This window comes from Lepus europaeus, chromosome 10, assembly GCF_033115175.1.
Source record: "Lepus europaeus isolate LE1 chromosome 10, mLepTim1.pri, whole genome shotgun sequence".
Classification (NCBI taxonomy): domain Eukaryota; kingdom Metazoa; phylum Chordata; class Mammalia; order Lagomorpha; family Leporidae; genus Lepus; species Lepus europaeus.
Genome location: NC_084836.1, coordinates 17927701 through 18071879, shown reverse-complemented (window position 1 = coordinate 18071879; position 144179 = coordinate 17927701). Strand labels below are relative to the sequence as shown.

The 144179-nt window shown below is 41.7% G+C and overlaps 1 protein-coding gene and 1 pseudogene across 1 annotated transcript; one reads left to right on the top strand and one right to left on the bottom strand.

Annotated features, from left to right (window-relative positions):
• Positions 1 to 46576: 46576 nt before the first annotated feature.
• On the top strand, positions 46577 to 47116 carry LOC133767569 (large ribosomal subunit protein uL22-like; annotated as a pseudogene).
• Positions 47117 to 53870: 6754 nt separating this feature from the next.
• Positions 53871 to 116686, bottom strand: PAH (phenylalanine hydroxylase). The gene is made up of 13 exons (XM_062203018.1): positions 116486 to 116686; positions 111390 to 111497; positions 100326 to 100509; positions 84860 to 84948; positions 74920 to 74987; positions 70158 to 70354; positions 68007 to 68142; positions 66959 to 67028; positions 63031 to 63087; positions 60416 to 60511; positions 59762 to 59895; positions 57564 to 57679; positions 53871 to 55557 (listed from the first exon to the last, which is right to left on the bottom strand). The coding sequence occupies exons 1-13, from the start codon at positions 116543 to 116545 to the stop codon at positions 55514 to 55516; spliced, it is 1359 nt and encodes a 452-aa protein (XP_062059002.1). The 5' UTR covers positions 116546 to 116686; the 3' UTR covers positions 53871 to 55513.
• Between the last annotated feature and the right edge of the window lie 27493 nt (positions 116687 to 144179).

The following is a 144179-nucleotide window of genomic DNA, read 5'->3' as shown; positions in this document are numbered from 1 at the left end:
AATGCGTGTTCCATAAATGAAGTATATAACTTGATCCTCTCATCAAACTTGGGAAACATGTTCTGTTCTATTTACTTCATAAGAGAACAGATTCAAACTTGCAGAGATCAAAGAACTGGCTCAAAGTGACATTGATGGTCAATGTCATTAGTTTTACCTGACCAACTTATTGTTAGGCATCATTATATAGATTCTTCTAATAATGCTGCATCTCCTAAAGTCAGGAGCTCTCAGGTTTCATCACATCACCTATAATTCCTACTCCCTTCTCCATCAGTTCCTCTGCATTTCCACCAAAATTTCTACCAGCCCTTCCAAAGTAGAAAGTCATATTCTCCATATTCTACATCATTCTCTGCACAGAATAGACCAATGAGATATAATTCTCTTCTATCACAGCCTGATTGGATATTGAAAATAAATCCTACAAATGAGAATATTATAAGAACATTTTTTGTAGCATGTAGGACAAGAAATGTATTTTATCAGATTTTCTTTATTGTGCATTTTTCCTGACAACTCAGTTAAGAATTTTGACCCTACACCTCACAAAGTCCTGGTTCAAATTTTGACTTTGCCATGTGCTAGTTGTGCAACCAAGGGCAAGATTCTTGGTATCTCTTTGATTCAACTTCCTAATCTACAAAAGTAGATTAACTGTAAGGAGTGGATGAGATTTTGTTCATGAAGCATTGATGAAATAATGAGAATCTACAGAATATTTAACGTAACAAAGAGATGATAGAACAATTGTTGAGTGTAGAGTCTAAAGAGGACCACAGGAACTGAGTGACAGGTCACTATCCCATGCCACAAGCTGCACTCTTGATTCCCAAAAGCCTACCTCATAAATGAATCGACGGTTGACACATGGCCCAGTTTGGAATATGTGAATGAATTCATCACCATGGTGAGAAATAACTGGAAATAATCATATCATGACTCAATCAAAAGACATTAATTAACTCATTCCCACTATGTTCTCTTCATTACCAGGTCTAGAGATTAAAAAAGAAAGAATAAAAGAAAAAAATCCATGGATTATATCAGTATCTTAGTATATTTGTGGAGATAAACATTTACAGGGGAAAGCAAAACCAGTCAGTAGGCAGAACCAGAAACAGTCAGTAGGTAGAACCAAAGCCATGGAAATTCTGTCAATATTGGAGAGCCAGAGTTCCTTCCAGGAAAGTTATTTAGCAAGGTCTCCTGAAGAAATATGATAGCTTGGGATGGCTTTATATGTAAATTGGATCTGAACTGGAGGCAGGAAAGCAGAAGTTTCACTTAAAAAGGTGAGGCCAGCAAGGAAGACTGGGATCAGGATGTATAATACCTTGTTGAAGAGCATTGGCCCCAATCCTACAAGAAATGGAACAGCCAAACAATATTTAAGAATACGAGAATGACAAGGAGTCAAAGCAACTTGGGATATCACAGGTAGAAAGTACTTCATCCTGGGCCAGTGCCACGGCTCAATAGGCTAATCCTCCGCCTGCGGTGCTGGCACACCAGGTTCTAGTTCTGGCTGGGGTGCCGGATTCTGACCCTGTTGTCCCTCTTCCAGTCCAGCTCTCTGCTGTGGCCCAGGAGTGCAGTGGAGGATGGCCCAAGTGCTTGGGCCCTGCACCTGCATGGGAGACCAGGAGAAGCACCTGGCTTCTGGCTTCAGATCAGTGCAGTGCGGTGGCCACAGTGCGTTGGCCGCAGTAGCCATTGTGGGGTGAACCAATGGAAAAGGAAGACCTTTCTCTCTGTCTCTCTCTCTCTCTCTCTCACTGTCCACTCTGCTTGTCAAAAAAAGAAAGAAAGAAAGAAAGGAAGGAAGGAAGGAAGGAAGGAAGGAAGGAAGGAAGGAAGGAATAAAAGAAAGAAAGAAAGAAAGAAAGGAAGGAAGGAAGGAAGGAAGGAAGGAATAAAAGAAAGAAAGAAAGAAAGAAAGAAAGAAAGAAAGAAAGAAAGAAAGAAAGAAAGGAAGGAAGGAAGGAAGGAAGGAAGGAAGGAAGGAAGGAAGGAAGGAAGGAAGGAAGGAAGAAAGAAAGAAAGAAAGAAAGAAAGAAAGGACTTCTGTAACCAAGGAGGAAATCTAGGTTTACAGAGATGAAATGACTTCCCAGGAGAACAGTCAACCCATGACAAAGCCAAGACTTCAACTCAAGTTGGTGAGTCCAAGTCTGATATCTCCACCATGGTGTCTTCCTAAAAAAACATTCATGATTTATTCTATAGGTCATAAATCAAAAGAGTCTTGATGGGGACTGGCATTGTGGCCTAATAGGTAAAGCCAATGCCTGCAATGCCAGCATCCAATGTGGGTGCTTCTTTGAATCCTGGCTGCTCCACTTCCAATGCAGCTCCTTGCTAATGTGCTAGGAGATGCAAAGTAGAGAATGTCCTAAGTCCTTGGATCCCTGTACACACATGAGAGACCCAGAAGAGGCTCCTGGTTTTGACCTGCTCCAGCCTTGACTGTTGCAGCCATTTGGGGAAGATGGAATCTCTCTCTCTCTTTCTCAGTAACTGCCTTTCAAATAAATAAATTTTTATTTTTAAAAAAAGTTTCTTACCTCTTATATTGTCTCCTTACATATGACTAAACCATGATTATGCAATGGCACAGTTACTTTTGCCAAATTTTATTATTTTTAACTTACTTTAAAAATTACTCTGTATTTAAAAGGCACAGAGATGGAGAGAGAGGGAGAGATAAATCTTCTATCCACTGGTTCACTCCTCAAATGCCTACAACAACCAAGACTGGGCCAAACTGAAGCCAAACCCAATCTTCATCCCACATTTGGGTGGCAGGGACCCAATTACTGAGCCATCACCTGCTGCCTCCTGGGGTGCATATTGACAGAAAGCTTTAATCAGAAGTGAATCCAAGACTTGAATCTATGCACTATTATTTATTTATTTACATGCATCTCATAAATACAACTTTAGGAACATAGTAATTCTTCCCACCATAGTCGCCCTCCCACCCACACTCATACCCCTCTTCCTCTTCCCTCTCCTGTTCCCAGTCTTATTTTTTACTAAGACCTATTTTCATTTAACTTTATACACAGAAGATCAACGCTATTCTAGGTAAAGAGTTCAACACTTTGTATGAGGAAGAAAAAGAAAAAAAAAGAGAAAGAAAAAAGCAGAAAACATTTAAAAACAAAAACTGTTCAACAGCCCAGACAAGAGCTGCTCAAAGTCATTGCATCTCAAAGGTGATTTTATTTTTTTTAGAAACTTCACTCTCTGAAGAAGAATTCAAGGATGATGCATCTTTTGTGAGCACTTAGACATAACTATAACTTACGAGACATAAGAACATCCTCCACTTAACACTAAAATGAAGTAATTTTTTTAAGAACAAGTCAACTATTAAGTCTCATAATACAACTCTTTGGGGACAGAGGTCTTGCATGGGAAGTTAGTGCACAGTAACTCTTATTGTTTATTTAACAATTAATACTCTTTTGTATGACATGAATGATCACCAGAGGCTCTTGACATGAGCTGCCTAGGCTATGAGGTCAGAGTGCTACTTAAGGCAATTGTCATTCTATGCATCTGCTGTAGAATCCATACACTGTTATATGGGATGCAGGTGACACAAGCCATGTCATAAGCACTGTGCCAAACACCCACTCCTCTTGCAAAATTTTAATACCAGTATCAAATAAGCCAGGAGAAATAAGTTCAGTATTCTAGTGAGTGAAAGAAATGAGATGTTGACCCACACATCTACGTTTACCTTCTGATGGCCTGAAATAAAAGAAAAAAATGGAAGCTGCCTTTCATTCATTCACATTTGATTTTCTTTGCCATCAAATTCTACTTCTTCCTCACCTTCTTTTCCAATCAGAAGGTCTTAATGTCAGGCCTTGTCCATACTGTGCCTGAGCCTTGCGACTAGATCCTGGCTTGACAACAGCAAAACAATTTCTCAAGAAACTGTAAAAATAGCATACGTTGGCCGGCGCTGCAGCTCACTTGGCTAATCCCCAACCTGTGGCGCCGGCACCCCGGGTACTAGTCCCATTTGGGGCGCCGAATTCTGTTCCAGTTGCTCCTCTTCCAGTCCAGCTCTCTGCTGTGGCCCAGGAGTGCAGTGGAAGATGGCCCAAGTGCTTGGGCCCTGCACCAGCATGGGAGACCAGGAGGAAGCACCTCGATCCTGGCTTTGGATTGGTGCAGCGCACTGGCTGCAACAGCCATTTGGGAGGTGAACCAATGGAAGGAAGACCTCTCTCTCTGTCTCTCTCTCTCTCACTGTCTAACTCTGCCTGTCAAAAAAAAAAAAGAATATCATATGTTTTCTCTCATTTGTTGTACATAATATATATAGTCTAAAAACATAATCCATATGAGTGAAATTGACATCTTGAGATATGGTTATTGTCCATAGCTCCTGTCTGTCTATACTCCTGAGGAACATGGTCTCTCTACTTTCTACTCATTAAATTCTTTATTTGGTGGAGAATTAAGCTTGTGATTATAAAGTAAATTGTAAGTATATTATCTAAAAAATTAGAGAAAGATAAAAAAGGAAGGTTGAGAGAGAGTGGGATGGAGGGGTTGGGAAATGTCATTTTTTAAAAAGATTTATTTATTATTTATTTGAAAGTCAGAGTTACACAGAGAGAGAGGCAGAGTGAGAGAGAGAAGTCTTCCATCCGATGGTTCACTCCCCAATTGGCCACAACATCCAGAGCTGTACCGATCTGAAGCCAGGAGCCAGGAGCTTCTTCTGGGTCTCCCACATGGGTGCAGGGGCCCAAGGGCTAGGGCCATCTTCTACTGCTTTCCCAGGCCATAGCAGAGAGCTGGATCAGAAGAGGAGCAGCCGGGACTAGAACTGGCACCCATATGGGATGCTGGCACTTCAGGCCAGGGCATTAACCCACTTCGCCACAGCGCCAGCCCCGAGAAATGTCATTCTTAAATTGTGTATATCAACTCATGAAATCTATTTTCTTTATATAAATAAATAAATAAGTTTATATATACAAAAGAAACTAATTGATTAGGTCCTGATCACAGTAAAAACATTTTTATCATTCACATCTAGAAATGAAGTGTTAACTTTTGCTCAATTCACTGAAAGAAGCCAAAAAATAAGTTGTTATCTGTACATATAGCCCAGTATCCGCATGGGAGTTGATTTGCCTGGATTGAGAAGTGATGAAGGGCCTAATGGTGTGAAGGAGCCAACATGCTGGATGATGATCTGTCTAGTATGCAAGATACACTTCTCCAGGAATGATTTCCTAGAAACAGAATTACCTCACTGTAATCATCTCTTGGATGCACATTCGTTTGCATATCTGTAACATAAGGGTGGGTAGATAAGTGGATGAACTGAATGACAGGATGAAGACTGAGACATGTTGAAGTGCTATCATCACTTCTTCAGTTTTTATCAAAATGTTTCTAAGTCAGCTTTGCAGCATTTTAGTCATTAGGGGGAAAATATTATTTGTTATTGAGTAATACATAGTTTTATGCCTCATGCTATAACCAATAGTTCAGATCACAATGTGCATTAGCTTATTCAAGGCTCCATGAAGTGCTTGCAGTAAGTTGGTTTAAACAGCTATTGCCCAAATCAATTTGATTATAAAATTCTTTCTCTACCCCCCACAAGAAATCCTCAGTCTAGCTATAAGTATCTTAAATTTCTCAGCAAGACAATATGCAGCATAAAAAAAGAATAATTACCTATGAGCACTGGGTAAATTCTTTATCTGCAAACATGGAAACATGATTTAGTAATTATGACAGCACACTCTAGAGGAGAAAAACATGATGTGATAAGTATGATTCATAGCCACATAGGAAAAACTACATGAAGGAGTATCTATGGAAAAAGTCAAACATGTTATGTTTTGACATTCAGAAGTTATGCCAGAGTAGCTCACTTAGTAGCTCATTAAAATACTGTTAGCTCATAAAGTCTAACTATTCTGAGGACAAATTCCTTTTAAAACACATACTACTACATTTGTATAAATATGTTTTAATACTACAAGGGATTCATGGCAGAAGCACTAAAAATTACAAAATCTCCTATCATAGCAACACTCATATTTGCATAACTCATCAATAAAGCCCTTTCTTATGCGTTATCATATTTAATATGTGACTCTGCCATTCTGCTTTGTATTTCCAGCCTATGGAAAAGAAAACAAAAATGGAGAGAGGTGAAGTACAGTGGATATTGTGGTGTTCCACTCAGATTCCCCTTAGGACCAAGACTTCCCTTTCTCTAGCCTAAGTTGTAGGTGGTTGAAGAGTCACAGTTGATTTTCATTCCCTGGTAAGTGTGGATCTCCAGCTTCCCCACCACAGTAAACACCCTGACACAGATCATGTCAGAGCCTGTTTCCTAAGGAAACCCAGCTTAAAGTCCCCAAGTAACTTGACTAAAGTCATACTACCAGGACATTGAATGCAAAGTCCATATTCTTTGCAGAAAACACCAATCTGCCATGCAGAAGCTGGTACTATGCTGTGATCTCAATGTTTGTGTACCTCTTAAATTCACATACTAAAATCTAACTCCTCAATGTGATGGTATTAAGCGGTGAGGCCTTTGGAGGGTGGATAGATCACAAGAGTGGAGCCTCCACGAGTGGGACTACAGTCGCTATAAAAGACATCTGAGGGAGCTCATTTACCCCTCCCATGGGAGGATGTGGCTAAAAGACACCATCATTACCAAAGCAGAAAGCACGCCCTTGCCAGATCTGCTCTAAGGGATCTGTTCTTTCTTTCCACTGTATCTGGAAATTTCTTTCTCTGATGCCTCTGACATTTTGAGCCATAGTTACTATTTATGAAATGTAACTGAACACTGAAAGTACAGAAGATTGAGCTGAAAAGAAATTTAATGCTGAATACTCTCTCTGCATATAGTTTTGCTCTTATTAAATTTTTTATATCACTTGGCTTTCTTGTCACTTCAGTTTTTATTTCAAATGGGCTTTGTACAACTTCATAAAACCTCATAGACTTCTATATGTGTGTATTAGACAAAGCAGAGGAAATTCTGAGGAAAAAAGACTGAGATTCGGAAACTCCCTCCTTTTCTCAACTGAGATAAAAGTAGAGTTGAGGGTCAACTATCCAATGGTAGGCCTTTTCTGTGGATGATCAGTCTAACAGACAGGGTTCTACAGAACCAATAGAAGATGATGAAGAGGTTGATACAGTAATTGACTCACATGATTTTGAAAGTAGAAAAATCATCTAATACAATGTTTGCAAGCTGGAGAAAACCAAGATAAGCCATTGGTATAATTTCATCCCAGTGTGAAGGCTTGAGAACTAGGCAATTAATAGTATAAACAGAAGAACCTAAAGTTCTAAGAACCAAAAAAATATTATGTAGGATCTCTGTCTTTAATGTGCTGTACACTGTTATTTAATGCTATAACTAGTACTCCAACAGTATTTTTTTTCACTTTGTGTTGCTATATGGGGGCAAACTGTTGAAATCTTTACCTAATATATACTAAACTGATCTTCTGTATATAAAGAGAATTGAAAATGAATCTTGATGTGAATGGAAGGGGAGAGGGAGCGGGAAAGGGGAGGGTTGCAGGTGGGAGGGAAGTTATGGGAGGGGGGAAGCCATTGTAATCCATAAGCTGTACTTTGGAAATTTATATTCATTAAATAAAAGTTTAATAAATGAAAAAATTAAAAAATTAAAAAATTAAAAAAAGAACCATGAGTTCCAGTGTTAGAGAGCAGGATAAGATGCATGTCCCTTTTTAAGACAAAAGAGCAAATTCATCATTCTTCTGAATGTTTTTTCTATCAGGCCCACTACTGATTAAACAATGCCCACCCACATTGGTGAAGAAGATATTTTATACTTAATTTAACAATTCAAATGCTAATCTACTCTGTCAACACTCTCACAGACACATTCACTCAGAAATAATTCTCAACCAGCTATCTGGGCATCTCTTAGCCCAGTAAAGATGACATAAAGTTAACCAACACAATGGGTGAAATCATGCTGAAGCTGGTGGACTTTCTTACCAGGGTAGACAAGAAAGCCAACACATTAAAAAAAATACAATTAGAAAATAGATAATTCTATTTTCCAAAAGTGCTGAGTGCTGTCCAAGTCAAGAATGTTTAGCATTAGGAGCCAGCAACATTTTCATATTCAAGGCAATGATAACTGTCACCCTGGAGACCAGGAATGTTAAATGATACCATCTCCCAATGGCTCTCACTCTTCTGCTTCACAAGACCACATGAGCCACTCTTTCCCAACTATCTATACACTCAGATGCCATTTTGCAGGGGAATCAAGGTTGTGATCAGAAAACCAAATTCCCTGAGAAACAGAAAAACTAAAAGGACCATTATGGTGGTCAGATTTGACAAAAGTTTAAAAATAGCCAGGACTGAATGTTATTTTTTCTTAATATCAGCAGATAGATTAGAATTAGTTGGAGATAAAATAGGTGAATTTTTGTGTACATTCAAGTTGTTGTGAATTTATGGCCAATTATAGAGGGGCTCCACTAGGATTTTGGGATCTGAGAACATCTTATGCTTGCATCTTGGATAGATTAACAAATGCCCAAACTAAATTTAGGGAAATGAGTCATGAATACATGTAGAATAATTAGCAGGTGGGAGAAACAAGGTAAGTTATTATGAGGCCCTTTTTTGAGTTCTGAAAAAAATTTTAAAAGATTTTATTTATTTATTTGACAGGTAGAGTTACAGACAGAGAGGAAGAGACAGAGAGAAAGGTCTTCCTTTCACTTGCTGACTTGCCCAGATGGCCACAACACTCGGAGCTGAGCCAACCTGAAGCCAGGAGCTTCTTCCAGGTCTCCCCTGTGGGTGCAGAAGCACAAATACTTGGGCCATTCTCCACTGCTTTCCAAAGTTAGTACAGAGAGCTGGATCAGAAGCAGCTGGGACTCGAAGTGGCACCCATATGGGATACCCATGCCACAGGCAGAGGCTTGGCCTATGAAGCTATAGTGCCGGCCCCGAGTTCTGAAATTTTTAAAACCAATTTTTCTTCCAGGAAAGAAAGCCCATCTCCAGCAGTAACTTAGAGTATTGACTCACAGGTCTGTGACTACTGAAACTGCTTGGAAGAAGAACCAGCACTCCGAACAAGATCAAGAAATATGTGGGTGATAACCTGGGCACTGGGGTCTGTTTAAGAAGTCATTGGGAAGCAGGTGGAAGCCATGCTGGTCTTGCAAGTGCTAATTCAGCTGATGCCACTTCCAAGCCAGGCAGGCAGGAGCCTAAAAAATTATTCAAGGCAGTTAAGATGGTAACATGAGGAGTGATTGGGTTGACTCATCAACCAATACTTGCTATAACAAACCAGCCACGCACTCCCAGTTGCATAGGACCCACTCGTGGTGGTTTAGTTTTGCGTAAGTACACTCTGCTCCAGGGACTCTGCTCTGTGGAGCAGTCATGTAATCAGTGTTAGGGAACAGCCAAGCCCATCTGGGGATTGAGTCACAACTCCTTGTGATAGGAGGTAAGATTTCATCAGTTCCAAAGTTTACCAAGGCAGGATTTGAGGGCTTGAAGCTTAAAGAGAAAAAGCGCATTTAAGATGGAGACCTGAGCCCAACCCACTGGAAATAGGATGATCCTTAGATGTTAAAAAAAAAACCCAAAATTTATTTATGGGTATGCAAGACTTTACCAAGGAGACAGTGAGACAAGAATATCAATGTGTTTTACTCTTTGGCTTTTCCCAGTATGTGGCTCAGCACATCCATCTGCAGAGAAGCTTAAAATGCTGCAATTAGAATGCAAGGAGAGCACATATTAATAATTTTCAAAATTGCTCCCTTTTATACTAGCTTCCTTGGCCCTCATTTGCATAGCAATGTGCTTGCTGGAGTGTGGAAAGGGCAGTTGGTGTCTCTGCCATGAATTATATGTGTCCTACCATGGAGTTCCTCTATTTAACAGTGCTTGATCTTGGCACATTTCAGGGCATCCGTCAAAGACATAAGTGACATCCACCATGTGTGCCTCGGCAGAAAAAAGATCAAGAACAATTGCTTTCAACAATGAACCTATAGTTTGCATAATAAGCAGTTTAGAGGGAGTAGGGAAATAGACTAAGGATCCTAAGCCTGGGCTGTGCAAACTTGGCCAAGCTGCTTCATCTCTGAGCTTCAGTTCTTCCTTCTCTGGAGTGAGAGTTGAATATCATTTCTACAGGAACTTCCATAGGGAAGAATCATGGACTCATCAATGTCTCAGGATGCAGAGTTGGGTCTTCTCATCAGCTTCTATGAATACCCCAATGCAGAACTTCAGTCAGCTCAGAACTTCCTTGCCAGCCTTGCCTTTTAGGTCTTCCAAAGCACCCAGTACGTCACATGTTGCTTGTCTCTGAAGCACTCCACTGAACCAAAGGTCACCGTGTTTCTGTCTGCTTTGTGCCTGTGAATTGCATTGTTCTTGCTGTATATATAACCAGCCTGAGCCCTATAGACTATATCTGTGAACACTCTCATAGGAAGAGCCACTTCCCCAAAGGCACTGGGCAGAGCTGAGATCCAGCCAAGACAGATACTTAGTTGTTGCTAAGATACTTAGCTATGTCTTAGATCTTTGTGAATTAATTGTTCTGAGCTTCCAATGTGGTCCTTTATAACTCCAACCTCTTTCCTGTTGCCCTCAAAATATCCTAGAACCCAGCCACTGAAGGGTTGATGTCTGGCCTAGAGACCTGCTCAGGTCAACTGCTGACATCACAACTCACACATGCATGCTTGCTACAGGAGCTTTTACATGTTTTACCATCAACTATGGCCCTGAGCCACATGCACCATCCACAGAAAGCAGATGGTGTTCTCTATGGACACATTTCCAGGGACACCCAAGGAAGCTCTTTCTTCATCCACTTGTCAATGCTAAAAATCAAGAAAAGCTTCTATTAATACAAATAAAAAGAGTCTCATTATTCATTCATTTATTCCTTCTTCAGATATCTGGTATACTCCTAATGTATACCAGGTAGACAAGTAGTGCTGAAAACATAGTTGGGTACAAATACAGGGAGAAGGGAGAGAGAAAGAGAGAGAGAGAGAAAGAGAGCGATCAGTCACATGTGATGTTACATGACGAGTGCTAAAGAAATTCTCGAGATTCATTGATTCAGGGACAATTACTAGCCCTAATAATGTACCAAGCCCTCCTCTAGGAGCCGGAGAAACCACAGTGAATTAAATGAGCTTCCTTTCTCACAGGAAGAAGCAGGCAGTAAGCCTGAAACAAATATATAATATCTGTTCTTCCTGCATGTGGGGAAGGCAATGAGCCTGACATGTGGCACAGTCCCAGATCCACTGGGACATCTCACTGGAAGGGTAACTGTTTTTAATTGACACATAGTATTTGGATGAATGGATAAAAAAAATATAGTGTGTGCGTGCATGTGTGTGTATGTGCATACAGTTGAATATTATTCAGTAATTTAAAAAGAAGGAAATTCTGTCATTTACAGCAACATGGATGGAACTGGGGGAACATCATGCTCTGTGAAGTGAACCAGGCACAGAAAGGCAAATAAACTCCATGTTCTCACTCATTTCTGGAATCTAACAAAGATAGATCTTGAGGTTCAGGAAGGAAAAATAATTTACCCAGCTAGTGGGTGACAGGGTTTGAGCCAGAATCCAGGTCCCTAGCTCTGTTGCAGGTGCACTTTCTTCCCTCCAGGCTAGCACAAGCAGATTCAGGGCACAGGCATTGCATTCAGTCAGACTGTGGCCTGTGTTCTAGTTCTGCTCTGTGAACATGTGTCACCCAGCAATCTGTTTCATCTTTTTTCTCTGTGAAGTGGGAACAGTTGTATCAGCACCACAGAATGCTTGGAAAACGTAACAAAGTAGCAGGCCTGTGGTCAAGAGTCACAGAATGTTAGTTATCTCTAATACGACTACTATCTTTTAAATAATGTTAATTGAAAAGTATGTTTTTCACTATGATTTTATGAAAAAAATTGAAGAATCTGGGATGGCACCGTGGCTCACTAGGCTAATCCTCCACCTATGGTGCCGGCACCCCGGGTTCTAGTCCCGATTGGGGTGCCAGTTCTGTCCCAGTTGCTCCTCTTCCTGTCCAGCTCTCTGCTGTGGCCCAGGAAGGTAGTGGAGGATGGCCCAAGTGCTTGGGCCCTGCACCCACGTGGGAGACCAGGAGGAAGCTCCTGGCACCTGGCTTCAGGTCGGCGCTGAGTGCTAGCCGTAGCAGCCATTTGGGGGGTGAACCAACAGAAGGAAGACCTTTCTCTCTGTCTCTCTCACTGTCTAACTCTGCCTGTCAAAAAAAAATTTTGAAGAATCCATCCTCATTCATCTTTGATGTGCTTTGTCGTCACCAGAGCCATCTTTTGAATTGTCTAACAGTTTTTCAGAGCACACACCACCTTGGAAATCCACACATGATAAAAATACCAGCCATATTAATCACAGATAACCATTTATATAACACTACAGTGTTTGCTTTTGTTCATGTTGGTTCTCTCAATAATATTTGTGATTCCAACAATGTGATCACTTTCCTCCCACCCTTTTTTGCAATGAACACTTTTAATTTTTTTTAAATTTTGGATTAACATGGAATACTTCTACATGTTTATGTGGTGCAGTGCAGCAATTCAACACACACACAGCATCAATCACACATATCAGGCAGTTAGCCTTTCCATTTCTGCACCTTTGCTTTGTGTTTGGAGCCAATCACCTCCTCTCTTTGGATTCAAATATAACACATTATCATGAACTGTTCTGTAGAACACCAGAATCCTTTACCTTCACCCAGCTGCATTTGGTACCCATTATCCAATCTCCTAATCCCTCTCCTTATCCTCTCCAGCCTTTAGTAATATTATTTTAAATTCAAATAGAATCTATATGTACACATAGGAGAAGGAATATGTAGTATGTGTCTTTGTGTGTGGCTTGTTTCACTTAACATAATGATCTCCAGTTCTATTCATTTTGCTACAAATGTCAGGACTTCCTTTTCTATTTCATCCATTCATGAAACCCATGTCTCAGCCATTGTTAATAATGCTGTAATGAACATGGGAATACAGGCATCTCCTCCATATGCTGATTTCATTTCCTTTGTATAAACACCTACAAATGAGATAATTGGGTCACGTGGTAGATCTATTTTGAGTTTTTTAAAGAAACTCCATACTGATCTCCATAATGACTATACTAATTAACTTGCTCACTGACAATTACTGTTTCCTTTCCTCCACATCCTTACCAGCATTTATTTACCTTTCTTTTTTATAATAATCATTCTGAGTGGAGTGAGTAAATATCACATTGTGTTTCTGATTTGCATTTCCCGTATTACTAGTGATAGCGAACATTTTTCATGTATTTGTCCATCAGCTGTATTTCTTCTGTTGAGAAGTGTCTATTCAGAAGTGTATTGAATGAATTATTTATTTTGTTGTTGTTGAGTTTTTTTAGTTCCTTATATATTATGGATATTAACCCCTTGTCAGGTGCAGAGTTTGCAAATATTTTTGCTCATTCTATCAGTTGTCTCCTCACTCTGTTGATCATTTCCTTAGCTGTGCAGATGCTTCTTAGTTTGATATAATTTTTTTTCTGTGAAAAATGCTGTTGATACTTAAATGAGGAGTGCATTGAATCTGTAAATCATTTTGGGTAGTATTGACATTTTAGTAATATTAATTATTCTAATCCATGAAAATGAAAACGTCTTTCCAATTTTTTTGGTGTCTTAAAGTTTTTATTAGTGTTTAATTTTCATTGTAAATGTCTTTTATATTCTTTTTAAAATTTATTTCAAAGTAGTTTTGTAAGTACTGTGAATGGGATTGCTTTTGTAAGTTCTTTCTCAGAAAATTTGTTAATGGTGTATAGAAGTGCTACTAACTTGTACAAATTGATTTTATATCCTGCAACTTTACTAAATTTGTTTTTCAGTTCTTATAGTCTCTTGCTGATGTTTCAGTTTCTTACTGTATAGAATGACATCATCTGCAAACAGGGATAAGTTGACTTCCTCCTTTCCTATTTCTATATCTTTTATTTCTTTCACTTGTCTGATTATTCTGGCTAAAACCTCCAGTACTATATTGAATAAGATCAGTCAGAGTGGAAGTCTCTGTCCTTTTAAGATCTTAGAAGAAACAATTTTGGCTTTTGTCCACTCAGTAATGTTGGCTGTGAGTTCATCATACATTGCCTTTATTATATTGAGGTATGCTCCTCCTATACCTAATTTGTTAAATATTTTATCATGAATTGATACTTTATTTTATAAAAAACATTTTTCTGTAATTGTTGAGATAATCATGTGATGTTCATCCTTAATTCTGTTAACAATATATTTTATCTGTTGATTTTCATTTATTGATCCATCCTTGCACTCTAGGGAGCAATCCCACTTGATCAGGGTGAGAAATTTTTTTAAAAAGATTTATTTTAAAGACAGACTTACAGAGAGAGGTAGAGACAGAGCAATTTTCCACCCACTGGTTCACTCCCCAAACAGCTGCAATGGCCAGAGCTGAGCTGATCTGCAGTCAGGAGCCAAGTGCAGGATGCAGGGGCCCCAGGAATTGGACTACCCTCTGCTGATTTCCCAGGTACATTAGCAGGGAGCTGGATCAGAAGTGGAGCAGCTGAGACTTGAACCAGCACCCATATGGGATGCTGGTGCTGAAGGTGATGGCCCAACCCGCTATGCCATAGCATCAGCCCCAGGGTGAGTGATTTGTAAAATATTTTTATTTATGTATTTGAAAGGCAGAGAGAGAAAGAGAGAGAGGAACATAGACAGAGATACAGAGGCAGGCAGAGATCTCCCATCCATTTATTCACTCCCCAAATGTCTGCAACTATCAGGAATTGTCCAGGCTGAAGTCAGGGGTTATGAACTCAGTCTGGGTCACCCTCATGGGTGGCAGAGACCCAACAACTTAACCTGTTACATGCTGCTTCTCAAAGTAAACACTACAGAAAGTTGAAATCAGGAGCAGAGATGGGACTTGAAATCAGACACCCTGGTATGGGATGTATGCATCCCAAGTGGTATTTTAACCACTGTGCTGAACAGGAGTCCTTGAATAATCTTTTGGATAAGTAACTTTATTCTATTTGTGAGTATTTTGTTGAGAATTTTTGCGTCTATGTTCATCACAGATATTGGCCTACAATTTTCTTTTGTTGTGTTCTGGTTTTGAAATCAAGAACTCATAGAATGAATTTGGAATGGTTCCTTTCCTTTCAGTTTTTCGGAATAATTTGAGGAAAGGCGATGTTACTTTTTCCTTAAAAGTTTGGCAGAATTCAGCAGTGAAGTCATCTAGTCTCGGACTTTTCTTTGTTGGTAGACTTTTTATTACTGATCCAACCTCATGTTCATTACTAATCTGCTCAGCTTTTCTGTCTTCATGGTTCAATTCTGGTGAGTTTCATGTATTCAGAAACTTATCCACTTCTTCTAGGTTTTCCAATTTGCTGGTATATTGTTATTCATAACATTGCCTAAGTTTCTTTGTGTTTTTGTGGTATCAATGCAATATCTCCTTTTTTCATACCTGATTTTGTATGCTTGACTTTCCTCTAACTTTTTCGTAGTCTAGCTAATATTTTTAAAATTTGATTTATATTTTCTAAAAAACAATTCCTCATTTTGTTGATCCATTATACATTTTAACTTCTATTTATTTTGTTTCTGCTCTAATACTTGTTATTTTGCTCATTCTAATATTGTGTTTAATTTATTCTTATTTTTCTAGGTTTTGAACTGAAAGATTAGGTTATATTTTTATTTTTATGTACTTATTGCTATAAACTTACTACTTAGTATTACTTTTTCTGTATCTCATAAGTTTTTTAATATGTCAAAATATCATTAGTTTCAAGGAATTTTTTAGTTTTCCTTTTGATTTCTTCAATGACCTATTTTCATTCAAGAACACGTTATTCAATATACATGTACTTACACAATTTCTAGAGTTTCTTTTATTATTGATTTCCAGTTTTGTTGCATCATGATCAGAAAAGATATGACACAATTTCATTTAAAACGTTTCTTGAGACATAGGGCCAAATATATGATCTATCCTAGAGATAGTTCCATGTTATGAGGAAAAGAATATGTACTGTGATGCCATTGGATAGAATGCTCTGTGAATATCTGTTAGGTCCATTTTTTTCAATTTATTAGTTAATGAATTTTCTGCATGATTTGTCCATTGATAAAAGTGGGGTGCTGAAATTACCCATTGTTATTGTTTTGGAACTTATCTTTCTTTTTGGTTCTGATAATCTTTGTTTTATAAAATTGGAATCACTAGCATTAGGTGCATTTACACTTATAATAATCACATGTTCTTGTTTAATTGATCCCTTGATCATTATATTGTGAGTTTTTGTCACTTCTTACAGTTTTTGTTCTAAAGTATATTTTGCCTGCTATAAGTATAGCTATTCATATTTACATTTTGGTTTCTATTTGCATAGAATATGATTTCCCACTTGGAGTTTGTGTGTGTCTTGACTTAGCAAGTGAGTTTCTTGTATGTAGCATATTACTGGGTCTTGTTTTTGTTGTTGTTGATGTTGTTTATTTGTTTGTTTAATCCATTCAGCCAGTCTGAGTCTTTTAATTGAGGAATTTAGTCCATTTATATTCAAGTTTATCAATGATAAATGATGGCTTAGCCCTATCATATTTTCTCTTTACAATTTTTTCTGTTTATTTTGAATTATCTTTGATCTTTTTCTGGTGGGTTTTAAAAAACATTTTGTTGAAATACAGAATTCATAGTTAGAAATTCCTTATTTGTATAGATGAGTTTTTTTGTCCTCTGATTACACTCATAACCAACACAAAATCAAGAACAAAACATTGCCAGTACTCCTGAGAGTACTCTTGATTCCACTCCCTCTCCATTTTTTTTAAACAAGGAAAAAGAAGGGTATATGTCATTTACATGGTATGATTCAGTGAAGCAATTTTATAACATCCACACAATTTTTATACTCTATATATTAACTACCACAAATAAAAGAAAACATATGGTATTTGTATTTGAGGCCTGGCTAGTTTCACTTACCATAATGATACCAGTTGCACTACAATTTTGTTGAAAATGTAATGATTTCATTATTTTTATGGCTGAGAAATATTCTATCATCTGGTGTATTTTATACTTTCAAGGTGTATAGAGCACCTCTAAGGATCTTTTGTATGATAAAAAGGTGGTGATGAAATCCCTCAGTTTCTGTTTGTTTAGGAACATTTCATTTTCTCCTTCATTTCTGAAATAGAGTATCAATGGGTAAAGTATTCTAGTTTGGCAGTATTTTTCTTTAAGAACTTAAAATATATCATTCTATTCTCTCCTGACCCATAATGATTCTGCTGGAAATATGAAGTTAATATATTAGAGATTCCTTTAAAAGTGACCTGTAACTTTTTTTTTTTGCAAATTTTAGAATTCACTCTTTGTTGTAGTTTCTAGATTATGACTGTATTGTGTTGTAGTAGGGATCTTTTCTGATTATATCTGTTTGGAGTTCTATGGACCTGCTTACTTGAATGTCCAAATCTTTCTCCAGATTGGAAACATTTTCATATATCATTTCACCGAATATGTTTTCTAAGTCTCTGCTCTTTCCTCTCCTCCATGAATGTTCAAATCTCAAATACTGGTTCATTTAACAGTACTCCAAAGGTCTTGAAGGCTGTCTTCACACTTTTTTTGTCTGAGATATTTTAAAAGACTTGTCTTCAAATTCAGATATTTTTCCTTCTGCTTGATCTAGTCTGTTGTTGAGGCTTTCAATTGTATTTTCCATTTGGCTCATTAAGTTCTTCATTTTTAAAATTCTTTCCAGCTCTTTTATAAGATCTCTACCTCTTCGCTGAATTTCTCATTCAGATCATGCACTGCTATCCAGTTTCACTTAACTGTCTATCAATATTCTCTTATATCTCTTTGACTGGCTTTATAAGCATTCCTTTGAACTCCTTACCAGGAATTTTGTTTCTATCCTTTCTTTATAGTCTCATTCTAAGCATTATTTTGTTCCTCTTGGGGCATCATATTTATTTGGTTTTTCATTCTTGTGTCCATATGTTGATATTTGCGTATCTGATGGACTAGTAGTTTCTATCACTTTTAAAGGCTGGCTTTGGTGAACTGAAGGTTTTTACCTGAAGATGTGTCCTCCAATTTCAGTTTGGTAGGCAACTATGTCTTTAGTTCCATACCCTAATCTCCTTAAATTTTCTTTCATTTTAGTCATTGGTAGTGGTGGTGGTGGTGGTGGGGGCTTTGGGAGCACCTGGAAACCACCAATGTTGTTCAGATCCCTGTCTTGCAGTCCCCTATTCACCTCCAGAGGGAGGAACCGCACTGGTGCTGGGAGCCATCTCTACTAGTGTCACAAGCCAATGGATATACAGAGCTCCCTGTCACCACTCAAGTCAGGAGCCAGACAAGTAGCACAGGCACTGGAAACAGGTTGGGCTGTTCCAGGAACAGATAGGGTCATAGATCCCAACCAACATGCAGGGGAGGGACTGGAGTCCCAGGAGCAACACTGGCACTGGGATTGGTAGAATACTTCAGACTCCCAGCTGCTGTCCATGTGTAGGGTCAGAGTCTTGTCTGATGCTGGGATGATCTGGGCATGCAAAACCCAACTGCTGTCTGCTATACACGAAAGCAGGGAGAGCCTTGAAGTGCTGGCACCAGGATTGTTGGGACACGCAAACCCTGAGGCCACTGTCAGTGCACCTTGGTGACCCAGAGTAATGTTTGCACGGGGAGAATGCCGGGTGACCTGTTCAAAGTGTGCACATAGTACCAAGTATATGCACAGTTCTGAGCACCTGAGAGAAGACTGGATGAGGGTTGTAGATACCCTGATCTAGTGTCCTGGTGTGCATAGGAACCAGGAGCAGCAAGTGATGCCCTTGGTGGTAGGTTGAGGGGAGGAGTGGGAAAGATGTGCTCCAGGTCTGAAGGTATAAACACCCCTACTTCTAGGGTGTTGGGGCAGGATTTTCTAGATGTTCTGCACCCATGTCCCTTGTAGTGCAGAGAGACACATGGGCTAAGGTGCTAGGTTCACTGTTATTCTGCTCAGTTTAGTTGGATTAATGAGAAACACTGAGTTCCTATTGTTCCCGTGCTGAGTTCTGATGTTCTTACTTAGGACCACTTTGAAGTGCAGCAATTTATCTGTTGTTATAGTTCTTCTCTCTGGGTGAGGGTTGAGGGGGAGTGGAGTGTGTGCTGAGCAGTTTGTTCTGCCATTTTGGGTCTCTCCTATCTCTTTTCTAACTTCAGAATATTTTGATTGATCTGACTTTTCAGTGAATGCTGAATTTCTTCAGTGAGAGCTCAGATGCAAATGTTTGCCTCTTGATCCTTTGCCCCTATTTCTACTCTAGCCACATCTAGCCTTGTCCCTGAACCTTCAAAAGGACACCCACAGTTGCCCAGTGTTAGTGAATCTTGCACACAGTCCTTAACGCAGGAGTAATGGATTTTTGCAGTTTTCTGATGAATAAGAGGGCTCACAGAGAAACCCTCTGATCAATGTGTTATTGACAATCTTGTTAGAGAATCTGAGAATCTGCCCTCTTCAGTGAAGCACAGGATTGTGGTGTAACGGAATTTCAGCAATTCCCAATCTGTAGCACTAAAGGGGATACTCTGACTCTAAATTTGATCATTTTATCAAATTCTCACCGAGGGTGAGCCTTCAGATGAGATCCCAGAAACAATGCCACCAGGAGGTTGGCTTTACAGACTCTTTGCTTCTCATTTTTCTTTTCTCTTTAACCTAAAAGTAAATAATAAAAATAGTCTCATTAACTGAGAGCTATTCATTGAACTCAAGAATTTGCTGTCATTCACAATAGGCAAACCAGGCTGTTGTCTGAATTAACCTAAAAGAAGAGAAGAGTCTTTTTTGTTCCACTGTATTTTCAACTTGTGCGTTGACTCGACTTTCAACGGTCTATCATCTCCACTTTCTGTGTCAGTACCCAGGTTCTGGGTGAGAGAGCTAGATTCCACCTAAAACATTAGCATTTGGGGATCACAGCTAATAAGGTGAATGTTCTTATTGTACAGTGATGCAATATTCTATATTGCTGAAACAGACCCATCCTACTTGACAAAGAGGAACTATGTGGACTAATATATTATTAAAGAAGTCAGAAGAATGAAACAATGGAAAAGGCAAGGCAGCAGGAAGGCCATGGAGGGCAGGATGCACATGGTGATGATGATGACCCAGAGGCAAAAGCGACAGAAGCAGTTGGCTGAAGACAGCTGGTGGTGTGAGCACCAAGTTCTACTTCTGGCCTAAGAAAGCCTTCATAGGGCCTAAATAAAACTTTGTAACTTAAAAAGCTTAGGCAGTAATGAGTTCCAGCTGTATGGCAGAGCAAACTCTCAATTCCAAATCATTTCCCTAGAAAGAAGCAACGTGTCTGTCCCTGCCTCCTTAACTCTTTCAAAAAGAGAAACACATCCAAGTCTATCCTTTGGTCTTTGGGAGGTGGGATGGACTGAGATGCCATGGCAAGGTAAGCCTGGAATGGGTTCATGTAGCCTCCTATGTCCCCATCAGATTCAAGAAATGGGCCAAAGTCCTGTCTCCTTGCTTCTCCATCGTGCTCTGTATCATGGACATCATCTAACTCAGGGGTTGGTAAACTGGAGCCTGATGGCCAAATCCTGCCTGTTACTTCCTTGCCTGTTTTTATAAAGTGGTATTGGTACCAACCATGTTTACTCATTCTGCAATGGTCTGTGGCTGATTTTGTGTAGCAAAGGCAGAGTTGAACAGTTGGTAACCCTCCCTCCCCCCAGAATATGGCCTGCAAAACCTGATATATTTACCACCTGGTCCTTTACGGAAAAAGTTAACATAATTCTGGCCTACAAAAATTGAAGAATCTTCAAGTCTTGCCTATGTGGGTCAGTATGAAGGCTTCTTTTTTTTTTGTTATAAAAGTTGGGTGAAGAGGTGTCTTCAGAGATGATGGGAAGCCAATTTGCTTCTAATAAGAAATTGAGGTTCACAAAGTAAAGTGATATGCCCAAAAGTAGTGAATGGCATAAATGGATTTAGTCTTGTGTCCCTCTGATCCCTGGGCAGGATCCTTTCCACCATAGGAGCTGTCTTCCAAACAAGAGATCTGATCCCCAAAGCAAATAAACTGAAGTGATAGTTCCTTGTTTTCCATTATCAGTAGCAAAATAACCACACTGAACTGATTTTCAGGAGGTATGTTCCATCATCTTTTTATTATATATTATGCAGAGATACTCTAGTGTTTACTAAAATATATTTGTGACTCATGTGTGGTGATTTGGAATTTTTGGAAAGATTTATTTATTCATTTATTTCAAAGGCAGAGTTACTGAAAGAAAGAGGGAGGGAGGGACAAGGAGGGAGGAAGAGAGAGAGAGAGAGACTGATCCACACCTCAAAATTGCTGCAACAGCCAGGGCAGGGCCAGGCAGAAGCCAGGATCCTGGAACTCCATCTGAATCTCCCAAATTGGTGACAAGGGTGTGAATCATCATCTACTGCTTTCCCGGATGCATTAGCAGGGAGATGGATCAGAAGTGAAGCAGCCAGGACTCAAACAGGCACTCATATAGGATGCTGGTGTCACACTAGGTGGCATTATTTGCTGTGCCACAATGCTGGCCCCTGGAATTTTTTTTAAAGGTATACTTGTTTACTTGAAATGCTAAGTTACAGAGAGAGAGAGAGGTCTTCCATCTACGGGTTCACTCCTCAAATGACTGCCACAACCAAAGATGGGCCAGGCTGAAACTAGAAGCCTGGAACTCCATCCAGGTCTCCCACATGGATGACAGGGGCCCAAGATATTGGATCATCTTCCTCTGATTTCCTAGGTGAATTAGCAGGGATCTGGATTGGAAGTGGAACAGTTGTGACTCAAACTGGGGCTTATATGTGATGCTAGTGTTGCAGCCAGTGTCTTAACCCACTGTGCCACAATGCTGGCCCCAGTGATCTGGAATTATAATGAGTGAATATTTGTACCTTATGATTGTTTAATCACCAGATCATTTAAACAAGGATAAGGGGGGGAAACCAGTTGCCTCTGATCATTTGCTCAAATCCTATGAACAATGGCAATAACTCACATAGAACAGGCTCTTATACTTATGCATAGAATAAGTATTTTTTTAAAAAAACTAAACTTTAATGTCATTATTTCTAATAATCTCACAAGGATCTCACAAGAATAATTTTTGACTCTGACCAAAAAAAAAAAGTTCCAAAAGGGTAAATAACTCATATTTTGCAATTCGTGTGTCCCCTCCAGCATTTTTGGAAGTTGGATAATAGCACAATAGAGTGAATTCACGATCGACTGGGATCAATTTAAACAGAGCCCTCAAATAACTGCAACTTGGGTTTTGGGTCACCCTTCCCATCACTCAAACATTTAGGGGGGAGAGTCTCATAGCAACAAGACAAGTGAATGGAAATTTGGTTTAAAAAATGACAAAACAACTTCTGGAAAATGTCTCGAATTCAGTACAGACGTGGAATGGGGAATATGAGTAATTTCCTGGGGTCCCCCAGTGTGTTGGGTATATGCCCCTTGTGGGTCTGGGCAGTGGATTCCAGGAAGCAGCCAGAGGGAAAGGTGGAGTCACTCACTGGAGCTAAAAAGACGAGGCTCATGTTCTCACAACCAGCCCCAACCAAACCACCTCCAGGCACTAAAGCTCTCTTGGCTCACACTCACACTCCCTCAGCCTTTGTGTCTCTACCTCCAACCTCCACAGTGGTTGCCTGCCAAACTGGACCACTCAGGGTTCTCCCAAAGCCCCCATGCTATTGCTCAAGAGGCAGGAAGGAGTCGTGTGGGTTCTGTGGCTGGATTTCCTGAGCTCCAATGCTAACGTTTGTTCTTAAACAGCTATCTAACCTTGAGCAAATTACCTGATCTTTCTGTGCCTTCGTTTCTTAATCTGTTTAATGTGAATCATAATAATGCCTGTATGATGGGTTATTATGAGATTTAGATGAACTAATACATGTCAAGTGCTGAGGACACAGCCTGTTACACCAAGATTTTGTGCACATTGCTCCTTCAGCCTGGAATATCATGCCACCACTTTGGCAGGAAAGGGACTTTCCCGACTCTTCTCAATCCGTCCATCTGTTCCCGTGTACAATGGGATTATGCTTCTTGCCTCCAGATACCCATGAATCCCTGTGCTACTAAAGACATCTACTTTTCTGATTGTCACATTAGACTGAATTCTCTGAGAACATAAAATTGGTCTTAAGAACTCTAGAGTTTGGCAAAATGTTTAGAACAGATAATCACCCGGAATTTGGCTTTTAGATGAATACATAATGCAAGAGTAATGAATGAATGAGTGAATCAATGTTTGAATGAATTAATAAAAGAATGAAAGTTATTTTTTATCCTATTTCTTCTATCAATGTGAACCCTAGATCTTGTCCATGAGGTACTCACCTATCTATTTTTTAGTGAATTAGGAAAAAGAGTTCTTTTCCTCAAGATACTGTACAGTCTCTCAGAGATTGTCATAAACACATTGTTATTGTTAGAGCAAGACATTTCATTATCACCTTCTCCAAAATTTTAATTATATATGTATACAATTATATAAAATTCAATATGTATCTGTGTGTGTGTGTATTACAGAGCTCCACAGAGCCTATATTGTGAATGGTACCCCCAGAGGTTATCAATGTCCAATGTACACAAATGTGGTAGCTCTGCTTGTGCTTCCTAAAGTGGGCAACCAGACTGGAAAATTCAGCAACATATGTATACCTCTGAAACTCAGAACAAGATAATCCCATGAGCCAGGTACTTGGTATGATATTTTGCTTTGAAGGACTGTAAATCTACTGACACTTTGGATCATATCATGAACTCATTATTTTTACTTAGTTCATTCCTCCTCCACAGTCACCCTTACTCTGAAAGTTTTGTCAACCTTTCCTCCTAGGAGTGAGAAATGCAGTAAATGAGCATTGCCTTAAAGTGAAGCAATTTGGGTTTTATTACCAGCTTTACCCCCAATTTGTTGAGTGACCTTGGACAAATCTCTTAACTGATTTGAGACTTAGAGTCCCTCTTCAGGTAATCAGTCAAAAAATAATCACAAACTCTTTGCTTCTATTATTATCCTAATAATAATATCAAGTATTTTATTTATCATAATCACAAAACTTTTAATAAACTCAACACAGCTATCACAGTTCAAATTGATTCAAATATTCTATAAATTAGATGAGATAACATAATAGTTCATCAATAGGGATTTGATCATCTGATAAATTACACCTTCATCTCACAACAGAAAGCAATGTCTTTGAAAGGACTGACAGTTGATAAGATTTGTTAAGTTAGAAGCCTGCTACATGAAATGTCTCCATATTAGAAGAGCTTAAGCAGAACAACAGGAAGATGTGGGATATCTTTAAGGAAATGAACTTCTTTTCATCCCCAGAATTTGGCAGAAGGATTGCTGTGAACACAGGGATCAGAGTGTTTGGATGGCTTCAGATGGATGTCCCACAACTATGTTGTACACTATTGTTTACATGTTTTTTGTAAACCAAACACTATAGGAACCTTATTGACTTCAAAGGATCAGTCCCAACTCTGGCTAAGGGAGAAACATTAGGAGAGGATTGACTAAACAGATTCCAGATTCTAGTGAAATTTTGCCATACTTTCAGGCTAAGAGCAATGTTGCAACTTTATAATTAAGATAAGATGCTTAAGGTCAAAATATTAGAACGTCATAACTGGGACTGCAGATATTGTAGCCCAGCAATATCCCCCCTAGGGATGATGAAACTGAGGTAAGTAACTTGCCCAAAGTCATGCATCAGATTAGTCTAACAGCCATAGCCTTAACCAAGTTACCCAATTCTGTGGGTAGCATCAAGTAACATAGTTCCAAATGTCTATATTCTCAAGAGGCACTCACAAGAGTTCCTGGTGTAGATATGGAAGCTTCACTCCTGCAGGTGTTCTGGATGCCTAGATCCAGTTGCTCTGCTTATGGGCACCATGAGCCTTAAGGACTCCCAATTTTTCTCTAAATTTTGTCACCACACAGTGAGAATATAGAATTATACATTGATAGGTATAGGAATGTATCAATAAAAAAAGACAATGAACATTGTGGACAGGATGATGATGATGACGTTGTGTCTGGTCTCTAGAACTATTGCCAAGTGTGGAACCAGGTGCAGAATGCTGGACATGCTTCCCCACCTTCCATATATTCCTTGGAATAAGCATGCATCCCTGAGCACATATCCCTTCTTCTGTGCAGGTTCATGCCTATACCTATGAACTGGAGCTCTTCACAATGCTAGATGTTTTGTTTTGTCAGGGAACATCTGCATTCATTTCTATCTTTTTACACTCTCCCCTGAGCCTCAGGGGCCAGAAGTCAGGGTACTACATCTCCCAAACTCCTTTGCCCTCAGGGCTATCTAAGTGTGCTTCAGTCTTGATGTGATTTACAGTCTGCCACTGAGATGCTCTGGCATAAGATGTGGGAGGTAGAAGAGAAAACAAAGCCATCATTTTCCTCTGGAAGGATCAACAAGTGATTCGATGGAGACATGAGCTTATGCAATTGTCTCCTGACACTTACCTGTCACAGGCCTATAAAGATAACTGGTCTCCAGATTCTGGAGAACTTTAAACATTTTATGACTCCCTGGACCACAATTTGATAGTTACCGATGATTCATTGACTTGCTCTTTGGTTTATTCAATGGTTTTGTAAGCACTTATTACTCAGTGTTAAATCCATTTTGTTCGACAGATGTAGAGTGATTATGATTTATGATTATGATTTATAGGCTGAATTTCTTGATAAAACCAACCTCCCACTAACTACTGCATAGCCAGGAGATTTCTCTATTCTGGGCCTCAGTTCTCATTCTGTCACATGACAGGTTTGGAGAAGATGACAACTAAATTTCCTTCTAGTTTGAAGAAAGTAAAATTTCACAAAATTTTTAGTTCTCCTTCATAGATTTGAGGGCAATCAAGAGGAAGAAGGGAAAGAGTGCTTCCCTTTTAAGAAGCTAGGTATGTCCTGCAGCTGAGGGATGTGGCCCTCTACATAGTCACAGGCTTTTTTTAATAGTTGAAAAGCATCCATGTACTTCCTACAGGCATGGGTGGGTTTTTTAGTGCCTACTCCATCTTTGGAAGCTTTCTCTCCTAGAAAAAATATTAACTGTATTATCACTCCTTTGTGTGGACTGAACACTTCATCTAAAACCTCAAGAAAAGCTCATACATCTGCTATACTTAAGAAAGGACTCATATGCTCCCTTCCACCACAAAATCTGGGCTTCGTCCTACATCTTCCAACCAGAATCAGAATGGAATTTATTTCAGCTAAGGCATTGCCACCTTTATGCTCTTCTTTAGGTCAAACAGGTGCAGGAAGGTCATCTGTGGTGGGTATGATCAGTCATTTTACCCTATTTGAGTAGGGTGTCAATGCTGTCAATGCCACACGACAATTTCATGAGCCCTTCTACCATAGTGACTTCTAACCATAGGTATCTGCATTCTTTCATCTGAGTACCTTTTCCACATATCCCATAGTCAATCTGCCAACTTGCCCATGTGCAAGTGGAGCCTGAAGTGCCAGAAGATTTCTAAGCTTCAATCAATGACTGGCAGGATGGTGGGTGAAGACCCCAATCCCCTTGCCCCTGGGTGGGATAACTCAGAGTACGTGGTATATTTTCCATGCCACTTTTCACTTTTCACATGGCACTAAGATCAGTTGTATGTACTGGCAACTGGCCTATGTTCCTGACCTTTTATTGGCTGTCTTCCCTTCACAGCCTCTCTTTCCAAGTAAATCACAGGAACTTGGATTCTGCTTCTGAGGGAACTCAATCTAAGGGAATTCGTTTATCAAATCCTTTTCTGCATGTCAGCCAATTGTATTCAAGGGACTGAAATAATGGGAATTTTTATAGGTAAACAGGGAAAGGAAATTCTGGATTGAGGATTGAGGAGCAGCCTGTGTCGGGGCCATGACATGCAGCACAGAGGCCTGAAGGACAGAGGAAAAGCCGGTAAGAAGAGGAATCAACATGAAGAATGCAGAAAGCTTCTTCGATATCATCACATATAAAGCTCTGAACCTAGACCCTGACACCTAACATAGGCTGAGACGCCCCTGTTAGATGTTTTCATTTTCTTCAGCACAAGCCCTGGGGATCTGATGATTCATTCATTCTTTCATTTATTGATTCAATCACATACTCACTCTCAACTCAGCAATCAAAATCATTCCTTAAAAGATGGTGTTGTGTTAGTAACAGTGTGAGGTACTGTGGTGGAAGGATGAATAGGGCATAACTTTTAAGATCCTATCCTATCTGTCCTAAGGCCCAGAATGGAAGTCCCTACTGGTACCAGAGTTATCTTCCAGCTCAAGCTCACTTGCCTGAAGGCTTTGTAAAGAGTCTCTGTTTGGCCTTTAAAAGGGTCGGCTACGCATTGTATTCTGCTCATTCCAAGCAAACATGCAATAATGTAATGGCAGGAAGCCTCATAAAATGGTTATTTCTATTCCCGGATTGCTTTGGGGTTCCATCTAATTTATAAACATTGTTTTATGAAAAATTGAGATCATTCTTGGAAGTGCCCAGAGAGAGTGACCTTTGCTTGTTTTGGTGCAGTGTTTGTGTGTGAATGTGTACATGGTTATTGTTGCTAAGGAGGCGATGGCCAGCCCAGGGATGGCTGTCTTTCCATTTTGCCCATTTCCCTCATCTTGGCTGGTGTAACCGACACCTTCCCTCCTCCAAACCATGTTCCCCCTAGAAAGACAGAAATGGAGTCAGGCCATGAGGCAGCAGAGTGTATTATCCCTAATACAATTAGGATGAGGTCCACCCATGCCTCCAGCAGCTTTCAGACCCAGAAAACAGGGTACCTGCCTCAAGTGGTTTATCAGGGTCTCTTCATTTTTTTTATAAATCTTTTTTTTTTTTGGACAGGCAGAGTGGACAGTGAGAGAGACAGAGAGAAAGGTCTTCCTTTTGCCATTGGTTCACCCCCCAATGGCTGCTGCGGCCAGCACACTGTGGCCAGCGCACCACGCTGATCCAAAGCCAGGAGCCAGGTGCTTCTCCTGGTCTCCCATGCAGGTACAGGACTCAAGCACTTGGGCCATCCTCCACTGCACTCCTGGGCCACAGCAGAGGGCTGGCCTGGAAGAGGAGAAACCGGGACAGAATCCGGCGCCCCAACCGGGACTAGAACCCGGGGTGCCGGCGCCGCAAGTGGAGGATTAGCCTATTGAGCCGCGGTGCTGGCCCCATTTTTTTATAAGTCAGGTGCTAATCCAAGCTCTGTTTCTAGGGGTTTGCATCAAATTCCAGATTTTAGAGCTGGTAGAGAAGTTTGGGATGACAGAGGAATGTACTTTCTACTGGGAAGAAGACAATCAGATTCAAGTGAATCTTCATATTACCCACCACCTGCCCCAACACTGATCACAATTGGAACAATTTGACATAGGAATGAAAACCACTGAGTTAGAGCAACCTTCAAATTTTGCCAAATAAATGTGCTGTGTGCCCCTGGAAACCTCACTTAACCTCTCTGTACCTCATCTCCCACAAATGTCAGTAAAAACACCCATATCACATTTCATTAACTAATTCAGCAAATCATTATAAATGTGTGTAAAATGCTCATAGAGGACATCCAGACTTACTGATACTTTTAGGTTGCTTTGTATGGAGTGTTCTTTCCTCAAATATCTCCCTTGCTTTGTGTAAGGTCCTATGCAGATGTCACTCAGGCATGAAACCCTCTCTGTTCACCCCTTCTTAGTGAGCAGCTCTTTATTTTTCTTGTATTCCCTAACCCACTTTCTTTTTTTAAATAACACTTCTCATTACCTGAAATGATGTCACATGTAGCTTTTTACTTAATGAACTGTTATTTTCTGTATCCCCTAATTAGAATGTATGCAACATGAGGACAAAGCTTATTTTGTGCACAATTGTATCCCCAGTGCTCATAATGGTGCCAACCTTATAATGGGTGCCATGTACAAGCCAATTAACTCAACAGTAATGATGTGTACACACTCCAGGAGTGAATTTTGGTCATTAGGAAACCCATATTAAACCTAAATGTTCACAAAAATGCCCTCATAGATATTTGCCAGGCTTGATTGGTCTTGTAATTGGAAGAATATTTAGTTTGCTCTTATCAGTCACAGGTATCACTGTTGAGGGTATCCTTTATTTGCCTGTGGGTATGTTTCTATCCCCTTAATCTGCACCACAGTTTGTCTTATCCCTGAAGCTGTTCTTGAAGTTAATCTTTTATTCTAGGATGTTTTTTGATTCTTTTATGGACCAGAGACCCTGCAGATGGGAAGCATTCTACCACTGTGCCTCTAAAAGCCTTGGGGGAGGCTTCAGGCATACATAGCTCCCTGCGGGTTTTTCTGGAGGTATCACATCCATGAGACAATGAATATGACCCTCTCACATAACCACAGCACAAAAGCTAATTTGGAGAGCAAATTTTGAAAAGGTTGATGTAATTAGCCCCACGGGTCTCTGAGTGGGGCCATGTGGAAAAGACAGTCTTCTTGGTCTGGCATAGCCTAGCACTGAGTAAACAATAATTGGTTGGTTAGAAGACAGAAGTACAAACCTCAATGTAATATCAGTGTAGATGGTAGCTCTATCCAATCTCCAAGGGCAGCAGTAGAGCTTATACTGAACTGGAGGTTAAAATAAAATAGAAACCTATGGAGGTGAAGTGGTATATCCAAGGTCATGTATCTTGTGAGTGGCAGAGCTGGGATTAAAATATATTTTGTCATGTTCTTATCTAGACTGTAAGCAAGTTTAAGACAAGGACTGAGTCTAACTTGACACTGTGGATTTCTCAGCACCTAGGACAGTGCCTGGCACCACATATTTGGGACATTCCATGCATCCACCATTTTAAACTAATATATTTGGAAAAAGTAAACCAAAGAAGCACAGAGAACAAAAGTTTGGATGGCTTCAGTGGTTATCTGGAGCTTTTACTGATGAGTTTTTCCTTCTTAGCCTGCAGTTCCCTTCCATCACAGCCATCTCATTGAAATATAGCCAACAGACCCAATGCTCTTCTTCTAAGACAGCTTTGAAATAGTTGACACAATGCCACTATAAAAGGAAGGTTGTGCTTTTCATTGCGTAGATCACTGCCTACCTATGGTCATTTAAACTTGAAGCTTAATTAAAATTAAATTAAATTTAAAATTCAGTTTTTTAGGCACACTAGAAATATTTCAAGTGTTCAATGACCACGTGTATCTAGCAGTTATTGGATTGAACAGTGCAGATAGAGAGCATTTCCTTCACCAGAAAAGTCCTATTGGTTACTGCTGGAGTGTCTCTTGCTGTTATTGAATAATCATCTGATTTATATTTTGTTGAAACAGTTTTAATTGTCCATGTTTCAATTTAAATGTCAAATATATGGAAGAAACTTTTGGAAGCATATGTAGTCAGTGGGTTGATGAATATCATTTGATGAAGTCTCCTTTGCCATATGTTAATATGCTTTTCTCTTGTCAGAAGCCAAAGATGAATTTTAACAATTTTTGAAAAAATGATTTCTAAAACCCCACACAAGCTAATATTACCTGGAAGCTGCAATATAAACTGTAATAAATAAAATATACCAAATAATGAGCATCTTTTTGTTTTGACAATTTATATTAAGTGTATTTGGTTTTTTTGTTGCAGTTATCAGAACTAAGAGAAAGATAATCTGTTTGTTAAACTAGATCATCTGTTTATTCAACTGTTGCATTAAAATAGAAGCAAAAAGCAACTAATACTTTTAGAACCACCTAGGAAGAGGATTTGAAATTATACCTCAGGGGCTGGCACTGTGGCATAGCAGGTAAAGCCACCACCTGCAGTGCCAGCATTCCATATGGTCGCTGGTTTGAGTCCCAGCTGCTCCACTTCTGATACAGCTCTCTCCTATGGCTTGCAGAAGCAGTAGAAGCAGTAGAAGGTGGCCCAAGACTTTGGGCTCCTGCACCCATGTGGGAGACCTGGAAGAAGCTCCTGGCTCCTGGCTCCTGGCTTCAGATCAGCACAGTTCTGGCCATTACGGCCATTGGGGAGTGAACCAGCAGATGGAAGATCTTCTCTCTCTCTTTCTCTCTCTCTCTCTGCTCTGCCTCTCTGTAACTCTTTCAAATAAATAAATAAATCTTTCAAAAAAAGAAATTGTGCTTTAAACTAGAAATAGAGACACTATGTCTCATCTTTAGTCCTAGTCTACTTGACTTTTTTAACTTGGTCTTAGTTATCATTTTTTTCTTTATCCACAATGCTGGCAATGCTGACTGCTTTTACTTTTTGTAAAATAATTTCCAAAACATGAACATATATCACTTTAAATCGAATCTCTACGAGTTTCGTCATTTTTACGTTACATTAGAAAAACATAATGGTTCCTTCAAAATTATGACTTTTCAGATACTAAGCTTTTATAAAATAAATTTTATCAAAGGTTAAAAAAACAACTTAAGGAAAATATTAGATAAATAATAGCAATTATATCTTGATTTTTAAAATCACAAACTATGTAATTGACTGAAGTTTAGAACACACTACTTAGAATAACCATCAGGCTTATCTGGCACCCTGCTTCCTGACATATCATCTCTTAGCTGTATCAGTCTCAGGTATCACACTTGTTATAGCTCTAATTCTCCAATATTATTTATTATCTCAATCTTATTTTTGAACTGCTATGAAAAGGTGAGCGTTTACTTATTTCCCTAGGGCCCTCCATACTATATTTAGCTTCCTTGCTGAGAGACCTGTGGTTTGTGGTTTGCTAATCTCACCTCTCCATCATAGACCATTTTTTTCTTCCTGAGAATTCCCAATTCCAACAGGTATTTGACCTACTTGAAATGCACTGAATAGTCTTCAGTAGCATAAGAGCCTTCCCATCAAATCTGAATTCAACTATTAACATTTAAATTATTTAATTACATTATATTGTATATAAAATAATAATTATATTTCCTGCTAAGTTTTATTTATTCTATTTTATTGGAGAGAGAAGTAGAGAGAAATAAATTTCCCAAATACTGGTTCTCTCTCCAAATGCTTGTAACATCTGAGTCTGGGCCAGACCAAAGCCTGAAGCCAGACACTCAATCCAGGTCACCCATATGGATGACGGGGACTCAGATACATGAGCCATCACCACTGGTTTCCCAAGTCTGCGTTAGCAGGAAGCTGAAATTGAAAGTGGAGCTGGGACTTGAACCCAGGGACTCCAAAATAGGATACAGGTATTGCAAATAGTGTCTTAACTGCTTGTCCAAAAGCCCACCCTTTTCAGTTCAATTTTAGAAGGATGACCTAAGTCATCACTTTACAGAAGGATTTCTCAAATATTAAATTTTAGTTCTTTAATTAGACCAGAAAGAAAAGAGTTCCAATATCAAATATAGTAGGGAAAATCTGCATATTCAATTCCCCCTCTTGAAGCCTCCTATTGTAAAGTATTAGAGTGTAAATATTGAGCATGTGAGTTCTTTTTTTTTAAAGTTTATTTATTTTTGAAAGACATAGTTACAGAGAAAGAAACGGGGGGAGAGAGGGAGAGGGAGAGAGAGAGAGATCTTGCTTCTGCTGGGTCACTCTGCAGATGGCCACAATAGCCAGGGTTGGGCCAGTCTAAAGCCAGGAGCCAAGAGCTTCTTTCAAGTCTCCCATGTGGGTGACAAGAGACATGGCCTGAATTTGAAATTCAGCTACTGCTTGCAAGATCTATGCCTCTATTTCCTCATTTGTAAAACAGTATTGTCAGTGCCTAGCTCATAGGTGAAGATTAAATTGGTCAATATGGGTAAAGCACTTTGCACAGTGTCAATAACAGAGTGAGCATGCAGTAGTGTTGATTTTATACCATAAAAATTAATTAAATGCTCCAAGAAATCCTACAAGATTAAAGCACTGTAACTTTGCGTAACCTAGAATTTCCCAAATTTATCTGGTGTTGTAACCTTTTTCTTTGTATTGAATTCTTCAGAATATCTATGGGGCAATACTTTGGGAAACACAGTTCCTAAGGCTTATGTTGGAAGCCAGGAGCTGAGCAAGCCAGCTGTTTCGTTCAATGGACTTCTTTATGTGAGGATATGCTGCCCCCAGCTGGACAGAAAGACCTTGCAGATCCACATAACATTCCAGGTAATAGGACTGGGAACCCTCTCTCTGGGGTGATTCAAAATTCTCTGAAGAAGTAAGGTAATAGTATTTTAACAAAGGTGTCAGCTAGAATTACAACTTGAAGGTGCTGTGCAGTTAGCCAGAACATTCAGCCAACTGAAACATCCAATCTTGTAAAAATTGAGCCCAATAGTTAAGCTTTTCTCTGAAGCATCAGTGCCAGACAAGGGAAGGTGAGACCAGTGACTATCTACAGGACCGTATCTTCAATGGAGCCCTGCTTTCCAAGTTTCTAAGAATCATTTTTACTTTTCGTTCTCTTCTTCCTCTTGCTCCTTCTTTTCTTTATTGGTATTACTACCAAATATGGGCTTTTGTCAAGTTCTTCTCTTTATTCTTATTACTATTAAATGCGGGCTCTTTTGTTGAATGCTATTGGGAATAGAGACCCAAGTGCAATTATTCAATTATTCAAACTAGATAACACTGCAATGACTGAGAAAAGACTTGGACACTGTATACTTAGGGAACTGTCTGCTAAGAGCAACAGTAAGAGCCTTTGATTGCATGGCACAGAAGTCCAGAGCTTCTTGGGAAGATCCTGGGGAGTTCAGCACTGAATTCGTAGAAGAAGTGGAAGTAGACAAGCCCAGGATTCCTCAGCAGGAGAAATTCATGGACTTTCTGTCATGAATCACTAACAGTATTCATTTCTAGTGACAGTTTCTGTCTCTGTTTCTAATCTCAAACTCTGGAGAGGGAGGAGCTGATTGGCCAACCTGAGATTGAATGTGCACTGGTTTCCTGTTTGCTCCTTCAGCTCCATTCTCCCTTTTCTCCTGTTTTCCACTTTGTGCACTAGGTAGATCATCTAGTATGGGCTGAGTCAGGGGATGTTTGTCCTCTGACTTCCCATAGGGTTCAGCCAATGGAGATCACAGGGCTAGAGGAGTGTGACTTAGGGCTTTTGTTGTCCTAATTCCTTGCCTATTGGGCTGTGAGGGCTGGCTTCCCTCTGTAAGATTATATACCTCCTGTTAGAGTTATTTCTCTTCACACTTAGGGCCTGGGCACTGATTATCCCTTTTGGCTCCCTTATGCCTTATCCATCTTTTAGATATAGTTCTAGTATTAAATTCTACCCAGTTTACCAGATTTAAGGGTGTCTCTTCTGTTTCCTTATGATAATACCACAGATCTACCACAGAATCTAACAAGCAGCTCTTCAACTTCTCTGGGATAGTTTCGTCAGCTTAAACACTATATCACTACCTCATAGGTAATGGTGAGATTAAGCAGGTTACTGGATGAAAGTCTGAAATTAAAAAAAAAAACAATAAATCTAAGCTATTAATATAATTATTTTATCTTTGCATTGGAAATATTAAATATATAAAAGTGTGGTTTAATATATTGTGTTTGTAAGAGTTTTCACATAGGCACTTTTCAACCTCAGGAAAAATTATTGATTTGTGACCAAGTATCCCCACTGAGCCAGGAAAAAATGGGATCAGAATGACTTCAGTGCTATGCCCAGTGGCAGGAGAGTAGCAGATTCTCAGTGGTTATAGATTCACTCATGTTAACATGTTAGAGATGGGCCATGAGCAGCTGATCACTTTACATTACAAACATAACACAAGCCAGCTTTTTCCCCATAGAACTACACTACCTGTTGGCTCATCCATAGGATTGGAAATATTTCCATAGAAAAAATAATTATAATCTCTAAACCTGAGAACACTATATGAAGGGTTAATGTCTTCTCTGTATCACAAAGGTGGTCACAATATCCACCCTTAATTTTATGTACTCTGTCTGTGTTACTGTAGTGAGGAGAAGACTTGCCAAGAAAGTCCCATCCCTGAGACATGGCCTCATTTGTTTACCAAGGAATATTTGCTTTTTCTTTCCCCAAAAAGAAGAGGTTAAGCTGTTCTAAAGTTGAAGAGTGGTCATTAAAGTTAGGTAGCAGGGTCTTGTTGACAAAGCATGAAGTTTTCAATCTGAGACACCTGGGTTTGAGTCCTAATTCACTCATTTATTAGCTAGATACTGTTGGGAAAGTTGCTCAACTGCTCTGAGCCAAAGGATCATCATCAGTAAAGAAGGAGAAACTTCCTATTTCTGTAGGATTCTTGGAGGGATTCAGAAAAGGTGAAAAGTACCTAATGGCACCTTACACACTCAATTAAGAGTGGCTATTACCAGAAGAAATCATAGCAGTTTTCAATGTTAATGTCCTTGCCCGTCATTCAGATTGACTCCAAAGCATTCTGAGTTGGAATGGGTCAAAAGATCCAGCTACTTCCATATCTTCACCTCTCCAATCCTATGCCTGAGAGGACCTCACAGAGCCAATTGGAGAAATGTAGGCATCTTTTGCTTCCATCGGCTTCAATTTTTGCATTTAGTGAGGGTTCACTCTGGTGGGCACTGCATTAAAACCAACAGAAATATTTTTGAATCTGATGCTCAGAACAATCTGTGTTGCAATTCCTGTCATTGCTCCCCTTTTATAAATGGGAAAATTAAAGCTCAAAATGATGAAGTGGCTTTCCCAAGAAGATATAAGCCAAAAGTGGACAGAATTACATGCAAGCAGCCCTCTCCTAGAGCCCCTGTTCCTAAACTCTCTGTTGTACTGCCTTGATAGCTGGCTAAAGGTTATCTCAAAGGTTGCACATGCCAAGATGGCTATTTGGGCTGAATCACTGAATCAGCAAGCAACTAATGTGATTGATTTGGGCATGCTTCATTTACCAGTGATGTAGGTGTGCTGCAGATCAGAGATTCTCAACCTTGGCAGATACTAGAATCATTTAGGGAGCTTTCCAAAATGCCCCAAAGCCTGCATCTCACTGAAGGAGATTCTTCCTTAATTGCTCTGGGGTGAAGTCTTGGAATTGAAAATTTTAAAACTTCCCCAACTAGTTCTAATGTGCAGTTAGTGTTGAGAACCACTAGTGCATCTGATGCTACCTTTGCTGGTGCCACCTAAGTACTTAGGAATTGGGTTTGTTTATCTTGGCACGTAGTTCAGAGTTAATTTGATAATCCCCACACACTAAGCAATAATGCATTGTGTAAATTCTGACTTGGGACACCACTTTGCATAGAAATATGAGACTTTCCAAAGAGAACATTTTTGTCTACTACTAAATGTGGTTAAGTTTCTTTTGGAAAATGGATATATCCAAGTCCCTTTTTCCTATGAACCATATATTGCAAAAAAATGCCTTGAAACATTGCAAGGCAGCCAACACCATTCAGTAAATTACACCCTGTAACTGGCTTAGGCCTCATTAGGCTTGCCCTCTTTGGCTTTATCAAGGGAACAGCCACTTCCTTTTGCAATTTCTCATGGGAATGGATTTCTTCACTTTTCCCTGAAAGGTCAGGACATCCCTCCTTCCCTGAATCCCTCATCAAATAGTGACAGCCCAGCCTTTTGTTACCTCCTTATGCAGCTCCTTGTGAATAAATTTGTTTATAAATTTAAAAATGTCTGCAATTTGATATAATTTATACTTGAACAAGAAACAGACAATTTTATTTTGAACAAGGATACTTACAGTGAATTATTGGAGCATTCCCCTTCCTCTTTCCTATCAATGCATGATTTTTAAATTTTAGGTATCTCTGTCCTCTGTACAGTACATTTGTGCTTAATAGCCCCTTATTCCCAATATCTCAATGGCTCCTCCAAATGAACATTTATCCTTCTCCACTCTGACCCAGGCTGGGTGCCTGATCTAGTGCTGTATGTGCATTAATGGAATTAATGGCTCCTTTGTACTGTGGCTTTCAGCAAGTATTACTTGAGAGAGGTTGGGAGGAGGGGAGGAAGAGCAGGGAGCAGGCATGTTGCCTAGTGCTGAAGATGTGTCTTGGGAGGCCCACATCCCACATCTGACAGCATAGGTTTGAGTCCCAGCTTCACTTTCCACCCCATTCTCCTGCTACTGTGTACCCTGAGAGCAGGTGATGGCTCAACTATCTGGTTCCCTGCCACCCCTATGGGAGATCTGGATTGAGTCCCCAGCTCAAAGCTTCAGGCATATGGGAGATCTCTCTCTCTCTCTCTCTTAGTTTTCCCATCTCTGTCTCTCTGTCTCTTGCATCAGTAAATACATTAATTTTTAAGTGAGGTTGGATATTTATTCTGCTGTCCTCTTCCTTTGCTAGGTAGTTGCAAGTTGATAGCCTCCCTTTATGAATGAACAGAGCTCCTCTTGGGCAACCCGCTCTATCTGATTCCCTGTGCATATGTTTGAGTAACCGATCCCCACTCAGGCTGAGGACAGTACTGGCTCCCTGTCGCTGTGAGCCTGAATGCTGCACCATTCCTTGTGGAGTCCCTTGATGTGTGACCACAACTTTAACTATAATCACTTGTTAAAATTCTCCTCATTCAGCCAGCTTTAATATGCCAACTCCTTCCTGCTGGGACTGTTCCCAAGACATTGTACAATTCACATCTCTAGTTTCAGAGACTGGGTCCTGAAGAGTCTAACTTGGTTACAGAATCCATTTACCGGTATTCAGTTCAGGTAATTATTGCATGATATTCCATTAAGGGATATTTTTGATATAGAGGTGAGCACCAGACTTACACTGGCCAGTTAGATGGAAAGGACAGGAGAAGCGTTTGGTCTCAGCTTCTGCCCCTGTGGCTTCCCCATAAGCAATAGGGGAGGCACTGTCAGCACAAATACAACACCCTCACAGGGAAGAGCTCAGAATAACGACATTGTAGCCCCAGTTGGAACATCTTTGGGCACAATGTTATGGGAAGTAATTAATTTCCTCTTGGGTTAGGCCTCTTTTGGTTTTGTTGGTTTGTTTGTTTTTGTAGTTTGATGCAGGAAGTACCATCACTAGTATAGTGATATCAGTATTTCTTTCATTTATAATAGTAACAACCATGGTCTTTCAAGCGTATCATCTGCACAGTCCCATTGGACTTTCTCAATAATGATGTTAATTATTATAATAACAATAACAATGACTAAGGTAATAATAGCAGCTATGTGCCAAGCACCAGTCACATTATGTTAATTTGGCCCATCAATCACTGCAGCTCTGTTCAGCAGGTACCATTGTTTTCCACTGTGGTTATTATTAGATGACAAGAAGAAAGCTCAGAGATATCAAAAAACTACGTCAGGTCAGCCCACTGGTAAGCTGCAGTGCTGAAATTTGGACAGGGGTATTCAATCCTAGAGTCTGTGTTTTTTATCTTATTTTTTAAGATTTACTTATTTTTTTTAGAATTACAGAGAGATGGAACACAGAGAGAGATATCTTCTATTCACTGGTTCACTCCCCAGATGGTCACAACAGCCAGGACTGGGCCAGGCCAAAGCCAGGAGCCAGGAGCTTCATCTGTGGGTGGCTGGGCCCAAACACTTGGGCCCATCTTCTGCTGCTTTTCCCAGGCCATTAGCAGGGAGCTGGACAGAAGTGGAGCAAACAAGACAGGATCCAGCGTCCATATGGGATGCTGGTATTGCAGACAGTGGCTCTATCCACTCTGCCACAATGCCAGCATAGTGTTCTTTATCCCTATATTCCAGATGGGAAAACTCTGAGCCAAGATAGGAGACTCAGGATGCACATGACATTCAGTGTTGTTTCTATTCTGCCTCGTTTCCTGCCCAGTGAGCTTTCCGTCAGAGGCTTTCGAAAAATCTGTGGCGACACAGATGAGAGCTTTCAACCCCTTCAAGTGGTCCTTCAAGCGGAGCTGGGAGCATGCGTGAGAAGCGACTCCCTCTAGGGGCCACAAAGTATAGTGCAGCCTACCGATGGCAGGGTGTTCAAACTTTTATCGCATACACTCCCTAAAAGAATTTTTGCAAAACTGCATGCCCATCACATACTTTTAAGTTATGGCATAAACTTTTTCTCATGGTTCAAATGATATAATTCTTGGTATATTAAGATATATAGGTGCCCACTGAAATCTAAGTTATACTGAAATTTGGTAACCCAGCCAAAAGTTTGATGTAGAGAGTGGGAGTTTAGCATACTAGATAAGATGACCACCCCTCAGTTGGAATACCTGAGTTCATCACCTGGCTCAAGGTCCTGACTCCAGCTTCCTGCCAATGCAGACCCTGCAAGGCAGTAATGACAGCTCAAGTAATTGGGTGCCTTTTGTCTGTGTGGATTGCGTTAATGGCTCCCAGATTTGGCCTCAGAGCAGCCCTGGGCATTTGGGGAGTGAACCAGCAGATGGCAGCTTATTTTCTCTCTACTTCTTTGTCTCTTTCTCTGTCTCCTTACTTCTAAAATAAATAGAATTTTTAAAATTGCAATGTACACTTTACTGATAGCAATTAGAAAGTTTACATCTTTCCTTTCTTCTTAAAATCCTATTTTATTCTATATAACACATAAATTTTAACCCCAATACATTTTGTTCCCCAAAGAATTTTATTTATCTTTGTAGCATAAATGTAAATGAGCAGTAAGTCTGTTTTCTAAAAAGTTCCTGTGACCATAAGGTCCTCAGGGTTAACATATATATATTTTAAAATGAATAATATTTACAAATACTATTAGTACACAATTTATAAATGAGTAATAGCAACAAAAGGTCACTTTGATTAAAATGCACTTATTAAATAAGGATTTTTAAGGTTTATTTTTTATATTAAAGACAGGGTAACAAAATGGAGAGACAGAGAGATCTTCCTGGCCTCAAGAGCCATGTCTGTGCCAGGCCAAAGCCAGGAACCAGGAACTCCATTTGTGTTTCTCTCACATAGGTGGCAGGGCTGTCTTCCACTATTTTTCCAGACACGTTAGCAGGAAGCTGGATTAGAAAGAGCCTCTTGGACTTAAACCAGCATTCTGATATGGGATTCCAGCATCTCAAATAGCTACATGGGAGTTCTTCTTCTTATGTTTGTTCATATGGAATTTACTTATCACTAGAATGAACCAGGAACTGGTACTGATTCTGTTTTTCTTCTTTTTATAGTTGCAAGTGCTGAGAAGCTTTATTAACATAAATAAAAATAAAAAATATATTTGTTATAATTAATGTCATTCAGTTCCTAAAATACCTTCAGATTATTTGCTAAAAGTATACCATGATATTGCATCAAAAATTATTTTAATAAGAAATTAGATATTCATTTTTCCAACAGTCCTTATCATATAAAGAAAAATGTGCCTGTATTGTTTAGCTCTTTCTTGATTTCACTGGTACATGTCTCCTCTTGCCTTCTCACCCATACATCAGGTGCATATATCATGAGGGCAGGAATTTTGTCTGAATTCTTTGAAATGGAGTCTGATACATAACAAGTGCTTAAATATTTGTTGAACAAAGGATTGAGACAACCTGCACACAGAGGAAATGAGACTACGGTGTGTCTGTTAGGACAGGGGGTGAGGGAAAATCAGCCATGTGGGTTACTGGGTTCTCCGTGAGCTCAACTGCTGGAGCTTCTTTCCTCCCCATGAATAGTCTCTCTGAAGTAGACTGTATATCCAGTGGAACAGATTATCCTGCCATTCCCAAATGTGCAGCAGATCAACCACACAGTTCTATACCTCTAGCGCCAGGAACCTGGGCCGCTGTTGCTCTGTGCTGTGCCCAATGTGTTCTCTAACTAGGTCCCTCTGTAGACTACATGGTTTTCCATGGTATCCTTGGCTAATGTGGGCACATCTGGTGCATCCTTCCAACTGTGTTCATCCACTAGCTGTGTGCTACTTAGAGGAAAGTTTCTAGCAAGCTCCAATGACATCTTAACAATGCCACACTTACATTTCCATGCTATTTGAAGGTCTACAAATTGTACTTTCATATTCAATTTTTATTTGTACTATAGCTTTCTGAGGTGCGCAGCACGAATATTGTCATTCCTTAATTTAAAGGTGAGGAAACTGAGGCCCAAGGAGGTAAACAAGCATGTCCAATATCATGTCATGAGCAGAGGGCTGGGTGTGGATTTGAACGCCTGGTCTAGAAATAGTGTAGCTCTGAATTTACATTCAACGTGCTGAGCAATTTTCTAATCTGACCATGGAAAAGTAACTGAACTTCTCTAGACTTCAGTTGACTTAATAAAATGAAACCATTAAGACATTTGATGTTAGGGGGAAATGAATACATTCACAGCTTTACCGCTTACCAGTACATTCTGTTCCTTGTCATAGGCAGCTTAAATTATTATTTTAAATATGAGAAAACTAGGGGCCAGCGCTGTGGCATAGTGGGTAAACTCGCCGCCTGCAGTGCCAGCATCCCATGTGGGCCTCAGTTCAAGATCCGGCTGCTCTACTTCCGATCCAGCTCTCTACTATGGCCTGGGAAAGCAGAAGATGGCCCAAGTCCTTAGGTCCCTGCACCCATGTGGGAGACCTGGAAGAAGCTCCTGACTCCTGGCTTCATATCAGCACAGCTCCAGTGGTTGTGGCCAACTGGGGAGTGAACCAGCAGATAGATAGATTCTCTCTCTCCCTCTCTCCCTCTCTCCCTCTCTCCCTCTCTCCCTCTCTCCCTCTCTCCCTCTCTCCCTCTCTCTCTCTCTCTCTCCCTCTCCCTCTCCCTATTTCTGCTTCTCCTCTGTGTAACTCTGACTTTCAAATAAATAAATAAATAAATCTTTAAAAAAAAAGATGAGAAAACTGAGGCATAACATAAAAGAATAACACAGGCTTCAAGAATGTGGGTGTTAGAGTCCAGCTGATTAAGCTCAGGTCCTGGCTCTATTACTAACTAACCTTGAACAACTTATCTAGAATCTTCCTGGCACAAAGTGAAATCATACATCAACTGTAACGTTAGGCAGCTTTTTCCGGGCCACAAACAAACTGTGATGGTGTCTGGGTTCAGCCTAGTCAACCCAATTACAGGGACCATGTTTTGAGCCATAACACTACATTATCTTTGGAGCCAGAATGTCTGAAGGAGATAGGAGAGTAATTGTGAGTAAGAAAAAGAAAAAAAGCTGGAGGGGGTGGAGCAGGAGGGAAGGCATGGGGGAAAGAAAGGAGAGACATTTTGGAAATATCAGGGAATTCCAGTGTATGGCTAACAGTGAAATTTCCCTTAGATGCCTTGTCCAAAAATTCCAGTAAAAAGTTAAATTGCTCAACAATGCTTCCTTGCCATAATAATGTTTCTTTAGAATGCAATACTGTGATAAGATAGGCCAGAAGACAGCCCCTCTTTATTTAGCTTAAAATTTCTGAAGATTTCCAGCTGCTCACCCTGGAAAGGGCCTCAGATATGGGGCATGATAGAGGAGGAAGACACAGTCCTGGAGCAAATGCCACTGTGTATTCTCAGAAGAGACACAACCTGCATGTTGTGGGCACTCACACTATCTTAGGAACTGAACAGCTGATTGATCAAGAGTGTCTAGGCAGAAGGCAGCTCCCCTCTCTGTTTCTGTCTACTCCTGCTTCCATGTCCAGACCAATGAAACATACTGTTCTCTCTGGACAACTGTACTCAAACTCCCCTTCCAAAATAGATTCCTGGCTATGTGGCAATCCAGAAGAGCAATGGTCTCCTATTTCCAGCCAGTGTTGGGTGTTACCTGTGACTCCCAGATAGATGTCAGTCAATAAACTCTGTACTTGTCTGAAACCTTATTGTCTTCTGACAACCTGCCTCCCCTTTGCCTGTAATAGCTACAGTAGCAATCTCAATCCCACAAACCACAGTTGAAATTCAGTAAGCAATGGCCACATTCACCTGCTGAAACCAACTATGAGTCTCTTGGAATGTCATTTCCCTGGTATCAGTTAGGGGATTGCTAAACCACAGGGCATCTATGGTCTCTTTTCACCTTCCTGATTCATAGGATTTATAGATTCGATGTGTACCATGTGGTCTCTTATCATTCTCCTATAAAATGCTTATTATCAATAGGAATAATGAAGGCTAACATTTCTGGAACACTTACTGTATACCACTGTGCTAAGTGTTTAATACACATTAGCATATTTAAGCCCCTATCAAAAAGCCTCGGATACAGATATATTATTATTATTATATAATATTATAATTATAATATATAATAATATTATTATACAGATATATTATTATTATCCCCAGTTTGGAAGTGAGGAAGACAAAATCTGGAGAGATTAAATAAATTTTTCAAGCTTGCACATGTAGTGGTGGAGGGACCAGGATGGAAATACCACCTTTCTGACTCCAGAAAACTCACTGTATTAGGTGGAATTACTCTTTTTTAAATATTTATTTATTTATTTATTTATTTATTTGAAAGGCAGAATTTACAAAGAAGCAGAGGGAGAGAGAGAGAGAGAGAGAGAGAGAGAGAGAGATCTTCCATTTGCTGGTTCATTCACCAAATGATCTCAATGGCCAGAGCTGGGCTGATCCAAAGCCAGGAGCCAGGAGCTTCTTCCAGGTCTCCCACACAGGTGCACCGGCCCAAGGACTTGAGCCATCTTCCACTGCCTTCCCAAGCAGTAGCAGAGAGCAGGATCGGAAGTGGAGCAGGCAGGACTTGAGCTGGCACCCATATGGGATGCCAGCACTTCAGGCTTTACCCACAGCCACAGTGCTGGCCCTGGAATCACTCCTACCAAGGCATGCATGAATGGGGGAGTTCAATTTGCCTTTGTCTATGAAGATTAGCGTTTTTGCAATATAACATGGATACTGCCCAAATAAATATTTAGACTCCCAGCCATGTTCTTAGGAATGATAAGAACTGTCAAATTCCTGCTGTCAGTGACAATGATGGTATTTATTTTCAATGCAGATGAAAAGTTTGCTCGGAATTCTCATTTGGAAGGATGGAAAGAATAAGTTATGTAATGGAATTAGAACAGACAAGAGTATTTCATTTCCGGGGTGACAGTGATCCAAATTGGGTTCCTGCTTCATCACAGACTGATGGTAGTTGTCAGGAGTTCTTTTCCTTGGAAATCAAGAAACTGTAAGAAAGAGAAGCTAAGATACCTAAGTTAAGAGAGAAAAAGAGCACTAGAATTAATCATTTCATAGAATAGGGTTTTAGATGGGAATCCTGGAAGGAAATTCTGCAGAAGCTTATATGAGTAGCACACATCTTCGTCATCATCTTCTGTACCTCTGTCTAAGTTTGGATTCTCCAAGAAGGAGATTCTGAGAAAACAGCTCCAGATCAATTAGTTTATTTGGGAATGAAAGGTAGTAAAGTAGAAAAGAGATGTAGGGAAAGAAAGGCAATGCAATCTTGTATCACATAACAATGCTTTGCCCAATGATGGACCACATATATAGTGATGGTCTTATAAGATTACAAAGCAGCTGAAAAATCCCTGTCATATAGTGATCACAGTCATTATAATGTCACAGTGCAACTTATTATTCATGTGTCTGTGATGATGATGGTGTAAACATATCTACTGCACTTCTAGTCATATAAAACTATAGCACATATATGCTGGTACAATTATATGCACTATATAATACTTGATGGTTTTAATAAATAACTGTTATGATTTATGTACCACTGTACTTTTATGGATAATTTAAGAGATACTCTTTCTATGTATAAAAATGTGATCATAAAACAGAATGCCACGTCACACTGGCAGCAACCTCATGTATCTTATGCTTATGGCATCTCTTGATTGCATCAAGGTGCTACACCGAGTGACTGACCTATATCATATAGGTATATATCACACTATGTGATGTTCACACAATGATGAAATCTCCTAATGATGTATATCTCAGATAATATGCTCATTGTTTTTAAAAACGATGTGTTTATTTGAAAGACAGTGTTACAAAAAGAGAAGGAAAGACAGAGAGACAAAGAGAGAGGAGAGAGAGAGAGAGAATCTTCCATTCACTGGCTCACTCCCCAGATGGGTGCAGTGACCAGGCTGGGCCAATCCAAAGGTGGGAGCCAGGAGCTTATTTCAGGTCTCCCACATGGGGTCAGGAGCCCAAGCACTTGAGACATCTTATGCTGCTTTTCCAGGCACATTAACAGGGAGCTGGATCAGAAGTGGAGAAGCCGGGACTCAAACCAATGCCCATATGGGATGCTGATGCTACAGGCCATGGCTTAACCCACTCTGCCACTGTGCCAGCCCCCATATGCCCATTATTAAACAATGCACAACTATAATGAAATGGTGTGTTATTGGAAAGTTATTATTGTAAGCAATCGAGTTTAAGTTCACTGGAAAACTTGAAGAGCCAATAGGAGAAAAACATTTACAAACCACACTGGTCGGCTGGTGCCGCGGCTCACTAGGCTAATCCTCCGCCTTGCGGCGCCGGCACACCGGGTTCTAGTCCCAGTCGAGGCACCGATCCTGTCCCGGTTGCCCCTCTTCCAGGCCAGCTCTCTGCTGTAGCCAGGGAGTGCAGTGGAGGATGGCCCAAGTGCTTGGGCCCTGCACCCTATGGGAGACCAGGAGAAGCACCTGGCTCCTGCCATCGGATCAGCGTGGTGTGCCGGCTGCAGTGCGCCTACCGCAGCGGCCATTGGAGGGTGAACCAACAGCAAAAGGAAGACCTTTCTCTCTGTCTCTCTCTCACTGTCCACTCTGCCTGTCAAAAAAAAAAAAAAAAACACACACTGGTCAATGGCAGAGGATGACAGGAGGGATTATTTTGGTCTGTCACCAGGGCAGATACAGTATCTCACAATCCAAATACAACTTTGTTAAAAAAGATTTATTAGGCCAGCACCACGGCTCACTTGGCTAATCCTCCACCTGCAGTGCTGGCACCATGGGTTCTAGTCCCGGTTAGGGCACTGGATTCTGTCCTGGTTGCTCCTCTTCCAGTTCAGCTCTCTGCTGTGGCCCAGGAAGGCAGTGGAGGATGGCCCAAGTGCTTGAGCCCTGAAGCCGCTTGGGAGACCAGGAGGAAGCACCTGACTCCTGGCTTCGGATTGGCACAGCGTGCTGGCTGTAGCCATTTGGGGGGTGAACCAACAGAAGGAAGATCTTTCTCTCTGTTTCTCTCTCTCTCTCTCTCACTGTCTAACTCTGCCTGTCAAAAATAAAGATTTATTTATTTATTCAAAAGGCAGCGCTAGAGAGATGCAGAGGGAGAGAGAGAGAGAGAGAGAGAGAGAGAGAGAGAGAGAGAGAGAGAAAGGTCTTCTATCTGCTGGACCACTTCCCAAATGGCCACAATGGCCAGAGCTGTGCTGATCTGAAATTCAGAATCTTCTTGTAAGCAGCCGAAAGTAATCTGAAAAATGGTTCACAACTCACTTGACCCAGACAACCACACAAAATCATGCAAATCAAAAGGTTCAAATCTTTGTTTACATTTTAAAACCACTCAAGAAATTGCCCAGGTCATCAAGGTTGTGCATATCCAAAAAGCCACCAAATACCTGAAAGATGTCACGTTAAAGAAGCAATGTGTGTCATTCCATCGTTACAATGGTGGAGTTGGTGGGTGTGCCCAGGCCAGACAGTGGAGATGGATGCAGGATTGGTGGCCCAAAAAGAGTGCTGAGTTTCTATTGCACATGCTTAAAAATGCAGAAAGTAATGCTGAGCTGAAGGGATTGGATGTAGATTCTCTGTTCAGTGAACAAAGTACCTAGGATGTGTCACCATACTTACAAAGCTCATGTTGGATTTACCCACACATGAGCTTCCGGTGCCATAACGAGGTGATCCTCACTGAAAAGGAACAAATTGTTTCTAAACCAGAAGGGGAGGTAGCACAGAAGAAAAAGATACACCAGAAGAAACTAAAGAAGCAAAAACTTATGACTTGGGAATAAATTCAGTATGAAATAAATGCAAATTAAAAGAAAAGAAGAGAAGAGAAGAGAAATTTAGGAGCAGACAGTTGGAAGTCAGCCATCTTGCAGTGCAAGGAATGGGGCAGGGGTGGGAGTGGGGCATTGACAGAATTTGAAGTGAGAAACAAGACATAGCTAACACTTAATGTTTACTTAGAATTCATTTAATTACCACAGCTATCACATAAATGGGCATTATTACTGCTGGTATTTTGTAGTTCAAAAAAAATGTACATAAAGGTAACAGAATTGTTCATGTGGAAATTTCTGGTGATTGGTAGACCTAGAAGTTGAATCCAGGGTGCCTGAGTATAAAATCCAACCTGTTACTCCACCTAAGTATACAGATTGTAGCTTTAGGCTTCTTAATCTACTCTTGCTTCTCCAATCCCATCTGTCTTGTCCATGCTGGATATTTTTATCCATAAAAAAAAAATCCAACTTACTTCTAACAGGTTTTTCCTGCCCCTTGATTTGCATTTTTCCAGGCAGAGTAGTGACAATATCTACTGACACATGACACTCTCCTAAGCTGTTTCCAGATTTATCTTAATACTCTCATCAAACCTGTGAGGTAAACATTATTACAGTCCCACCTTACTGATGAGGAAGCAAAACCATAGAGGATCATTAACTTCCCTGGGGCCAGATCCTCAGCAAATGGAGAAACCACAACACAGACTCACTTCTACTCCTTGGCTTAATCACTGCACTCTGCTCTTTTTTTTTTAATCAGAAAAATTTAAAAGAGGAGTGGATGTGGCACTTGGTAATTCCAAGAAATATCTTTAAAAGGAGATAAGGATTGTAAGAATATCTAAACCAGGGAAGTGGCAAATTTCATCTCTACTCTCATTTTGATGTAGAAAGTCTGAGTAGGTAAATAAAACAATCTCTCTCTCTCTCTCTCTCTCTCTCTCTCTCTCTGTGTGTGTGTGTGTGTGTGTGTTTGTCTATCTCTCCCTCATTAACTTGAACATCTCTGAGCCCTTGTTTTAATACTTCAATAAACAGAATAACACTGGACTTAGGACTATTACATTCATGTAAACTTCCACCTAGGATGAAGCACCCTTGACTTTGGAAGCAGATCTGAATCATCGATGGTGAATCTTTGTCTCACAGAACTGAAACAGAGACATATATCATTAATTGTCAGCCTCAGGAACTCTTTTTTTATTTGTGATTCCAAGAAATATTGAATCAAAGAAAATTAAAAACAGGAAAACAAGATCCAACCACCTTTAATCAGATTATTTTTCTTCTCTTTAAAATAGTGTCTTAGTCCAATATCATAGACTAGGTAAGTTATAAAGAAAAACGCTGATTTGGTCTCACAGTTCTGATTCCAGGTAAAAAGGTTGCATCTGGTGGTGTTCTTCTTACTTGAGAGTCCTGAAGTGGTACAGGGTGTAATGTGGCAAGAGAGGAGCTGGTTTTTATAGTATTCCCAGTCTTGAATAACTAATTAACCTATTAACTACATTCATGGAATAAGACATTCAGGAGGATAGAACCTTATCATGTCTTAAAGGTCCCATTTAGTTTCTTTCTTTCTTTCTTTCTTTCTTTCTTTCTTTCTTTCTTTCTTTTTTTTTTCTTTTTTTTTTTTTTGACAGGCAGAGTGAACAGTGAGAGAGAGAGAGCCAAAGAGAAAGGTCTTTCTTTGCCGTTGGTTCACCCTCCAATGGCCGCCACGGCCAGCGCACCGCGCTGATCCAAAGGCAGGAGCCAGGTGCTTCTCCTGGTCTCCCATGGGGTGCAGGGCCCAAGTACTTGGGCCATCCTCCACTGCACTCCCTGGCCTGGAAGAGGGGCAACCAGGACAGAATCCGGCACCCTGACTGGGACTAGAACCTGGTGTGCCAGCGCCGCTAGGCAGAGGATTAGCCTGTTGAGCCGCGGCACCAGCCTCTCTTTTTAATATCTTATAATAGGGATTAAATTTCAACCTGAATTTTGGAGAGGACAAGTCATATTCAAATCATAGAAAACATTATGTAAAGTAAAGAAAGAACAGTCTCTGACTTTACTTGAATCCCCTCCTTGACAATCCTTATTTCTTTGTGTGATCATACAAATATACATAGATACCATGCATGCACACATATACCATTAGTAGTTGTTTAAAGAAATGAAAATGTGATCATGGCTTTTCTTTCACTTACCAATGCCTCCTAGACTCCCTAAATCAGTATTTACAATTATATCTCATTTTAGTTTGACCTCCTGTACAATATTCCGTAAAATATAATTTATCTGTACATTCTTATACTGATGGAGGATATTTGACTTGCTACAAAATATGTTATTAAAAAAATTCAAGCAAAGATCATGCTAGCATAATTTTCCCACTCCCTAGTTGTCACAAACATGAAAATGTCAGATGGTTTGGATTTTCTCCCCTTGAACTAAGTAGGGAAAGACTGAGTGTTTAGATTTTAGATTTCCAGATTTCCTCCCACAAACACTTCCTGCTTTGAGTGTAGTTTAGATACCCACAACCAGTAGCATTTATTAAAATTCTGTCTCCTTAGTGGCAATAGCATTTTAGTAGCCCCATTCTAATACCCATCTCCACCAAAAAGATAACTTGATGGGCATCTTTCCCCCATCCTTTCTCCAGCCTTTCACCCAAAACATTGTTTTCAAGGCTAGCCTTGAGTTTATTCACGTTCACAAAGATCAAAGACTTATAATCTGTTCCTTAGATGAATTGAAATATAGCTCTTAGGCCTCCCCTTCCCACTGCCCACACTCCAAGAAGGTCTAACTCTTTAAATAAGGCTGTATCTTGAAAAGTCTCTACAAGATTGTCTCTACAATCTTGAAGAAACAGCAACACTTCTCTGCTGGTCAACCCCTACACTTATAAAACAAGGGAGCAGAAAAACCAGCTAGAAGCAAAAAGATCTGATGCTCTCATCTCCTAAGAGAAAGGTAGATACACACACACGCACACACACACACACCTTCTCTGCTCTTTCCATGGGATCTGGGGATTGGCAGATTTGGAAAGAAGGGAAGTGGGGCAGTGAAATGGAAATCCTGAGAAAGACCCTGGAGTGAGAGAATTCCCTGCCTGTTCAACCACCCTTCCACCCTACCTTCCAAAGAACTGGGTTAGGAAGGGTGAGGAGATGAGGTAGGGAGCAGAAAGCAGAGGGCTGCACTGGTTATGCTTGCAAACCTCAACTCCACTGTGCAGAGAAGCCTTTGAATTATCTCCCTCCCATTTCTCCCACTTGGAATCCCAGGGTACCCTAGGGAAACAGTACTGCTATGACTTGGGCTGCCTTTAACAAACCAGTCTCCCTAGAGGGAAAAAAAGCAAAGCCACCTCTGGCTCTAGGGATCTCAGCCACCTCCTCCAGTCGTCATCTCCCTGGGCACCACCTCTCCAATGCAAAAGCTCCATTCCCAGAGAACTGCATATCTTGGTCTTCTCAGGGTACCCCCTGTCAGCTCTCATACTCTGACCACTTGTGGGAGCTCTAGCTTCGGACTCCAGCAGCCCAGAAGGCACGCAGGTGCAGGTGGGGAAGATGCAGAGCAACTAGTAATGCTACAAGAGGAAAGAGGAAATGCAATGTGGAGAGCAAATGTCAGAAATGAAAGTGGGAGAGTGAGCATCTATGGCCTTTAGCTTTGAACAAGAAATTTTTATTTCAATTTCAAGAGTTTCATTTTTCAAGATTCAGTTTTAGAATCAGATTGATGTGTATTTAACAATTTTATTGCTCACAACATTGATAAGTACACTTGGACAGTGTTGAGAGATTTTAATTATGCTGTAATCAAAACTCTTCTCAAGGAATCCAGAGAATCATTAAGTAAGGCTTCTCCACAACTATTGTCTCTTTGGAAGGAGGGATAAATTGGGACTATGTTTCTGGATCAAAACCATATGAGTAGTACTAATAAATTCTTAGAGAAGCCCATTTGTACTATTAGAATAATAAATATTTAAAGCAGTTGATGCTATGGAAATTGATTGAGATGTTTCCATATAGAGAGAACTGTATGTTATTTAACCTTTGTGACAATCTTATGAAGCAGGCATCTTTCACATTTTACAGATGAGAAAATTGGTATTCAGAGGTATTAGAATCTGTCCTAGTAGATTCAGTTTGATGGAAAACTGACATTTAAATCAAGATCACAAACAGTTTATGGAAAGATGCTCTATCTTCCAATCTCAAGTAGTAATACGTGGGAGTTTGCCACTAAAAAAGTCACAGTACTTGATTTTCTTCTGTATAAAGTGAGAGATATTGGACATTATCACTGAGAGGATAAATGTTCTGATTTTCCATTCTGTCTTTATGCAGATGAAATTTATCCAAAGTGTAGCGATTAAAACAGTTGTCATGATATTGTATCCTGATAATTGTACTACCTCACCCTCAACTCTTTCTCACTCCTAACTCTTGCACCATAAAAAGAAGGGGTTTCTGATTTACCACCATCTTATCTGCTCTAAGTAACTGTTCTGGGCAAGGGTGCTGTCCACGGTGCTGAGAACCTCCACCGGTGGCATGGATTGTCTGATCTTTTCACCCCAGCTTTAGGTACCTTGTTTTAGGAGGCATTTCATAGCTATCAAACTTTTATTTTGTAATTCCAGATTGCTCCCTGGGTTGGAAAATTAGCTGTTGTTTTTACAAGAGTGATTTTGCAGGGAACATCCAACCTCCACGTCTTTACCAAAGATATTCTGGGAATCAAAGTTTGGAAAAGGTTATGTTTCCTCCTTCTCCAATCCAAAATTTAGTTTATTAAGCCAAGGAAATAGAACTCATCAGTCTCCATGGACTCAAGGCTGGTGACTATAACTAGTGTTTGGGTACTGCAGGATTTCAGAAATCTTCCTAGGTCAACAGTTACCTTTTGCAAGCAATGACATTGTTCCAAACTGATGGAGTCTCTGCTTCTGGGTGATGTTGATGGCTGGAGGCTGCCTCATGGATGAATAAACTGTGCTTTCCTGGGGCTTGCATTGTGGTGCAGTGGATTAAGCCACCACCTGCAATACCAGCATCCTACATGGGCACCTGTTTGAGTTCCTGCTGCTCCACTTTGATCCTATTCTCTGATAATGCACCTGGGAAAGTAGCAGACAATGATTCAAGTACTTTGTCCTCTGCCATCCACACAAGAGGTACGGATGGAGTTTCAGGCTCCCACCTTGGCCTGACCCAGGCCCTGCCCTACGTTTTGTTTGTGGAATGAACCAGTGGATGGAAGATTCTCTCTCACACTCTCTCCCCTGCCACCACTGGTAACTCCCCCAATACACAACGAGGTCGAGGGCTTGGGGAAGAGTGTATCTTCTCTGCTCTTTTGCAGGTGGAATCCTCAGTTGAGTCCTGTCTTATGGCCCCTGGAGAGGTCAGAGAAGCGAGACCTGGGGTGATAGGATGATTGGCTTCTCAAAGACCCGCAAGGGACAAGCTTTTGAAAAAAGAAACAGAATGGAGAAACTTGAAGACACAAGGGAAGGTGCACTCTTAATCTTTGCTTTCTGAATCCAAACCTCTTTCTCCCAGATTCCCACCCCCACACACAAGAAGGGGTGGGGATCAACCCTGTGGCACCACAATCATCACTTTAAAGTGATTATTGAAAAGAACATGGTTCAGCTAATATTTTATATTCAACATGTTCTTTATTTGTTAGGAATAAAGAGACCTCAGGGAAGACTAAGTGTTTATAATGAACCTAATTGGAGATGCAGTTGGGGCACTTGAATCTTTAAGCACCTCTAACAGGTATTTTAATTCTGTATTTACTTAAAAAAAACTTTCAGAAATTGACGTCCCCATGGAGTTTGGTCACCAGTTACACGGATTAGCTGTCCTGAAGAAAGAAGCTTTGGAAAAAGGCCATTCAAGCTTTCCTGTCAACTGCAAATCTGAACTGTAGCATAAGCAAACAGTGACGACCATGCCTGGGACAAACACGTTAACCACTGTCTTCAGTGTCTTACCTAAGTGGTCGAGAGCAAATGTTTTCTGTTGATGGTTTAAATGCAAGGAAACCAAGTATGGGGCATGAGTTCAGAGCTCTGGAATTGTAAAGTGACTTTTGTAACTTTTATTCTGTGTGTTCCCTATGAACCATTAAAGATTTGATCTGCCTTGTGGACAGATCTGGTGATTTAGAAACTAGGCTTTGGTATGAATTTGTGGCAGCCTCTGAGTCTGTGAGGACGGTGCTTTCTGACTGGCATTGGCTGCAGAGGGTGGGATCTGGGCAGCCCCTCTTGCTGCCTGGCCTCTCTCACTCACTGGGACGCCAGCTCAGATACTTTGGACATTCTTACTGAGAAGTACTAAGATTTTAATAAACTAGGACCAGGAATTCAGGTCATGAGTGTGAAATTCTGAAGCTTACATAAAATGTAGAAGTATGTGTAAATTTAACACTTAATATTAAAAAGAAGGAAATTGTAGCAGCTTCTGATGTTTCTTAATCTCCATTAGAGGGCTTGAAACTCGGAATCTGGAAAGCCCACCTAGCACTCAGTGCTTTCTGTTGCCTTAGAAATAGGAGGAAAACTGTGTGGAGAAAGCCAGGAGGGAGAAGTCATTCTGCAGCAGTGATATCTTCCTCTCAGGAAGAAGTCGCTAACTTGTTCTTTTTGTTCCTGGCTTTCCTCAGTTTGTGAGATTACTCTATTTTTTTAAAATATAATTTTATTTCTTTCAATGAATTTAAAATAAAAAACAACTTTGGAAGGAAAAACACTTTATTGCATTCTACAAATATGAGAAAATAAACATAGACATGTAAATACCAATTTCAAAATAATTAAATCTCAGACACATTCATATGAAATTACTCTTTCTTCCCTGCTATCAAACTTAGGTGCAATTACATCCTATTAGTAGATCAGGGATAGTTATTTAAAGACATATGTGAGCACTTGAATCATATTTCAAGGTTGGAAAGGACCTTGTTTTCTGTAGTTAAATAACTCATGGTTAGAGTGAAATCAGGGTCCAAAAAATCAAAATGGCTCATCCAAAGAAACATCATTAGTAAAAGGCAAATTGATCACCAGAAGTCAGGTTTTCTCAAACTTAATTACCCAATACATTTATCTGTGAATTAAAAAAATGAATAAAATGTAGTACTTAAAATGCAGCTCTCTGGGCTCCATCTCCAGAGATTCTAATTGAATTGCACTAGAATGGTACCCAAGATTAACTGTTGATGATGGTCTGAGAACTATATTTGAAGATATATTACTTAAATCCTTTATGCTAAAAATAACATGTAAAATAACGTGATGGCCTCAAACACATAATTATTTTCCCCATTACTTCCAAGACATCCATGTGTTCACAGAAAAAGCACATTTAACAAAAGTCAAAGTCTACTGGCTATCCAGACTTGACTTTGTTTATCACAATAAGCCCTTGCAATGTGTTGGAAGTCTAAGCCTCTGATCATTCCTTCAAATCACAAGTGTACCAGTTAATATATTTCTAAGGCAATGACAGGAATATTTAATTCCAAGAAATATCTGAAACTAAAAATCTTGCAACTCTTAATATTTTTTATAACAAATAAAATTCTTACTTTCTTATTGGATCTTGTTTAGTAATGTATTCACTTATTTATTCAATGAATGCTTACTGAATATCTACCAACCAGACATTTAGTTAACATCTGTCATATTATAAGGTCTTCAAGCAAATTTGACAATTGAAAAATGATTCTGGGAGTTGTGGGGCTCAAGCGGGAAATTCCATTACCTTACACAGTAGTATTTATGATTATAACAAAACACATGAAAATGTTTTATATTATTCCATAGAATTTTAATGTTTGTAAGTATTTTAATGGGCTGAATTAAAGGGAATCTACATAGGCCCAGGAACAAAGCAGCAATTGGAATCATTATCAACTCAAATAGAAACCAAGCTTTGTAGGTTAAGATTTATTTTAAACTCAGTAATTCAAATCTTATTGTAGTCTGATATTTCACATTTAGCCATATATACTCCTTTAAGAGTCTTCTATGTGAAATTACAAAAAGTCTATATAAAGTTTAAACAAAGCGGGCTCTACATTTTAAGAAACTTTGAAGAAATGTGACATTAATGATGTACATAAACTGAGAATATAGAATTATCATAGAAAAATCAAAGACACCCTGAAAGACCCACTATTATGTTTTTGGATAAGAATTAATATACCATCCTTTGAGATCATTTTGATTTATATGTTGATTGTTTATCTTGTTCACAAAAGAATTTAACATAGTCATCTCAAATTCAGGTTTGCTTTCCAGATCTTTTCAGATGAAGTAAGTAGTTGGATTTCCATCAGGGATGGTCAGTTGACAGACCCATTATGTCTATGGCTTCACTTTATTTTCTGAAGAGCATTGCAAAGTATTCCAACTTCACCTACAAAGAAAAAGAAAGATCAAAATGAGCCTCTAATTGAATGAACAAATGGCTTTTGCATGTCCACAATGTTGAAAGCAGCAGGGGATCTATGGGATGCGCAGATAAGCTTAGTGTCATCCCAGTCTTCAGAGTGCTTAAACTTTAGTCATGACAATAGGAATGAGGCTGTTATGGTATCAGTACTTAGGTGTTTTAGGAAGTGACAGAGCTAGGGAAACAATTAACAGTTTTCCCCTAGGAAAATCACTAGCTACACTGTTTGCTTCATGTGACTGTTCATTATTCAAGGAGTTAAGTCAACATAAGAGTGTGGTTTACACAAACATCCTGTGTCAGAAACACCAGAGTTATTGTTACCAATATAAACCCCAAAAATTCACCAAATACTTAGCCTGGGGTTATAACTGGGGCTACTAGTTTTTAACTGGCTCTCCAAGTGATCCTGACACATACTAAAATTTGAAACTACATGGCCTGGGAACATAACCTAGTAGGATCATTAGACCACTGGTCTAAGGTACAATGCAGCTACTTCCATTTATGCCATGCTCTCGCAAGCCCATGGGCCACAGAGATAGAGACTATTCAAAGAGCTGGAAGGAGCCTTAGAGATGGGCAAGCCTCCCTCCTTCCTAGATCTTGAGAAGACATAGATGAAGAGAGACAATGAGGTCTTACATAAGGACACATATCTCTTAAGAATCTTTCAGTTTCTAAATTTGTCATTCTGTGCTTTTAAAACCTCCCTTACAGGCAATAGTCTATGGGGATTTTGTTGTCTTTTCAGAGGAAATGAGAAACAGAGAGAAAGCGGCTATGGTCTGACCCTTGTGTCTTACATCCTAGCCTCTAGAGCACCTGGTTGACTTCTTCAGTGAACAAATCTCCACTTGAGTATCCAGCCTTGTGCTTTTTCAAAAAGATGGTTACAGGTAGCCATAACAAATGGGGAATGACTGTAATAGCCAGGGCTGACTATGGCTTTAGGCAGCATCAGAGGCCTATTAAAGGAAATTCAAGCCCATTTTCGCTTTTAGACTTTGGTGCCATTACATAAGGCAAGGCCTTCCAAATCTTGCCTAGAATTACTCTCTCTGGCTACCCTTTTGTTAGTTCTATCTACCTGTTCTATAGCTCTTAAATTTCTTCTACAGTTGTCAGGAACATGGATAGATGCTGGGTATTTGATAGTGAACCTGACATGACTCTCCGCTAAGGTCTAGTTATGGAGACAGATAAGCAAACAACTACAAAACAGTCTAATGGTAAGTCCTCTGAGAGCAGTATCTACCAGAATGCAAAGACATAGTACACCCAAACCAGTCTTTCTACAGAAGGAGATATCTATGCAACACTTAAAGTATGAACTGGAGTTGGACATCTCTAAACAGGAGTGGAAAGGGGAGTATTTTCAACATAAAGAACTACAATGGCAAAGGCCAGGAGAGAGTATGGGAACTGTATGGTGAACAATGTTGCTGAATGGAATACAAAGGGCAACAAAGAATCAGGTGATGAATAAGATAACCCTCAATTCTAAAGAACAACTATTACAATATCCTTATTACCAAAGATCAATAAATTAGCTACTATTTATTGATCTTATTATTATTAGCTACTATTTATTATACTATAGACAGGGCCTTGCTATTAAAGGATGAGATTCCAGGCACAATACTGTCAACAGGACTTGTATGTAGAGTAGAAGGGATGGAGAAGCAAAGGACAGAGAGCACATGGCTTTGGCAGGCTAGGTGTGGAAGGTGGTATGACAGTAGGGGTTGGGTAGAATCTAGGAAGGTCAAAGGAGAAAGAACACTCAAGGCAATTCTGGCCTTTTGGCCAAGTTTTTCTTCCTCAATGACCCATGGCTTACATGGAGATGCTCTTCTGCTTAACTCAATATTTAATAAATTTCTTATTGTTCATATAGTGAAGGTAAGAAAACAAAACACTTTGTTTCTGGTTAAGAGAACAGCCTCCTAAGCTATAAAGTGACTTACTGTTTATGGAGTCAGCCAAAATCTTAAGCTGCTGGGTATTATCCAAGATCTCAATCCTTTGAGTGTATGGGTCATAACGAACTGAGAAGGGTCGAGGGATTGTGGCAGCGAAGTTCCTGAAACCAAAACCACAGGCTGGAGTGAAGAATGAATTACACATAAAAGCACTTAGAACAGTGTTCAGTGTACAACAGTTGCTAAACATGCACTATCTATTATGATTAACAATAATAATTAATTACCTTGGTGGGATAATGCACCATTCTACTGAAATTCACATGGCTGAAGAGGACCCTAGGATGGCACAATGGACCCTTTGGGAGCTGGAGGGAGGCAGGCTACCTGCATGGGTGGAATTTAGGAGAGAACTGGAAAAGCAGGGCAAGAAGGACTGAGTGTCCTGGACAGAGTGGGGAAAAGGGAGTCGCTTTGGACCAAACAAAGAACACTTGTGGAACATCATTTTACCTTTAATTACCTAGGCCCAGTGCATTGAAAGCTAGCATGATCCACTTCATAAGATCCCAGAGGGCTATATACCATGTCTACAGTCCACCACTGACAAGTGTTTTTCAAAAATGGTAACAATAATGAGTATCAGGATATCCATGTCCAGGCTTGACGAGACCAAGGCAACTTCAGCTGGCTGACAAGGTCACAGCAGAAGGTCTGTCTCAGCAAGGCATGAGAAGGACAGCTGCGGTCCTCTTGGTGGTTTTAGGTTTGATGGGAACTACAAGCTGGAGCTTCCTGGTGGTCCTGCTAATGATTGCTGTATTCCTAATTTTACGGAAGAGCACTTAGTCTCATAACCTCCAAAATGTCCATTGCCTTGTAGAATTTTAATCAAGCAGAATGTTAGTGAGGAAGAAAGGGTTAATGCCTTATGCAAGGTTGAGCTGTTTGTAGAAAAGATTAAAAGGCAACAGGCTCTCTGGTATATACTTCCCACTAGAATAAAGATAGATGTTAATTAAGCTTTAATTCACTATATGCTACAAATACTACAATGGTTAGGATGTCAGAACTGTAGAACAGATCTAAGTAAACCTTTAAATAAGTGCAATAAAAAATTAAAGAATTAAAGAAAAAATTGCAAAGAAGGGATACATTTTTAAAAGGGTCTGCTTTGAACTTGGCACTTCTAGTAAAGATTAGATTAGGAAGGTACTATTCTAGCTTATGTAGCCAATTTCTGCATAGTTCAGCAGCACTCGAGGCCTTGGCTTGTGTGGGCAGCCTGTTATCTCACACCTGTCTCTGATTGTAACCCATGCTCTGAGTATGCCCTTGAAAAAAAAATTGTAATTAGAAAAAATGGACAACAGGCTTTTCATTGTAAGAAGAAAAAGTCATTATGTGGCTTATAATATAAAAATAAAGTCTGGTGCTCAAAAGCCAGAGCCATGCCATCAGCCATGCTGTGAGTGTCTCTCATTTCTTCAAGCGCCAATACCTCTCACACCTTGGGGCCCCTGGACTGGCTGGAGCTGGTCTCCGGCACAGGCTGACCTGACCTGTCTCCTGCTTGTATAAAGATCTGGTTGAAGGTTGTTCAAATAGATCATAGACACAATTTTCAGCTCAGAAGGCCAAGAGTCTCAGAGTCCTAGGACCACTCCATCAGGCTCTTGTGAAATGCCTCTGAGATTGATGCCTTTACCAATTACTTATTGAGTATTTACTCTATCAGGAATTGATCTAAGGGATGGGTGAAGAGCAGAAAACATAAAAGCCCTCATACAGTCTAAATTACATACTACATTAGAAGTTAATATGTGCTAAGGAGGAAAAATAAATTATGGAGATGGGTAGATTTAAAATTTGTTGGATAGATAAACACACACACACACACACACAGATTTACAGGAAAATGAAGTGAGAAAAATTCCTGAGGTTGGAAGATGTCTCTGATTTGGTTGAGGGAACTTTCATAGTCACTCACAAGAGGGTTCAGTAACTGCATATGGTATCCACATGGAACATGGGCCAAGAATCAAGGTTGTTTGCAGAGACTGGCATGTCCAGACTCTCAACAGAGGGTAGAAGAGAATGAGGGTAGAGAAGATGGTGAGACAAACTCTCTGCTGCACAAACTTACTGTTGTGTAATCTCTGGACCAACCAACCAGAGATCAATGGCATCAACCTGCTTCAGGAGACTGCAGGGCTAATGCTCCACCTTGGTCACCACCTCACCTCACTTTCTCCTTGGCATCCATAAAACTCTCAGCCACATAATATAGGGGTTGGAATTCTGTGACAGGGTACTCCTGGATGGCTGTCTTCTCCAGTTCCAGGGGGAGCAGCTTCGGCTTGCCTGATAAGCAGTACTGTAGGCACCAAGCAAACAGTTTTCATTGTTAAAGCAGGATAGGTGGTCCCAGTTGCAACCCATTGATCATCTGTGCACCTTTATTCATCTCAACCTGATTTTTACCACATCCCAGCCCAAATACAATGCACAAAGTTATTTTACATATAGCAATTACATCTTTCATTGATTATCTAAAGCCCACAGACAAAATAAGGAGTAATTCATTCCAGTCTCTTCTAAGTAAGGTGATAAGTAGATGATGTGGGGGCCAACTACATTCTCTGGAATTTGTTTTCATCATATGAAGTCATGTGCACAGTCCAAGCATGGAGCCAGGAGGCTACTCCCTCTTAGAGACCTAGGTAGTTCACTCACTATCACTAACATCTGCAGCTATGATCAAATTATGGTACTAAGGTACCAATAGCTGGAGGATGAGCTCCCAGCTTGCATCTCAAAATAGATATTAATGAGATTTCAACTTTACCAAGAAAATAAGAATAAGAAATTCATCCTTTGTTCCTGTTGGGTCATACCTGTAGTTCACCGAAGGATGACAGGAGCCCAGCACCATATGCCTTTATAGAATCTCCTTGTTTGCAGAGTCCAAACTCCACAGTAAACCAGTAGATCTGGAATGGAAAGTAAATCTGAGAGAATGTTCCAAGGAAAGGAAAGGCAGCAGATGCCCCAGAGTCAAGGACAAGATGGCCAAAGAGAGTGTCTGTGCAGGTCTGTAGAACAGGAACTATACTACCCATTTTGATTTTCCCTCTGAGGCACTACCTTGAGTGAGATGCTCCTAAGATGCTCTGTTTTGGGTTTAAATGGTAGTTATATCATGCACATTGGTGGGAGGTAGGGATTGGGTTGTGACAGAGTCATGGAAGGGTGGGTACCCATCACTCATACTCAAAGTTGGTATGTTTCTGAAGTCCACCACTGCATTTATCTACCCCAATAGTCAACTTATTTCCTTTGGACAGCTTCCAGTTCAACATGTCCTAGATGCCTGGCCTGAAGAAGAGTGTCCTCAGATTCTGGGATCAAGAGGAACTCAGGGCTTAGCTGCTAGAGATAGTCACAATTTTGGAGAATGAGTGTTGGTTACGAATCAAACCTGCTATTTGGACCAGAGTAGGTTAAGTTCGGGAAGTCTGTCAGAGACCAGTTGGTATTTCCTCCTCACACAGAAGAGGAGGCTTCTGCTTAGAGAGTTAAAGCAGCAAGCATTTATTTACCCAGCAGATTAAGGGCAGAGCAACCACCCAGGCCCACGCCCATCCAGAGTATAAACAATCAATTTTTTGAGAAGTTAGGTTGATGATGAGTATTTTTGTCCTTGCTATGACTGGTGACACAATGTTCTAAGTTCCAAGTTTATTTTCTTCTTACAACTGAGAATTTCCATCCAGCTATGAAAATAATTTGAAAGCTCCTTCTTACATCTCCAAAATGTTTGGCATTTTAAAACTCATATAAATATGAATTTAACTCTTTAGAAATTCATGACATATTTTGGAGATGGAAAGAATATAAATTATTGCATCCATTTTCAGAGAAGAGGAAGCAAAAGCCACTTCCCCAGAGTCTCAGTGTAGATGAGCAGTGAGAAAAAAATAAAACCCTTCAGGAAGTTTTTAGCCTTTCTGGTGAATTTATAAAGTTCTAAAACGATACATCTTGATAATGGATTTGCATTCATTTGTCATACCTAATTCCATTATACATTGGTAATTTTTGACTTTCAACTTAAGTGTACTGTAAGAAATGTGGCTTGGTGGGGTGGGTGCTTGGTACAGTGGTTATGATACCACTTGGGTTGCCTGCATCCTTTATCAGAGTACCTGGGTTTCAGCCCCCTTTCCACTCTAACTTTAGCTTCCTGCTAATGTGTACCCTTGGAAACTGCTGGTGTTAGCTAAAGTACTTGATTCCATGCCACCCATGTAGAGACCTAGATTGAGATCTTGGCTTCTGGCTTTGATGTGGCTCAGACCTGGCTTTTATGAGCATCTGGGGAGTAAGTCAACAGACAGAAGATCTTTCTCTCTCTCTCTCTCTCTCTCTCTCTCTCTTTCTTTCTCTGCCTCCCTCCCTCCATCCATCCCTCCATCCCTCCTCTCTCCCTCCTCTCTCCCTCCTCTCTTCCTCTCCCTCTCTCTCCATCAACCTTACTCTCCATCTCTATCTTAATGTCTTTCTATCTCTGCCTTTGAAGTGAAAAAGGTAATAAATAAACAAAATACATTTCTAAAGAAATTTGTCTTTGTAGCTGGAGATTGTGCTGAAATTGGAAAGGAGGGTAAAAAAGGGAAATCATGTACTATGCAGAGTTGATACTTCAATGGATGTCATAGAATCACTTGTAAGAGGGAGGTGTGTAGTAAGGAGAAAGCTAGCCCTTATTTTCACTATGTGGCTGAGAAAGGAAAGATCTCATTCCCTCCCGTGAAAAGTTGGAGTTGTAAATATTCCCTTCTCAAGGCTGTAAATTCAGAATAATTTAATACACCATATTTTGCCCAAGGACTATGAGGGTTATTATAATAGACTGCTAGTGTTTTCAAGATACTATGTTTAGGGGCCGGCACAGTGGCACAGCAGCTTAATGCCTTTGCCTGAAGCGCCGGCATCCCATATGGGCGCCGGTTCTAGTCCCGGCTGCTCCTCTTCTGATCCAGCTCTCTGCTGTGCCCTGGGATAGCAGTGGAGGATGGTTCAAGTCCTTGAGCCCCTGCACCCACGTGAGAGGCCCAGAAGAAGTTTCTGGCTCTTGGCTTCGGATCGGCGCAGCTCCGGCCATTGTGGCCATCTGGGGAATGAACCAGCAGATGGAACACCTCTCTCTCTCTCTCTGCCTCTCATTCTCTCTGTGTGTAACTCTGACTTTCAAGTAAAATAAATAAATCTTTTAAAAAAGATACTATGTTTAAAGTTATGTTTAAATATTTCCATGCAGCTGATTTCAAAATCCAACCATTAAGGAGAAATCAAAATGTGAAGTTCCACTTGTGCAAATGTAACCTACCATAATCTGATTTTTTTTCTCCCAATCACCTGGCTTCCATGGGAAGTACAAAGTTTCAAAGATTTAAAGAATATGGCCAAGAGCACTTCCACCACCCACCCAGGGAGAGAATAAACTTACTGTGGCAAGTTTCTCAATGTATTCATCAGGTGCACCCAGAGAGGCTAGGCCGATTTCCTGCAATTGTGGAGAAATAGTCACTAACACAGTGCAGGCATATCCATCGTCAAACTTTACTCTCGGTACCAACCCAGCACTTGACTATATGACTATAGGATGGTGTTTTGTGGCCATATGCCTGAAGAGGGAACAGAAACACTCTAATAGTCCTGTCAAGTCTTCCCTGGCCACCCATCACAGAGTCACAAGTACAGGAAAACCCTTTCACCATCACTTGGTCATTTGTGTTCAATTTAAAAATGAGTAAACTGAGGCACAGAGAAAGCACATGGCCACATAGTGAGTTATTGTCTAAAACTTCATCTTTTGACTTGAGCTCGGTGCTCCCCCACAGCACAAGTGGAACATTCCCAAAGTATCCAGATGACTTTTCATCATGTAACATGACAACAGCACAGGAGGACTGCAAATATGTAATTGATGTCTGTCCAGATATGAACAAAGTTAGAGTCTGATATGTTGTGGCTCACTTCTCATCACAGCGCCATTCCAGAATTCTTCTAGTGGTCTCTCTCTTGAACAGTGTTTGCTCCAGCCTGCAATGTGTGTGTGTGCACATATGTGTATATTTGTGTATTGTAACTCTCCTAATACATGTGTTCATTGAAAAGTATTTATTGAGTGGTTCCCATATGACTGACAGTGTGCAAAATCCATACAGACCCTTGATCTTGTGTTTTTTAGTGGAGACAGACAGTCAAAATAAACATACACTCAGGAATATGAGAAGGTAATAGGTTCTTTGGAAAGATAAAATAATAAAAGAAAGGGACAAGAGGAGTCACAAGTTCCAAAATATCAGGTGCAGGCTGACATTTTATATAGGGCCCCAAGGTAAGCGTCAGTGAGAAGATGAGCGTTCATGGGCAAATACTTGGCAGAAAATGAGGTTTGTTTGTCTGCTGACATCTGAGGGAAGCATACTGTAAGCCAGTACCAAGCATACGGCCAGTACCAAAGCTACCTAAAGAAGGAAAATGTTCAAGGAACATGGAAAGATAGTGTGGCTTGGACAGAGTAAGTGAGGTGGCAGTGGTAGGTGATGACCAAGAGGGATCCAGAGCCAGATAGTGGAAGGCCCAGGCTTTACTTTCCAATGAGATGGGGAACCATTGCAGGATTTTGAGCAGAGAGGTAGACATGATTTGACGTACACCATCAAAGATTTACTCTGAACACTGTGTGAGAGCAAACTCCACAGAGTCAAAGTCAGAGGCACCACACTACTGAGGACGTGGCTGCAGTCACCAGGGTGGGAAACAGCAGTGGCTGAGACAAGATTAACTGCAGTGGTTGTGATATGAAATGGTCATGTATTCTGACTGTAGAGCACAGAGAATTTTCTGATTGCAGAGTAAGAGAGAGAAGTGTCAATAATATCTCCAAATTACTGGAAGGATGGGGTTGCCATGGACTGATATGGAGAGGTCTCTGGGGAAAGAAGGTTTGAGTGAGAAGATCCAGAATTAAGTTGAGGGCAGGATGATAGGAAAGTCTAGTGGGCATTTAAGTAGAAACATTAAATAGATAGTTGGGTAGATATTCAAGTCTGAATTTTGAGGTTACAGTTAGAGATGAAGAAATGAATGTGATCAAGAGAGTAGAGATGGTATTTAAAGCCATGAGATTGGGTGATATCACTGAAGGAATGGTGCAGACAGAGAGGAGCACAGACACTTGGACTCTCGTTGAAGCAGGAGACTCATGGTTGACATCTCTGAATCCCTCCCTGTGCCTGGCCCAAATTATGCATAAAAAATGCCATCTGGGACTGGTGTTGTGGTACGAGTTAAACAGCCACTTGCAATGCCAGCATTACATGTGGGAGTGCTGGTTAGAGTCCCAGCTGCTGCTTCTGATCCAGTTTCCTGAAGATGTGCCTGGGAAGGCAGCAGAGGATGCTGCAAGTACTTGCATTCCTGCCACCCACATGGGAGACCTTGATGGAGTTCCTGGCTCCTGGCTTCAGCCTGACCCATGTCTGGCAGTTGCAGCCATTTGGAACATGAATCAGTAGATGAAAGATCTCTCTCTCTCTCTCTCTCTCTCTCTCTCTCTCTCTCTTTCTCTCTTTCTCTCTTTCTCTCTCTCTTTCCTCTTTCAAATAAATAAATAAATGTTTTTAAAAATAATAGATCTTTTTTTAAAAAGCCACCTGATTTAGAGTAAATCAAGTTCAGACCAATTCTTAGCCTGACTCACTTTTATCCTTATCTCATCTCTGCTCCATCCAGCTGTCCAAACCTGCCACAGTCCTGGGTTTAACCAAAATAATTAATAAACTCAAGATGGTGCCCTACTCCTTTAGTTACCATTATTTGTGAATTCAGAGCTTGCCAAAGCAAGGGGTTCCAATATTTACAATAATTCCCCAGACTCTGTTCTATCCCATCATCCACTTCAGTGGCATGCAAGTCCTGCATCTAGAACAAAAAGGACCATCATTCCAAAATGACTCACTGACTTGGGCTATCACATTAAAGTTGGAACTATGTGATATTGATGGTCTCATATCTCCTCCCTGTTGACCTGAACAATTGTCCACTTCATTTTAGAGTTTCTAAATGGTAAATGGCTTAAGGAGGATTGCCACATAGCCACTGAATGTGCAGAGTAACTTCTTATAGCATAAAAAGTTCCTATTCTCTGAAGAGAAAGCTGATCATTCTCTGACCATAATAACAAGTCTCAGGTTTAAGTGTCCCAAACAGTCCATGACAGCTTAGCAGCAGTAATAACATTTCTGAAGGTTAACAGTGATACTTTCACAGTTAAAAGTTCAACCAATCCCTAAACACTATCATTTCTACCAGTCCAACAGTCTCTGAACCTCATAACTCCCAAAGCTTCACATAAAGTTTGCTTAGAGAGGACACATTTCACAAGTACAATTCTCCCTTACTTAGCAAGCAATAGATCTCACTTTATGTTTGATTGTTTCAAATAACAAATGGTAGCCTCTTCAACAGTATAAATACTTATTTACTGCAACTGACAGAAATGTTTCTAATATTCACAAGCAATCCCATTACTCTGACATTCAGGGTTGACCCAGCATTTGCTCATAGGTCATTCCATTTGATCTTATTTCATTTGATCCTGAGTCACATCTTTGGAAACTGAGGTAGAGGGTGGCCTGGTAACTTACTCCAGGTTACACAGCTGGTCAGTGGCAGGGTTGGGCTGTATCACACTGCCACTTCAATCTTCCCAGGATACTAGGTACTCAGCTATGGTTTTAGGCTTCTTCTCAGTCACTGGAGAGAATTTGCAAAATTATTTTACTCACCACGAAGCAATTTTTTTGTTTTGTTTTGCTCTTGCTCACTACTGTGAAAGATGAACCAGGAGTTAGGTTGCTGCTTTGATGATGGTATTAAAACATTTGATTCCTTCTGTCTATCAACTGTTACTATTGGTACTAGATAATTGGCAAATAGAATCTTATTTAATTCAATCATACACACAAATGAATTCCTGATAAAGTAAAAAGAGGAAAAAGCTCTGAAAATGGGAGAGTGGAAGTAATAAGAGAATTTAGAAGGTGGGGTGACTTCTGCCAGGAACCACAGAGAGTTTTTGTGGATGAAAAGACTTAAATTATCCCTGAGAGGACAAAGGAGATTACAAATTCAGCATCACACATATGATTCAGAAGATGAGTCATCATCCAACCCTATGCTGTGGTTCCTGGAATGGGTATTTAACTAGATACACAGAACCACACACCTTTCTCGGGTGGCATTATAGAACTGCAAATGGTTTCTACTCTTGTAGAGAGTCCCAGGATCTCTTCCTGAGTTAAACTAATTTGAGCAATCCAGCTCCCAGACCTTTAACCAGAAAGCTAAAGAGATGTATACCTTACCTGGGAAAACTGGGCAAAGCTCCGATCTGAAAACAAAGGCACATGTCCCAGTAGCTCATGGCAGATGTCACTGGAAGACAGAAATCATGGACCTTTGTGGGGAGGTGGGTTTAACCAAACTGGCAGTGTTTAAACAAAAGGAATGAGTAGAAAGAAGGAAAGCAACTCATTTAGGCTTATGACTTAACTCCCCAAAATGAATGATATACTGAGCTTGGTGTCAGGTGAAAAAAAGACATAAGAGAAAGGAATAAGAGAAAAAAGTGGAAAGAAAAGCAAAGAGGAGGCACTAGGAAGAGTACACCAGTCACAGACAGGTCTTAGAGGTATGACCAGTGTGGACAACAGGACAGTGAGCCAGTATCTCTATGAGCGTCCTCTCTAACACCTAAGTGAACTGTGGGTCATGAATACTTCCACCCAAAGTCCTCATCTTGGTATCTGTTTCCCTAGGCAGACACAATAGGCTGAGTTATTCCCAGTGGCAACTTAAAAAGAAAACTGCTGTACTCTTAATCTGGAAGAACACAGCAAGCAGGGAAGAAAAGCTACCTTTGTTTGATACTGCAAGTGCCAAATCCATTAGGAGCAGGCCTATTCTGATTTGTAGCAATGAACTTTGTGGGCAGAGAAAAATAATTTGGGGCATCCTATTTTTTCCATAATTGTATTCATTTTGACCAAGATGTTGACTAAGGAGAAGTTTAGTGGTCAGTCACTCTACCTCTAGGCCAAGAACGTTTAGAATCAGGTAGATGTTACCTTTAGGTGTTGAGATAGCTTGGTTGCCTCTTATTCCTGTTCCCATATGGAACTTCACAGCTCTGACTTTGGAGCTTAAATGGTACCTCTTATTCCCATGGGCTGGGGAGGTCTGAATGTCTCTTGAGTGCTGTCTATTTGGACAGAGGAAATGTCCAGAATAGGTGGGTTTCTTTCTTAGTATGACCATCAAAGAATCCCAGTGACTAGTCCTGTGATGAACCCAAATTCCGGGAGCAGCAAGAGGGAGCTCACCAGGCAACTGGTAGCAGAGAGCATTACTCACGGTTCAGGTGTGAACATGGGCTTGGACCCATGTCTGATGTACTGTGTGCAGTGGAAGACTCGGAAGGCCAGGCCACCTAAGAAATCCCGAGAAGAAAGCAGGCCAGCCACGGGTCGGAGGCGGAAACCAGTGCATGCTGGGAAGCAAAGAAAAAAAAAGATAACTTAAAGCCCATCACAATGGAGCCAGAGGGCCTAAAGACACAGAAGTGGCTCTCACATGTGCAACTTCCTAGGAGCATGAGCCCTGATGCCAAGGGAACTTCAAATCTCTGACCCACTGCCTTCTGGACAGGTGATTTGCATCACACACACACACACACACACACACGCACACACACGCACACCTGAGCTTAGTTTCCTCATGTAAAAAAACATAAGTACAAACTTCTTGGGAATGTTCCTGGGATCAAAAGTGCTAATGACTATGAAATAACTTAGTCCAAAGTCTAGCACATCAGAAACACCCCAAAATCCTAGCTTTCGTTAGTGTTTGTTAAGGCTAAACATGCATTCAGTACTTCTCGGATTTCCAGAATGTGAAGCCAATTTTCACTCTGCTTCCCAGGGGGCAAGAATGTGGAAGGAGGACTCCCAGAATTCTGTACTGCGCCTCACACCACCCCATAAGGAGAAGTGATTTCTCTGATTGGAGAACTGAGGAAGAGGAAATGAATATTCTTCATGTAACCCTTTCTGTACTGTTCTTTCCCTCTTGACAACCCACAGAAGAGCACATTCTGGTGTGCTCTTGGCCATGGTAGTGGGCCATTCATTGTGAATTAGCAGGAAATAAAGGGGATAAAATACTAGAAGTCCATTTTGGCTATACATCTATATCACATTCTTTAAATAGCTTTCTGTGGACTTATTTTTGTTCCTGTATCTGCTTTCTCTGGTTTCTATTTCTGTCAATTTGTTCCAAATTTGGAAGAAGGATGACAGTGGTCATGATGATATATGATAGTCATAGCTAACACTATATATTACCTACCATATGTCAAACAACTGTTCTAAGCACTTTGCATACACCAACCCTCACAATAAGCCTATGAGGCAGACACTCCTATGATCCTCACTTTACACCTGGGAAAGCTGAGACACAGAGAGGAAACAAGCCACAGGTGGTCAGATTTCCGAGTCTGTTCTCTTAATTACAGTTATGTAACTCTCCAACTGCTAGTGTTACTAACTTGTGGTGACCTGGATGATTAGGGAAAATATGTTTAGGATTCCTTTGTTTCTCTCTCATATTCTCTGTATTTCCAGGCTGGAGCTAACTCTTTGTGGATTCTCATTCCTTGCTATATCTTAGAAGATTCTTTAAATCGAAAAGGAACACAAAGTCATCTAGCCTATTATCAACTCATCCTTCTACAATTTCCCTCCAGATATGTAATTCACTGGCTCCTTACTCCAGCTACCTACCTCTGCACAATTCTATTGCATAGGAAATTCTTCATTTCTGACACCTGTTCTACGTCACCCTACCTTTCCTCACGCTACATGGCACGTAGTAGATGGCTGACTGTTTTGTTTCACTTTTGCTGAATTGCTGCCTTCCTGGTGAAAAGAACACCTATCTTCCCTGGAAGTTCTGTAGTAAACCTACAACCTAGATAATATATTTACCCCACTGAGTTACTCAGATTCTAACTCAGGCAAACTTCACTGAGCACCTGCTACATGTGCAGCACTATGCTATTTGCCAAAATATGCAACATCCTATTGCATCCTCACTACCGGCCTGTGAGAAAAGTTGAACAGCTGATACAACCTCCACTTGACAGGTAAGAAAATTGAGACAGGTTCACCCAGGCAGAGAGGATCCAAGGCATTCTGGCTATAGCCATCTCTTAACACAACAGGAGTTGCAAGGAGAGCTCTGACCAGGCATACCCAGGGCTTAGAGTAGTAAAGAAAATACTTTTCAGGGACCTGTAATGGCAAAATCATTCCTATTTGCTTGGATGGAAGTAGATTGACAGCGGAGACCAGAGGGAAGGCAGACCAAGGTACGATTCAGTTCTTCCTGCGAGAATCAAGCAGGGTGTCTTACCCCAAGCACACTCACCCTCATCTCTGTGTTTGTCCTCCCTTCGCCTTTCCACCCCCACTCCCTGCTGGGCCTTTGAACCTGATGTGGACTTACTCTGCAGGAACTGAGAAACATCTTCCAGCTGGGGGATGTTATCTTCACGGAAGCCACAGTACTTTTCCAGAAGTGGAAAAATGTGGTTGTGTTCGTAGCAAGCATGGGTTTTGTACAAGGACTTCAGGGTCTTGAACACCGTGCCCCATGTTTTCTTCTCTTCTTCCGTGTATTCCACTCGAGGAATAGGCTGCCCACTAGAACACAAGCATGGAAAATTCTGTGCTTCCAGCAGGGCAAGGTGAGGGCTGAAAGTGCAAGTGAGGGTTAAGCAGAAATAGGTCTGGTGTCTGTGAGCTGCCACCACTGACTCTGGTGGATTTCATAACTTATCTGAAAGAGGAAAATTCTACCCTTTAATATAGGAAACATTGTCGCTTTGGCTTCTCACATGAAACAGTGATTTGATTCAGCAAGGGAATAAGCACTCACCTCATCAGTTACACTGAAGATTTTGAGAAATGACTTGGCTTTTCTGCTCCTCTAACTCTCCAATTGTTTGCTCAGGTGGAAATTCACTTACCTTCAAGGGCCAGGCGTAAAACAACCAATAAAGACAGGGGGGACTCTGCCAACTGAAGATTACATCCTCTAAGCTCAGACATCTAAATTCAGATAAAGCAACTGCAGTGCCTTGTATTATGTCAACTTAAGTAATTATAGTTGTGAATTAAACTGTATTAGACAGGTGGACTATGGGTTCAAGATATCCTGTTCTATCTAGATTTTATATCTTTTGTTCCTGGAAAACTATAAAGGTGTTTAAATACATGCCATAAATATATACAAATTTTGTCAATTAAAAAATAAAGAATGCTGGGGCTGGCACCGTGGCTCACTTGGTTAATCCTCCACCTGTGGCACTGGCATCCCATATGGGCACCGGGTTGTAGTCCCGGTTGCCCCTCTTCCAGTCCAGCTCTGTGCTGTGGCCCAGAAGGGCAGTGGAGGGTCCCTGCACCTGCATGGGAGACCAGGAAGAAGCACCTGGCTCCTGGCTTCGGATCGGTGCAGCGCTGGCCATAGTGGCCGTTTGGGGAGTGAACCAATGGAAGGAAGACCTTTCTCTTTCTCTCTCTCTATCTCTCTCACTGTCAAATTAAAATCAAACTTTCTACCTGTCAAATTAAAAAAAAGAAAGAATGCTAAATCAAACATAAATAAATGAATATTGGAACAAAGGGGGATGAACAAATGAATAAACAAATTGGTGCTAAGGTAGGAGACACTCTTGTCTACACTTCTACATATGCTGGATCCTGCCCTAGAGGTCCTGAGTGTGTTGGAGAAGTGTGTTGGGGCTTCGGAAGCTTCCCAGGTGATAGATGCAAAGTATTGTTTACGAGTCATTAGTTGGAAAGGTCCTGAGCAGTGTTCCGAATAGTGAAAGCCAATGAACACCAAAGCCTGACCTTAAAGCCCAGTGACTGCTCCCTGGGCTGCAGGCCTGTTTCCCTTACAGGGGACAGCAAGTCTAGGACAAAGTGATACTGTTTATCACGGAGTTACAGAGTAGCATCAGGCTGCAAACCAGTTCCCTCCTGTCCTTTCAGAGCTGTAACTCCTCCAAGATCATGGACGCAGTCACTGCTGTTTTCTACAGAGAGGTGGGGGAGGAATTAGGGAAAGAAGACAGATTTTTTTTTTTTTGACAGACAGAGCTAGACAGTGAGAAAGAGAGAGAGAGACAGAGAGAAAGGTCTTCCTTTTTTCTGTTAGTTCACCCCCGCCAAGTGGCCACTATGGCCAGCACGCTGCACTGATCCGAAGCCAGGAGCCAGGTGCTTCTCCTGGTCTCCCATATGGGTGCAGGGCCCAAGCACTTGGGCCATCCTCCACTGCACTCCCGGGTAACAGCAGAGAGCTGGACTGGAAGAGGGGCAACCAGGACAGAATCCAGCGCCCCGACCGGGACTAGAACCCGGTGTGCCAGCGCCGCAGGCGGAGGATTAGCTTAGTGAGCCATGGCGCTGGCCGATAGATTTTTGCTTGAGACTGGAAAGCAAGACAAAGCTCAAGGGCACTGGGAATAGTGAAAGACTAACAGGCAAGGCCCTGCCTGAGTATGTACTAGACTCTGGAAACTAAGACAACGTCAATACTCAGCCTGCCATGTCCTAGATGTACGGCCTCAACCCTTCTAGTAAGCTCTGAGCTTCGGTGCGTGCAACTCTTACAAGAGCTAATAATGCCTGACTTAGCAGGGCATAGGTAAAATTAAAATAAATATGATTGGGCCGGCACCACGGCTCAATAGGCTAATCCTCCCCCTCGCGGCGCCAGCAACTGGGTTCTAGTCCCGGTCGGGGCACCGGATTCTGTCCCAGTTGCCCCTCTTCCAGGCCAGCACTCTGCTGTGGCCAGGGAGTGCAGTGGAGGATGGCCCAAGTACTTGGGCCCTGCACCCCATGGGAGACCAGGAGAAGCACCTGGCTCCTGCCATCGGATCAGCGCGGTGCGCCGGTCGCAGCGCGCCTACCGTGGCGGCCATTGGAGGGTGAACCAACAGCAAAGGAAGACCTTTCTCTCTGTCTCTCTCTCTCACTGTCCACTCTGCCTGTCAATAAATAAATGAATAAATAAGATTGGTCTTCAAAAAATTCACAGAAATACGAATTTCTCATTCACCTCATCAGTGAGTGAGAAAACATGGATTTTATTTATTTTGTCAAAATAAACTTATTTTTTAATTCCATATTCCCTCAAACTTTTTGAGGCACTTTTGCACCACGGATAAAGTACCTACCAGTGGTACTGACAAGTAATAATCGTTGTATAATTGATCATTATCAACATAGCTGATTCTCATTATAAAGGAAACCATCTGCTATTTCTGCAACAAATTTCAAGAGATGGTAACATCTGGGTACCAAGATGTGCCCCCAGTTAACATTTGCTGTTCCAGGGTCCCACTATCTGTTCCTCATTCTTCCAGTAAAGCATCTTCCTCCCTTCTTAGAGATAGTCAGATGAAAGGAAGCTCCACCCCTTTTATTCAGAGCTGGTATATGACCAGACGCAGCCAATGAGGATGTCTCATTTTCCCTAGCCACAGTGACTGGCTGAAAGATGGACCCATGTCCTTATTCAGAACTAGTGAGATTCAATTATAAACCCTGGCTAACTTTATTGTAAAGAGAGAGAACCTCCAATCTGGTGGCAGTATCAGCTTGGAGGCCCTGGGGACCATTTCCACTGGAGATGAGACCAATGCCTGGGAGCAGGGTCAAAGCCCAGGATGTGAGAGTCAGAAGGAGAGAATGAGGCACTGAGTCCTGGGCCTGCCTGTGCCCTCCAGCCCTCAGCCTAGAGCTAAACAAATGAGTTTAAAATCAGATTATGTCACCTTCTACCCATTACATGACCGACCGTGACAAGTTACTGAATCTCTTTCGGCTTTGCCATCCCCATCTGAACAATAAGGAGTGAGATCATGAAGACAAAAGGAAATTACATGTTGCTATATGGGCAAACTGTTGAAATCTTTACCTAATATGTACTAAACTGATCTTCTGTATATAAAGAGAATTGAAAATGAATCTTTATGTGAATGGAAGGGGAAAGGGAGCGGGAGGGGGGAGGGTTGCGGGTAGGAGGGAAGTTATGGGAGGGGGGAAGCCATTGTAACCCATAGGCTGTACTTTGGAAATTTATATTCATTAAATAAAAGTTTAAAAAAAAAAACAAACAAACAAACAAAAAAAAAAGGAAATTACATACAGACAGAATCTAGCCAAGCCGCAGACACACAGCAAGCAGATAAAGAGTGTGTTCACTGTTAGAGAAGACTCTATGTTCTCACCTGACACTGACCTGATGGTGTCCGCCTGACCACGCTGGGGTAGAGGAGAGGATTCAGGGTTGATTCCTCCCCTGCCCGAGCCAAGGCTCAGACGAGCCTAGATCTCACCATGGGCAGCATGGTTCTGGATCCTTCCATTGGCGGAAGTCATTCAGAGAAGGACATTCTGCATTTTGCGGGGTAACTTTGTAGACAAAGCCCCATCATCTCCTCTGTCTCCCTGATATTCTACCAGAGCTGTTGAAGTGCTACAACCTCAGTGTTCTGGATGAACTCTGTCTTCTTGTGCATGTCTTTTATTTTCCCTTAACTCAGGAATGGCGCTGTCCCCCAAACACTGAAGTATCCTACGGCAGCATTGTGTAGTTTCTGAGGACTCAAAACAACAAACCAATTCCTTTCCCAAACAGCATGTTTCATATTTGCATTTTCTTTTGGCTAACATAGGGGAGGGGAGGAACATGAAATCCCAGACAGAAAATAACAATGCCAGCCTAAAATTGCCCCTCACAGCTGGGTCAGACCAGATAAAAGTAGACCACTGAAGCTTGGCTGGCCTGAAATCTCAAATGGTTCATTATTTCACTAAAGGAGCTAGCTCCTTCTTGAATGTAAATGATTCCCTTTTTCTTTACTCCCTGTTTAATGTGGAGAAGACCCGAAGCCGCTTTATTCAGGAATGAGGCCTTTTATAATTACTTCAGACATTGCATAATTAGACAACAAAACTAGGGAGAGAGCTGGGCCTCAGCATGGTGGGTAATTTTGTTTGGTGTAGTGGCAAGTGTTCTTTTAACATGTGCTGTTAATGGGAGGGTTTAGCCACACACACACACACACACACACATGCGTGTACCATACACATCCAAGCATACAGAAGATAGAACTCTCTCTGTGTTAGGATTTTCCAACCTAGGTCAAAGGAGAGTAGGCTCTCTCCACCAGAAGAGGTGCACTTACTGGCGGTAATTGTAGGCAATGTCAGCAAACTGCTTCCGTCTGGCTCGGTACACAGGATCTTTAAAACCCTAGAAGAGAGGAGACTTTTGACACCTGGAGACTTTAGAAGGAGTCTTGGCCCCTCTGTGTATGCCATCAATGAAGTTTCAAGCTGTGAAATATGTGCATCCTTCCGCTTTTTCTACCCTAAAAACTGTCTTAGTGAAACTTAGGGTAAGCTGTCCCACAACATGGTGTGAGTGACACATTATTGTGACACCTTCAGTTCAGGTCAAGACTCCCTGCCGGTGGATTCCAACATGAAGACGAGATACAGCCGTACTCTGGTCTGAAGGAAATCTCATGTACTGCATGTCTAACATATAAGCCTGCTAAATTGGGCAATGTTAGTAAAGAGATGCCTATTATGAAAATATATAACGTCCACTTAATTCCCAGCCAAAATGGCAGGTCAACAGCTCTGCCCCTTACCTTCATGATAAACAAATAGGTACACTGACATATTACAAATTTTTAAAATATCATTTATTGAGCGCCAATTATGAGACATCTTAAAAGTTCATGGGAAATGTGCATCACTCCTTAATTCCATTTTCTCACAGACTTTTCCAAGTACCCTCAAGCATTCTCGGCACTTAATATTTTTATAATGCTCACCACAAACTTGCAAGGTAGAGCAGCATGATTATCTCCTTCTTTCCAGAATAAACAAGTTTCTCAGCGAAGCGGACTCGTGGTGAAGGTGAAGCCAGGATTTGGATCATCCAGTTCCCTGCTCTTTTCACTACACCTCAATAATTGTCAACTTTTACAACCTGGCAGAGACTCCACTCACCGAGAACTCTGTCTTGGGACATAAAAAGGATGATGGCGATTTCTCCTCTGGGCTGACCTGCAGGCAGCCCTTTTCCAGCAATTTTAAGCAACCCATTTCGAAGTAAAAAGAGGTCAAGTTTGTGTTTTAGGGCTGAGTGTGGGGCACATCCTTGAGTAGGAAATGATTCCATTGATACAAAGAGCATTTTCCAAAAATGTTGTGATCTGAGTCTTGGTGAGACAAGAGATTGCTATTATCCCTGTCGACCCTGCTTCCACCAAAATTTCCCAAGTAGCTGTGCCATCTACCACTTTAGCATACAATTCCTCTGCACCATCATCCCTCCAAACAAAGGCTTTAAAGAATAGAAAACTAAGACTTGTGTCATGGAGCACAATATTTAAACGAGGCTTTTAAAAAATCTTTAAAAATGCAATGTTCCATGATTTTTAGACATTGCTTTTTGTTTCACTTGCTTACTTGATTAGCTGGATGGATTTGTTTGTTTCTTTCATATCAGGGCCTATCAGTTATTGCCAAGAACCAGAGGTCAATGTATGTAATGCAATTTCATATGAAAATTAGAGTGCCTGGCACACAGAAAGAATTACAGATAGTTGTTGAAAGAAGAGAAGAGCGAGGCGAGAAGGGAGGAGAGGAGTTTCATAGGATAAATTTTGAGAAATAGAAAAATCCAAATACTTCCTACTGAAAAAGTAAAGCAAATTGTCTATACACTTGAATTTCAAACTTAAATCTCAGTTACAGTAAGTGATTTTTCAGAGTAGAAAAGATTCCACGGCATGGTTAATGCAAAGTATAACCCTGTTCTTTGCCCTATAGCACTGAATGGTTTTTGAATCATTAGTTACAGATAAGAAAGCTTAGGCATCTGAGAACTTAAATCACCATTGGTCCTTATTTCTATTGGATGAAGATAAGTTAGTCTGGGGTGATGTGGTAAGAAATGTGGGCACCAGGTTTGGGTTCCAAGCAGCGCTAACATGCCCTCTGGGGGACCTACCTGCTGAAGCTATCTGTAGCATTTTTGTACTTAGGACTACAAATAAATAATGTGAGTGGAAGTCAGTAGAATTCTACTACATGCTTCCTCCAGAAAGGGGATGCCCAGAATCCTTCTTCATCCCCATTCGGCTCTGTTGCTTGTCTCTAATGGGCCTTCTCTAGGTGACTTAAAGATTTTACCACCTGTGGAAATTTTGCATCATGCGTAATACAAAATTATATATCCAGAAGGCATCAACTATGTCACAGAGAACACATCAACATCTAGATGAAATGACAGAGGAAACATTAAGCTCTAATAAATGTTACCTGAGGATAGTGGGGGAAGTGGGTAACAATGACTGTTTTATTCTTTGATACCATGCCTACTTTTTAGGTTCCCTGTGGTGAATACAGATTGCTTTTATAATTTAAAAAAGCCAAATAATATTAAAACTCCATCTCAAATTATTTTGGGAATATGCCTAAAGATTCACACATTGATATGTGTCAGAGCACACATATGTAATATACTACATAGATTATCCATGTGAGATGATTTCTAATTGTGGTCCTTTCCAGCTCTAGATTTGTAAAAAGTTCATTATTAACCTGCAAGGAGTCTAGGGACTCCTTGGGTCTCTAGGGACTTTGGCCCTCCTTTGTGGTCAGAGAAATCTGTGGCTATGAAGCCCAGCCTCTCAAGGATTTGGCCTTGCATTCTTGGGCTGCCAAGTGACAATGGGGCCTCCATGGTCATCCACGTGGACTACATTCAGAATTAAGCTACAGTTGGTGATGACTGATCACCCTGTCTCAATTTAGACTAATAGCAGTAATTTCGATAGCACTGCATGTAATTTATTTATAATCACCCTGTCTCAATTAAACTAATAGCAGCAATTTTGGTTGCACTGCATGTAACCAAGTATGTTTTGACAGGAAAATATATTGTTGGTGAAGGAGTGTTGAGGGGGAGGGGTGCAGGGGGAAGAGAAGATGGGAGAAAGCAGAGTGAGTTCTATAGGATGCAAAGTTGTAACATCACCTGAAGTCTGCATGCTAGCCCTTCCCTTAATCTCGTAAATTTTAGTTGTGGTGTTGAGGGGTGTGGATTTTTGTGTGGGCAGGGTTTTGAGGAGAGGGAGGCTATAAAGAAAAACGTCCAAGTATTCTTAGAGACTGAGATGTTTATTTCAAGATTTCTTGATGTCATGGCTGTGTTGAACCTCAGAAATGTTATCCCTAAGCTGGTGAGAAGAATAATACGGGTTTATAAAGTCAAAAAGGCTGGCCTGGGATATTAATTAATTCATTCACTAGAAGCATGACCTGTGTCAGTCAGCTTGCCTCTCTAGCCTTAGCTTCCTCATCAGGGAAACAAGATTGTTGTTCATGTATATTTCAGGGTGTCATGTGGATTACATTAGGTGAGGAAGGTAGGGCAGCAGATAAAATCCTGATCATATAGAAGGCGCTCAGAGAATGATACATTTGTGCAAAATTTTGGAAAATTCAGAAGCAGAGTAGTCCGGCTCAGAACTTGAAAAGTAATATATTCTGAAGTGGGCCATTTTTGAACCCCATCATCCACCTCTGAGCTTTTTAAACAATTCTTCAGGATTCTTACCTTACTCTGTGTATTGTACCTAGGCCATTAGCAGGAAGCTTTTTGTTTCATATAATTCCCATGCTCACTGGGGAAGATGGCACGCAGGAGACAAGGTTCAAATGGATTTTTAAGCACCTGCCATCCTCAACCTGTAAACTCTAAGCCAAGTCTTTCAAACCCATAGACCAGGGGAAGTGCTGACCAGGACCCCTTCCTTGCTCACTTCTGTGTTACTGCCCGTAGTCACTATCAATAAATCCCAAAGTCTGTTCTGGAATGGGGAAGGAGGAGGGTAGAGGGGGGCAGGTACAGGTAATATGAGTATGTTCTTGGAATTGTATCTACAAATCACATTGAATCTGTTAAAAAAACTAATCAGAATTAAGATAAAAAATTTTAAATAAGTCTATTCTGGCAAGGATTCGGGTTCCTGGTTGCCTAAGCCATTGGGCTGGGAGTCATTGTTCACTTCTTCCCTCTCTTCCTTCATGCACAGGAGTCAGTTTTCAGCCAATCCACCTTCCAAACACCTGTGTCTGTCCTGGCTTCATCTCCCGGCCACAGCTTCACGCAGGTCCTCATCATCTCCTGCCTGCACTGCTCTCCAGCTGGTCTTCCACCCTGTCCACTTCACCTTACAGATCTGGTGAGTTCAGTTCCCTTTCCATGACTTCGCATTGCTTTGAGAATAAAGTTCAAAACCCTTAAGTCTGTCCACAAGGCTTTATGTGATCTGGCCCTTCTATATTTCCAACTCTGCTCTTAGCCACTCTTGCCTTCCTAGGGTGCTCAAATTATATTAGTCTTGTTTTAATTCTTTCCTCTTTCCCATATCAAGGCCTTCACACATGCTATTCCCTCCAACTGAAATCCTCTTTGATTCCCTCTTTTTGATCAATAAACTACTATCTGTTTTTCCTACCTTGGTTTAAACTTCACTTTTATAGACTTCTGATTTTTCCAGAATTTATTTGTTTCCTTCTACAATACATTCCCTCGGCAACCTCACATTTCTCCTTTTAGGTGGTCACCACGCTGATTAACAATAATTCAACTCAGCAACCCGTTTGTCTTACTTATCATTGGATCAGTGCATCTATAGTCAGCATATCCCTGAGTAATTGCTGTCAAGGAAACTTTTGCAAAACTTGGGAGAAAAGGCAAAACAACCTTACCATGTGCCACATCAAGTCTAGCAAGCTCACACTATTTACTCTAGGGGGACCCATAGTAGGGGACTTCAAAAAGTTCATGGAAATGGAGCTAAAAGATGTTTATTTTGGTGCAAGAATTTAGAAATCCATGGGTAGTTGTTTCACGACATGCATTTCTGTGAATTTTTAAAGACTTCAATACACATGAATTTCAAATAAGTTTGCACCCAAATGAGCTTATCTTTTAACTTCATTTTTCCACAAACATTTTAAGTACTTTCCTATTTTCTACTTATTAAAGTTCAGACTTTTCAAAGTGGATTCTGACTTTTAGAAGATATATAACCTGTGAAATTTTTTTTTATGATTTCTGTCTTGTAGAACAGATATCACTCAAACTTATGGTTTCTTTGCTTTATGGGATATTAATCATTTGTGCATCCATCTTTGTGGCTGTGTTCCAGCATTCGATTTCTCAGTGATCGTGTCTATTTTATTTCGTGTATCTCTCTTTGCACCCACCTTTTCATCTTGCCTCACTATCTCTTGTTAATGTCATCATCCCTCTTATATGAGTCAAATGTATCTTTGACAGATGTTCACTATATATCTATATGACAATTATGTTTGGTTTTCAATTTTTTAAGCTTTATTTACTTATTTGAAAGACAGAGGGACAAACAGACAAGAGTGTTCCCACGCCCATTTTTCTCCCCAAATCCTTGCAAGGCCAGGGCTGGACCAGAGCCAGAAATAGGATTCAGGAACCCAATCTAGGTCTCCCACATGGATGGCAGGGTTCCAATCATTTGAGACATTAACCAGTATCTACGCCTGCTTCACAATCATGTTTTAGTCTTTTAAAATTATGTTTATGTAGAACAACTTATAAGAGTGAGAAAAGTCTTTGATGACTCAACTGGCTGACTGATCTTTGGAATGGACTCTGATGGGCTTCTCTTGGGGAGAAGCTTGGGTGGGTGGGAAGGAGAGATCCATTGTAAAATGTAGCCTTCTCTGTACTTGGAGAATTTTCTGAAGAATTAGGAGTGTCAATACCACACCTTGAAAAATTAAAAAACCACTTGAGATTCTTGGCTCAAGAACCAAAAATACATAAGAAGGAAAATTGGGTTGGCTGATAGTTTATTCACCAGAAAACTCCCCTGGTACAGATCTTCACCTTGGACTTGAGGTCAGGTGCCAAGTAAACAGGACCAGGATATCTGGGATTAAGGTCCGTGTGGCAGAGACTGCTGGGGTTCCCCCAATATATTTCCTGTTTCCTTTCAGAGAACATCGCTAAGATGCTTTCCTCACTCTCCTTGGCAGTAAGAAGTGTCCATGCGACTTAGTGGAACTGGAGTGAAGTGATGTGAGCTGAGTTACCTGCAGACATGGCCCATCTTAACTTCTGAGGAGCAATTCTCACTCTCTCTTCTCCTAGGCACTGGGAAAATGAGGCGTCCCAGTAGCTGGAGGAGGGTACAGCCATGAGATGGCTAAGATGCTGATCTCCGAAAGACTGAGAACAGTTTCCCTACTGGCCCAAACACTGGAAGTAAACTTTTACTGGGTTAGGTCACAGAGCTCTGGGAACGGTTTAATAAACATTCATCAACCCTGGCTGCTAGAGGACTCAACCCAGATCTCCCAGTTTCTAGAAGTCATCCCTAACCATTCCAGTTCACAGTGATCTTAGAGCTGACAGCATATGCTGACTCATTAAACCTCGGGGGTGTGTACCTTTCTGAGTTATCAGTTAACTAATTCCTACACTGTATCTATGGAGCATTAACGTTCAAAAGAATGGTGCTAAGTATTTTGTGGGGAAAAAAGAGGTTTTACACGCAAGTATGAGGTAACATTAGGTTGAATGGATTTCATTTTTGCAGTACTTTTCAAAGCATCAAATGAGATAATGTGATTTGTATATGCTTAAGATGGGGTTGTAGAATGCAGTAGTTCTCTCTTTCACTACGGGATTTTCGTCACAGATTGCTTTGCAAATGTACCTAAGGCCTTTTTGCTCCTGTATGCTCTTGTACCACCTATGAGGTTACAAATCATGAGGAAGTGAATTTGTTGTGATCTGATCTCTGGACCCAAAGTGTAAAATGCAAGGCAATCATGAACAGCACTGAAATATGCACACAGTTCCTGTTACTAAAACATGCACACGGGTTTCCTGTAGCAATAAGGTGGAAGGGCTTAAGCCCTGGGAGGAGACAGGGAGGCAGGACATAGGTGTTGGGCCTTAAAAGACAAATAGAGATTTGCCAGTAGGGGAAAGAACAGAGGACATGTTGAGAAAAAGCATATTAGGTAAAGGGAACTACATGGACAGAGGCTGGAAGGGTCAGAGAACGGGGGCCTGTTTTGTAAGTGGACGTAAGCTGAGCCAGCTGGATTCTGATTGCCAAGGCTCTGCTTGCCATGCGAGTTTCCTCTGGCACCTTCTTTAAGGGTGGACAGCCCGTCCCCTGCTCCTCTACAACTGGAAGCACCTGGAGGGCAGGGACTGTGCCTCGCTTATCACTTCATCCCCCTTTCCCATACACAGTCTGGAACAGTTCACTTCCACAGGAGACCCCATGACCCACTCCTTCTGAGACTTCTCATCTGAAAACGAAAAGCACAGCCTTCCCACAGTGGTGAGGACACAGAAGTTAAAAAATGCATGCCCTGCTTTTAGCATCATGCCTGGCACAGTCATGCCATTGGCTGCATAAAGATGACAGGAAGGAAGGAAGGAGAGAGACTGGCAACCAAAGCAAGGGGGCTAGACGGACAGGGGGAAGCTGAGCCGCCCTGTTTAACTTTCCCACTGATTCAAAGCCGAGAGGCAGATGCCCCTGACACTGCATTTCGGAAACAATCCTTTCTTTTCCCGATTTCTGAACGTGGCTGTTTTGAAGGCCCTAATGTGAGATGTTGGGTCAAATATCGGTGCTTCCTGCCAAGGGCAGGAGGTCAGGGGACGAAGAGATCATACAGAACACACAGGGACAGAGAAGAACAGAGGCTCCTTTCGGGAAGAACACCCCCTTCGCTCCTCGGACTGGTGTCTGCTTGCAGTTCCCACACTGAGGCCAGGCATGTGGGACCTGCCGGGCTGTGGGGAAGCACCCTGGAGGGTTTGCTTTGTCCTTGGCCCAGGTTCCCAGGATCTGATGAGAAAACCAAGGAACAGAGAGAGCCTGGTCCCTCCTCTTCAGGGGACTGTGTACCTGATAAGTTGTATTTTTATGAAAAAAATTCATGACACTGAGGCCAGGGAGCCAAGGATTGGGCTGGGCTTGCACAGAGAAACAAATTCCAGATGATTTTAAGGTCAGCCTGGCTGCTCTGCAAGGACACAGAGACTGAAGGGGAGGAAATGTCTGCCTCTCTGTTGGCTTCATCTCCCCACTGCCCCAAATAAGTAGGGGGTGAAGACCCATGGGAGGAGACAGGGTGTGGTGGGAGAGGGCTGGGTCAAATCCACAGAGAGCTTTTCTGAGAAAAGACATCTTTGGGACTGCTGTGCTAGCATGGCTGACACCTAGGGCAGCAGAAAGGGACCTGCCAAGGGGCCCCATGGAGCAGCAGGCTTTGCCATCCTGGGCTCCGCAGAAATTGACAGCATCACGTATGGAAGAGTGGAGCCGAGTCAGCATGTCTTCAGGTTTTTGGCAGAGAGAGTGCCTAAGTAACATGTATTAGGAGACTTAAAGTAATTTCTCTCCTTGGTTTAAGAATAATTTAATTTCACAACGGATGTTCAGGGAAGCCATAGGAAGTTTACACGAAGATGCATGGGCCAGCATGTTCACATCAGGGCTACTGCAGCCACAAAAGCCTTGTAGGCTCCTGTAGCCATGCTGCTAGGGGCTGGTTTGTGTGTTATGGTATTGCTAGTTAGCAAGCCATGGCATGGCCAGGTAGTAAGTTATACAATAACTTATGGAGCGGGAAAGAAAGGGGGGTGGAAAAAGAGAGGCTCGCCCAAATATTAGTATAGATTATTTTAGGAGAGAATGGTGTAATAGGTGTTTTTTGTTTGTTTTAAAGTCTGGAGGATGGAAAGGAGTTCACTTCTGTTTGTTTATGAAACATTTTCTTATTACTAAAAATTGCACAATGGTAGAGGTCGAAAAACAAAAAGAGCTGGAATTATGAATCATCATTTTCTTCCTCTTGCTTTTCTCGATTTTCACTCTCAGGGGTTTAGTATTTGAATAAGAACAAGCACCAGTTGTTCACATTCTCAAAGGCCAGCCTCCCTCAGCCCCCAGTGTCTGTGAGGGGTCTGGAACTCCGCCACCAGTGAGGCCTTTGTCTTTCTGCACTGTGAGCCCAGGGTTAAAACTCTCAGGGACCAGCGTTAAGCACAGGGCCTTAGGAAGGACCATTGAGCCCATAGCATCTCTATGCTGGCTGCAAGGTGGAAACCTCCACTTTGCTTACTGAAAAGGGCCCTTTGGGGGAGGCAGGCTCCTCCTACACAGAGAAGAAAACAGGCTCCCAAGGAAAAACAGACGCTCCCTAGGTCACACTGAAACCCTTGCTAGTGTGAACAGCTTCCAAATCACAGGCATGGAGTCATTGGCCCAGCACAGAATAAAGGAAAGGCAGCGTGGAAGCAGCAATCCCCACCCAAGGGCTTGCATGAGAACCACCGGAGCCGCTCCTGCTCAGGGCCTCCTGCAGGGAACAGGCAGGAAGGGCAAGTCCCCTCCTGTCCTCCACTCAGAACCACTAACGGCCTGCTGCTCTGAACACGGGGCATAGTCAAGTTCTCTCTGGTCTACCAGACTTTTGAACCCAGACCCCAGCTTCAAATCTCATCCTCATTCCTCCTACCTCAAGCAGCCACTCCCACTATATTTCTGATACATTCAGGACTCTGTCTTTGCATTTTGTGTTCTGGTGCCCCTTTCCTTGTCTCACCAGCATCTTCCACTCAGATTTAAAGATCCAATTCCAGAGTCACAGGTCCCCACTGCCCCCTGCAGGGGGCAGAGATGCTAGTAGAGTTTAGTGTTTCCCAAGCCCTTGATTGTTGCTTTTATAAAGTGAACAGAGGTAGTAATAAAGATCATATGTGTGTGTTCATGCACCATAGAGAGCTAATGGTTTCTGGACAGTGATCACATTTGCTCCAACAATAACTGTGGCCACAGTAATGGTGATGATGATGGCGTCTTGTTCATCTTTGACCTCCCAGTCCTGACTGAAGTAGGAACTCAATAAACATTTGTTGACAAAGTAAGGAAACAAATTTTTCCAAGGTAGAATATGGAGGCAGGGAAGGGGGTGGGGAGTGAGGGGAGAATAGGAACAGCTTCATTCTAAGGGCAGTGGACTCACAGGGTGGTCTGCATCCAGCTCTGCTCCATAGCTGAGGATCTGGTTGGCGAATCTGTCCAGCTCCTGAATGGTCCTTGGGAACCAGGGCACTACAACACAGAAAGGGCAAAATCTTGAGAGGCAGGGCCCCAGGCCCCACTGAGCTCAGAAACACAGGATCAGGCTCACTTGGCCAAATGATGGGTGCTAGGAAACAGGGTTCTACACAACCCCCAAATCACTGTAATTGAAAAGGTAAACTCCATTTTCCTTGGAAACTAAATTCAAAATACACTCCCCAACATATTCTCTTTCCTGGAGGTTCCCTCCCACTTTAATTTCAAAACTCTCCCTCCCCGCAGCACAGGCGTTGTCCTCAATGGTTTCCTTTAGCACCAGGACGTTTTATGTTGCCCCCAAACCCAAATTAGATGGAGCCAGAGCTGTTCTGTTGTGAACAAGGATGCACCTTTGAGACCCTGTCTTCATATTGTGTCTCCCTCCCCACGGTCCCAGGCACCCAGGACGAGTCTCTTCATCCCACAGCCAGTGAGAAACCCACAGCTGAAGCCAGATGGTTTATGGGCTGAACGTGTCTTTCAGGGCCTAAAGAATCTGTGGACTGGTTTCTGAGGCAGCACCGTCAGGGAGGAGACGGGGCCCAAGTCACATGGTCCACGGTGAGAAGCTCTGGCAGACACGGACCCCAGAGGGGACGGACAGCACCCAGATCCCCACAGCTTCCAGGAAAGAAGATACGCTGGGGTGGAACTACCCCAGAGATGAATAGAGATCAGAAAGTACTGGATGTGGGCTCCATGAGGGTATGCTGTAGCTCTAGAGGAAAGGAAGGCACAGGGGAGGAGCTAAGGAATTCATCCTCCAGCTGAGCTGACAGGTGGGGTATCAACAACAAGCCATTGTAATCCATAAGCTGTACTTTGGAAATTTATATTCATTAAATAAAAATTAAAAAAAAAACAGTAAAGACCATCCACAGAATGTCTACTCTCATAGAGTTGCTGTTCCTGAAATACCCCCCCAGATAAGAAAGGTGTTATAGTCCCTATTATACTTATGAGAAACAGGTTCTGGCTGACTAAACAATTGGTTTAGGATCACACAGGGAATGAGAGAGAGGCAGAGCCAGAGGGAAGCCACAGAACTAAGATTAACACAGGGGGGCCTTGAAATGTGCCCAGGGTATCCAATGCTTCCTCTAAATGAGGTTCAGGGGGAAAGATGCTGAACTCGCAATCAGCACCAGGCCAGGCTTAGACATCTAAGCCCTGCCTGCCTACTTACCCTGCCTGCCTCGATCCCTCCTCTGTAAAACTGAACTGACAATGAAAGGAAGGATAGCAAATGGTTTTTTGAAGCCTTACCATGTACCAGGTCCTGCGCTTAGGACTTATGTGGAGTAGCTTCTTTAATCTGAGGACCATATAAGAAGTAAAGGAGAAAGCAGGAAAGGTAGCTTTCCATCTCAGGCCTGTTGACCTCTGATTCTGACCGGCCCACGTGGGACAAGAAAGAACATGTCTGCCATCTAGTGGTAAATAGTGGGAAGTGCCATCCATGTGCTAAACACCACCTTGGGAATTCAACCAAAGCAAGGGGAGCTTATCTCTAGTGGTCATAACAGCCTCTTTGGAGTTTATGTGGATCTGAGGTGCTGAGCTCTCCACTGTCCACGTTAATAATTAAAGCCAACGTAGTGCAATTCTAAATACTTTACCTGTGCAGTGAGTACCACTGGCAGGCATCCCCATATTGCACAACAAGAAACGGAGGCACAGAGCAATGAGAAGGCAGACCCAGATATACACACTGGTAATCAACCGTGGGGTCAGGACTCAGATTCAGATTTGGATCTGGCTGACTCTGTGGTCTGCGGTCCTGACCACCATCCCAACCTGCCGCTCATGGAAAGGCTCTGCCTCATGGGTTACGGCCAGGTCTGGAGCCCAGCAGGCTCCTTGCCATTTCCCACCCAGAGTTTCCCACACCCCAAAAGCATGCACAGTACTCAAAAGTATGCTCCTATGAATGGGAATAACAGATGTTGTGGGAATAGTTCCTTCTACTGCTCACATGGCACCTATGTGCCAGGTACTCTGCTACACACTTCACATGTGCTACCTCCTTCAACCCCCAGAAGCCTCAGAGGGCAGGCATTTTTACCCACTTTACAGTTAAGGAAAGTGAGGAATGGGGAGCATGAGTCAAGGCTGATCTCTCTGGTCCCAGCTGCCGAGACTTTGGGGCCTGGAGGACTCAGCATCATGCTCCATCCACCTCTTTGGACCTGGCTTCCCATTTCATCACCCAAACTCCTCCCCAAGCTCTCCTTTGGCCTTGAGCCCAGCCTTTGTCTTGCTCTGTGAACCTCTGTTGTCACCAGTCACTTAACATAACTCCCTCCAGGTTTATCGAAGTAGCTGTAAATGGCAGGGTTGCTTTCTTTCTTTTGGCTGAATAGCATTCCATTGTGGATGGATGGAAAGAGAGGGAGAGGGAGAGAGAGAAGGAGAAGGAGACGGAGAGGGAGGGAAGGAGGGAGGGAGGGAGGGAGGGAGAGAGAATTTCCTTTATCCATTCATCTACTGATGGACATTTAGGTTGCTTTCATGTCTTGGATGTTGCGAATAATGCTAGGAGCATGGGACTGTATGCATCTCTTCAAAATACTGATTTCATATCCTTTGGATATATATATTAAAGTGGTATTTCTGGATGCTATGGTCATTCTTCTGCTAATTTTTTGAGGACTCACCAACCTGTTTTCCATAATGGGTGGACCATTTTACATTCCCAGCAATAGTGTACAAAGGTTCCCTCTTCTCCACACCCTTGGCAATACTTGCCAACTCTTGTTTTGTTTGTTTGTTTGCTTCGTTTTCATTTTACTTGAAAGGCAGAGAGACAAAGAGAGATCTTCCATCTGCTGTTTTATTTCCAAAATGCCTGCAGTATCTCGGGCTGATTCAGGAGAATGCCAGGAATCTGAAACTAAGTCCAGGTCTGTCATGGGAACACAAGGAACCCCACTAGGGCTGCTTCCCAGGATGTGCATTAGCAGGGAGCTGGAATTGTAAGCAGAGCTGAGACTTGAATCCAGGCACTCCAATTCAGAATGTGGGTGTCCTAAGCAACATCTTTTATTTAAGGATTTATTTTTATTTCCTTGAAAGGTAGACTGACAGAGACAAAGGAGCAATAGAGAAAGAAAGATATCTTCCATCCACTGGTTCATTCCCCAATGACTGTAATGACTGAGACTGGGACAGGATGAAGCCAGGAGCCAGCAACCTGGGACTACATCTGGGTCTCCCACATGAGTAGAAGGGGGTTGGGCCATCATTTGCTGCTTTCCTGGGCACATTGGCAGGGAGTATCTTACTGGTTGCACCAAACACCTGCCCCATCTCTTGTTTTCATACTACTCAAGGGATGCTGTTTAATATGACATCCTCTAGACTCAAGGGAGGAAATTCTGGTGACTTAACCCTGTCTTGTCAAGCTCTATGGGAATCTAGGTTAGTCTGTCCCTAGTCTGGAGCTGGCTTCCTGCCTGTCTCAAGGATAGTCACTCTAGTGACGACTAAGAATCCAGCAACAGAGCCAGGCAGCCTGGACTTGAATCCCTTTCTCTGCACTTATGACCTGTGGAACCCAGGTATCTTTGTCTCTGTATCTTCAGTTTCCAATCTGTGAGGTGGTGATATTTATACTACAAATGACTTAGTTTATAAGAATATGAAGTGAAATGAGTTAATATGTGTGATTTGCTAAGAACTGTGTCAGCCTATGGTAAATACTATCATTGTTCAGCTGTGATATATAGAATAAAGATATTTTCTTATTCTGATGCTGATTCTTCCCTTAGTTCATCATAGTACATGAAACAGAAAGGATTCTAGCAAATCTAAAAAGTCTGTCATTTGTTTTGTTGTATAACTGAGCAAGTCTTTATCTTTCAGAGCCTTATTTTCCTTATCCACAAAATGAATGAAAATGATATTTCCATATTATTGGTGAATTAAATGCTTTAGCAAATGTGACACATATTAGCACAATGACTGACCCACAATAAATGCTTGACCAATATTAACCATTAGGATGACAAGAATTTCACGATGAAGATAGAAATGTTTAAAGCAAGGGAAAAGAGGAAGGAAAGAATGGAAGTTGGAATCAGGGAGCAGGTTCTTAGTTCAACTTTGGTATTAACAGGATTTCAAACCTTGGGTCTCAGGTTCCCCTCGGCAACAGAGGGTTGTTGAGTTCATTGGTGGCTGCCATCCCCTTTGGGTTTAATATTCCAAGCCCCATGGAATCCAAAAGACTGGCCAGAGGATGCATGAAAATACAACTCCGTTTCAACGTATCAACCTCTTATCTACCCGGAAGTGTAGTCACTACGTTTGTTCAGCTCCCAAAAGCATCATCCCTGCCCTTCACCTTTCTCACCTCGCTGAGAAACAACACTCTACTCACAAACTGAAGCTTGTTGGCCTCACTGGCACTCAGAGCTGTTATGGCCATCTCCCAGCCAAACACCAGAGGGCAGCAGAACCAGCACAATTCCAACTCTGGGCAACTGTTTTCCTTTTCCAAAGCGAAGACACTAATTGGACCCTAATGTTTAGTTCAGATCTCTTGATGACAGGGTTGGAGGAGGGGCTAGCAAATTGGAAAGAGTTGCAAAGACCCAAAGAATTCAAGTCAAAGAGACAAAGATGAAGTGCCCATCAAGCCCCAAGTCTTTGATCTCAGGACCTTGTCACAGAAGCTGTGAGGGCCCTCAAGGTAGCACTTTAAAACTGTGGGGTACTCACCTGAGTCCATGGGCTTCTGGTGTTTGCACCCCATCATGACCCAGAAAAGCCCAAACCGCAACCAGGCTGGTGATCTTAATCACATAGACTATATCCAACCTTACTCTGGTATTTCATGACTTTGAGATTTTGTTCAAATTACTTAACCTCTGTTTACCCTGGTTCCCCATCTGCAAAATGGCTATAATGATATGCCTTTCCAAAGGATTATGAGAGAATGAAAATGAACTCACGTGAATGGTGCTTACAACAGGGCTTGGCACACAGCAAGTGCTTTGAGAGTCATCAGTAGTGTCATCATCAGCACTATCACTATCGCTATCATCATCATCGTCAATGTCATTTTCATTACAGAAAGTCAAATGATAAAGGTACTCATTTCCTCCAGGCAGTAGCCCAGGAACAACCTGGAATGTATTCCCACTTCCTCCCCAGGCACCAATTGAGGTCAAGGTCTTTATCGCATCTGAGATAGAAGGAGGACCTGGGTTGAGTCTAATGATTAAGAGAAGGAATTTTCCAGCCATCACATTGGTAAGCAAGGATGAGGCGTAAGGAAAGAGGACTCAGGAGAGGGAAGTTATAGGTTCTCAGGAGTGCAGGGAGCAAAGAGAAGAGGCAGCACCCTTCCGGCTGTGCAGCATCCTGCAGGAAGCAGTGTGAGGATCCCGGGAGTGAAAGGTAGGGACCTCACAGAAAAGCACCAAAGTCACATCAAGCCTTCAGTGCTTTTATTGACACCTACTGCTGCATAAATGGTGTGCACACCCTGGACTGGAAGCCAGCAGGCTTGAGCTCAAGTCTCATCTCTCATATCCACAAACTATGAGAAGCTGAAAAATTACTTGATTCTTGAGTTTTTGGTTCTTCACTTGTGAAATGGGAGAGGCAATGGAATCCTCACCTGCCTCCTTGTTTGGGGTGGGAAATACTTGACCCATTGCAGGTGGATCTGTCATGTGTTGTAGCTTTAAGAACTCACAACAAACCTTTGGAATCTTGCCTAACTAAGCAAATATGGTCACACACAGCAGAGTCCATACCTATGTCCCAAACCTCTTCCAATTTTTACCAACCAAACATTTACAACTACCTGTTTTCCTTTAGAGATATGTTTTCTTGAGAGCTCATTCTGCACCAGAGACTGTGCTTAGTGCTCTACTTCTATTGTCTCTTTTGATGCTCAAGGCAGACTTAAGAGGTGGGCATTTTTATTTCTGTTCACTGGTGAAAAAACTGAGGCTCAAAGAGATGCAGCAAATGGCTGTGGATCCCTGAGCTAGCTGAGATGAAATCACAATTCTGCAGCCTGGGCAATCCATCATCAAACCACATGGCTTAGAATAAATGGGAAGCGGGGGTTCCTTTATTTTAGACACCTGTTCTCCCACCTGGAGTGGATAAGGAGGTACCAAGTTAAGGGTCTCAGGAGGCTTTAGGAGGGTCCCTAGGACAGCCTGGGTCCCACCCCACACCCTGTGCAACCCAAACCTCCCTGGATTTAGGGGTTGTAACATTTGAACATTCTCCTTCATGCATCATTCCTCTTCTTCCATGAATGGCGCAAGTCCCTCTCCTCACCCGGGTCTCATAATGCTGGGAATAGAGACTGACCCCAGTGACCCAAGCCTCTGTTTTGAAAAGTTAAATCAGATTAGCTCATTAATGACCTTGCCAAATACCTCAGCGGTGGCCGGCCTCTGTGAGCCCCTCAACAGGCTGCTGGGCCTGTGGTTAATGAATGACTGGGGCAGGCTGGCACAACAGAGGCCCTCTGTGAAGCCAGAGGCACCAGAGGAGCTGGGTGGGGGGGGTGGGGGGGTGGATCATTAATAAATATTGATTTGGCTCCAAAGGAAGCAGCCCATTGGAGAGCTGGCTCCGGACACCCACGTTGTGGTCCCATTAAATTGGGGTCAACTGCTCAGCCAGGAGGCTGAATGGCGGCTACTGGCCCAAGAGTACTCCAAAGCATAAGGCCCACAGGCCTGGCTGGAGCCTGCTTCCTGGCCAGAGCCTGCTTCCTGGCCAGTGGGTCAGAGCACGCCCATTAAATTTGCAGCATTTTAAGGTGCAGGCTAAGTCCAATCTATCCCCCTCCCTCCATCAGATGTTCATCAGCCCCAGGGTTTAGCCAACAAGGCACCCAGGCTTGCCTCCAGTCTGTCTCCAGAAGAGCAATAAATCCTCCATTTCTTGTGCTCAAAATAGAAGGGCTCCCCCCTTCCTCCCAGACTCCCGGACGTCTCCTCTGAGGCAATGACCTCCAGCCCTGCAGAGAAGCAATTGCAGTGTTGAGCTCAAGGGCTCCTGCAAAGAGAGAAGGGGTGGCTTGCTAGCATCCTGCAAGACGAGGAGTTTGGAGGATTTTATGTTCCTTTTCAAGGAGCTTCTACTGTCTTTACGAAGAAAAAATGCACTTAAGTATGATCCTGGCAAGAATGTGTAGGTCAAGGGCTGGCTCTTGGAATCAAGCTGTGCCCCTCCACCTCCTAGACAGTTGTCAGGAGTGGTGGGTTCCGGGCAACACATCTGTTCTCTATTTTCATGTACTAAAATGAGATCCTAGAACCCCATAAATGAAAGGAGCCTAGAACATGGAATAGAGTCAATTGATAATAGAAGAAATATTGAATAGATAGATAGAATGAGTGAAGGAAGATGAATAAAATTATGAATAATAATGGCCTGTAGAATTAATTATTAAAACCATCCACATAAACTGAAACTACCTTCCCAATATCCCATTTAAGAACTCACATGTCCCATAAATGTAATTGTTGACATAATGCTCACTACATTTCCAAATGTGCAATTTTGTCTTGGGAAGGCTCACACCACAGTGATATGGTGATTTTCCACTCACACCTAGAATTATGCTAAACTTACATGGGGCCAAATAGAATACATCTGACACCTGTTACATTCCTTACATCTTGCTTATTTCACTCTAAGAGGCTTACCCTGGCCCTTCTCCCCTTCCCTTCATCAAATGAACCCCAGATTGGAAGCAGTGAACCTATTAAGTATACTCTTGAGTGTAGAGTAGACTATTAAGAATACTCTTGAATATATTAGAATGCTGTACTTTCCTATCAGTGCCACATATCACACCATGTAGCAGTGGCCTACCAGGTTATAGAATCCATCAGGATGGGCATCATGTCTGTCTTTTTCACTACTGTGTCCTATTTTGTGACACTGAATATATGCTCAATCACCTTTGGTGGCATGAATGAATGACCCACTGAATTATGGAACAAATGTGAATGAAAGAGAAGAAGGTGGCAAAAATGACTCCATTTTTTGAGAAATAGCAGTAAGAGAAGAAAAAAACCCTAATAGCAGAGTTTTAAAAAGTTTAATTTATAAAATGCTAAGGAATGAGAGAATTCCTGAGGAGATTTCTGTCAAATGCTACAGAAATGTCAAGAAGAATGAAAACAGCAAGAATGACATTATTATAATTCCCTCCATGAGCCATAGTAGGTGGCAGAGTGGGTCTTAGTTCCATTTTACAGATAAAGGGGAAGCAAATGTGGTCACCTAGCCAGTAGGAGGTCAGAAGGGATTCAAACCTAGGTAACAGTGTACAAAGAATCCAGAAGCTGGCTCTTGACCCTCTAAGTTCCTTGCTCTTTCTGAGTCAGTGTGAAGTTCTTTCAATCCAGCATGAATGGTAAGTTGACCTCCAGTTATAATCATTTCATATGCTTTTATTACCTCCTCCCATTGAGGAAACACATTCTCCCACAGAGAAAAGGTATTCTCAGTCTAACTCCCTGTAACTTTCACAGTCTTCTGGATCTACATAAATAGCATCTCATGATGGCTTTTCTTTGTCAAAGATCTGGAATTTTAGGATTCCAGACTTGTTCAGCCATAAGATTCACTGGGTTTCCTTACAGAAGACTCAAGTATAAGTCTACTAGCAATATTTTACATGGATCCTACATGCCAGGCACTTATGCAAATTTTATTATATAATCTACACAACCACATTTGTACCCAGATAGCTTCAGTTTACAAATGTGTAGGAGACTTACAGAGAACAAACAAGTTAGCCAAACTGCTACAGCCTAGGAACTGAACTGGAACAATGAAGACTACAAAATCTATGCTGTCTTTCAACTTCACCTCTGTCTTGTTTCCTAATACTGAAAATAAGAACAATGTTAACTGCTGGCACTATCTGAGTTGGCTATTGCAAGGCTCAAATGAGACAACCTAAGGGGAAAAAATTTTGAAAACACTGTATTTGGCGCATAAATGAGGGATTTCCTCTGAGAATGAGAGCCTGCCTGTAATTTTACGATCTTCCTTAGTGTGAAGCTCTGTGGTCTGGCCAACTGCATGAGCTTCAGAAGTAGTATTCGCTCAGCTCTCTCCTTGCCAATGACTCAAAGCCTTCCCTGACGACTGCAGAGAGCAAACCAGATGGCATCACCTAGAGATTCTATGTCCAGCTCCTGGATTGGTGTCATCTCCCACTCCTCGGTTGAAGACAGGGATCTTTTCATCTTAATGAGACAGTCTACTGAAATAGAAGACACTTCCAGAGCCTCTAGGACTCAGGGCTACATCCAGCAAACCTCCAGATAGACTGGGAAAAAAAGGGTGTTTTACAAGTACAAGCCTGAAAATACCTGGTTTCCTGAGGACCCAGTGCCACCATCACCTATAGGCATGGCCATAAGAGGCACACACAGGACACAGTGAAATGCATGGGGATAAGTTTATAATTGGTGCAGAGTCATGGAAAGGCAGCAACACAATAGACAAGTGGAGGGAGAGAGAGAGAGAGATAAAGGCAGGTGGTGGGAATGGGAAGAAACTTCAAACTATTTGGATTCTCCTTTCAGCTCTAAACATTCTCTTTAAAGATTCTTAACTCTGGGAATCATAGCCTCTTTGAAAAATCTTCTTTCCTAAAATTATGCATATGCATGCATGTGTACCATTTTTCCTCACAATACCAGGAGGCTTTTCAGAGCCCTCTACCTCTATGGAATCTGATACTCCCCTCCAAACCCAACTGATTTGAAACAGCAGCCTTACTCAGTACAGCTCTTCAGGGCAGCAATATTGAAACAGGAAAGAGAAAACTCTTGGAGCAGAGTGTCAAGATGGAAGGAATAAGTATAATAATGTTGCTTTTGTCTTCTCATAATAATTATGTATCCCAGCTAGATAGATAGAAACATAGAAAGGTAGGTGGATAGGTATATAGAGAGACAGATAGATAATTGGCATATGGATAGTTAGATAGGTACATGATTGACAGGTAGAAGATGGTGGTGATGATGATGATGGTGATGACGATGAAGAAGAAGATAAATAGAGGCTGTTGTTTATAGAAAACAGTTGCATTAGCAGCTTCTGAACAGACAACTTTCTCCAAAAGGTGATACTCCTAGACTTCCTTCTACCCAAGACATTGTGTCCATCTGCTTCTCCTGGCTACAATCTGTCTTCATGTAGGCATTTTCCATTCCCCATTGAATACAATGTCATGCAGGGCACTCAAAGGAAAAGGTAAAAGGATTAGTAGACTGATCGATGGATGATATTAATGCTCTTTTATGTTGGCTTGAAGAAGGATTTGAGGTCATCAGGAGAGAGGGTGGAAGGAGAATAGACCTCAAGTATTCAAAAGACTCTCTGGATTAAAATCCTATTAAACTCACATCAGCTTCTCCGGGAGGCATTTGAGAAGGTTGGGGTTTCTTTAACATGTCACCATAATTAACCTCCCCTTAAGCTGTTTTGGGTGGGGAACTTTAGCAATTAAGAAACTGAAAAAGTTTCATTTTCTATCACCCACATGGCTTTCTGAATGGCTTAGAAACTAGAGTGGAAAGTGATTTAGCTTAATTTATTTGAGGGGTTCAGATCCCTCACTTGAACCTGCTGTCAGACTCACCCCTGAGATCTGAGCCTCTTATTAAAAGGGGCATTTTGTCCAGAGAAAGAATCAAAGGTTCAAATCTACTCTGATGCTTTTCTTCCTCTGATCATCCTCCCACTGAGCCTTACAGAAAGAGTAACTCTGCATGGAGCCAGTTGTTTCCCCTAAAACAATCTGCTTCTGGGCCCAGACTCCACTAAAACGACTACAGAAATGCAAAGAGCTCATCCTTCTTGCCAGGTGCAAGGTCATGCCATTTTAGCATCAGCTGCATCCTTAGCAGTTATTTGGGTTATAAGTAAGTTAAGGTCAAGTGTGAGCAGGGCATCCAGGATAAGAACAGGGTGACAAAACACCCAAAGAAGTAAGTCATGAAACATGGGATGTTTTAAAGGGCTAGTCTCAGATGTTTTTCCACCATTAGGTAAAATATCATCCCAACTTCAAATGTCAACTCTGCCACTTTAAGCAGTGAGCTGAAAAGCCCCACTAGGGAATTGATCTTGTGCTACGGTCAGCCTGTGTAAACCCAACAGTGATTACGAGATAACTGCATGAAAAAGATACTTTTTGCTTTTACATTTGCTGCATTCTTAAACAGTGGAAGAGAGGCCAAATTCCATCCATGGCAACACCTGTTCCTCTACTGTATTCACTTGGTTTTCTCATCACCTTGTCAGACTATGCTTTTCTCCAGAGCAGGCAGTTCAACCCCTCTGTCTCCAGCTCGTAGCACAGCACCCAGCACAGAGCAGCACTCAGCACATTCTTGCCACATTCTGCCTATGACCACACAGAATTCACCCTCTGCCTTAAGGCAAGTCATAGCCTCTGTTTCCACAATTAAAAATTAAGGCAGCTGTAAGGCTGCATGACCTCTGAGGTCATTTTCAGTTCTCGGAATCTCTGAAGAAGCAGTTGTGTGCAGGCTGGCTTTCTGTGGCTCCAGTGCGCCTGGCAGGACTTGCAACAATGATGACAATGGGAGGAACAGGGAATATCACCGAGGCCTTAAACATGTTGTTCTCTGCTGCCAGTGTTTCACTTGGGTGACTTCAATAATCCAATCAGGCGAAGACTCTTTTTTAACAGTTTACAACTGACACATCATTTTTGTACATTTTTATGGGGTACAGCATGATCATTTGATCCATGTGTACAATGTATGATGATAAAATCAAGGCAATTAATTACTTCCATTTGCTCACTCACCACTTCTATGGCTGAGAAACCTTATACTCTTCTAGTTATTTTGAAATATACAATAAATTGTTATAAACTCTAGTCACTCAACTGTGCTACAGGACACCAGAACTATCCTATCTAGCTACATCTTGGTACCTGTTATCCATCCTTTTTCCATCCCCTCCTCCCTCGGTATTAGTAATGGTGATCGCTGTTCTAGCCTCTGCATTTATGAGATCAACTTTTAAGCTTCCACTGAAGGAGTGAGAATGTGCGGTATTTGCTTTTCTGTGGCTGGCTTATTCTATCTACTCAGCAGAATGTCCTCCAGTGCCATCCATGTAGGCAGAGATATTTATTACTCCTGATGGCTTCAGTTGGGAAACTGCAAGGGTCACACCGTGTGATAAGCCCTGGTTCCTGGAGCTGGTCTCCTAACTGGTGCTGTATCCCAGTTAAGGACCTCCTGTCAGAGCCCCCAGTCCAGGCTGCCAGCACTCCAGCTGGTCTACATACATCTTCCTGGATCCCCAAGAGGCCCGCCTGCTTGTCAATTGCTTTGATTTCCTACCCCTGAGCCCCAGCTGGCCTGGTCTCCACCTGCTCCAACCAAACACAGAGCTTGCCCCAGGATCTGGCAGGCCCTTTGTCCCGAGAGCCTGCAGGTCCTGTTGGGAGCAGGTGGCCGGAAAAACAGGACAGGGTAGTCATTAGGGAAGCAGCTTGGGAGGCCGAAGGAAAAAGAAGGCAGATAGCACGGATCCAAGGAGGAATTCTAAGTGCCTGCCCCTAGAGGCCTGAGCCCTTCTGCATTGCTGTCCACTCTCAGCCAGGGCAGAAGCTGGGAGTGGGTTTCCTTGTCTAGGTTATAGCCACAGGAAGATGAGGACAGAAAATTGAGAGACTTCTTAGGAAAGTCTTAGCGATATACCTTTTAGAAAATGGTCCAGTGGCCTGTTCTATGAAGATAATTTTGTCTCATTTTAAAGCATCTCTATTAGAATACTATGTATTATTTTAATTGAAATATAAGAACTGTATACATAAATGGAGTAAGGTGATTTTTTTTTTAAATTTATTTGACAGATAGAGTTAGACAGTGAGAAAGAGAGACAGAGAGAAAGGTCTTCTTTCCATTGGTTCACCCCCAAAATGGCCGCTACGAACGGAGCTACACCGATCTGAAGCTAGGAACCAGGTGCTTCTTCCTGGTCTCCCACGTGGGTGCAGGCGCCCAAGCACTTGGGCCATCCTCCACTGCCTTCTTGGGCCACAGCAGAGAGCTGGACTGGAAGAGGAGCAACCGGGACTAGAACACGGGGTGACGGTGCTGCAGGCAGAGGATTAGCCTAGTGAGCCGCGGCACCGGCCATGGCTGTATCAGTTTTGAGAAATGCATAATATCATGTAGGTACCATTACAATGTCACACAAGAATGGTTTTACCACCCTAAAAATATTCTGTGCTCCAACTGCTCATCCCTTTACTTCTATATCCTTCTTTTGGAAACCATTGGTGTTTTTGTTGTCTCCATAGTTTTTCCTTTACTATTGATATATTTGGAATAAGAGTATGGAATCTTTTAAGACTGGCTTCTTTTACTTAACAGTATGTGTTTAAGTTTCCTCCATGTCTATCTGTGACTTGACAGCTCACTTCTTTCTTATGCTGAATGGTATTCCATTGTATGGATATACCACAGTCTGCTTATCCATTCATCTATAGAAGGACATCTTGGTTGTTGCCAATTTCTGGCTATTATGAGTAAAGCTGTTGTAAACATCCATGGGTGCTTGGGCCCTGCACCCGCATGGGAGACCAGGAGGAAGCACCTGGCTCCTGGCTTCGGATCAGTACTGTGCGCCGGCCGCAACGTGCCGGCCGGCAGCAGCAGCCACATGGGGGGTGAATCAACAGAAAAAGGAAGACCTTTCTCTCTGTCTCTCTCTCTCTCTCACTGTCTAACTCTGCCTGTCAAAAAAAAAAAAAAAGCAAAACAAAAACTGATACAGCCATGATACATAAAGCATGATACAACATATAAACTGTGCACTTAAAAAAATCTACCACACCAATGCAAGAGGTTAATAGGGAAACTTGGATTAGGGATGGGAGATTAAAAAGAAGACATAGGGGAATTCTCTGTGCTTTTTGCACAAGTTTTCTGTAAACATAGTATTTCTCTTAAAAAAGGTCTATTAAAAAAATAGTTCATCTGGATATGCTTTGGGCCCTAAAATGAAATCAATTTATTTGTCTGTATTCTTTTTGGTTAAACACAATCATAACAAAAACCACACACTATAATTTATCTAACCCTATGCTAAATACTGTGCTAAACACTGTTTTTGTACACCTATATTCTCATTTAATCTTCTCAAAAACACTCTGAGAAACAGATTTCAGAGCAGCTATCAGGGGTCTCAGAATAAGAAAGTGGGAGAAGCAGGACTTTAACTGAGCCAAAACCCATGATTATAATTCCTATATTCTGTTGCTCTTTTCCCTTCTAGAGGACAGCTGTGATCATCATATCACTAAATAAATAATAAATCAGAGCCAGTCTTGACAACTCCTGTAGTCATTCCTTTACAAATACATTTGTGTAGAGCATTGTGCTAAACTCCAAAGATGCAAATATAGGTGGGAGAGCCTCTCTGTTCACAAGGACTTCATAATTTCATAGAAAAGGCAGATAAACAAATGAATGGTGACAATGAAAGCCCAGGGAACAAGGAGTCAGGTAATCCCAACTCCAGAATTGGCACATTATGAGATGGACTTGGGGAGATCCCTTGGTTGGAATGGACATAATCAGATATCTTGTCTTAAATTTGCATCAATGTAGAAAGGACCCTGGAGATAAAGATTGAGAGCATGTTTAATTCAGGAATGAAGAAATCTATAAAATTCACAGCAATAGAAAGAGAACTGTTAATAGAAGGAATAGCTATCTTGAGGAAAGGAAATTAACACTTAGGATATTTCTATAATATGCCAGGTACTTACCTAGGTCCCTAATCTATATCTTCTTGCTTAATCCCCCAACAATCTTCCAGGGAGCTACATTTTCAATGTGGTTTATTCCCTCCCACCAAGGGTTCATGGAGGCTGTGATAGTGTGAACTTTGGGAGTGGGGAGGGGGCTTGTTGTTAGATCATTGGAGACACTGCCCTTGGAAGAGATTAAGGTAGATGTCATAGGATATGTGTTGGCTCCCATGAGAGTAAGTTATAAAAGAGTGTGCCTGATCCCTCCCAGTTCCCTGGCTTCCTGTCTTATCATGTAATCCCTTCCTATTGCATGTGCTACTACCATGATTCTATCCACAACGGTGTGATGTAGTCAGGGCTGCCTCACCAGAGTCAGCACCATGTTCCTGGGTCTACAGAACTTTGAGCTAAATAATCTGGTTTTCTTTATAAATTACCAAACCTCAGATGTTTTATTATAGACATAGAAAATATTCTAATATACAAAGTATTATTTTTGTCATTATTCTATGAAGACAGTATAGAGTCTTTTGTGTTGCAAAAGTCTTCTAATTCTTACCTGTGTCTTTCTTCTTATCTCGGGAAAGCTCATGGACAGTGGCGCCAATGTCATGCCTCAAGATTTGAATGATGTCTTCAAGTGCAGGCATGCTACGTTTATCCAGGTAGGTGAAAAATTCATACTCATCTTTTTTTAAACGAGAAGGTCTGGACTCAATGTGGGTCAAATTAATATCATTCTCCTAGAAGAAAGAATTGGAAGGGTGAAGGGACATCACCAGGACTTACATTGGTCAAAGATGCAACCCCAGAACACAATGGAATGTGAAGTTGAATGTGCAACACACAAAACACAATGGGATACAGAGATGAAGAACAAGATTTTTTTTTTAAGAATAGAATAAAGTCCTTAAATTCACAATAGTTGCTTTTACTCTTTCTTTTGAAAAACCAAGTATCAACTGGTAAGAGGTGAGAGGAATGGCTCAAATGTCACAGAATTCGGTTACATGGGAATCTGTAAATTACCAAAATTATCATTATACTCATAAGACTTTGGTTTGGTTTAAACCTCTAAGACAGTGGTTACCAAAAGCAGTCACATAGGAAAGCCTTTCCCAAATGAATGCTGTAGAACATACATAAAAGCCATTGTAACCCATAAGCTATACTTTGGAAATTTATATTCATTAAATAAAAGTTTAAAAAAAATAAAGAGTATAGAAACAACACTATTCTCCTTGAATAGAGTTCATAGAAGTCACATTTATTGGGTTTACCTATAAGTTCTAAATTATATCAACAACTAGACCCAAGGCAATGTACTTTCATGTTTCTATTCCTAAATTTCACTATCTGTAATTCAGTGGTCTTAATGATACTTGATTTGTAAGTTTGTTGGGAGCATTGGTTAAGATGATACATACTGCTCGGCAAATGACAAAATTATCTAACATAATTACCATTAACATTTTTATTCAATTAATTTTCATTCAAGTTCTTTAACAAAAATAGCTATGTAGCACCCATAAGATACGAATCACCCCTTCAGTGTTTGAGATTCCTGTCAGCGAACAAAGCAGAGAGATGATTCTCTTTATGAAGACTGCATTCAAGTAGAGTCTATCAACAACAGACACAGAGGCCGGCGCCGTGGCTTAACAGGCTAATCCTCTGCCTTGTGGCGCCAGCACCCCAGGTTCTAGTCCCGGTTGGGGCGCCAGATTCTATCCCGTTTGCCCCTCTTCCAGGCCAGCTCTCTGCTATGGCCTGGGAAGGCAGTGGAGGATGGCCCAAGTCCTTGGGCCCTGTACCCGCATGGGAGACCAGGAGAATCACCTGGCTCCTGGCTTCGGATCAGCGCGATGCGCCGGCCGCATTGGAGGGTGAACCAACAGCAAAAAGGAAGACCTTACTCTCTGTCTCTTTCTCTCTCACTATCCACTCTGCCTGTCAAAAAAAAAAAAAAAAAACAAAAAAACAAAAAAAAAACAAAAACAGACACAGAAGATTACTAATTCACATATTATTCTACAATGGTTAGGACTAAGGAAAAAACTACAAGGCAGAACAGGGTGAAGAGGATGGGCGTTGATGAGATTAGGCGAAGGCGGATCACAATATTAAATAGAGTGGACACAAGCAACCTCACTGGGAAGACAAGACCTATGTACCGAAGGAGCTGAGGGGGGTGAGGGCCCAAAGGATGCCTGGTCTGTTGAAGGGACAACCACGAAATCAGGGTGAGCAGAAGAAGTTAAGGAGGAGCTAGTAGGAAAAGAGGTCCAAATAAACAAGGGTGGAGGCCAATCATAGAGAATATTGCAGGTCATTTGATGGAATATGTGTCTGATTCTGAAAAAAAAATGGGGGTCTTTATAAATTTTCAATAAAAGAAATAAATATGACCTCATATGCTTGAAATGATCCATCTGATTTCCACATTGAGAATTAACTGAGGAACACAAGAGATCTGTCAAGACTGGCCTGATGCCATTGCAGAACACAGGTAGGATGTGATGTTGGCTGTACCCACAGTAGGTGATGTTGGAGGTGGTTAGGGGAGGTGATTCTTTTAACTTATATAACCTCAAGAGGCTCAAAACTCTCAAGGGCCATGAGAAAGGTGTGTAGAGAAGAAAATGGGGAAAAGTCCACATTTCCCATATCACCTTCAGGTTGGCTATAACTGTGATTCACTATGAGGCCAGATGAAAATGTTCTCAGAAACCCAGAAGGAAGAACAGGGCGCCAACAGAAGCCCTCATACCTCCCTGGAGAATCTCTTCTTTAAGTCAAATATCATGGGCCAATCTAGGTACTACAGTAATGTAAAGATGAATTTACAAAGAGCCATCAAACTGGAGAAAAACTAATGATTACTTACCATAACAAACTTCAAAAGGCATCTGAAGGTGATATTTAATTCTTATTGTTTTTAGTCACCAAAAAGAAAAAGGAGTCATTTACGTAAATTACTCTTCAAATTTAAATGCCAAGCAAGTCATCTGCTACTTATTCAGAATGTTGGTGATTTCATTGGTAGCACTGTTCATTATGAAGAAAACCAAGGAGTATTGTCTACCTTCACGAAAGTAAGCAAATAGGAGTTGCCTTATTGTTCAAATCGACAATAAGGGGGCAATCTTTTGGCTCCTCTGTTAAACTTTTGATACTTGCATTCCTTATTAGAGTTCTTGGTTTGAGTCCCAGCTATTCCAGTTCTGATCCTGATTCCTACTGTCATTCATCCTTGGAGGCAACAGGTCATGGCTCAAGTCCTTGGGTCCCTGATGCCCATGTGTGGAACCTGGACTGAGTTCTTGGTTCCTATTTGCAGCCTTCCCCAGGTCTGGCTGATGTGGGGGCATTTGAGGAATAAGCCAGCAGGTGGAAGATCTCTCTACCTCTCTTTCTGTCTCTCTGACTTTCAAATGTAAGGAAAAATAAATAAAATAAAGATGACAAAAATAAATGAACTAAAAGTATCCTGAAAATAGTTTAGATAACTGAAATTATTTTAGATAACTATTTTAGATATCCAGAAAATAATTTTAGATAACTAAAATTCCAAAAAGTAAAATTCATTAATCTTATTGTTGAGAGGTATGCACATATCTTTTAACTTTATTGTTGATAATTGAAGAGAATGTGTATGATTATAATAGTGATACTTCTCCACATTTGAATATCCCTTTACAGCTTAGAATTATTTCCTGTGACCTTCCTCACCATCCTTTGAAGAAGATAAGGAAGACATAGAAAATAAAACGAGAGGCAGGCATTTAACACAGCAGTTAGGCTGCAGCTTGGGAGATCCACATACCATGTTGGAGTTCCTGGATTGAGGCCCAGCTCCACTCTCCATTCCAGGTCCCTGCTAATGGGCACCCAGGGGGGCAGCATGCAATGGCCCAAATAGCTGTGTCCCCACCACCTACATGGGAGACTATGATCAAATTCCTAGCTCCTAGCTGTGGCCTGGCTTACCCTCAAATGGGCATTTGGAGGCTAAGACAGTGGAAGGGATTCTCTCTCTCTCTCTCTCTCTCTCTCTCTCTCTCTCTTGTTCTCTCACAATCTCTCCTCTCTGCCTTTAAAATAAATAAATAATCTTTAAAAATAAAAATAAATCAGAGATGAAGTTCTTTGCCATAGAGGATGGGAGAGAGAGATCTATTTTTTCTAATCTTAGAGTTGTTTGTCTTACATGCCAGACATACAGTGAGCCCCTCCACAAATGCCAACTTTTATCACTGGTATTATTTTTCAACTAAAAAAAAAAAAAACTTCTGGATCTAATAAACACAATGTTAAGTCACTTCAAATAGGCTCTATTCTTGCTGGTTCTTGCTCATCATCTCCCAGGGCACATGGTGCAGCCGTTATTTTGGACCTGAGAACACACCTGACAGCTGTGGCCAGGTAACACTGCAGAGGGGCCAACTGGAGGGAGAAAAGTGGAAGAGGGAAGGCCAGAGAGAGAGAGAAAGAGATGGCCCTGAAGCTCTCTGACAAACAGAGCTTACTTCCTAAACAACACAAAGAGCAGTGTCATCCTTCTTGGCTCAGGAAGAAAGGGAATGGGTAGGCTCCATCCACTATTTACCTATGTTGAAACTCCAAAAGAAGGGATCAGCAGCTCCTGTCTTGTGTAAAGCAGAGAACACCACAGAGCCAAGAACCAAGGGTGGATGCTTCTCTGGCACCCTTATCACTGGATGAGTTTGGGCAGAGTTGTTGTTAACCACCTGTGCCCCATCTCAGGAAGACCCATGTCCACAAGAAAGCTATTCACTTTGGGAATAATTGTATACAATGCATGCCCCATGATTCAGTTCCTCAAATGCTGGAGATCTAAGTTACATGGAAAACTCCAAAAAAATTTTTTTAGTTGTTTTTTTTTTTTAGTTTTAAAATTTAGCAATTGTTACTATATGCCACATTCACTTCAGATTTTGACACTAAAAATATATACATATATACTATTTTTTTCTTGAAAACAGAGATATTAACATCATAGAGATTCGTAACAATGATCAGAATGTAGGAAAACAAGGATATATTGTCACATACATAGTACAATTCAGTGAAGCAGTGCTTATAACTATATACCAGATGATACAACATCAACATAATTTTTATACTCTAAATATGTTTACTTTCACAAAGAAGAGAAAATATGTTTTAAACTAACTAAACTCTAACAATGGAGGAATAACTAAATGAATTCTATTGCAATCACCCAGTGGAAGATTATACAGCTATTTAAAAGCAATTAACCACAACAACATGCAAAAAAAAAAAAGTGCCAGTAATCAAGATATGGTCACAGTGGGGAGTCTATGATGATGGATTTGCCACACAGATGGAAGGCCCACATTGAGTTCTAGCCCTGGCCCAGCCTAAGCTGACATGGACATTGGGGAACTGAACCAAAAGATGGGAACTCTCTGGCTCCCTCACTCTGTCAAATAAATAAATTTTAAAGTGGTTTGATCTTCTCTTTGAGCTATTTTGAAATATAGACTACATTAATAGGGGTAGTCACTCTATTGTGCAATGGCTATTATTTTGACCTCAAACTTGGAGCCCCTCCCCTCCTACTAAATGTCATTTCATGAAAAAGGGAGAATGGGATCATGAAAACAGTATGGGCTTCAGAACAGATTTGAGTTCAAAGTCAGGTCTTACTATTTGTTACCCTTGACACATTCGTTGTCCATTCTGGTCTTGTGTTTCTAAGTGTTTAAAATAAAAGTAATATTAATTGGCAGCTTAATGAGAATTAAAAAGAGAAAAAGCACTTAGCACAATGTTGGCACCATTAACAGATACTCAGTAAACACTCACTATACTCTGCCTCCTCAATTTGGTGTAAAAACCCATTTCCTAGTAAGGGGAGCATAATGCCTTTTATGAGCTGGTTTACTCTTGAACACTTATTTTACCCCAAATTCTCAGCTCTTTTCCCAAAAGCATCCTTGAAAAAGAAGGAAGGGCTGAGCATATTTTGAGATGAGACTAGATTGGAAAGAGGCCTTCTTTTTTTAATATTTAATTTAACTGTAATTCAAATTTTTAACAGATTCAATGTGCTTTGTAGATAGAATTCTAAGAGCATAATGATATTCCTTTCTCCCATGCTTCCCTCCCAACCTTCTTCCTTCTCCCTTTCTTTCTTTATTTTTTAGTTTTTGAGATAACATTTTAAATTTGCATTACAGTAAAAAGGATTAATACTTAAACAGATAAGAGATGAAATAAGTAAAAGGCAAAAAGATCCTGGTTTTGTGGGATACCTTATTTGATGCCTGTTTGTTTTGTTCTTACACTTAGAGTAAACCTAAGTGATGTTATCCTTGGCCTGTTTCAGAGATTTTTGGAGGCATTGTCAAAGACATTGGCAGAGAATGTTCCAAAACACTGGTCCCAAGCCAACAGACAGAGATTTCCATAACTCATTCCATCAAACACCTGCCATATGCCAAATGCTGTTCTAGGTGCTGAAGTGCGACAGATAGCAAAGCAGAAAAGAATCCCTGCCTTTGTGGAGCTTACGTTGTTATAAGAAGAGTCACATAGTAAATAAGGAAAAAAGTAAACCATATCATCTTCAGGTGAGTGTCAGTGCCATGGAGAAAAATACAACAGGAAAAGGGGATCAGATCTATCAAGGGCAATGGAGATGCTGCTTTAAATACTGTGGTCAAGAAGTCCTCAAAAGTAAACAGGTAATATTTAAGTATACACCCAAGGAGAAAGCCATGCAGGGACAGCACATGCAAGAGTGCTGAGGTAGTGCAATGTGACTGAGAACGATCAAGGACACTAGGACCAGGGCACAGTGAGGAACAGGACATGATGCTGAGAAATAATCAGGATTAGGTCATGGAAGGCCACGTTAGCCAGAACCTGAACCTTGAGTTTTCACGCCAACTGATACAAAAGCTAGGGGAGTTAATTAGGAAGAGGAGCGAGATCGTGTGATTCATGTTTTGAAAGGAATGCCCTGGCCACCATTTCGAGAACAGACTGTAGTGGGGCAAGAGCACAACAATCAGAAGCCGAGCACCATATCTGGGGAAGGAAATGATGGTTACAAAGATAGAAGGAGCAGCCTCATAGAGGTGCGGACAGAACTTCTTAGATATTTCACTAATCTCTTGTGAGAATGCCACCAACAGTTCTGGTTGGTTGAGAGCCTAGAAGTTAAACTCACTGGGATTAAATAGTCAGCAAAGCATGAGGAGCACCATTAAATTCCACAGGGAGCCCCTGAGCATCCCCACTCTGCTGTGGAGGAACAGATCTTGGAAAGGCTCAGCCTGGATCTCCAGGGCAATTCTCACCGCAGGGAGCAACCTTTGGGATCCCAGACTTGCTTCCTCTTAGAAGATTCTCCTTTGTGATCCCTTTCATCCATGATGAGATTATCTCAGGCTACCAATGAGCAATCACAACTCCTGTGCCACTAATAGGCCACAGCAATCCATCCAAATGCTACTGAAAGCTTGAACTTTGTCTTTGGTTGCACAAGCCCGCACAACAAGTGATCAAACTTCATGAAAGCCTAAAATGCAAGTTATTTGCTGCTGGTTCTCAAAAAGGCCCACCGATGAACTACTTTGCATCTAAAATCAGATTCTTCTATTCAATCAAAAGTCACAGACTTGTGCAGAATGTTTAGTGTGAAACACTGTTTATCAGGAATAAACAACGGAAACAACTCAAATGCCCATTAACAGGAAATGTATGAAATATAATTACACAGTGAAATATAGAAAGGGGAAAATGAGTGAGCAAGAAATATGTATACCCACATGGACAAATCTCAAAAACAATGCTCACCACTCTCTCCCCAAAACAGAACACTGAACGACAATTACAATATGATACCAAAATCATGAAAATTGAAAGGTTGCAAAACTACACCATGTATCACTGATGGATATCTATATAAAGAAAAGTATAAAAAGATACACAGGAATAATATATATGTAATTCTGATTAATAGCCACAGCTGAGTAGGAAGGCACATGGGGACAGGTTACCTGGGGACGTTAGTCATTTCAGCAATGTTTTGTTTCTTAAGCAGGAAATGAATCATATACATATTGTTATATCATTACCTATATGTTAGGGTTTGAATAAAATAAAAATATCATCTAGGCTATAAGAAACAGTTTTTTTCCTCCATAACTCAGACTGCTTATCTTGATTAAAGAAAAAATGTTCCCAGTGGATATTTTACTGCTCACACCTGCTCTGGACCTAAGACCTGAGATCGAAAGCAACCCTAGTGATTCATTCTTGATCCAGTACACCACATCAGGCCCAGAGATCACTGGTAAGTCTTTGAAGTCCAAACATTCGATTGATAAATATAATGTGTCTGCCTCTTCCACTCAGCCTTTGCCTCAAGGAATCCTCAAGTTGGCAGATGGCATGGCATTCAAGGGTTCCATCTTCTGCCCACTTATTTATTCTCTCTTACCTTCAGGCAGCTGTTCCTTCATTCTAGAATTTATCTATCTCATCTTCTGTCCCCCTGGTCAACTCCTTCTGATTTCAGCTTGAAAGTTGTATCTCCAAGAAATCTCCCTGCCCTCTGCTGCCTCATGTTTGGATTAGGAATGGTCACGGAAGCTTCAGCTCCTCATAACATTTGTTGCATACTCTATTGCAATCACCTGTTAAGCTAGTCTGCAAGTTTTATAGGGGAAGAAGTGATGTCTAGCTCACTCCCTTGTACCCACCATCCCTACAGGGTCTGACAACAGTAGACACCAAAAAGATTAACTGAATGTATACATGAGAGAGTATGACATCATTGACTATCTGACGAGAGAGAAGAATGGATTCTCTGGGCAAGGCTAGGGCACAAGAAGTGGATGTGACTAACATGAACAGTGCCTTTTTATTTGAAAGGCAGAGTTACAGAGAGAGAGAAATGCAGACAAGTTTTCATCTGCTGGTTTACTCTCCAAGTGGTTGCAACAGCCAGGGCTGGGCTAGACTAATGCCAGGAAGCAGGAGCTTCATCCAGCTCTCCCATGTGGGTGAAGGGGCCCAAGCATTTGGGCCATCTTCTGCTGGTTTCCCGCGCACATTAGTAGGGAGCCGGATTGAAAGTGGAGCAACCGGAACTTGAATGAGTGCCAAAATAGGATGCAGCAGCTTAACCTGCTATGCCACAGCGTCAGCCCAGGGAAATGCCTTTTCTATTTGTTTCCAAAAATCATGTTTAACATGAACATGAAAGGTGAATTCTGAAGCAATTTTTAGTTCTAGCCTAAGGCAGCTGCTTATCTGAACTTCTGTGTCTCCATCAATTATGTAATACTAATTGAGCATACCCATGTACCTTTGGGAAGGTCTCACAAGCTATGTGAACTGGGCAATTACCTGATCTCACTAAACCTCAGATTCTTGCTCTGAAAAAAATAGAAGCAACTCCTACCTCATGCTATTTCTATAAGATTGAATGAGATCATGTTTGTAACGCCACCATCACTGAGACCTGCCCATGCTCCACCCTGCCCCACAGCTAGCCAGACGTCTGCTAGACCCTAAAGAAGGCTGCTTCTCTTCCTTAGCACTTCTGCATATCCCCACATGTCCAGTCCTGAGAACACTGAATATTTTCATGAGGTCTGCCCTTATCCCCAGAGAGATTAGAAAAGATTTGTTAATTGCATAGCTCAACTCATATTGAGCATTAATTACAGGCCTGGCCAATGTGATAACTCTTGTTCCCAATCAGCTGGAGAGTTCGCACAAAAAAATAACAATTATTTTTTATTTTTATTTTTTATTTTTTGACAGGCAGAGTGGACAGTGAGAGAGAGAGAGACAGAGAGAAAGGTGTTCCTTTGCCATTGGTTCGCCCTCCAATGGCCGCTGCGGCCGGCGCATCTCGCTGATCCGAAGCCAGGAGCCAGGTGCTTCTCCTGGTCTCCCATGGGGTGCAGGGCCCAAGCACTTGAGCCATCCTCCACTGCACTCCCGGGCCGTAGCAGAGAGCTGGCCTGGAAGAGGGGCAACTGGGACAGAATCCAGCACCCCGACCGGGACTAGAACCTGGTGTGCCGGCGCCACAAGGCAGAGGATTAGCCTGTTGAGCCACGGTGCCGGCAAAAAATAACAATTATAAAGTAATGCATCCTCAAGTAGGAAATGTCTCAGCTAAAACCTTACCCAAGTATTTGGAAGGAATATGGATTAGGAAACCTATTTGAAGCTATGTGGAGTTTGGGTACTTAGCTAAAGTCCAAATCAGCATTTCCTAAACTTTGTTCCAAAATATTAAAAATGTTCATAGAATGAGAAGGGTCCAAAGTCAAATAAACTTAGGTAATAATACATACATTTCCTGCTTAGCATCATCTAGCACACATTAATTGCTTTATAGACTCTGAAAGTCCTACAAATAAAGAAATAAGATAAAATGATTTTCCTAACATATCAATCACTCAATCCTTTAAATTATGAAACAATTATCAGTGTCTTCAAGATAGTCCCTGTCAGGGCAGGCATTTGGCACAGCCCTTAAGATGCTGCTTGGGGAGCTGGTGCAGTGGCACAGTGGGTTAAAGCCCTGGCCTGCAGCACTGGCATCCCATATGGGTGCAGGTTTGAGTCCCAGTTACACCACTTCTGACCCAGCTCCCTGCTAATGTGTCTATAAAAGCAGCAGAGGATGGCCCAAGTCCTTAGGCCCCCTGAACCCACATAGGAGATCCAGAAGAAGCTCCTAGCTCCTGGCTTTGGATTGGCTCAGTTCAGCTCTGGCAATTGTGGCCATTTGGGAAGTAAACCAGCAGATGGAAGATATAGCTCTCTCTCTGTTCCTACCTCTCTCTGTAACTCTATCTTTCAAATAAATAAAACAAATCTTTAAAAAAAAATGCTGCATGAGAAGCCTACACCCCATATCACAGTGAAAGAGTTCCTGTCCCAGCTCTGCTTCTGACTCCAGTTTCCTGATGAAGTACACCCTGGAAAGCAACAGTAGTTGTTCAAGTACTTGGTCCCTGCCACCCATGGGGGAGACTCATCGAATTCCAAGCTTCAGCCTGGCCCTTTGCTCTAACTGTTGTGGGTATTTGGGAATTGAACTGGGAGATGAAAGATCTATTCCTATCTGTCCTGATCTCTCTCTCTCTCTCTCTCTCTCTCTCTCTCTCTCTCTCTCTCTCTCTCGAATACAGCTGTTTGATGGAAGGGATGGTGTCTAATTTATTATTTATTCATTATCTAATGCCTAGATAGTATTAATTTAATGACTGGAAGAATTAATGGCTTTTTCATTTCATTTTTTTCTAGTCTTTAACTATGATGATATGAAACATGCCTGTCTTGAAATTTTTAAAAAACATGCTATTTCATCACAAAATCCCTGTTGAAGCTAACACGATCCGTATTACCAGGACCACATTATAAATGTAGAAACTGAAGGTCAGATTGAACAATTTACCAAGGTCACACAGTTGATTAATGTGAGTCTGGGCTGAAAGTCACATCTCTCAATTCCAGTTCCTCTCTTATTTTCATTGCATCTAACTAATAAATGTTTATTTACTATGTCATTATCCAGGACAAATGTGAATAGAGCACTTACCTCAAATAAGCGCAAGACTTTGGCCAATGCACCCACTTCCTCTTTGAGGGAGAAGATCAGTGATATGGCACTATTTTCATTAGAGTTATCTTCAATATAGCTTGTTTCCTACAGGGTTACAGGCACTTAGTTACAATGTTTTCCACAACTTAACAACTCATTTCCCTGATACCTCCCCAGGAGAGACAAGCATTACCTCTTTCTTGTGACCCATCTGGGAGTACAATGAGCTATATATAAGCTACTCAGAGGTATGTAATATGGTGGGAAATAAAGTCCAGGGCAATAAAGTAATCAATGAGGCTGCAGGCTCGGCTTTCAACGTGGGGAAATTTCAGTTATTTACTGATGTCACCAGTCAACCTTATACATTTTTGTAATTTTTAATGAACATCTACTAAGTTTGAGGCTCAGAGACACAAAGATGAGGAACACAATGCCCCAGCCTTTAAGAGCTCATAATCTGATTCAATACACACCAAAATATTTTTTGAGGTGATTTCAACAATATCCCAGGGAAACATTAGGTAACAGAGTATGAAGACTGTGAAAAACAGGACATACATAGGCTTTTAGTATATGTGCTGTCAAAGCGAGCACTATACACAGGCTTTTAAGTACAAAGAGCTGGCCTGGACTCCTCTGTCTTCGATTTATCAGCTGGACAACTTTGTGCAAACCATTTCACCTTGTTAGTGTTCTCATCTGTAAAATCATGTTAACAACAAACCCACTTGGTACAGTATTCAGGTGAAGAAAAAATATATAGATAAGTTTAAAGGAAGTGTATAAAATGGTGGAAATATTGGAGTTATACATGAATGACCTCTTAACCTTTAGCAAAGATATCAGAAGACATTAACTTGTTTCCATACACTGGGAGTGGAGATGTCTAATTGTAGACAAAGAGGCACAAAATACATAAAAGTACAAAAATGGGGGCAAGTGTTGTGGTGAAGTGGGTTAAGTGCTGCTTGAGATGTCACATCTGTATCAGAATGCTGGTTCAAGTCCAAGTCACTTCATTTCTGTTCCAGGTTCCTGCCAGTGCACTTGGAAAGGAGCAGGTAACAGCTCAGGCACCTGGATCTCTTCCACCTGCGTGGGAGGCCTGGATGGGGTCCTGGCTCCTGCCTTCAGCCTGTCCCAGGATCTGCTGTTGCAGCCATTTGAGAAGTGAACCAGAGGGAAGATCTCTCTCTCTCCCTGTCATTCTGCATTTCAAATAAAATATTTTTTCTAAAAAAAAATAGTACAAAAAGGAACTATCAGAAGATGATGCCTCAAACTAGATAGCAAAGAACTCATACTTAAATTCATTCATAATAAAACTGAGGTGGGAATAGAGTTGAAATGCCAGAACTTTCCAAACCATTTGCTTACATTTTACAATAATATACAAAATTATATGTGTGCTCACCAATATACAGGATGTACCTAAAAACTGGGAAGGCAAAAGATGTGCAGAATAATAACTCCTTTGTAAGTGAGTTAAGGAATTAACGGAATGGATGTGACATCATCTCAATGAGAGAAGACTGTGTTGGGCAAACTCTCGTCAGTGACTTGCAATGATAACTTTGCATGAATCCTAATGACCCCCAGGACAAAATTATTTCAATTCAGAAAATTCAGATTGTCCTAGTATCTCACATGAAACAAGGATAGAGTGGAAGGGCCAAACTTTTCAATGAGTGTGAATAGAGGGAGCCCCAGTGAATTAGAATACTGAAGTGTTGTACTTGTCTATCCCTATTTGGAGCATGTTATCTTGCAAAGTAAGACAGTTACTCCATATCACTCCTGGCAGCCGATGTGTTGCCCATACCAATCCCCTTATACTTTCTAAATCAGTGTTTCTCAGTAAGTGTTCCTCAGCTCTCATTCCAAAATTACCTCGAGTTTCCTTGTTGCAATGCAGTTTCCTGGGCCTAATTCAAGCTTATCAAATCAAAATAGATGGAGGAGAGTCTTAAAATCTGCATTTGAAAAACATTCTGGATGCTTCTTAGCCATGGAGAATTTTGAGACTACTGTTAAAAATACAGCCTTCTTGAAAGAGAGAGAGAGAGAGAGAGAGAGAGAGAAAGGGAAGAGAGGAGGGAGGGAGGGAGGGAGGGAGGGAGGGAGGGAGGGAGGGAGGGAGGAAAGAAGGAAGGAAGGAAAGGAAGGGGACTTTGAGTAAGGCTACTCTTTATTGTTATTAATATCATCACTAGTGACTGCCCACTACTTCCCAGGGGCTGAACCTGGTACTTTTCACAGTCAAAAAGCATCATGCAGAGCAACTAGCACAGTTTTAACACTTTGCATAGAACAGCTCCATTAGTTCTCACAATAGTCCCCATGAGGTAAGTGCTGTTATTTTTGCAAATAGGGAAATAGACTAAGCAAGGTTAAGTGGCTGGTCCAAGGACATCCAGCTAATACATAGTAGACCCTGGCCTTAAACTCAGTACAACAACACAAAAGCCTATTCTGCCTCTTGGTAACAAATTCAGCTGGGTCAACATCTCCTTCTTTTCAGTTTTAGGGTTTTTAAATGGAAGCAAGTTCATGGAAGTCTATGCAACAGTGTGGCCGTGGGTGGACTTGTATTCAGTTCTAACACTGCTGTATTGATCCAGTCAATCACAGACCCTGCAGAAAATCCTCTTGAGAATACACTTGTATTTGTTTCTAACAGATATGTGAGTTGACTTACAAACACAGGTATGCACAGGAGGGTTGAGAGGTAGAGAAAAACAACTCAGAAATGCTATAGGAAGAAATGCGGCAAGGAGAAAAACTTTCCTAAGAGCTAGGAAAGAAAGAATTTTGATCCTCAAGCAATACATTCAGTAGGAGAAATATATTCCCTTTGGCTGTATATACCAAATTCATTCTGTTTTTTGAATGAATTTGGCATTTTTGAAAACGATCACTTTTCAAATTCACAAGCAAAATGCTTTGGCAATAATATTCTACAGGTGCTATTTGTCAATCTTAGTGCCTTTGGGGACCACAGTTGGAGGTCTGTATTTGCATGTTTCTTTGCCTTTGCATACACACATGTCTACAGGTTAGACTATTGAAAACAGTCTATGCCTCTACATTTCAGCAGTCTTCCATAGGAAGCAGCACTTCAGGAGAGAAGTGTACACAGTGCTTGGAGTCAGATCTAGGTTTGAACACGGGCTTCCCTGCTCTTAACTCTGATGGCTGCATTCTCTTTGCCCTAAATCCCATGATCTAGTCTTCTTCGCAGCAATTATCTCTATAAACTTATGTATTTATATTGTGAGTTTTTAAATTCTACTGTGCTTGGCACACAGAAAATGCTCATTTAGCCTTCTTTGGGTTTATGAGCCAAATCTCTCTTAAATGACTATTGTGTATGTGCATGTATAAAGCACTTGACATAGTGTATGCCATCAGCAAATGGAGGCTCTCTCCCACAGCCTTACACCAAAACCATGCCAGTGTGGGCTGCTTATCTGGGCTGGAAGCATTAAGATATCAATTCTGTCTCTTTTGCAGTCCTATAGAGTGATCTAATCCAATTCCCTCCCTCTTGATTTTCCTGAGCCTCCTCACCCCAGCTGAGCACTCCCCAACACATCGCTTAAGGAAATCCAAAGCTGAGAACTCAGGGCTCCTGGCTCCATGTCCCATATACTCTCCATGATTAGGCTGCACCAGTCAAGGTGCCTGACTCATTGCTGTTTCTTCCTATCAGGGTGCAAGGTGCATTTTGTTAAATAAACATATCTGTTCTGGCTAGACACACATGAGCACCTTCCTGTGTTCCAGGAACTGTTCTAAGAGTTTTACAGGTGTTATTTCATTTAATTCTCCTAGGACCCCAGGGTGGAGGCATTTTTATTCCCATTTTTTTTTCAAACTAATAAGCAATCTCTTTCTTTCGATGCAGACCTGGTCCCAATCCATGCCTGAAATACTTCTCTTCACCAGAGCCCCAGTCACTGGTAGTGGCAATTTGGGTACTCTCAATATCCCAAATGCTCTACAAGTAAAGTTTTAAGCCCCATGGGTCCCTAACCAGATTGCTTGCCCTGGTTGCTTCTCATAGTTGTAAGGACCCTACTGCCAGCAACACTGAAGTAAATGGTGTCTGGAGCCAGCCTCTGTTCTGGGGTCTGATTCTTACTCCATCTCCATTCAACACATTTGCCTTGGTGCCATACACCATCTTCATGGGAAGTCTTTCCCTTAGGAACCAAGAAAAGCCAGCCCAAAGATTTGCAGTTGCTGCAGAGACACTAACTTCAATATAAGCACTGTCCTCCTCTTCAATAGAGTATTGCTCTCTAAAGAGGATCATTCTCCCTAACCTTCCAGGCTCACTTTATCTTCTCCAGGTCTGGGCTATACATGAGAATATGAGCCCAAGAAGAATCATTTTCTGACCCCAGTGAGTATATGCATCAAATGAGAGAATGCATTCTGCAATTGTTCCCCTCATGAGCATGACAACAAATCCTAGAGAATGGAATACATATCCCCAAGTCACCATTAGGGTCCTTTCACATCTCACGATCAGGAGTTACTCTTGCTCATTTACCTCTCCACTTAGCCTCTCCCTCCCTACATCTGAGTTAATCTGCCAGTCTTCTTTACATCTCATCTTCTCCCCAGAGGGAAAGGAAGACATAGTTTCTCACAATTTTGCACTTCGATACCTTGGTTGAGGGCACTTTCTAAACATCACTGAAGAGATCTAGAAGGACCCATATCCGGCTCCAGAGCATTAAAGGCCATTAAAGAAGAGAAAGGCGGCAACAGAGAGAGACAGTGACTTATCCAAAGGCACATAGCTAGTTGATAGTAATTCTGGAAGCCAGATCCCCAAACGCAAAGCAGAACCCATGTCCCTGAAAACTACATAGGACAGACGTTCTCCCACTTGGAAGGAATTGTTGAGGGCATGGTTTGTTTGTTGGATTTCTGGATATTCTCATCATCTCGGAAGGAATTAGACTTCTTAGTGAGTTTACAAAATTAGGAAATACCAGCAATCCCCCAGCCACTTCTCCCCTTCCTCTCCAAGGGAGCCAAACTTCCAGCATCATCAGATAAGGCCCATCCTAACTCACCTGTCCAAAGTCAGAGAATTTCCTGCTTAAGCCTCCATTCTCTAGAACCACAGCCGACATGCTGACTCCAGGCAAGCAAGCTCTCTAGCTCTAGGCGTCAGTCACAGGCAGGTTTGCAACCAGCACGTGGGGCTGAGGATTTTAACCTGGTGTTAGGGAGGAGTTGCAAAGGGTGTCTCCTGCTCTGTACAGTAACACCCACAGTGGGAGTTGTCTTGACGCACTGGGCCAGGGCAGCACTGGTCCTGCTCTAGGTCATCTACCCCAGCTTGCTTGGAGAGAATAGGCCAAGAAGGGGTGTGGCAGACACAGGAGGCTGCCCTTGGCTACAGGCTCTACATGGAGAGAAGAACCCAGAAAGGTGGCTCTGGTGATTAGACAAGTTTGGCACTTGCACGACACTCAGCAGGCTGGGAACCAGGTTCTCTACAGTTGATACAAGGCTGCTACTGCCTGATGCTAATGATTATGTGGATAAATGCCCCCAAAGAAAGGGAGCCAGGATCTCAATTTAGTTCAGTTTAGTTTTTGATCCTCCTGTTAACCACTAGGCAAGCTGCCTGGCTTTGCTTTGACTTTAGAAAACTATGGGTAGATGACATTGATGACATTGAGCACAGGAGCTAGAGAGCAAAGGTAAGAGCCATCTGGGTTGAAACCCAGCAATATGTTCTCCAGCTGTTTACATAATGGCAGGGAGCTCCAAAGAGAGGTGGGAGAGCCCCCTTGCTGGAATGGTTTAAGGATATAAAGAGGAATAGGAATGAGGTCATGCATGAAGCACTCAGTGAGTGGAAGGTACTGTTTAAAGTCCACATATATTTAAATAAATCATGACTGGGGGTCTCTACTGTGTGCCAAGTGGTGCAGTGAGGATACAGCCAGGCTGTCAATCTCGGAGACACCCAGAAAATGAACAAATACATTTATACAGGACTAAATGGTCTGAAGAAAGTAAAATGGAGGGGAATGAGCTAGGTGTGAGTTGGTGGAGTTGGGGAGGAGTCTTCTTATAGTTGGCAGGAAGATTCCAACATGAACACAATATTTTCAGGAATAAAATTTAAAAAATTAAATCAGGGATATCAGTTCTACTGCCTGCTCATGTTGACCCAGGATAGGTTGATGGGCATCGAGAAAACAAGCCAATAATAGAGGTTGCTAGAAATCCACCCCCACTTTCCCAAAGTAGTTTGACAAATGAGCAGACATCCGAAAAAAAAAAAAAAAAAAACATACAAATCTCAGGTTCAGAATTCAAAACAAATGGACTAACTTCTATTTCTAACACTGATTAACTGTGTACCTTTGGTCAAGTACACATGTCTCAGTTTGTCTTTAAGATGGGTGATTTTATGGTCTGCTGCTCAGGATTCCTGAGACTCTGTAATGTCCTGGTCTTCTTACTAGCTGCTAAGAATACAGGCATAATAAGTATAACTTCTGTCCAAAAGGAGTCCTCTGATATGGAATGCAGGCCTCCCAAATGGTAGCTTAACCCATGTGTCACAATGACCACCTCTACAAATGGACTCCTTAATCTTACCTCACATAAAAGTTCTCCAGATCTGGGACAGACATTGTGGCACAATGGGTTAAGCTGCCACCTGTGATGTTGGCATCCCATATAAGCTCTGGTTCGAGCCTCAGCTGCTCCACTTCTGATACAGCTCGCTGCTAATGCACCAGGGAAAGTAGCAGAAGATGGTCCATGTGCTTGGGTGCCTGCCACCATCACAGGAGTCCTGGAAGAAGTTCCAGGCTCTTGGCTTTCACCTGGCCCAGCCAATGAAAGATTCTCTCTCTCTCTCTCTCTCTCTCTCTCTGTGTGTGTGTGTGTATTGTTCTTTCTCTCTGTAACTCTGCCTTTCAAATAAATAAATCTTTAGGATAAATAAATAAATGAATAAATGCTCAGGATATTTTTGGGAGGAGAACACATTTAAATTCTGCTATTTCAGAGAAAAAAAACACTAATAGCTCCTTTTGAAAAAAATCATTCTGGCAGAAAGAGAAAACTTGTCTATACACTATGTTAAAAGCTAGTTTGGGTATGTGATCGCTTATGAATATAAATTTTCTAGATGATTGGATAGAACATAATGTTTTGTTATAACTCATAAGGGCAGCACTGGATGCTGAACAAATTGAGGAGGAAGTGCAAGTTCAGAAGCAGCGTTTGCAATGCCAGGCTGCAGTCCATGTTGTCAGGAAGGAAGGTCTTGTTGCAAGATGAGCAGTTGTGTACCTGACACACTCAGAGCTGACCTTCACTGATTTGGAAATATTGAAGATTTCCCAACCGCTGCAGGTTTATCATTCTCTTTGGATTTAACTTCGTATGCAAAGGGTTCAGTTAATCATAATCCATGAGTTCATGACACATAACCAAAACATACAAGACTGCTCTATCATTTTATTTATTTTGTTTTATCTTCATTCCTCATTCCCACTACCTTACCCTAGGGACAACTTTTCTAATATGTCAGATATATAACTTTGAACTTGAATACATAGAAAGGTTTGTGTGCAAGTTTATTTTTTGTGGATATGTGATGTTACACTATAGATTTACTATAGTATATGGATTTTACTGTGTCTAAGTTTCCTCTTCCAATACTGTTCTTAGGAACTAGAAATGTTGCTGAGTGTTCATCCAGTTCTCTGGGATTCTTTGGCGCTGAACATTTCACATTGTGTGCCCAACATACTTGACTTCTTCCTTCCTTGAGTAAAAGAAATTTACATTGTCTGTAACTCTCCACCACCCAAACAATACCGTGATGAACATCCTTATCCTTTTCCCTTGTAGACCTGAAGGAGAATTTTCCGAGGGTAGAAGTGGCATACTAGACCACAGGGAATATGCATTCTTAGTTTCATGAAGTACTTTCAAGTTGGCCTGTAGAGTGGCGGGTGGCAGGGCACACTGTTACCAGCAAGCAAGAATTCCTGTGGAGGGCCAGTGTTGTGGCACACTGAGTTAAGCTGCTCCTTGTGATGCTCACATCCCGTATCAGAGCACCAGTAGGAGTCCCAGCTATTCCACTTACTATCTATCTCCTTGCTAATGCACCTGGGTAAGAGTAAATGATGGTCTAAGTATTCGGGGCTCTGCCATGCATGTGGGAGACCAAGACAGAGCTCCTGGTTACTGGCTTTGGCCAATGAACCAATGGATGGAAGATATTTATTATCTATCTATCTATCTATCTATCTATGTTAGTCTCTCCCTTTTGGTCTTTGCCACTCTGCTTTTCAAATAAATAAATCTTTAAAAAAAGAGTTCCTGTGGTTGGGTATCCCTAATATTTGGCACTCTCCAAAAGTCAGAATTCCTTTGCCAATCTCAACAGCATGAAGAGATATCTCATCACCTTTTTGAGTTTCTCTTATCACTAAGAGTTTGAGCATCTCTTTATGTATGCTTTCCCTGGGATTCCTGCCTTGTTGATTTGCAGCAATGATTTGTGCCTCTTTCAGTCCACGGGGACTATCATCCACCAATATATCACTGTCATTTACCTCTCAACTGATGCCCTTCTTTGAGAAAACAACAAAATCAAGTAATTTGGATGTCATAAAAGTGCATCTTTTTTAAAAAAAAGTTTTGTTATTTGTGCTCTTGGGATATTAAGATATAGGTCCTCATTGAGGTATAAAGATATTCTCTCCCTCCCATCATCACAGTTTTATCTTATACATTTACTTTTTTAGTATAATTTTTAATTAATAATCTTAAAATTATACACATTTATAGGATACCATGTGATATGTATGCATGCACATGTATGCTCTGTGTAATGTTCACTCAGGGTGTTCATATATATCCCCTCAAAGATTAAACATTTCTTTTTGGTGACAAGATTTAAAATCCTATCTTTTAATTTTTTTATTAAACTTTTATTTAATGAATATAAATTTCCAAAGTATAGCTTATGGGTTACAATGGCTTCCCCCTCCCAAAACTTCCCTCCCACCCACAACCCTCCCCTTTCCCGCTCCCTCTCCCCTTCCAATCACATCATGATTCATTTTCAATTCTCTTTATATACAGAAGATCAGTTTAGTATATATTAGGTAACGATTTCAACAGTTTGCCCCCATATAGCAACACAAAGTGAAAAAAAATACTGTTGGAGTACTAGTTATAGCATTAAATAATCATGTACAGCACATTAAAGACAGAGATCCTACATAATTTTTTTTAAAAATTAATTAATTTTCTATGCCATTTCCAATTTAACACCAGGTTTTTTTTTCATTTCCAATTATCTTTATATACAGAAGATCGATTCAGTATATAATTAGTAAAGATCTCATCAGTTTGTACCCACGCAGAAACACAAAGTGTAAAAATACTGTTTCAGTACTAGTTATAGCATCACTGCACATGTGTTGTCTAATCTTTTAATTTTTTGATAAATACACAGTACATTATCTATAGCCACCTCACTGTGCAACAGAACTCCAGAACTTCTTACTTCTATCTACCTAAAACTCAGTGCTTATTAAATAACCTTTCCCCGCACATCTCTCCCTGCTACTCTTTCCAGCTTCTAATAACCAGCACCACCTTCTCAACTTCTGAGATCAACTTTTTGGTTCCATGTATTAGTGAGTCATATGGTATAGAGCTCTCTGTGCCTGGCTTATTTCATTTAACATAAATGATGTCCAGTTCCATCAGTGCTATTGCAAAGGACAAAAAGTCATCTTTTATGGCTGATAATATTCAATTGTTAATATATACCACATTTTCTTTATGCATTCAACAACTGATGGAGACTTAGGTGTTTCCACTTCTTTGCTAGGTACAAGACCCTGCTCCATCCAAATACAGCTTCCCTCTAAAGCACACCCAGAGAGGCAACAGAATTTGGCTCAAGTACTTGGGTCTCTGTCACTCATATGGGAGACCCAGATTGAGTTCCTGGCTTCTGACTTCAGCCTGACTCAGTTTTAACTGTTGTGGGCATTTAGGGAGTGAACAGCAGATGGAAGTTATCTCTCTCAACTCCAACCTCCACCTTTCAAATAAATAAATAAATAAATATTTGGTATATATATGCACACTTATTCTCCCATATTCTAGCTGAAGTTTAGGTTGGTTTCACCTTGGATTTATTAGATAACCTTGGAATATTTGTGGAAACAACAGCAATTATTGTGAGCATACATGCTCTATCCCAGTCTTCTTATGAACAAAGCCAGAGTTTCTTCATGAATGTTATGCTTGATACAAGTCTTTGATATTATATCGAGTCCCTACATAAATCAGAGTTTCCTAAGTTCAATATTATTCACTGTGTGCTCCACCTGGATACACTCTGCACTGACATCCTTTGGACCTGAGGGACAAGAGAACCCCTGAAGATATGACACTCATGTTGCCTATAGTGTAAGAAACTGTCTAAGAGCCAGTGCTGTGGCACATCGGGTTAAGCCATCTGCAGTGCTAGCATTATATATGGGCACTGGTTCCAGTCCCAGGTGCTTCACTTCTGATCCAGCTCCCTGCTAATGTGCCTGAGAAAACAGAAGAATATCACCCAAATTCTTGGGCCCCTGCACCCACATGGGAGGCCCAGAGGAAGCTCCTGGGTCCTGGGTCCTGGCTCCTGGCTTCAGACAACTGGCCCAGTCCTAGCCATTGCAGCCATTTGGGATGTGAACCAGAGGATGAAAGATCTGTGTGTGTGTGTGCATGTATCCCTCTCTCTCTGTACTTCTTTCAAATAAGTAAATTTTTAAAAAGTAGCAGGGGGGATTCCAAGATGGTGGAAAAGAAACAGGATGGTCTGAAATTAATATTTAAGAAGGGGGAGAAAGTATACTTTCAGGATAAAGCCACAGGAGAACTGTAATAGGAGACCCTGAGAAAGCAGTAGAAATGCTTCAGGCCCATGCTGAAAGACTCACCAGGTTGGATCCAGGAAGATGCCCACCCTGGCAACCAGGTGAGAGGGTAATCCACGGGCCCATGATGCTGCTGACACAGTGGGAGGGAGAGCTCAGTGAACTGCTTTTAGAGTTCCACATAGATTCCCCCAGGACAGCAAGTGACCAATCACCCAGAGGTGGGGAGAAAGGAGGTTGTGTATCTCTCTTTCTCCCCTCCCTGCTACAGCAGAGACCTGCAGCCAGTGGGGGTAGGGCTGATGACATTTTTGGACACAGGCAGGTAGCAGCCACCCCAGCCCCTGCATGTGCAGGTAGAAGAGCCACCCTATGAAGGGTTAATGCTGCCTGTGGGACTCTCCTACATGCCCAGCACAAATGAGCAGGTACTTTGCAGATACTTTGCATGCCTGCAAACCACAGAACTAAACCAGAGAGAAAAACCCGCTGAACAGAGCACCCTGGGCACTCCCAGCACACACCTCTTGGTATTCACTGAAAGTGTAGACATCCCACTAAGCCACAGAGACACCGATCAAAGATAAAAGCCATTAGAGACAAAAATATACAAATGCCAAAAAGTTAAGGCAAGAATAAGGAGGACACTATGAGCCCCCAAAGGAACACTAAAACATTTCAATATTAGAATGTGAAGATGAAGAGATTGAGGAAATGTTAGAAACGGAATTCAAAACACTAATCATCAGATACTCAGAAGCAAATTCATGAACTAAAGAAAACTATATATGATATGAATGAAAAATTTTCCCATGAAATTGAGATCTTAAAGAGAAATCAAAATGAAATACTAGAAATGAAGGATTCAATAGATCAAATAAAAATGCAATGGAAAGTCTTAACAACAGAGTTGGTGAGGCAGAAGAAATAATATCTGAGCTAGAAGACAAATCTCTGGAAATTTTACAGTCAGATCAAAAATAAGAAGAAATTAGAAAACTAAAAAACACTGTTGGAGATCTATGGGATACTATCAAAAGGCCCAATAGATGAGTCTTAGGAGTTTCTGAGGGTGTGGAGAAGAAGGGACTAGAAGACCTACTTACAGAGGTAATTACAGAAAACTTTCCTAACTCAGAGAAAGAAAAGAATGTCCAAATACAGCAAGCACATAGAATTCCTAATAGATATGACCAGAAAAAACTTTCACTGTGACACATAGTAACCAGATTTTCCACAGTAAAGCATAAAGAAAAGATTCTAAAATGTGCACAAGAGAAATGCCAGATAACTTCAGAGTATCTCCAATTAGACTCACAAATGACTTCTCATCAAAAACCCTGCAGGCTAGAAGACAGCAGCGAGATACAGTCCAAATATTAAGAGAAAAAAAAACTGTCAACACAGAGATCAGATTAAGAAGGTAGAGTAGAGAAGAAGCTTGCTGCTCTAGTCAAGGGGAAGATAGTTTTGTTTTGTTTTGTTTTGTTTTGTTTTGTTTTACAGGCAGAGTGGACAGTGAGAGAGAGAGAGACAGAGAGAAAGGTCTTCCTTTGCCATTGGTTCACCCTCCAATGGCCGCAGTGGCTGGCGCACCATGCTGAACTGAAGTCAGGAGCCAGGTGCTTCTCCTGGTCTCCCACATGGGTGCAGGGCCCAAGGACTTGGGCCATCCTCCACTGCACTCCCGGGCCACAGGAGAGAGCTGGACTGGAAGAGGGGCAACCGGGACAGAATCCGGTGTCCCGACAGGGACTAGAACCCGGTGTGCCGATGTCACAGGTGGAGGATTAGTCTATTGAGCCATGGCGCCGGCCAGAAGATAGCTTTTAAGAAGTGGAAAGAGTACAGTCTCAAGAAAGAGTTATAAAGAAAACAGCAGAGGAAACTCCACACAAATTGGAGAGACACAGTGGACTTATGTGGAGGGTGTGGATGTGCACAGCTCAGGACCCCAGCAGCTGAGAGCATCTGTACCAGTGTTGGAGAGTGAGGTGAGACCAGACTGCAGCAGCCCAAGTCACTGGTGAAAAAGCTGCAGGAAGAGCCTAGAGGGAATCGAGCTCGGAGCCCTGTGAGGGATAGTGTACCTGTCAAACTAGAGGAGAAAAAACAAAGAGAGGGTACATTTCTCTCTCCCCAATCACTCTGAAATGGCATCCTGTAAAAGGTGATAGAGAGCAGGCACCATTTTGGACATACATAACAGCTGCCCTAGTATGTGTCTGCACCCAGCAACTAGAGAACCAGAGATTTCTGAGTCTGATGGGGAGAACAGACAGGGGGCTGGGTGCTTATGACTGTGGGAGGTTTGTGTGCCAGGACAGTGAAAACACTAAGGCTGGATGAGAGGACTCAGAGTGTGGCTGGGACTCTGGTCAATCATTGTGGAAGGCTCCACATGCTCAGGGCTCCCTGGTTACTGGAAAGAGACATTGCTGGGGAATCTGAGCTTATATTGAGGACTACACAGATTCTTTGTGTGGACTTGTGGCAGAGTGGATGACTAATGTACCCCCTGGACCAGGCACTTGACCCCTTTAAGGAGAGGAGCTCAGCTGAGTCTGTACCAACAGACAAAAAATAAACCTCCCCTCTGATTAAAAAAAAAGAGAGAGATTTTCCACGCCATATCTGAATATGTGAGTTCACCCTGGAGAACTGAACAGAGCTCCCTGTCCACATCCATCACATACCTCTAGGTATTCACTGAAAGCAGACACTTCACTAATCTACAGAGAAATAATACAAAGATAAAAGTGAAAAAAAAAGAAGAAATCAACAAGTATCTCCATAAATGCCAAAAACAAATATACCAATTCAAGAAAGAATAAGGAAGACAACATTATGCTCTCAAAAGAACATAACACTTCAATTCTAGATTGTAAAGATAATGAGATTGAAGAAATGAAAGAAATGGAATTCAAAAAATTGATCATAGGATTACTTGGAAGTAATCAGAGCAAATGCACAAGCTAATGAAATCTGTACAAGATATGAAAGAAAATCTCCCCCACAAAATTCAGATTTTTTTAAAAGATTTATTTAATTTATTGGGAAAACAGAGTTACAGAGAGGTAGAGACACAAAGAGAGGTCTTCTTCTGCTGGTTCACTCCCCAGATGGCTGCAATGGCCGGAGCTGTGCCAATCTGAAGCCAGGAGCCAGGAGCCTCCTCCGGGTCTCCCACGCGGGTGCAGGGGCCCAAGGACTTGGGCCATCCTCTACTGCTATCCCAGGCCATAGCAGAGAGCAGGATTAGAAGGGGAGCAGCCAGGACTAGAACTGGTGCCCACATGGGATGCTAGAGCTTCAGACCAGGGCTTTAACCTGCTGTGCCACAGGGCTGACCCCAAAATTTAGATCTTAAAAAGAAATCAAAATGAAATCTTGGAAATGAAGAATTCCTAGAACAAATAAAAAATGCAGTGGAAAGCCTTAACAACAGAATCAGTGAGGCAGAAGAAAGAATATCTGACTTAGAAAGCAAAGCACAGGAAATTTTGCAGTCACACCAAACACAAGAATAAATTAGAAAGCTAAAAAAAAACATTGTTGGGAATCTAATGACCCAACAATGGATTCTAGGAGTTCCTTAAAGCATGGAAAGAGAGAAAGGATTAGAGAGCATTTTTAGGGAAATAATAACAGAAAAACTCTGTAATTTGGAGAAAGGGACATTCAAGTACAGGAAGCATATAGAACTCCTAATAGAAAAGATCAGAAAATTTATTCACCACGACACATTGCAATCAAACTCTCCACAGTAAAACATAAAGAAAAGATTCTAAAATGTGCATGAGAGAAATGTAAGATTATTTTCAGAGGATCTCCAGTTAGACACACAGTGGACTTCTCATCAGAAACCCTACAGGCTAGAAGACAAACATGAGATATATTCCAAGTCTTAAGAAAAAGAACTATCAACCCAGAATATTATACACTGCAAAGCTCACATTTATGAATGAAGGTGGAATAAAGATGTTCCATGACAAACAGAAATTGAAAGAATTTGTCACCACCCTTCTAGTCCTGCAGAAGATGCTTGAGGATGTGCAACACACAGAAAAATAGAAACATGGTCATCAGTAGAAAAGAAGACAAAGTGGGATGACACTGTGGCTCACCTGGTTAATCCTCCACCTGCGGCGCCAGCATCTCATATGGGCACTGGGTTCTAGTCCCGGTTGCTCTTCTTCCAGTCCAGCTCTCTGCTGTGGCCCAGGAGACCTCAGTGGAGGATGGCCCAAGTGCTTGGGTCCCTGCGCCCATGTGGGAGGCCAGGAGGAAGCACCTGGCTCCTGGCTTTGGATCAGCACAGCGCTGGCCGTAGCGGCCATTTAGGGGGTGAAACAACTTAGGGAATACCTTTCTCTCTCTGTTGCTCTCTCTCTGTCTATAACTCTACCTGTCAAATTAAAAAAAAAAAAAACTGCCACAAAGTCAGGAATTTAAAAAAAAAAGGAAAAGAAAAGAAGACAAAGGAAGAAAATCTGCCAGTAAAAGTACAAAGGAAATCCAAGGAAAAGTAGGAATATTTATGGAAAAATTGCAGGGCAAAATCACTTCTTATCAATAATCACCTTGAATGGAAATGGCCTCAACTCTTCAGTTAAAAGACATAGACTGGCTGAATGGATTCAAAAGCAAAACCCATCAATTAGCTGCCTATAAGAAGCACATCTCACCAACAAAGATGCACACAGACTGAAAGTGAAAGTATGGAAAAAGATATTCCATGCTAACAGAAACCAAAAAAAGAGCTAGTGTAGCCACCCTAATATCACACAAAATAGACTTTAACACAAAAATTGTTAAAAGAGACAACGAAGGGCACTATGTAATGATTAAGGAATCAAATCAACAGGAAGATGTAACTATCATAAATGTATATGCATCTAATTACAGGGAACATAACCTTTTAAAAGAAATGTTAAAGGATCTAAAGGGAGTCATAGACTCAAATACAATAGTAATGGGGGATTTCAATACCCCACTTTCAGCAATAGACAGATTAACCAGACAGAAACTCAATAAGGAAACGACAGAATTAATCAACACTATAGACCAAATGAACCTAAAATATCAACAGAACTTTTCATCCAACAGTTGCAGAATATACATTGTTCTCACCAGTGCATGGAATTTTCTATAGGATTGACCACATACTATGTCATAAAGCAAGTCTCAGCAAACTCAAGAAAATTGAAATACCATGCATCTTCTTGGATGACAATGAAATGAAGCTGGAAACCAGCAACGTGAGAATCTCTAGAATATATGCAAACACATGGAGACTGAACAACACACTCCCGAATGAACAGCGGGTCACAGAGGCATTCCCATTAATATCTGGAAACAGACAAGGATGCCCACTCTCACCATTGATATTTAATATAGTCCTGTGAGTTTTAGTCAGAGCCATCAGGCAAGAAAAAGAAATGAAAGGGATACAAATACGCTGTTTACTGATGAAATGATTCTATATATAGGGAACCCAAAAGACACATCAAAAAGACTAATGGAACTCATAAAAGAGTTTAGTAAAGTAGCATAAAATAAAATCAACACGCAAAAATCAATAGCCTTTCTATTCACAGAGAATGCCATAGCTGAGAAAGATCTTCTAAGATCAATCCCATTCACAATAGCTACAAAAAATTTAAATACCTTGGAATAAACTTAACCAAGGATATCAAAGATCTCTACAATGAAAATTACAAAACAGTAAAAGAATGAAACAGAAGAACACATTAAAAAAGTGGAAAAATCTCCCTTGTTCATGGATTGGGAGAATCAACATCCTCAAAATGTTTATACTACTGAAAGCAATTTAAAAATTCAATGTGGTTTCAATCAAAATAACAACAACATTTGTCTCAAATATAGAAAAATGATGCTAAAATTCATATGGAAACACAAGAGACCCTGAATAGCTAAAGCAATTTTAAACAATAAAAACAAAGTTGGAGGCATCACAGTACCAGACCTCATGGTATACCACAGGGAAGTTATCATCAAAGCAGCCTGGTACTGGCACAACAACAGATTTGTAGGGCAATGGAACAGAATAGAAACCCCATAAATTAATCCACACATGTACACCCAACTTATCTTTGACAAAGGAGCAAAAATCAACCTCTGGAACCAAGAAGTCTCTTCAACAAATGGTGCTGGGAAAATTGGATCTCTGCATGCAGAAGCATAAAACAAGACCCCTACTTTACACCTTACACAAAAATCCACTCAAAATAGATCAGAGACTAAATCTACAACATGATACCATCAAATTATTAGAGAACATTGGGGAAATGCTACAATGCATCAGCATAGGGATAGACTTATTGGAAAAGACTCCAGAAGCACAGGCAATCAAAGATAAAATTAACAAGTGGGATTACATTAAACTGAGAAGCTCCTGCATTGCAAAAGAAACACTCAGCAAAGTGAAGAAGCAATGGACAGAATGGGAGAAAATATTTGCAAACTATAAAACTGACAAAAGACTAACTTCCAGAATCTATAAAGAGCTCAAGAAACTAACCAACCAGAAAATAACCAACCTAGTCAAGAAATGGGCAAAATATCTGAAGAGACATTTTTCAAGAGAGGAAATTCAAATAGCCAATAGACCATGAAAAAAATGCTCTGAATTGCTAGCCATCAGGTAAATGCAATTCAAAACCACAATGAGGTTTCACCTCACTCCCATTAGAATGGCCTCATCCAGAAATCAACAAAGAAATGCTGGTGAGGATGTGGGGAGAAGGGTAACTTAATCCACTACTGGTGGGAATGTAAACTGGTACAGCCACTGTGGAAGACAATATGGGGATATCTCAGAAAGCTGAATATAGACCTACGATATGACCCAGCCATCTCATTCTTGGGAATTTATCCAAAGGAAATGAAATAAGCATATGAAAGAGTTATTTGTACCCCTATTTTCTTCTCAGCACAATTTATAAGAGCTAAGGTATGTATTCAACCCAGATGTCCATGAACTGAGAACTGGATAAAGAAAGTTTGGCATATATACACTATGGAATACTACATGGCAGTTAAAAAGAAATTAAATCCTTCCACTTGCAAGAAAATGGATGCAACTGGAAACCATTATACTTAGTGAAGTAAGCCAGTAACAAAAAGACAAATGCCATATGTTCTCTCTTATCTGTGGTAACTAATATAGTACCTAAAATGCAATCTACAGGAGTGAAACTGACCCTTTAAGATGCATTGATTTTTAAAACAGCCTTTACCTTGACTGAAGAGGAAAGTTTTTTTTTTTCTTTTTTCTTTGTACTAATCCGTGAACTCCCTACTTATTGTAGGGTTAATTTTAAGAGTATAAAAATTATCTTAAAATTGATCTCTGTAAAAAATAATCTGAAAAATTGATCATAAAAAATAAGAATGGGAAAGGAAGAAGGAGGAGAAAGAAGGGTAGGAGTATGGGTGGGCGGGAGGCAGAGAGTGGGAAGAATTCTCATGTTCCCAAATCTGTATATATTAAATGCATGAAGTTGCATTCCCTAAATAAAATAAAACATTTTTTAAAAGCAGAAACTGTCTAAAACTATTTGTGCTCTCTGTTTCTTTACTGAAAATTTTGCAGAAGAGGGGTAAGTCTAGCTAGCAGTTACACTGATATTTAGAAATTGCCTGATTGGGGCCAGCACTGTGGCACTGTAGGTTAATCCTCCACCTGTGGTGCTAGTATCCCATGTGGGCACTGTTTCTAGTCCCGGCTACTCCTCTTCCAGTTCAGCTCACTGAAATGTCCTGGGAAAGCAGTGGAAGATGGCTCAAGTGCTTGGGCCCCTGCACCTGTGTGGGAGACCGGGAAGAAGCACCTGGCTCCTGGCTTAGAATCGGTGCAGCTCTGGTTGTTGTAGCCATTTGGGGAGTGAACCAATGGAAGGAAGACATTCCTGTCTCTCCCTCTCACTGTAACTCTACCTCTCAAATAAAGAAATAAAATCTTAAAAAAAAAGAAATTGCTTGACCAATTGACAGGGAAGGAAGAAAGCTATGTCAGATGTAGCTACTTGCTTCATTGACTTTCCTCTTCTCTCATGGAAATAGAAACTCTAAGAGTTAGCTAGCCCCAAGACTTTGAATAAAAATGGCATTTTCTAGCCTTCCTTCCAGTTGGGTATGGTTACAGGTATAATATTTACTCAAAGAAATCCAAGAGGAAGCAGTCTACAACATCTAAGAAGTGCCCTTAAGAGAGGCATGCCCTTCTCTTTCCATTTTCTCCTTCTTACAGATTGGAATGCAGAAATACTGGCTGGAGCAGGAGCAGTCATATTGGATTATGAGATAAATATAAGAACTGGAGCCATGCATTTCAGAGCCCAAGGAGAGAATATCAGGATTTGAGTGATTCTTAACACCTTGGGGCATCACTCCAGCATCCTGGAGCTACTTAGACTTTGCTACAGGAGAAAAATTAACTTCTATTTTATCCAAACCCGTTATTTCAAAGTCCCTGACATACACAGCCAAATCTAATTCTCATAATTAGATATTTAAGGTGGATTTCTGTGCCTGAGAAATACTCTTTCTTCATCAGAATTTAGAGAGCAATACAATGTTTGATCACAATTACTTAGGCAGTGCTCACCCTGCAAATCAGCCTGCCCGGGAGCTTCTTCAGAACCTCATTTCCATGGCATCTGTGATCTGAAGATCACTATCAACCAGTGCCCATACAAATTAAATGCAATTAAGTTATGAAGTCATGGTTCTCACCAAAATAAGATTTCAGGCTGGCTATTCCAGGAATTGTTAGTAAAACTTAGACATTACATTTGGTCATAATATAATTAGTAAAACAAGTGCATTTGATCAGAGGTCTAGGAAATCAAAAGTTACATATACATGTATGATATCAGGACTCTGGAGTCACTGCATTAGCATCTCTTCTTGGCAACATCAGAGTGAGATCACTGATTGTTCTTACTTGTGCACTCGCTCATCTAGCAAATGTTTGTCGAATACAATCTATTTGCAGTCCCTGTTCTGGACACCAATGAACAAGACAGTCAAGGTCACTGCTCTCATTGATTCCACATTCAATCTGGGGACATGAACAGTAAACACATAGATCAAAAAAAAAAAAGGAGGTGGAACAAGATAAACTCAGGACTGATAACAGCCATGGAGAAATTACGTTTCAAAATGAGGTATTGTTAAAGTCTAACTGCTTAGGCAGGTTGACTTAAGTTAGACACAGTGAGAGGACCAAGGTGATGTTGGAGTTGAGAACTGAATTGTTAAGTCTCCAGATGACAAGATCTAAGGAAATATCTTAGAGACAACACCTGTGCCAAATCACTAACTTCTGAGTAAGTGGGACTTTTTGAGGAGTACACTTAGGAAACTTGTGGCTGGAGTAGGAAAAGTGAAGAGGACGGTTTGAGTGGCATTTGGCAAGGCAAGCAAGTTCATGAAACTAGCTCATTACCACCACTGGAGGGCTACAGCCAGCTCATGCAGACTCTTGAGAGCTGAGTTTTTATGGCAAAAGAATTTGTGAGCTTGCTGCTAAGCACAATCGTATTTTTTAAAAAATTTATGTAAAAATAAAATTATGTAAACTTGTAATTAAATAAATTATATGATAATCAAAGATAGTAAATACCTAAAATCTACCCCTTTCTAATTATTTTGCTGCATTTTATTATCTATGTTTCTAAGGTTCTTTTGACCCATTTTATCTGTATGGGAGAAATATTAATAATAATATGCTGCTGCATATCTCTTCCCAATTCAGAGACAGTGTTGATAGCTTTAAATCAGTCCAAGTATGAATATTTACGAAACAGAAGTCAACAGTCACTACAAGTTAGGGCTGTTTGTTGAAGTGGGGCGTGGTGGGCAGGTTATTAAACATTTACCACAGCACCACTGACAATAACATGGCAGAAAAGCCACAAGTAAACAGGATTAAAGCCAGCTGCTTCAGTGGGCAGAACAACAATGTCACTCAGAAACTGAAGATATATAGGAACTCAATGTCTCAGCCAGAGGTTATCAGAGCAGGGAGCGTGGACTCCCAGCAGAGCAATTTGAAGGTTGGCTGAAGAAAACTCCAAGGTCAAAACTAGGGCGGGATGAAATAGACATTTTGACAACCAACAATGGTTTAGAGCCCTTGTCTCTTTCGTGAAGGAGCAGTATTTTGTTTTAGTTTGTTTTGCTTTCTTTTCAAACTATTTGTTGAACTTTTTTATTTAGGGTAGCATTAACTACATGATCATTAACTATATCAAAAAAGATCATTGTAAAAATTAAGTGGGGGAATATGAGAGGGAGGGGTAAGAAGGGTTGGAGCATGGGTGGGAGAGAGGGTTGAGGGAGGTGCCACAATGTTCCTGTAACAGTATAAAGGAAATATATGAAACATGTATAACAAATAAAATATATATAAATAAAACTAGGGTTGGGGGAGGTTTGCCACAAAGGCAAGGCTTAGGAGTAAGGGCTGGTAATCAATTGACCTCCCCAAGTACTGCCTCTTCCAAGGAGCTTTCCCTGTTTCACTACCCCTACCCAGAGGTGCTCACACCTCCCTGGTTCAGGCAGCACCTTAGAATCTCCACTAAAAACTCACAAAATCTCCTATGGTCTTGTTTTCTTCTGTCTCCTCTTCTAGGCTAAAAACTCTCAGACCAGAGACCAAACTACTATTTCTGGTATTGATTTTGGTGCCAGTGCATATTAAAGTACTCAATTCTTGGCAGTTTTATCATAAATGTAGAAAATCTGCACAAACGTGTGCAGGGTTACATTATTCCAAAAAGTATGTGGGGGAAATGAAATTTTCAGCAATAGTGAAATAATTAAATTAATTATAGTAAAGTCATGTAGTAGATGCAACTGCAAACATTATTTTCAACTCATAAAGAGGTAAGATCTCTTGAAAGGCACACAATTAAAACAACCCTTTGAAAAAGAGAGTTATAAAGCTTTACATTCTTTATTATATAAATATGTGGAGAAATATTCACCAAAATAAAACAAAAATAAACAAAAATAAAAGATGTTTTAGCTAAATTGTGAGATTAGGAGAAATATCTTTGTCATATTTATACTTTTCCACTTTTGTAAGAAAGGAAAGCTATAAAGAAAAAAAATAGTTTTCCTAGAGAATTTACCCAAAGCCATACTGGTTATAAATGAGACATTTCTGAGCTTCATTCTTTCTATTTCATTCCCTCTGGGAAAAGATAGAAACAAATATATTTATTTATCACTTAAATATTTGTTTAGTACCAGGCCCATTACAAAGGTTGTTTTACTTCATCCTTTCTATACGCAGTGAAATAGATTTTTTAGTATTACCATGGTATGGATAGGAAATCTGAGATATTGTGGTCTTGTGGGATAGGAAGAAAAAAGGTGGGATGGTGATATTAGGTGCCATGGTTTGATTGGCTCCTTGGGCTCAGGAGGTTAGTCCCCAAAATCTTATGTTACTGTGCTAAGATGGTAGACACTTAATCTAACTATGGTGTTTAGAGAGGGAGCTTTTGGGGAGCGATTCAACTAGTGGATTAAGGCATTAAGATGGAGCCCCATGATTGGATCCAGTGGCTTCATGAGAGATCACGTAGACCCATAGGTAGACATGTATGCTCCTCATCTGTGGCCCTGTGAGGCCCTGGGCCACCTTGGGTCTTTGCTGGCAAGAAGGCCATCGCCAGCCCAAGTACTTAAGGCCCTGCCACCCACGTGGAAGACCTGGATGGAGCTCCTGTCCTGGCTCCTGCCTGATGCAGCCATGGTCGTTGTGGCCATTTGGTGAGGGAACCAGTGAGTGGAAGAACTCTGTCTCTCTCTGTCTCTCCTTCCCTCTCTGTAACTTTGCCAAATAAATAAGCACATCTTTAAAAGACAGGGTCATCACTGGAAGCCAAAGCAATGGGGACTGCCCAGTCTGACTGTGAGCCCCCAGAACCATGATACAACATAAATTTCTTTTCTTTAGAAAGTTAGAGTGACCCAGGTGTTCTGTTACAGTAAAAATATAAAATAAAAAGCTTACTAATATGCAGGCTCACGCTGCGAGGCCCACACTGTCTGGATGATGGGGCAATGGCCCTCTTCGACAAGAAGCACCAGAGAGAAGCTTCGGTGAACATGTCCATGTATTAACAATCAAGCACAAGCTTTTAAAGGCAGGTAGAGGGGGCATAGCTATTTCAGGGCAACACTAATTCTATAGGATAAAGCTGATATTGGCCCACTATGCTTCTCCAATCAGCTTGAAGGTCATGTAGCCTATGTAGCCTTCCAGGTGTCCTTATGGGTCTGGCCCACACCCCGGAGCATTTTACCTGATTGACAATTACAAGGCCCTGCAACAGGAGGTGGGGGGGTAGGGGAAATGTGCCTGGGGCTCCTGCCACCTGCCAGCAGTCAGGTCATAGGGTCCTACCCGGGAGGCATGGTGTGCTATGCCCTCTTAATCCCCAGCATGGGCTAGGCAGGCAGTCTCTCACACAAAAAACATACACACTGGGGCTTCAAATCTTCCACGGAAATGGAAAGGCAAGTTCATTCTGAGGCAAAAAAAAAAAAAAAAAAAAAAAATCAAAAAACAAAAACCTTGAAATCCATGCATATGAGGGGCCTTCACAAACATCAGGGAAATATATATTCTGGAACCAGAGTCCCATATCAGAGTGCCAATTCATCTCGGCTGCTCTGCTTCTGATCCAGTTCCCTGCCAATGTGCCTGTAAAGGCAGCAGAGGAGGATGGCCCAAGTACTTGAGCTCCTGCCACCTGTGTGGGAAGATCAGGATGGAGTTCTGGCTCCTGGAGTTCCGGCTCCTGGTTTCAACCTGGCCTAGACCTGGCTGTTGTGGCCATTTTGGTAGTGACCAGCAGATAGTATCTCTCTCTCTCTCTCTCTCCCTCCCTCTCCCTCTCTCTTCCTCTCTCACTGTTACTCTGTCTTTAAAATAAATAAATAGATTTAAAAAGAAAGAAAATTGATATTATGAAAATAACTATGCTGGATTCAAAATATTTGCACCAAATTCTTTTTTATCTATTCATTTAATCTTTCCATGAACTTTTAAAACTATTCTTGAACATATCCTTGAGAAGTAGTTTCTTTCCTACTCCCAACCCAGGGTGCCCATTTAGGGTTCCCTGTGCAGCTCCTTTTCTTTCATGGGATGGTTGCTGTCAGGATGTGCCTGTATAAAAAAGTATTATTTGTGGGTCAGTGCCAACAGCCCTGAGCACTGAGTCTATACATGTTGTACATATCCTATCTTTAACTCTCTAGTTGGGTGAACCAGTCACCGTTTTGTTCTTTACCAAATGGAGCCAGTGCCAATCCTTTAGCTTCTCTTTTGGGAAAACTAGGGAAGATTTTGTATATGAAAGCAGCCAGTGTTGTGCCTCACATATAGCAGGTATTCAGGGAATTGGGACTGAATCAGAATCTGAATAACTCAGTGTGAAATCTCATTGTATGTGTGGCAAGTGTCCATGGAGGGGAAATAGGTGTTTTCCTTTCTGCTAGGAAAGTGTTAGCTCAGCAAAAATGAAACAAAACAGTCGACTGACATATACCTAACACCTACCTTGTTCTATGTAGAGTGAGGAAAGGTAGGGAGACAGGCAACTGGTTAATAGAAATGAAGAATTTGTTATGCATCAGAACTGCAGAGAAGTGGGTAACTTGAGTAAGGAGGCAGGGACACTGTACAGCAGGGAGAGAAGTGGTAGCGATAGATGGGGCATAGTTTGGATGTCTTTTGAGTCCCATCCACTGAGAGAATCTACTTTTAAGAAAGAGAGAGAAACAAGAGACCACACAGAGTGAGATCCAGCTTGAAGAGACAAAGCATGAGTTGAGTATAGTTCACATTCTGTTTTCTTGAGTTTCTCACCTCTGGGGACTCAAGCAACCAAGAGGAATCAAAAATACTTGAAAAAATAATTGTGAACATATAGGAAGTTTTTATTTGCCATTATTTCCTAAACAAGATAATAAAACAATTGTTTACACAGTGTTTAGATTGTGTGATGGATTGTAAGGAATTTAGAATGTACAGGAGGGATGCATAGGCTGTGTACAAATATTATGCCATTTTACACAAACGACCAAATGACTTGAGCTCCTAAGGATTTTGATGCCCATGGGTGGTCCTGAAACCAACCCTCCCCTAAAATTACTAAAGAAGAATTGTGATATTAGTCTGGGTTTGCTATAGAATCAAAACCAATAGGAAATCAGATAGATAGATAGATAGATAGATAGATAGATAAAGAATGACATGCCTCGTGCAGTTTTGGAGCCTGAGAAACCAAACTCTAAGACCTACATAAGCAAACAGGGGACTCAGGTTATATGGTTACAGTCCGAAGAATGATTTTCTAGCATGGAGACCCCCACACATAAAGAACATTTCCCTTACTCATCGTGTTTGCTTCGATTCAGGCTTTCAGAAGCACCCACATCAGAAAAGACAATCTTATTCACTTAGTTTGCAAATTCAGACATTAGTCGAATTCAGAAAACCCTCATTCAGAGACACACTCAGAATAGTGGTTACTCAAATAGCCAGGCACCCCAGGCCTGTCAAGTTGACACATAAAGTGAACTGTCACAGGAAAGCACTCCAGTAGAGGCGTGAACCTCAGAGGGGAGAAGGAGATGAAGCTGACAATCTGACTTCTGTTCTAAAGTGTTTGGCTCTTATGGTCGAGGAATGAGAGAATTTCTTACTCCAAGGGGAAAAGGTAAGCATTTTGTAAATTGCAGGCTTATGGGAAAATCGAACTTTCCAAACCAATTTGGGGAGAGACCATATCAGGAAGAAACAGAGAGTGAGAAGGAGGCTGGAGAGAGAGGGAGAGCAGGAGTGAGGATGCAAAGGGATCAGGGGATGAGGTCATGGCCTGCGGGGTGGACATTTAAGATGTCCAAGGTGGAGATATTCTGAAGACAGAGCAAGATGTAGCCCTGATGGGGTGGCTGAAGGGCTGTGGTGGCTAAGGCTACTGAAGTTGAGAAAGCCAAGGAAATGAAAGACCCCCTGGGCTGGCTAGGCTGCTCACAAGGCATTTTTCCAACCATTGGCCAGGGCCAACCTCACGTTGCCACCTTCTCTTCCCTCAGTCACCAGGGAAAGTATGCTTCTTTAGCCACGGGAAGTATGTTCACAGGACCTCTTTATCAGAAGATACCTGTTGTTCAAACGTCTGAGTGATAGGAACTGAATACTGCTAGAGAAATACCCTTCGTCTTCAGTAAGACCTGATTGGTCAGTCTGACTTGGTGAGTCTGGGTTGAAACTTTAGAGTCTGACCATTCACAGACATCTCAGACATGCGTTTATCGTGGGAAAGGCGAGGCAGGCAGCACGGTGCTCTGTGGTTAACTGCATTGTATGGAGTAGAATTAACAGAACCGAATTGAGTGATATTGAAGGAATTTAATTGCACACATTTCAGACTCCTCTCAGCAATTCTAGATATGACCAGCAGGTGGCGAGAGACACACACGCAACTCGCAAGGGAAGATTCAGAGGTTCCCAGATCTCCAAATCCCAGATCAAAAATTGCCCAAGCAGCCGAGGGAATCTATTCCCCAAGCGAAGTTGTTGACAGCAGTGATGAGTTTCCTCCGCTTTGCAGGAGAATCCCCATGCGTCAATGTCTCACCTGTGGTCCTGGTCCTTAGGGTTAAAGTCATGTTGACCTTATAGCGCCACCTTCTGGCCATAATCCTCTCATCAGCAAAGACAAGTCAAATCATGCAGGCTGAAGATGACGTCATGTGCCCCAAGGGGCTTGCAGAAAAGAACAGCAAGAAATATTTGTTCAAAATGAGAGGTAGCTGCTACTGGAGGGGACCGTGGTGGTGCTTGTACTGTCTGTGTAGTCAGAACTGGAGGGGAGACACCCTGCTCAGGCCTTTCATTTTGCAGAAAAAGAATTGCTGGAAAGACTCCAGTCCCTTGCCAGGCACAGTGTTAGAAAGCTCCAAAACTTCTTGGAGTCTGTCTTTTCCAGTTATTTGTCTTTTCCTTATGCCTAATCCTAACATGGGCTAAAGGGATGTGTGTATGTGTGTGTGTGTTTAGTTCGTTTGTGTCTGCTCACGATTGCCCTGTAGGAGAAATAGGGAAGACCATCTGGTTGAGGAAGTGGGGCTGGATGACTTTAGGATATGTGTGCACAACAAGACCACCATTTTTACCTGGACTGTGTTTACTTGGGGCCCCCACCTTGTGCTGTAAAATAGTTAAACTGCTGCCTGCAATGCCAGCATCCCAAATGGGTGGCAGTTGGAGTCCTGGCTGCTCTATTTCCTATCCAGCTCCCTGCTAATGGCCTGGGAAATGCAGCAGAAAATGGCCCAAATCCTTGGGACCCTGCAACCCAAGTGGGAGACCCAGGTGAAGCTCTTGGATCCTTGCTTCAGCCTGGTCTAACTCAGCTGTTATGGCCATTTGGGGAGTGAACCTATGGATAGAAGTGTCTCTCTCTCTCTCTCCTCTCTCTCTCTCTCTCTCTATATATATATGTGTGTGTGTGTGTGTGTGTGTGTATGCTTTTAAATAAATAAGATAAATCTTAAAATAAAGATTATTTACTTGGGGGTAGCCTGGCAGATGGGGAGTCTGGGAGGCTGAAGACTATCAGAGGATGGGAGAAGAAAGGTCCACGTTTTTGCCCCCATTGCACATTTCACACTTTTTCTTATAAACCTCCTTTTCCATCTACTGAATCACAAGATCAAGAGAGATGCACCCTTGAAAGGGCTGGCTGGACAGCAGTGGCGGTTAAAGGCTGCTGAAATCGAGGAAAAACAAGAGAGTGAAAGTGTATTGTGATAGCGCGCTGAAGGCAATGACTGCCTCCTATTTACGGCTGATTATGTCCCATTATTATTTGATGCTCCTAAATGGTATTCTCTCACATCTTCCATGGTTAACATATTTCTCCCATTGTATGCTAGTTTCAGCACTCTTGTACTTATTTAACCCAGATCCAAAGTTTACTGTGACCAGGCACTGTGTCCAGCATTTTACAAATATGAATTCATTCAATATTGTCTTTATTGCAATTTAAGGTGTCCATTAACACCCGCTATGGACAATGACTCCCCTGCTCCTCCTCTTTCTTTTCTTGAAGAGTTTTAAATAGGTTAGTGGTTTCCACTGGTGCTGCAACTGCTAGACCCGAGCAACAGAGCCGGCAAGGAAGGCAAGAGTTAAGTAGCAGAGCTGGGGGCCAGTCTCTCTGCTGGACACTGCGCCCTGGCCATGGCAGCTTCCTCTACAAACTGTTGCCAGTAAATCTCCCTCTGCGTTCGGGGCCAGCGTCCAGGTTTGCCCCGAGGTGGAGAGGACTCAGCCAACCGGCTGATTTATAGTCCAAAGCATTCCCGGTGCGCACCGCAAGGAGTCGGGCTGAGCTCGGACTTTGGGGAGGTGATGATGGACACAGGACACGTGGCCACACAATGGGGACACACGACTGACCTCAGTCACTTCGGTAAACTGCGCCTGCTTTTCGGGAGGCGGCGGGAGCGTTCCAGGGGCTCCAGGGCTCTGGGCGCCTGCATTCCCCGCCCTCGCTCGGCTGGCAGCTCCGCTCGCCCTGCTGAGCACGGAGAGTACCCAAGGGCGCGCGACACCCTTTGAGTCCGCTCTCTGAGTCTGAGCTCTGAAGTCCGTCCTCGAGGACGGGAGCATGGGTGCATTCCACACGTGTAAACACAGACGCCAGAGCCATCTCGGCTTGGGGACTGACACTGGCCAGGGCGCACTAGGAGCGAACTCGCCCAAGTGCAGGTCAGATGCCGGCGCCCGGGGTGGGGGCAGGGCGGGGTATCACCACGAGGCCCCGCGGGGTGAAAGGCAGAGGAAGGGTCCAAAGCGGGTGGAGAACGTCGAGTGTGCGGCTGATGGGGTTCGGAGCGGAAGAAAAAAAGAGAGAACGGGAGAAGGGGTTGGGGACACATGAATTTCAGAAGGAACAGTCTAGTTTGGGAGAAATTTGCAGGTCTTTTTTGCTTCCCTCCTATATGCAAACTGTCACTTCGGGTTAGTGTGAGCCCTTATCTGGCTCATTAGCATGAGCTGTGGCTAACGCGCTTAAACCTTCTAATTATTTATTATGCCGTCACGGAGCGGGTCGCAACCCCAGGGCGCACTTGCGGGCACCGGCCGAGCTGTGCGCGGGCTCGAGGCCAGGGCAGCGCGCTGCCGGGGAGCCCCTCCGGACTCAGAGCCCCTCAGGGCGCTGTTGAGCCGTCTATGATGCAGGGTTGTTGGGGTGTATCAACAATGCTCTCTCACCAAAATTCACCTTCTTCCCCAGAGCGGTAGTGATGCCCTCGTTCCTGGTCTACTGTCGCGACTGGCCAGGATTCTTCAGAGCCAACTCCCAAGATCGAAACTGGAGCGAAGAGGAGCCAGATTTTTGCAAAAATGGAAGCCAAACACAGGGAACCTGGAACTTGGGTTGGGTGTCCTGTTGGGTGCATCTTCCAGTAGGACCCTGGGGCGAACCCAAGGGATGTGGGACCCCTGCTTTCCCATACCTCCCTCGCCCAGGCACCCCAAGAGGATGCACAAAGTTGGAGGGGACTGGGGACAACACCATGAGCTGTATTCTGGCCACTCACATCCACAGTTCTATTCAGAAAACAGTTTCAAAATAAGTTAACCTCTGTAGGGTGTAGGTCTCCCCTCCCCTTCTAATTGTCCCCCTTCCCCCTCCCTCTCAGCAGAACAGTCGTTTTATGTTCCCCTGCGTTGTGCCAACTATTTTATCTTTATTCCTTCTCTTTCTCGCTGGCCATTCATTCCCTTTTTTTGTGTGTGTGGCTTCATGGGCTGATGTGCGGCTGGTTACCACCCACTGCAAGCTCGCTCCTGTCGCTGAGGTGTTTCTATACAAACTGGAGCGTCCAGTTGTCATATTAATTATTACACTGAGTAATGACTGAAATGGTCAAAATAAGGGGAGACTCAAGAGCGCTTTTTCTTGCTGCTCAAAGATGCAGCAAAGAAGCCATACAACAAAGCACTAATTGGTCGCCAGAAACACTCTGACAAGGCATGGAAGATAGGTTTCAGAGAGCCATGCGATTGTAAAGGGGGGACAGCTCTGAAAAGACCCCACGCTTCTTTTCTAAACTCTCTTGCTGAGCAAAAAATGGACCTCTGTGTGAATACTGCCCTGATCCTTCAATACTATACCCAGCAGAGAAAAAAATGCACCATTTATTGTAAGGTTTTTTTTTTTTTTCTTCTCCAGCTATTCAGGGGTTCTCTGTGAAGAATCAGCTGGTTTTGTTTACCGTGAAAGACCTTTACTTTATTTTCATTCTTGGAAGAGGCAGGGAGGCGGAGGGAAGGAGAGCCGTGTGCCTAGACAAGAGAGAAGCTGGCCTACTGTAACAAAATAGAGAAACAAATCCTACAAAAGTTTAGAAGGTATTGATTCTTTGGAGAGCTATATAGATTAACGACTTTCTTTATGCTTATCCAAGGAAGGTATTTAATCATAATGTAAATGGGGCCTTAGGGGAAAAAAAAGACTTAGCGTTACTTCTCCTTATTTGGAGAACTTCAAAAGGACATGTGAGGGTGGCTGCAAATTACCCCTCCTCCCCTCCCTAATAGAAAAAGCCACAATAAAATATAGTTTGTGCTTTTTTTTCTTTTGTTTTTCAAACTTTTTCTTTTCTTTTTAAGGCATGTTGAAAAAGTGAATAGATTTGTTAGATACCGCCTGGATTCCTTAATGCAGGTGCAGGCTGGGTTACTGGGACCAAGAAGCTGAGCCTAGCCAAATGTCTGCCCTTGAACAAGCCCTCCTCCCAGGCCAGGGCAGACTCAGCTCAGGCTGGGCAGTAGCCTTTTCTGAAGTGACCTTGAGAAGATGTGCTTATAGACAGGAGGCTATGCAGTCATTTCTCATTTATCCTGGGCAGGACAGGCTTGGGCAATGTATCCCCAGGACAGAGGCCCATGTGAGGGCTACCAGAAACCATGCATTTGCAATGACTGCTGAGCACACTCTTCTCACAGTACCCAAGGGTTCTGGGATCCAGGTATCCCCCAAATTGAGAATTGCGCTCTCATGACCAAATCCAAGATGTGTTCATGGGTGTTCATCTTTGCTCCTTATTCAAGACCCATGATAAACAACAACTATATTAAACGAGTCATCCAGTGGACAGCCTATTTTCACTTTTAATTGAAGCCCCTCTCCTTTAAGGAAAAGCATGGATAAAACTTTCCAAAGCGATGCAGCCCATCTCCTTTCCACAAAGAGAGAAGGTACACAATTCTGGACCTCCTCGTGTGGCCTTCAGTTGTGAGCACAAATTAAGGTGTCACCAGACTCCAGTAGTTCCTGGGCAGCGGATTCCTATGGGTCAACAGAAAAGCCGTCTGCCCCTGTAGACCCTGATGCAGAGCAGAGAGAAGGTCTAATCCAAAGTTTGGTTCAACTCCAGGATGTTCTGACACAGTTTCCCTTCAGGGCCTGAAGGTGCAGCAATGAAGTCCCTTAGTCCATTGAAGGACCAGGAGAAATCATCCCATTTTCTGGATTGTCTGTATTGTGGATGGCATTCACCAAAGGAGTCAGTGTCACGTTCTCCCCCATCACAACAGAGCACTGCTTCTGCACTGCCATCTGGACAAAGGAAAAGGCAACTCCTGAATATGTGGAGAGATTCGCAAAGCAAAGTCACCAATAGCCTCTGATTTAACTCAAATGCCATGACAGGTGGGCAGAGGGAGTACCACTTGCCTATTCAAGCCCTGCGTCTGTGACCAGTGTTCTCCCCCCACCACCCCACGCCTGCCTTATTCAAGTGTCCTGACCAAGTAAAGTCCTGAGAACTTGATCAGGGTCAGGGCTACTGCATGGCAAGGGAATCACAGACGTCTGATCCTGAGTTGGAGCCAAGGGCTCTGCTGCCGTGTCTGCGTTTGATTTCTCTTGCGACTGTTCACATCCAAGAATCCTGTTCCTAATGCCCGTCACCTTGCTTTGCCAGCATCGTCGTCATCATTCCTCAAGAAATGATAGGAATGGTTTACTCCTCAGCTCTGGGAAAGGGTAGCCTTGGGTCACCACTGGCTGCAGCAATGACCGTTACCGTTAACCGTGTGGTTCCAGGAAGTTAGGAGCTGGGCCTCCCACTCCCACAAACTCTTTCCTGGGTAGTCTGTGTGACTATCACATCCATCTCACTGAAATCTCACAATTGTTTAAAGTAGGTACTACATTGACATGGGACGGATGAAGAACCCTATTCTTCCAGTTTGTAAGCTATTTGCTTAAAGGTCATACAGCTATTAAGTAACAGAGCCTGAACACCAGTCCAGTCGACCCTCTTATCTGGGGTGGCCTGGACTTAAGAGAGCATGTGACCAGTTCTGTCAATTGGGGTAGGGGAGTGCCATAATCTGGGTCACAGAGTCAGAGGCAGAATTCAAACTTTGTTGATGAAGCCTCAGTATTTAGCTCCAAACTGGTGAAAAAACCAGGAAGCCATTTCTGTAGGAGAGTCTCCTTGGCAATACACAACCCCTAAAGGCAGAGATGCAACCCCCTAGAGAAAAGTTCTAGGATGTTCCACCTGAGGGCTGGAGGAGAAGGTGGAGTTGACAAGGTTGGGGGGCATTCCCTGGGTCTACTGAGCAGGGAAGAGAATGTCTGAGTTCTTGGAAAGCTTTGCAAAGCATCTGAGGAAGGGGGTTTAGCACAAGAGGGTAGGGAGAGTGAGGACAGGATTTTGACTATAGGCTGGAGAGAAGAGATTAGGG

Coding starts and splice junctions, on each gene's coding strand:
- PAH (XM_062203018.1), bottom strand. CDS start 116,545: ATGTCGGCTGTGGTTCTAGAGAATGGAGGCTTAAGCAGGAAATTCTCT. Junction 100,510..111,389: donor AAGTCTTGCGCTTATTTGAG/GTAAGTGCTCTA, acceptor TCTTTCTTCTAG/GAGAATGATATTAATTTGAC. Junction 59,896..60,415: donor CATCCTTCGGTGAACTACAG/GTATGACCCAAC, acceptor TGGTGCCTACAG/TACTGCTTATCAGGCAAGCC.